The 133,902-nt window shown below is 39.2% G+C and overlaps 7 protein-coding genes across 10 annotated transcripts; 3 read left to right on the top strand and 4 right to left on the bottom strand.

Moving 5' to 3' along the window:
• The first annotated feature begins 15,883 nt into the window (after window positions 1–15,883).
• trpm1b (transient receptor potential cation channel, subfamily M, member 1b) lies at window positions 15,884–64,200 on the top strand. Its single transcript, XM_088340196.1, has 27 exons — window positions 15,884–16,083; window positions 29,790–29,866; window positions 31,172–31,367; window positions 31,500–31,713; window positions 32,928–33,052; window positions 33,119–33,290; window positions 33,542–33,716; window positions 35,759–35,882; window positions 39,831–39,903; window positions 39,991–40,091; window positions 42,168–42,344; window positions 42,425–42,559; window positions 44,451–44,501; window positions 44,581–44,721; window positions 44,802–44,831; window positions 44,921–45,213; window positions 47,027–47,255; window positions 47,333–47,464; window positions 47,589–47,717; window positions 47,803–47,931; window positions 49,983–50,234; window positions 50,308–50,482; window positions 55,377–55,397; window positions 55,476–55,620; window positions 57,424–57,629; window positions 57,697–57,829; window positions 60,946–64,200. Exons 1-27 carry the CDS (start codon window positions 16,012–16,014, stop codon window positions 62,534–62,536), a joined length of 5,298 nt encoding a protein of 1,765 aa, XP_088196322.1. The 5' UTR covers window positions 15,884–16,011; the 3' UTR covers window positions 62,537–64,200.
• A 1,169-nt stretch (window positions 64,201–65,369) lies between these two features.
• On the bottom strand, window positions 65,370–80,694 carry LOC148362703 (ras-related protein Rab-8B). Its single transcript, XM_088340190.1, has 8 exons — window positions 80,106–80,694; window positions 76,932–76,992; window positions 74,475–74,535; window positions 74,330–74,407; window positions 70,723–70,812; window positions 70,550–70,615; window positions 67,981–68,031; window positions 65,370–67,898 (listed from the first exon to the last, which is right to left on the bottom strand). Exons 1-8 carry the CDS (start codon window positions 80,227–80,229, stop codon window positions 67,806–67,808), a joined length of 624 nt encoding a protein of 207 aa, XP_088196316.1. The 5' UTR covers window positions 80,230–80,694; the 3' UTR covers window positions 65,370–67,805.
• On the top strand, window positions 80,489–84,513 carry LOC148362702 (small ribosomal subunit protein eS27-like). 2 transcript variants are annotated; one of them, XM_088340193.1, is made up of 4 exons: window positions 80,489–80,729; window positions 83,986–84,094; window positions 84,167–84,277; window positions 84,348–84,513. In XM_088340193.1, exons 1-4 carry the CDS (start codon window positions 80,724–80,726, stop codon window positions 84,374–84,376), a joined length of 255 nt encoding a protein of 84 aa, XP_088196319.1. In that variant the 5' UTR covers window positions 80,489–80,723; the 3' UTR covers window positions 84,377–84,513. The 2 variants fall into 2 exon arrangements, with proteins under 2 accessions (XP_088196319.1, XP_088196320.1); XM_088340194.1 differs by lacking the exon at window positions 80,489–80,729 and adding an exon at window positions 80,836–80,983.
• Window positions 84,506–92,298, bottom strand: dnaja (DnaJ heat shock protein family (Hsp40) member A). The gene is made up of 8 exons (XM_088340188.1): window positions 92,133–92,298; window positions 91,612–91,752; window positions 87,711–87,885; window positions 87,540–87,644; window positions 87,238–87,465; window positions 86,921–87,151; window positions 86,745–86,845; window positions 84,506–85,492 (listed from the first exon to the last, which is right to left on the bottom strand). The coding sequence occupies exons 2-8, from the start codon at window positions 91,741–91,743 to the stop codon at window positions 85,277–85,279; spliced, it is 1,188 nt and encodes a 395-aa protein (XP_088196314.1). The 5' UTR covers window positions 91,744–91,752; window positions 92,133–92,298; the 3' UTR covers window positions 84,506–85,276.
• Window positions 91,981–130,169, top strand: cib2 (calcium and integrin binding family member 2). Of its 2 annotated transcripts, none has more exons than XM_088340191.1 (7): window positions 91,981–92,296; window positions 110,610–110,840; window positions 114,755–114,789; window positions 125,533–125,644; window positions 126,137–126,284; window positions 126,362–126,557; window positions 129,371–130,169. In XM_088340191.1, exons 2-7 carry the CDS (start codon window positions 110,790–110,792, stop codon window positions 129,390–129,392), a joined length of 564 nt encoding a protein of 187 aa, XP_088196317.1. In that variant the 5' UTR covers window positions 91,981–92,296; window positions 110,610–110,789; the 3' UTR covers window positions 129,393–130,169. The 2 variants fall into 2 exon arrangements, with proteins under 2 accessions (XP_088196317.1, XP_088196318.1); XM_088340192.1 differs by lacking the exon at window positions 91,981–92,296 and adding an exon at window positions 110,484–110,532.
• Window positions 93,980–99,080, bottom strand: idh3a (isocitrate dehydrogenase (NAD(+)) 3 catalytic subunit alpha). 2 transcript variants are annotated; one of them, XM_088340186.1, is made up of 12 exons: window positions 98,948–99,012; window positions 98,562–98,627; window positions 98,176–98,229; window positions 97,303–97,386; window positions 97,108–97,222; window positions 96,794–96,981; window positions 96,513–96,646; window positions 96,321–96,423; window positions 96,172–96,236; window positions 94,879–94,963; window positions 94,655–94,807; window positions 93,980–94,581 (listed from the first exon to the last, which is right to left on the bottom strand). In XM_088340186.1, exons 1-12 carry the CDS (start codon window positions 98,972–98,974, stop codon window positions 94,501–94,503), a joined length of 1,155 nt encoding a protein of 384 aa, XP_088196312.1. In that variant the 5' UTR covers window positions 98,975–99,012; the 3' UTR covers window positions 93,980–94,500. The 2 variants fall into 2 exon arrangements, with proteins under 2 accessions (XP_088196312.1, XP_088196313.1); XM_088340187.1 differs by lacking the exon at window positions 98,562–98,627 and having other exon boundaries at window positions 98,948–99,080.
• On the bottom strand, window positions 99,647–106,894 carry lrrc61 (leucine rich repeat containing 61). Its single transcript, XM_088340189.1, has 9 exons — window positions 106,709–106,894; window positions 103,058–103,153; window positions 102,834–102,980; window positions 101,003–101,063; window positions 100,731–100,816; window positions 100,582–100,647; window positions 100,426–100,494; window positions 100,205–100,330; window positions 99,647–100,129 (listed from the first exon to the last, which is right to left on the bottom strand). The coding sequence occupies exons 1-9, from the start codon at window positions 106,740–106,742 to the stop codon at window positions 100,023–100,025; spliced, it is 792 nt and encodes a 263-aa protein (XP_088196315.1). The 5' UTR covers window positions 106,743–106,894; the 3' UTR covers window positions 99,647–100,022.
• Window positions 130,170–133,902: the final 3,733 nt, after the last annotated feature.

Below are 133,902 nucleotides of genomic sequence, written 5' to 3'. Positions count from 1 at the left end.
GATAGCCTGATGGGCAAAAACAAACAGAACAGCATGAGCTTGAATTTTACTTAATTTTATAAAAGAGGAAACAGATACTGTACAGCAGTGTTTTTCAACCAGTGTGTCAGGGCACACTAGCGTGCCATGAGACCTTGTCTAGTGTACCACAAGGAACTGACCAATTTTATCTTTGTAAAAAAAGCATGCCGCTGTTCAGTACTTTTGATTTCGTCTGGTTATCAGCTGAGTAACTAACATACATCCATATCAGTAGGTGTCAGTAGATTGCCATTTTTTTTCATTCATTTTATGTACTAATAATATGCTCATGTTAGTGCAGGGAAATATATTTGATAACTTAAATTTTAAATAAATATTTTTTAAACTTTAATAGACACTCAAAAGAGGGAGAAGAGATCACTGGGTTTTAAACTTTCAAAGAAAACAGGGAAAGAAGCCTTTAAATAAGGAAGTCAACCTGCTCTAAAAGGCTGCATAGCCCTTTCTTTTTATTACTTTTAGTTTTGCACAGATACGATCAATAATACATCAAATAATGTAAAAGAATTGCAAACTTGATTTTGCAATTTATTTTTTATTATGATTGTATTATTTTATGAAACAAATAAAAAAACCTAGTATTTTTTTATGTTTTTAAAAAACAAAAAATTCAAAATTACAGCAAAATATACACCAAAACGACCTCCTGAGCCAAAATACCTCGGAAGATGAAAAAAAAAAGCTATACTGTAATTTTAAGCAATATCATTATTTGAACTAAAAAACAACAAACATAACAATAACATGAAACTCCGGGATTCCTTTTTTAAACAACGACTGCGTGCCTTGAGATTTTTTAATGAAAAAAAAAGTGTGCCTTGGCTCAAAAAAGGTTGAAAAACACTGCTGTACAGTATACACATAAGAAAAAGCAGCGGTTTGAGCGTTTAGGGTGCCATCGTGTGGTCAAAGTTGCATTTTCACAAATTTTAGATGAGAATACTCATCTCATCAGCCATACCGCTTATCCTCATTAGGGTCGCGGGGGGGGCCTGGAGCCCATCCCAGCCATCTCCAGGCAGTGGGCAGGGGACACCCTGAACTGGTTGCCAGCCAGTCGCAGGGCACACAGGGACAGACAGCTCATTCGCTCATTCACACCTAGGGACAATTTAGACCGGCCAATTCACCTGAAATGCATGTTTTTGGAACGTGGGAGGAAACCGGAGTGCCCGGAGGAAACCCACGCAAGCACGGGGAGAACATACAAACTCCGCACAGGAAGTCTAGAGCTGGATTTGAACCCACGACAGGTTCCCGAGACTGAACTGTACCGCACAAGCGCTACCCACTGCCCCGCCATGCTGCCCATGAGAATACTGTATTTTCATTTTTCCAAACATCACGTTGTCTCCCATAATTTGAAAATGCTTTAATGTGACAAGTTTATGAATATCAGTATCATGAATCCATTATCTAATTTGAAGTGATAAATAACCAAAAATTATAAATTAATAGCGACTACTCGCGACAAAACTCTTTATTCTTTGCTTAGACAGAGAAACGACGGTTGTCCGCGAGACAGTCTAATTTTTTTTGTTTTTTTGTTGAAAATGAAGTTTCTTGGGTAGCACGGCGGCGCAGTGGTTAGCGCATGTGCGGCACAGTTCAAAGGTCTTGGGAACCTCCTGTGTGGGTTCAAATCCACCTACCAGACTTCCTGTGCGGAGTTTGTATGTTCTCCCCGTGCTTGCGTGGGTTTCCTCCGGGCATTCCGGTTTCCTCCCACATTCCAGAGACATGCATTTCAGGTGGATTGGCCGGTCCAAATTGTCCCTAGGTGTTAATGAGCGAGCGAGTTGTCTGTCCCTGTGTGCCCTGTGATTGGCTGGCAACCAGTGTCGTCCTGCCCACTGCCCGATGATTGCTCGTGTAGCGACCCTCGTTCATGCACGACACAAGGTTTCACAATCTCTGGTTTATTGCCTGCATTCAATAAACAAAACAATACAAAAGTCAGGGGCTTCTGTTCACGACTGCAATTATCTTCAACGCTTACAAACTTATTTAAGCTACGGCAAGCGCTGAAGCCCATAAAGTGCCAAACGAAAAGAACAGTCGCAGACGCCCATGACTTAACAACTGAATGAGGTACCGGAATATTAACAGTAATACAACAAAAACACAGATTTTGTGAGAATTCAAAAAAACATTCAAAACAATCAAATTTCAACTCTGTTACACCCACCCCCACCGAATTCTGGACAAAATCTGACACTTGGTTATAAAATCAAAATCAATATATAACAGTAGTCATTGGGTCACACATATTAGGACCGACTTGAGAAGTATCCTTTAAGGATGCAGTGGACAGAGAAAATTCTCTGAACCAGCCACCGGCTATAGAATGCCTTACACATTCCACATTCACCCAAGACATATATAAGACATAAATGAGCACAAAACATTATCTCCAAAACCAAGTTATTTCAGAAGAATTTTAAAGGGAAAAAATGTCATGCCCCAAGAGCTCGAACTACTGTGTTACGCATAGTCTAAACATTACACTGTAGGTGTCTGGTGACATCTTGTCTAGCCATAGTGTGAAGAAGCCTGTTGACTGGTCGTATAACACGACCCAGGCGTGTAGTGCGGTGTGGTGCAGACTCTGGTTGATCAGTGTGGCTAACGTTACCTCCAGAGACAGCAGCCACTACAGATTGAACATGATCATGCTCACTAAGAGTCGAAATGTCATCCCTAACAGCAGTGTCGTGAGTATGAGTGGTCAAGGAATGACCAGAGTGATCAGAACTTTCAGAGTTCAGCCCATGCACCCACTCTCTGGTTCTCTCCCCAGACGCAGGCGTGAGATCTTTGTAGTTGTCAGGGCCTGAGATGCTTACAAGACTCTGCGCATCATCTGCCGTACATCCAGACCGGTTTAGCTGAGCAGGCACTCGAGCGTGAGATTCTTCGGAGACAGTGGGACTGGTCATTGAAGAACAAACAGAGGCAGATGATTGTGCAGAGGACAAAGACAAATCAGACTGGAGAGAGGGCTGGTCTTGAACTGGGAGAAAGTTAACCAACATCAGCAGGTTACGGTGAACAACCTTCTCATTCCCTGTGATGGTGTCTTGAATTTTGAATGTGTGTGTTTGAGGGTTCATCTCAATAACAGTGTAGATGGTAGACTCCCACCTATCAGCCAATTTTCGCTTGCCCCTCTCATTTTTGTTCGCCACAAGGACTCTATCTCCAACTCCAATTGACGGCCCTTTTGCTGCCCTGTTATAGAGTCGAGTCTGTCTGCCCTGTTCCTTTTTTGCATGTTCCTGAGCAATTGACATAGCCTCCCTCAGGTCTTCAGACAGTTTTGCAACATATCTGCCGTAGGTGGTAATGTCAGGGTCAGACAAAATGTTCCCAAACAGAGTGTCGACTGGGAGGCGAGGAACTCTCCCAAACATCAAGTAAAATGGTGCATATCCAGTAGTTTCATGAGCAGTGCAATTGTACATGAATGTGAGTGTTTGTAAACGTCTTGGCCAGTCCTGCTTTGATTCAGGGGGCAGAGCTCTGATCATATTGCCCAAAGTACGATTAAAACGCTCAACACTTCCATTTCCCATCGGATGGTACGGGGTAGTATGTGACTTACGCACCCCAGACAATTGTAAAAGTTCTGCGACCAAATTGCTCTCAAAGCTTGGGCCTTGATCACTGTGGATCCTCTCCGGAAAGCCATAAACACAAAAATACTTTTCCCATAGAACTTTAGCTACTTGCCTGGCTGACTGGTCTCTACATGGAAAAGCTTGTGCCAATCTGGTGAAATGGTCTGTTATCACTAATACGTCAACAGATTTGTTGTGTGAATCTTCAGCGGACCAGAAATCAATACAAACAAGTTGCAATGGGCGGGAAGTGGCAATGCTTTCCAGAGGGGCCCTCCCTGCAGGCTCAGTGACTTTGCTGACTATGCAACGCTGACATTGACGAACATGCATCCTCACATCTCTGTCCATATGCAACCAAAAGAATCTCTGTCTGGCGATGCTCAGGGTTCTTGACTGGCCTTGATGGCCCGCACTGTCATGCACCCCTTTTAAAACTTCGGCCTTCAGGCAATCAGGGACCACTAACTGATGGCGTTTTGCATTTGAAATCTGATTACGGGATACTCTGTACAAAACATCATCACTCCGAACAAACTTCTCCCAGTGCTTCAGGAGGCCCAGAACTTGACTTGTCTCGTGTGCCCTTTCACGTCTAGACGGTCTTCGAGACCGTTCCACATAAAACCGAAGACGAGACAAAACTCTGTCCCTGGACTGAGCCTCTCGCAGGTCATCCATAGAGAAGGCAGGCAGACTGGGTAGTGTATCTGGAATAAGGTGGGGCATGTGGCTTATCAGTTGAGCTGCACGAGTTCTCGCACCGGAGGCCCATTCAGTGTGTGACTGGACAACAGCAGCAACTTCTTGATTGGATACAGTCTGGGCCGACACGAGTAATGACTGGACATTTGTAGCTATAGAATGGGACAGTTTCTCTGCCATGACACGCTGATCTGTAGAGTCTCTGAGAGTCTGTTGGACGGCTGTATCAGACAAAACCGCAGCTTCCGCAGTGAGATCATGAAGAGGTTCACTGACTAGTCTGTGGCCAACATTCTGACAAAAAGGGACACGGCTGAGAGCGTCAGCAACCGTGTTTTTGGGACCAGGCACATATTTGATTTCAAAATTGTAACTGGCCAGCTTTGACACCCATCTTTGCTCACAACAGTCCAATTTGGGTTTAGTCATAATGTGTGTAAGTGGATTATTGTCAGTCCAGACGGTAAACTCATGGCCTTTCAACCAATGGCTAAACTTCTCACACACAGCCCACTTCAGTGCAAGAAATTCCAAACGGTGAGCTGGGTAGTTCTTCTGTGACCGGGTCAAAGACTTGCTAGCGAACGCAATTGGCCTAGCCACTGTGTCACCTTCACGTACCTGGGACAAAACGGCTCCAAGGCCATCCAGTGAGGCGTCAGTCGACAGCAAAAATGGACGACTAAAGTCTGGATGAGCCAAAACCACAGAATGGATAAGGGCCTTTTTGAGGTCTGTAAATGCCTGGTCGTGGTCAGCAGTCCAGTCACCTGATTTCAGTTTGCGGCCCACTACAGTGCATTTGGGCTTTCTGCCTGTCTTCCGTTTCTGGCCAGCCAGCAGATAAAACAAGGGCTTTGCGAGTGTTGAATACCCCGGAATGAAGTGTTGATAAAAATTTAACATGCCCAAGAAAGACCGTACACGTTTCTCAGAAGGTGTCGCTCCATCCGACTCCATCAAGTCCGCCACAGTCATTTTGCTTATACTTTCAACTTTTTCTGGATCGGTTGACACTCCATGTTCATCAATAATGTGGCCCAAGAATTTTACAGATTTCCTTAAAAAGTGACATTTCCTGGGGGCCAGTTTCAGATTGTGGGCACGGAGTCTGCTGAACACCATTTCAAGACGTCTGAGTGCAGAACTTTCATCAGGGGCAAAAACTAAAATGTCGTCCAAGTAGCACAACAGACTTAAATAGTTTTGGTCCCCGAAAATGGAAGTCATCATCCTCATGAAACTCCCTGGGCTATTACAGAGCCCTTGTGGCAACCTGTTGTACTCATAAAGCCCCATAGGCGTAGTGAACGCTGAGTACTTCCTATCATCTTCGTGTAAAGGCATGTTGTAAAACCCAGACGTCAAGTCCATCGTACTGAAGAAGGAGTTGCCACCAAGTGCTGCTAAGCAATCAGCCTGATGTGGCAGAGGATGAGCGTCTTTCAGAGTCCTCTTGTTCAACCACCTAAAGTCAGTGCACACACGCATATCACCATTCTTCTTCCAGATGAGAACTAAAGGTGAAGCATATTCACTTGTTGACTTTCGAATGATCTCTTTCTCTTCCATTTCATTCAAAACTTGGCGTAATTTTTGATACTGACTCGGTGGCACACGTCTAAAAGGGAGTCTGAACGGCTTTTGGTCAACCAGATGGATTCTGTGAACAAAGTCCTTCGCCTTTCCGCAGTCAAGGTGATTACGCGAGAAGATGTCTTGGTAGTGAATGATCAGCTCTGATAACTTGTCTTTACACTCAGACGATGCATCACAACAGCCAACATCTAGTTCACCCAGGCCAATAGACTGTAGCTTCTCCTCAGCATTACTTACATCAGAGCAGACAGGGGGCAATTGCACAACGGAAGTACTCTGATGGCCACTGACCAGGTCTAGATCCTCCAAAGCAACACAAGGCACCAAGTCAGCCAGCTTTGCATTGCGTCTCAAAAACAGCGGATATTCTGTGACATTCATGACTTTCAGTGGAACCCATCCATCTGCCCACAGAGGTGTGACGATTCTGGCGACCATTAGACCCTTGGGGGCAGATCGTGCCGACGTAGGTTCTGTCATCGCTGCGCTCCCAGGAGATACTTGTGCAGTTTTTGACAGCTTCCCCCACAAGAGGTACTCACGGCCAGGCTCAAGGCATGTGGCTGAATTGCAGAGCACTGTGCCTATCTTCTCGGGCATTTCACCACCACTCCATCTATGCAAGCCAGCTTGCAATGAAAGAAATTGCTCAGTTTCAGCATTAGTGGATGATGGAGCAGAGATTGCTGTCCAGTACGCACCAAACTTCTTTTACTCATGCAATATGTTTCTGATAACATTAGTTCCAATGATTAGGTCATCAGGTTGCCCCTCAACAACAATTGTTGGCACAATCATTTTACAATTATTGATTTCCATTTCGATGTTGAAAGCTGACTTTGGGCACACTCGTCGACCCCCAACACCAATGAGTGTCACGTTGGTGGAAAATTCGTCTTCTGTACGTACTGCTCCAACAGAGAGCATCTTACGCAGAGCAGTCTCACTCACGGTACAGGCCATGGAGCCACTATCCAACATCCCCCCCAAAGTCATACTGCTCCCCACTCTAACTGGTACATAAAACAAACTATCGCGGCCCCCTACAGTATGTGTGTTTTGATAAACAATATTAGGCAACTGAGATTGTGTGAACGTGTCAGAATTAAAAACTGAATTGAAATTGAGATCAAATGGGTGGGAGAACTCATTTTGACCTGTACGGCCTCCCTCTGAATACAGGTCAGCTAGTTTCCCGAAACTGAACTGATTTGGGGAGAAACTTTGTCGGGGCAATGCTGCTTAGAGTGACCAGGGGCTAGGCACTTGAAACACAGATTATTCAATTTGCAATGATATAAAGTGGAGTGATCAGCGCCACCACACACCTTACATGGAGGAGAGTTGAAAGGACTTAGGCGCCTCTGAATACGCTCAGGATTCCGTGGCTCCACTCTAGACAAAACTCTCTCTAGCATGCTCATCATTCGGCCAAGGACATCACTGTCATCTTTCTGAGCAGGCTGTGGGACATGCTGTGGTAGGACATGCTGTGGTGGGACATGCTGTGGTGGGACACGGACAGGCGGTGAGACATGCTGTGGACGCTGGGCATGCTGTCGAACACACGAAAAATCTGTATATGGATCGGGGTTAACATGGTGGGGACAAATGGACTGGAGACCCGTCTCTATAGAGCCAGAGTAGGAACAACAAGAAGATTCACTGTCAAGCACTGCAGTCGGGTAATTATTCAGTGGAGGGACACTGCAAGACCTAGTTGACGCCCCTGATTCCCTTTGATACTCATCTATCCTGAGTTGAACGTCCTTAGAGGTCCACTCATTAACAGGCTTGCATCTGAAAATGTTCGATAGCTGTGGATCAGGACAGTACTTTGCAAACATTTGTGCCACTTCCCCACCAAGGTTTTCCATTTTTCTGCCCAAACGACGCAAACCCTCATCAGCTGTGTCTGCTGCTTTGTTTAGTCTGATCCAGTAGTCAACTGGATTTTCCTTTGGCGTGGGTAGCGTGGTGTAAAAATCTTGCAACGGGAGAGTTGACGAGGAATGACTAAAGTATCGTATTAGAATGTCATAAATGATATCTGGGTCTTGCCTCACATCAAGTGCCTCATCACTCCTGAGAGCTACTCTGACAACGTCTCTTGCCCTCCCTAAAAGCCTGCTTAGTATCTCATCTGCTTTTTCAGCTGTTGTATAAGACTGTTTCCGAAGCTGGGCTTTAGTCATGGTGATCCATTCTTGAATTGAAAACTTGTCAGAACCATTTCCCCTGAAAGTCACAATTTCACGTTCAGTCTTGACATGGACAATTACCGGTGTAGTGTTTACCTGCGTTGTGTTATGTGGTCTGGGGTCGTCTTTAGTCATAGCAGTCGCTGCTTTGCCAGTCATTGGTGTGTCATGTGCATGTGTGCGATCAATGAAACCAGAAGAGAGCAGACTAGCCAATACTGAGTTGCCTATCTGCTCTCCAATTCGGCCTACCATGTCAGTCAGGTGTAGCAGGGCAATGTTATCACTCATTGGGATTGAAGTCTGTGCACTCTCCCTCAAGAACTGTTCACTTGGAGACCAGTTTGGGCTCATACCACGCCCCCTGTCCCTCCCATCACTAACATGTTCTTGGAGACCACCTACACCTTCACTTCCATACCCACTAGTAAGTGTGTTTGCATTCAAACCATTAAAATGGACACCCCTGCCCCTGCCAATAGAAAAGCCCTGAAAATCGTCATTTTGACTACTATATCCTTCAGCCATTATACTTTCAGTAGTACAAAGAATAGAAAATAAAACAGGAAAAAAAATAAAAACCAGAAATTAACGAATAATTTACGTATTGATAGCAAATGCACAGTGGCACAAATACATAAGACGAAATCAACGCGCCAATGCAGTGCAACAGTACCCTCTAGTGGACACAAGAAGAATATGCAGCAACGCCGGGATCTGCTCAGAGGCTGATCAAAGTGATCCAGTCGTGTAGTCACGGCACCAGTGTAGCGACCCTCGTTCATGCACGACACAAGGTTTCACAATCTCTGGTTTATTGCCTGCATTCAATAAACAAAACAATACAAAAGTCAGGGGCTTCTGTTCACGACTGCAATTATCTTCAACGCTTACAAACTTATTTAAGCTACGGCAAGCGCTGAAGCCCATAAAGTGCCAAACGAAAAGAACAGTCGCAGACGCCCATGACTTAACAACTGAATGAGGTACCGGAATATTAACAGTAATACAACAAAAACACAGATTTTGTGAGAATTCAAAAAAACATTCAAAACAATCAAATTTCAACTCTGTTACACCCGGATGGGCTCCAGCACCCCCGCGACCCTACTGAGGATAAGCGGTGCAGCTAATGAGATGAGATGAGATGAAGTTTCTATTTTCCGGATTCTGCCATAATGAGAATGTGTAACGCTCTTTTCTTTACAAACAAGTCATATTTGAGTGAGTTAGGCGAAATGTTTTTTTCTGTTGGCGTCTGGAATACTTCCCACCACCAGGGGGCCCTAAATGGCGTTTTGAACTGGGCACAGGTGTGTCCAATTGTCAAACACCTGTGCCCGATGATTCTGAACCATTTAAAAGTTGTAACTCTGGAGTTTTTCTGTTATATCTGTGCCATTTTCACTTCCGCACCGTGTTTGTCCCTGGCAGTTTCAATGTTCAGTTTCAGTTAAATTTAGATTGTTTTTTGTTTCTTGTTTCGGACATTTTCTTAGTTGTTTTGTGCCGACTTCTTTGTTTGGTACTTTGGTCCTGATTTTTGTTGATACCGTCCTTGTTTTGTGAACATCTGCCATAGTTCCCGCCTCTATTATATGTGTTCAACCACACCACAAACCTAAACAATCTCATCATTTTATATACATTACTTACCATTTCTATTGAAGTCCCATTAAATGGTAAATGGTCCGCATTTATATAGCGCTTTTCAAGTCAATGAGGACCTCCTAAAGCGCTTTACAATGTGCTTCACACTTACCCATTCACACACACACACACACACACACACACACACACACACACACACACACACACACACACACACACACACACACACACACACACCAATAGCAGCCATGCAAGGCGCCAACCTGCTTATTGGGGGCATGAGGGATTCAGTGTCCATTAGAACAAATCGCTTCATTTTTGTGTAAAAAGGTCAATGGATCAAATGGATTTTTAAAAAATACATTTTTAAAAAATAATTGAAAGTTAAATTGAAGATGACGTTTAGTTGCAGCTGGCATCCAACAGAGAGCGATGTTGGATAAAATGTAACAGTTTACTGTATATGCCTGGCGGAAATTAAAATCACAGGAAACGGGAGTACACTATCCATCCATTCTTTATCGGCAAGGCTTATGCCCAGTATGGTCGCGAGATGCTGGAGCCCATCCCAGCCATCTTCGGGCAGTGGGTGGGGGACGCCCTGAACTGGTTGCCAGGCAGTCGCAGGGCACACAGAGATGGACAACTCACTCGCCTATTCAAACCGAGGGACAATTTGGACCAGCCAATTAACCTGACATGTATGTTTTTGGAATGTGGGACTAAACTTACCCAAGCACGCGGAGAACATACAAACTCTGCAAAGGAAGCCCGTGGCCTTAGAACTGTGCCACGGATGCGCTAACCACTCAACAACCGGGCCACAAACAGTAGTATGATTTGATTTTAGTACATGGAATTTCTTTGACATGCTTCGAAAAAAACTCTTCTTAATTTATTTGGGGGCGGGGGGTTGTTCTGCCCCAAAAAGCCTGTTAAAATTAAGATAAAATCAGCTAGGCGCAATTGGAGAAAAACCCATAAAGGCTCCTTGAACTTTGTTGAGCAGTGGTAACACATACTTAATAAAGCAAATATTTAGTTTGAAACTTGTTGAGGACACCTCAAACTACTCACCTCACTTTTAAAGTTGATTTATGTTTTTAATATATGTATATATATATATCTAATAGTCTGTTTTTTGCAAAAGTCTGTGGTCTGTGCAGCCCTTTGAGACTCCTTGTGATTAAAGGCCATACAAATAAACATGACTTCACATATTTAAATCTTATCAAGACATGTTCGATGAGAACAATTTCATATGTTTAAATTGGCCAACATTATAGCACGTATTAGTATTTTAAACTTAAACACTGAATTCATCTTTTCTGACCCTAACGATTTCTGTGGCTTTATATCTCAAGATTTTACAATTAAATAAGGACCTCTGCTCAAAGTTTGGAGATACACTGTTCTAGTGTGTGCTGGCCACTAGAGAGCAGTATAATACAGCCTCCCACAAAAAAGGACATTCATTTTATGTTCAAATCCTGGAAGAATCTCTAAAATAAGGGATCAGCCAAAATATTCTGTTATGCAACTTACCCATAAGGAATTTCACAATAATTCATTACTGTAAAACCTGTTAAATAACAAAAAATACACTAAATGATAGAGACCAGGCAAATTTGTACTTTGTGTGTAAGCCTTAAGCCTAGGCAAGGGCATAGTCTCGGGATTGGTGGGGACACAGCACATTTTTCTAATTGATCACATCATATTGGTATGAACAAAAAAATGATTTTTATTGGTCCATGCCAACAGTGCACCTTTGGGCTTGGGAATGGTCCTGATGCAAAGTTACAGGGACTGTGTGTATTATTTAGCATCTCTTATCCGAGAACGCTCTCGAACGTGCGGTTCTCTTCTTGGCTCTTGGGATCACAAGTAGACCTTCAGAGCGAAGGCTCCGGACTGGAACATAGGGGGAAATTACATCGGAAAAATATGAAGGAGCAAGACCATGCATGATTTTGTATAATACAAACACAACCATAAAATCACATGATCTGACATAATTGTCTGCCATCTTGCTGACTGCGGTAACCAAAAACCTCCTGAATGTTTGGGGGGGAAATGAATGGCGAAATGGTGCAGTTTGATCACTTTGGGTGTCCTTAGTTTGTATTTTTCCTCGTCTATTTTGGACTCAAATTTGGTTGCACGGCACACTACAGTGACATCCAGTGTTTAAATAATACACACTGTCGGTTTTAGTGGATTTAAAATACTTAACTTATGGTTCTCTGTTATTTAATCAGTTCATCGAGGAACTGATTTTGGAAAGGAAGCCAAAGAACAGCTCGAACACTTTAGGTCAAGTCAATTCACAATTATTTGTATAGCCCTCAATCACAAAAATGTCTCAAAGGACTGCAAAGGATTACAATTACACCATCGTCTGACCTTAAACCAAATGCAGGCAAGGAAAAATGCAAGACCTCAGCGTGAGGAAAAATTATAATCCCCTTCCAGGATGACAGGTGTGGAATCAGTTTAGCATTGGGTAACAGTACACAAACATAGTGAACATCAATTAAAGAGAACAATAGTTAACATGTTGAAATTTGTCTGGAAAGTGCATGACAGCAACAACGCCTCAAGCCTGTAAACTAGTCCAAAAAGTCCATAACAGCAACGACGCAGCTTCCCATCTCTGCTGGCTGGTCGATGCAGGCGTTGACATGCTTCAGGTCCAGACGCTGGACCGCTGACTCATCTCAAAACCGTCCTTCTCCCTCCTGTCACCACTGCCAGGCAGTCAGAAAGAGACAGGAAAAGGAAAATATGAGGTGGGCATCAAACATAAGCTTTTGAATAGAAGTGGGTCTAGATTTAAAACCTCCACTGAGGTTGCAGATCTTATCCCCGTAGGCAGAGCATTCCACAGCACCAGGGCCCGGATGGAGAACGCTCTCGAGCCTGCAGACTTCTTCTTGGCTCTTGGAGTCACAAGTAGACCGGCATTTTCAGAGTGGAGTCTCCGTGCAGGAACATGGTAGACACCGGGAGACCAGAAAGCAATACATTACACTAATCAAGCCGAGAAGCAATAAACGCATGAATTAGAACCTCTGCATCTGCGGATAACATCACCAAGCGGAAGCATATAAATCCTAAAAAGAAGGGGGCCAAGTACAGAGCCCTGTGGAGTGCCACAGGGGACATCAGAATTTTTAAAGGTCAGATTGCCTTAATTAACACATTGACCTAAACCTCGATAGTACGGTTTCTGCAATACCGATGCATTCCAGACGAACAAATAATTTGTTGTGCTCCACAGTATCAAAAGCAGCACTGAGATCCAGCAGCAGTAACATTGACAAGGCACCAGAATCTATTGCTAAGAGGAGATCATTGGTTACTTTAGCAAGGGCTTTCTCATTAGAGTGATTTGCTCCAAATGCCGACTGGACGGTTTATTCATTATTTTCCGACATAAAGTAATTCAGCTGCTGTGCAAAGACCTATTCAAGTAATTTTGCAAAAAATGGCAGATTTGACTCTGACCTTTAATTACCTAAGCTTTCCGGGTCAAGGTTAGGTCGCTTAAGCGTGGGTTTAATGACAGCAGACTTGAAGGCTACCGAACAATACCCAAGGATAGCGATATATTAATAACATCTAAAACTGAAGGTCCTAAGATCCCAAACAGATCTTTCACCAGTAAAGCCTGCAACCTTGTTTGAGTGACCACGTTACTTCAGTAAACCAAGGTGTATGCTTCTTTGGTCGAAATTTATGCCGTAGAGGCGCCACAGAGTCAAGAAGATTAACCAAAGCAGTATTAAAGTCATTTGTAAGTGAGTCAATGGGCCCAATATATGAAGGGAAAGCCGCAGTTGCCGTAGGTAATGGTTCTTTTAAAGCTAATGCTGTTGCAGGGCGGAAATTGCGACTACTAAAGCCTAAATTTTCCTTATCACAGTAAGCATTAAACAGCGCCTCACACTTAACAAGATAGTGTTCAGAGATGGCATTGGGATACGGTAACCCTGAAACATTTGAGGCTGCCACACTCCGGGTCAGAACAAGGTCTAGAGTATTCCCATCTTTTGAGTGGGCACATAAACTATTTGATTAAAACCAAATGTATCAATCAGTGACTTAAAAGCAACCACAAGGAAAGTAGAAGGGGAGTTTATGTGAACATTAAAATCACCAATAATTACAACATTGTCTGCGTAACTTACCAAGTCTGTTAACTGTTCCGAAAATTCATCTAAAAAATTTGAATATGGTTTAGGTGGGCGCTACAAACCAACTACATAAGCTGCTGGTGACATTGAGGACCTCATAACAAGTGATTCAACCATTTTAAAAACAGTAGAGGTATCGAGAGTAAATTTCAGCATACTTAATACAATATAAGAGCAACACCACCACCACCTTTCTTGCACGGTCATGCCAAATGCGACCTAACAAAGGGGAGATGGCTCATTTAGCGATACAAATTCATTTGTTTTTAACAAGGTCTCACGAATGCCAATTAGGTTAAGATTGTGATCACTAATGAGGTCATTGACAAGTAAAGCTTTGGAAGCAAGTGAGCTAATATTCAGAATACATAGCTTCAGCACTGTGGACCGAAGCGAACCCTTTACGGAGTTTTGAACCTTAGTGGTAACCTCCACCAGATTATGCTGCCAGTCCCGGTTCTTGTGCCTTGCATGGCGGCAGGTGCGGCCCGAATTCCATACCACAGGCATACTGTTGACAGGAGTAACAGGATGAATAGCAGTAGAGAATAATGTTATTTATTCTCCCTCCTCACGTAACCAGGGAGAATCCGAGGTTAAAAGCACAGAAGAAGATGCTATAGAAGAGAACAGGTCAGGGTATGTGGTGCAGGCAATGGAATGCTCTAAACCACAAAAACTAGGTGATTTGCATGAATCTAGCATAGTGCTAGTTAGCGCTAGCAATACGGACTCCACACCCTTGGTTACAGGCTCATTAATCACCTGTGACCTGGCCTGCAGTAGTGTACCATGTCATGGAAGGCTTTAACAACCTTTAAAGCAACCCATACTTACTTGTGAGCAGTCAGAAGCCGAGCAGCATCTTTGCAGCCAGGAACGGGTTGCTCCTTCACCGGCATTTGGCAGCAGCACGACGATAAACAATTGCGTGCGGCACTTACCTTACATCCATCGTCCAAGATACTTACCTGAAACTTTTCAGCTGTTCAAGATAAAACATTTCAGTCCAGAATTCTGATAAAGCAGGAATCTGAATCAATCTCGTAGTCGCGAGGATGTGAGCAACACAAACCTCCGCTTGTTATTTAATTGTTCTAAAGTGTCTTGAACGACCTGTACGTAGTTTGGAATGTTTTACCTGCTGCCACCATCTACTGGCTTGTGTCATTATTGTAGCCCCTGTCTGCTCATTTATGATGTGCGTGCAAGCACTTGCTTTCCTAAACGCAATCAAATAAACCTTTCTTTTTTAATCTTTTTTAGGGTTTGAGATGGTGTTTGGACTCTACTCGAAGCAGTCCTTTTCTTACTTTCACCATTTCCATGCTACACTGACATATAATAAGAAAACAAAAAAGTGCCAAGAAGAGCATGACGTCACTTTTCAAGTCCCCCTCCCCACCCCATTTTCTCCTACCTAATCTGTTGCGCCTTGGAAGGCTATGCTAAAAGTTAAAGACACGCTCATACAGTAGGCGCAATGGAAAACAAAGTGTAAGGGCTCTTTGAACTCATAATGGAGAAAATATCTAACTTTTAATGTTTTCAAGATCACCTAAAACGCCGCATCTCACCTTTCAGCATAGACATTACTTTTATTATATTTTTCGATAAAGAAAAAATCAACTGTTATGTCCTCGAACTTTCGGTGCCGGACGTTTGCGCTATGTTTAGCTTTGCAGTTTGCATGATCGCACTAAGCCTTTTTTGGGAGCTTGTGGTGTACCAAAGTAGATTTACCTTCAATAACCATTTAATAAAGCTCTCTCCATTAGACTCGGAGACCGCTGGCTGCATTAATCCTGATTATGGGATGCGCGGCAGAGGAAAAGGGTCTATGTGTCAAGTATGCCATCGAGTGATTTATATCCCTGCTCGGCATGTGTGTGTTGTCAGTCGGCATTTAGCGGCGTTGAGGGAAGAAGAAGCGCTCGGTCTCCTTATTTTGTGACTAAAGTTTGCTCCTCAACAGCTGCTTACTGACGCCCATGTCGGCCTTGAACTCTCCGGGCTTCCACCGGCATATTCAGCATGGACCCTAAAGGGCCCAGCGGAACCTTTAAGAGGACTTCCCTCAAACGTACCACGTCTGGTTCGCAGAAGGTAGGGAACGAGAATCTCAAATGTTTATTCCTGACTGAATAACAATACTGATGTTGTTCACGTGAAATGTTCACGTTTCACCGCATGCGGACTCAAAGTCCACACGCCGGCTCGTCCAATCACGTTTCAGGACTTCCGATCTTATGCAGCGTGCGAGTGAACTGTTAAGTGAAGCTGAGTGGGTTTCGAGTAAGAGCTGCTGACTGACTTTAATCCTTCCTAATGGCCCAGTATGGCCAGCTCGGCAGTCCTCTGATATGTTTCTATAAAGTCTGCTCTCATGTCATTAACACTCCTATTAATATATCCGTCCTTGAAAGCAACTGATGAGATTTGTGAGTTTTTATATGCAAACGTCTGCTCCCCAGTCCAGACTAGGGAAGGTATTGGGCGGTTATGGCTCAAGGGTCCAGTCTGGCCAATAATCATTACAGAAATAAAAACTATTCCTTCATTTATTGTTTTTAACATTTGGGTTGCGTTAATACCTTCACTGCCTTTGACTTGCTACGGACATCACTAATCTTTTAGGAGGCAGTAAGAGTCACACTATGTGCTGACTTTTTCGCTAATATTTAAAAAAGTCTTGCCAAAAAAAGACTTTGTTTCCTGTGTAGTTATGTGAAAAGCACATTTCCAAAATTCTTCTCTCTGTCAGGAAGACAATGAAACACCCCAAAATGTAAATGGTCTGCATTTGCATAGTGCTTTTCAAGTCAATGCGTCACACAAAGGAGCTGGGAATCAAACCTGCGACCTTTTGATCCCAAGACGAGTGCTTTACCTCCTGAGCAACTGCCGCCCCCAAATCTTTAGAGATGTTTTTATTCCACATTAAAGTAAAAAATACTCATTCATTTACCCCTCAATAAACCATTGAGGGCCAATCTAGATTCGAAACAAGTCAAGTCAAGTCATGTTTATTTGTGACGCCCTTAATCACAAAGAGTCAAGTCAAGTCAAGTCAAGTCAAGTCAAGTCATTTTTATTTGTATAGCCCTAAATCACGAAGAGTCTCAAAGGGCTTCACAGATTGTTACACTATATTACACAAACTATTTTCAACCGACAAGAGGAGTAGGTTATTCGTATGCAATGGAGTAGAAGTGAGTTTTAAGTTTAGATTTAAACATTTCCACTGAGGTTGCAGATGGAATCTCAAGGGGAAGAGCATTCCACAGCACGGGGGCCCGGATGGAGAACGCTCTCAAACCTGCAGATCTTTTCTTGGCTCTTGGGATCACTAGTTGACCAGCGTTTTTAGAGCGAAGGCTCCGGACCTGAACATAGGAGGGAATTAAATCTGAAAGATATGAGAGAGCATGTCCATGTATGATTTTGTATAATACCAACAGAACCTTAAAATCACATCTTTAGCCAACAGGGAGCCAATGCAGGTTAGCTAAAATCGGGGTCATGTGATCAAACTTTCTTGTCTTGGTTAAAAGCCTCGCTGTAGCATTTTGTACCAGCTGAAGGCTCTTGATTTTGGACTTTGAGAGACCGGAGAGTAGTGCATTACAGTAATCGAGACGGGAAGTAACAAACGCGTGAATTATAATCTCCGCATCTGACTGAGACAGCATTGGACGAATTTTAGCAATGTTGCGAAGATGGAAGAATGCTGTTGTAGTAATAGTCTTCACGTGTCTTTGAAAGGACAGATCGGGGTCAAATATGACACCTAAATTTTTGACTGAGTCACTCTGAGTGACATTACATTTGTCAATGTTCAGAGGAGTTTTTGAGAACAAGTCACGGCATTTAGATAGACCAATAACAAACATTTAGTTCTTTTCAGAGTTATGGCGCAAGAAGTTAAGTGACATCCATTCTTTTATCTCAGTGAGGCAGGCCTCCAAATTTCCAGTTTCCACAAACAACAATGATTTTATTTTCACACCAATGCACTGGAAGTAAAGAACTTTATTTAAAGTGTTTTTTAAAAGACGTAAATGTGAAGAGGAGGTGTAATTCTCCTATCAAATTGTTTTTTGTTAATGTTATTATTTATTTTTTCACAGAAAGAAAATCAAAAATCACTAAAAGACTAAAATAAATACACACCTTTGGAAATGTCTTTGTTAGTACAAAAAAACATTTTTTTCAAGTTGAATGAAATGTACAAAATTGTGTTGTTGTTTAAACTATTACAATTCTTTATTTTTATGATAAATCTCTTTTAATTAACTGTTTTAGTTGTAATATTGACCAGAGTTATTGGTTGCCAAGCACTCAGTTTAAGTTAAACAATGGAAATATTATTTTTTTTATATTTATTTTATGTATGAATAAAGATGAACGTGTGTATTAATTACATTTTTAATTTTTGGGGGTGGCACACACATTTTCTCTCTCTCTCTCTCTCTCTCTCTCTCTCTCTCTCTCTCTCTCTCTCTCTCTCTCTCTCTCTCTCTCTATATATATATATATATATATATATATATATATATATATATATTGTATTATTTAAATGTGCATTTAAAATATTCTTCAAATTTAGTTTATTCAAATGTAAAACGGCCAAATTGCCAGATTTTTCAAAAAGAGTACATCACCAAACTTGGCGCTAATGTGGGAAAAAAAATCCCAAAATATGTTTTGATCATGGGAATGAAAAAACATTTTTATTCTCCCCAAAAATATTTTTTTAAATGATGTATACAGATTTATTTTTACATGAAATCAATTATTTAATCTAGATTGGGAAAAACAATTTAAATCACTGTTTAATTGAATTTTTAGGGACGATTTCAATAAAGGTTTAAAAAAACAAATTTTGTACATATGTATTTTTCAGATGACGGAAAGCACTCTCCCCATTTAGTCTGAACACAATAGTCGGATTAATATTGCATTTTTTAGATGCAATTTACAATAAAATTATTTCGAAGATTGTATTTTCAATTGAACTCAGATGACATTTTGCTATCTGATGTTGACCAAGAACGATATCGCCATTGCCAAGTCACGACTGTCACAGTTCGATTTCGGGCGCGAAAAAATGAGCTGTGATTGGTCTACTCTTCAGTCTACAGTAAATAAATAGATTGTCGCCCCCTGAAATGGATGAAAAATTGTGCATTATTCTGAAAAGATCATCTCAATGTAATGCTCAGACAACAGAAAAAATATGTAGACAGTTTTAGGGTTGACTTCTCTTTTAGAACGACGTCCCATTACAGTGTGTCGTCTAGGTGGGAAATGTCATACCCTGATGTTTACTTTCTCCTTCAATTTTCTGTAAAACCAGTTCAAAGAAAATGTAAATAAAATTATTTTTTAAAAATTATATATATATGTCACATAATGTGTCAAGTAATCTGGTAAATGGAGTGTATTTATACAGCAGTTTAACAAGTCACCGAGGACCTTCAAAGCGCTTTACACAGTGTTCTTGTTTGCCCGCGTCCCTGCGTCCTAGACGCATCATTTTTGCTGGGGACGCGTAATCTCAAATCGACGTGCGTCCCCGGGACGCAACCTTTTTGCCACAAAAGTGTCATTATTACACGATTACTTTTTTTAACAAAGATTTACTGCACTCCAAACTTTACGTCAGGCTTGCGGTTCGAGTTTTCGTCTGCACGCCAATCTCGGCCAACGAGATCTCGTTGTGTAGTGAAAGGAAGTCCGTCTTTTTTTAGAGAACCGGCTTTTTTTGGCTCAGCTCATTAAAAAGAGCTCTCAAACGGCTCACTTGCTTTGATGATTGATATTACGAATTATGTTGTATAAAGAAGTTAAGAAAAAAAGGAAGTATAAAAGGAGAATATAAAAAATACACAGGTTTGCGGTTATCTCTTTAATCGGTATATTACCAACAATAATTTGATGCAGAAAATGAATTAATAATTTGATGATTAAAACTGAATGAATATATAGATTTATATTATATATTTGTCGGCGATTTACGATTTTAACCTCGATAACACTAAATTTTGGGGACCCATAGATCTCTGTTGGGACCAATAGATTTTTGAGCTTGCGAGTCCCCGTGACCCATCACTTTTCAGAGGTAAAATAAACACTGCTTTACAGTGTACTTCACACTTGACCCATTCACTTACACACTCACACACCGATAGCCGAGTGAGGTCATGTCAAGTCAAATTTATTTGTATAGCCCTTAATCATGAGATGTCTTAAAGGACTGCACTGGTTACAATGACAGCATCCCCTGATCTTACACCAAAATGCGGGCAAGGAAAAACTCAAAACTTTAGCACGAGGAAAATAAGAAACCTTGAGAAGGGGCCTCACTAGTGGTAATCCCCCTTCTAGTCAGCCATGCTAGGCACAAACCAGCTTATCATGGCATTAGGGGATCAGCGTCTTGCCCAGGGACACTTTGAAAGTTAACTGAGAGGAGCCTGGAATTGAACCTGCAAATAATTTGGTCCCAAGACGACCTTTCTACCTCCAGAGCTCCTTTATAATCAGAGGTTCTTGTAAATCGTGCAGCATTTCCAATGAGAATGATAACTGTACAATGTAATTCTGGCAACCTTCATTTTACTCATCGAACAAATCTTATCACTGTTTTTATAATTGTTTTCTGGTGCTCTCTAATGAAATGACCTAACCCTTACTTTTTAATGTCCATGATTAAAGGAGAACATATGATCAAGATGTCAACAAAGTTTTAGAAAGTGTGACATAAGTTCAGGAAGGCTGGTCGATAGCCGGGCAGGGGAGCAAGGTCGGCAACAAGTATCAGGCAGGAAACAGGGCAAAACAGGTCGATTGCCGGAATGGAAGAGCAGGGCAGAAACGGGTCCAGAAATAGGTCAGCAACAGGTATCAGGCAGGAGAAAACGAGGCAGGAGATTGTCGGAAGGTACAGAGCTTGCCTAGCTAAAAGCATATGTTCACAGGACGGTCTGACAGCTTCCTCTTGGAAGCCGGTGGTTTAAAAAAGAGTCAAGGAGCAAATCAGCGACCCTGGCTGTTGGCGCCAACGGGGCATTTGCAGGTGCCCCGAATCAGCAATCAAAACAAATAATACATTTTCCTATTCAAATTATTAATTCATTTTCTGCATTAAATCATTGTTTGTAATATACTGATTAAAGGGATAACCACAAACCTGTCTTTTTTCATTTTCTCCTTTTATACTTCATTTTTTCTTAACTTCTTTATACAACAAAATAATTTGTATTATAATGCATCAAAGCAAGTGTGCCGTTTGAGAGAGAAAAAGACGGTTCTCTAAAAAGTGACGGACTTCCTTTCATTACACAACCACCACATGAAATCCGATGTTTTTTAAGACCACGTGTATTTCAAATTTACTCAATCAACCCCGCCTGTTGTTTTCAGATCAGAATGACTTACGGCGTTTTAATTCAGGTTTGGCCATTGCGACTTGATTATTGTATCCAAAGAAAATTCAAAACTATGTTGTAATGTAGGCCTACTGCTCTGCTTTCGCTTTGTTCACGTGTGATTGGAATGATGCACCATGGGAAATCCCCAGGCGGCAAACGCATGCGCACACTAGCATCAAACCGCGCGCTTCGTTTGCAACGAAAAAAAACCCGATACCGAGATAGAGGCTACTGCGGCGAACTCGTTGGACTTGATTGATTTACCGTTTTGTGATAGTCGGATGGTACCCATATTTGACAAATTTGCGTTTTTCCGTACAGATTTTCTTGTACGTCGTACACGTCTTAAAATGCATAATAAAGGTTCTTTGTATGGCAAAAACTTACAGGTTGACAGGTATGTGACTTATAAATGAAATCTCTGCTATGTTCCTTTTTTAATTAAAGTGCATTAACGGATAGGTAATAGGTAATCCTTCATTTTGAAAAAAGTCCATGCAACGAAAAAAAAAAATACTGGATGGCATGACTTGCTGTTAGCTTGCTAATACAATCACTAGTTCTATTGTTTGGAGCTGAGTTATACGCTAAATCAGAATAATTGCTCTTACTATCGCCCTCTGTCATGAGGCAAAATAATTGCATGCCTCGTTTTGCATATCTTACATACTAATTTTATTTTATTTTTTTATTTTGAAACAGATTGATAAGATAAATGAGAAAGTGCTTTAACACTGAATAGATATAACCATCCATTACAATTTAATACTACATTTTTCCATGAGGCCGTGCCTCACCTGCCTCCGACTGCACGTCATTGCATCTAATAAGCGAAATTGTGAAACCAATACCCAAAACTGAATTGTACCCATTCCACTTTTCTTTGAAACACTTTTAAAAAGGACGTGATACTTTCTCAACAAATATGGCTTGTTTCATAAAATCACATGTACGCCAACTCCTAAGCTGGCGCCTTAAGGATCAGCTGGTCCAAAACAAATCAACTAATATCACATATAGCCTCAAGTTGCAACTCTGTTAAGCGGAATGTTTTTGAAATTCCATTTCCCATCCCGTATTTGAATGTAAGAAGGCATTGGTTTTAATGTCTCCACAATTTGCTCATTGTGTTGAGGCCATCACATGACCCCGTCAGGCGGAAGTCAGCAGGGAGCCATTGCCTCTAGGCCAGAGGTCAGTATCAGGACTTAGAATTGGATAAGAAGCTACATAACGCTGCTAACATTTAACCGATAACTATACAAATATATATGTACATATATATGTACGTGAAGGTATTTGTATGTCTGTTTTTTCAGTGAGAGGGTGAGCGAGAGTTAGAGTTTTAGGGTTAAAGTTTTAGAGTTAGAATTCTAGAGATAGAATATTTGGGTTAGAATTATAGAGTAAAAGAGTTCCAGAGTTAGAGAGCGTGAGTCTATGTGGAGAGAGTTAAAGGGAAAGTATGCATATGCATATGTGTGTGTGTGTGTGTGTGTGTGTGTGTATATGTGTGTGTGTGTGTGTGTGTGTGTGTTTGGATAAAATAAAACTATTTAAAAGATATATATCATGTAGATGTCTGAAAGTATAAAATTAGATAAGTCACCATTATCGACCGTGGCATAAATCTTTTAGCCCAATGTGGCCCGCAACTCCAAATAGTTGCCCATTCCTGGGCTAGAACATTCCCCAAGTGTGGGCTGCGTTAAAAGGTGTCTTATGACCGCTTCTGCTAGCGAAGCTAATGAGTGACTTGTTGCTCCCATGTGACAGCTAACTGGATTTTCAAACCCCAGATGACAATCGAGCACATTTACACGCAATGAAAACAGCTTCTTTTACAGCCATCGCAGACTTTTTTTTTTTTGCCTACCACGGGATCGAGGCCCCATCTCGTGGAGCGAATGGCCACCCACCCTCCCTTCTCCTTGCAAATGAAGTCAAGCGCAAGACGGAGAAAGGCGGCTTTTTTTCTGTTCGGCCCTCGTGGGATCCAGCGTGGCTCTGAAATATTCCTTAAACAGTAAAAGGATTCCACATGGGTTTCCTTCCCTTCACGCCGCATCAATCTTCAACCGGGCCGCCATTGGGCGGCAAAACCAAGCGGCTTTTATCTTCAACCCTGGTGACATCACATTCCAGACAGGACCCCTAAATCCCTTATGACCAGTGTTGGAAGCAGTACCCCAAAAATGTTATCAGTTACTCAGTACTTTATTTGAAAAGTAATTCTGTTTCCCCGCAGATTACTGACACCCAAATGTAGTACATTTCATGAAATAATGTGCTCTATAAAGATAAGTAAGGTTAGGTTTAACTTACTTTTGGAAGATGAGCTTCAATATTTAGGCAACTTCTTCTTCCGTGGTAGAAAGTGACCGAAAAAAAAAACGATCCAACCTTTTTCTCAACCGTATCAAGCTTTCTTATTCCACTTTAATTTCAAAAGAAACGGCTCACCTCTTCTTTACACTTCACACCAACCATATAAAATGGATGCATGAGATATTAAACAATAAAAATGTCAAAGTTCAGTCTGTTTACACACGAACTAGATGGATTTCTTTTTTTGGGGTGGATGTCGTCAAAGCGCCATACACCGGAAGCAGCGGAAAGAAGCACTACCGAACTGTCCTGTACTCGGAAAAAGGTGCACAATACAAAATGTGGTTTATAGCAATGTCCGGATATTTTTCGACATCCCCAAAAAGAGTCGAATGGTCGTAAGTAGGGGAGCGTCTCCGAAAGTAACCATGTAGCTCCAAATTTCATAGATACTTACATTGAAATTGACCCCTTAAAACTGCCTAAAAAAAGCCACGTCACGAAAGAAATAGAAGTAAACGTGTACTGTACACCAACCAACGATGATGCTTTTATATCCAACACTATTAGTGGTAATTTATTGCCTGAAAATTTGATTTGATTTGATAATTATTGGCTTGTGCGTTCTTGAGAGCTTGCAAACTAAAAGTTGAGACATTCCATTGTCTTTTGTCTTCAAACCCCTTGAATATTTCTTTTTCGATTACTGGATAAAATCCAAGACATCTTGTTTTTTTCTCTAGGCATGGCGTATTGCAAAAATAATTTTACACATAAAAAGACCAAAATTCAGTACTCTTTTACCATAAATTGACCTGTTTACAGCCATATCACGACAAAGCCATATACGGTCTGGTCTGGTTAGTACTTGGATGGGGGACTACCTAGTAATACGAGGTGCTGTGAATTGGTCGTTTAGAACACGCTCTGCTGCGACAGCACTCACTGTGCCATTGGTACAGTCAGTGAACATGAATTTCTTTAAGGGGACCAAATAATTAAATAAATAAATAAATAAATGAAGCCCCCTTGCTTTCGATGTTCCTGTATGAGACACGCCCCCTCCCCAAGGACTGCTGGTGACACACTATCAAATAAGTGCACATAAACTGACCCCCAGATTCCAGTATTTTTATTTAATAATTTTGAATACTCCTTGGATGCAAGAATATACAGAATATCAGTAGGGACGAATTACGCATCCGCGTACTCTATGCTTGAGACCACAAATTACTCACATTCAAATTAGAAAAAGCTGCAATGTGAGGTCCTTTCTCAAGGTTTCTCTTTTTTCCTCACACTGAGGTTTTTGAGTTGTTCCTTGCCCGCATGCTGGTTTAAGATTGTGCAATTTTGTAATTGTAATCCTGTGCAGTCCTTTGAGACATTTTTGTGATTTAGGGCTATATAAATAAATGTGACTTGACTTGAAAGGGTATCCGAACGATAAATAGATTTGTTAAAAATCAATAGATTATATGTTGATATGTTGCACGTCTAGTATGGATGAATTAACCTGATAAAAATTTAATTTCCAAATTAGTGAAATGTCAATCCCCGCCACAAAGCTCCATTATGTGGAGTTTGCTGTTTCCTAACTGCGCATGTTTGGAATGAATGTTAGTGATTGTGCCGAGGCTTGTCTTAATTCCCGTTAATTTCCCCCGTGTGACCCAATGTGATCCAAATCTTCAAGGTTTTTCAGCTAAGCGCTCAAAGGCAGCTCCAGCAAGGCAGCTGCTCGCCGTTCTCCATTCCGCATCTAATAAGTTTAAGTACGCTGAAACGACCATGCCACGTGCTTGACCGAAACCCTCTAAAATGTGTTGTGTTTTCTTCTTCGATAATCAAAAACTCCTTCGCCGGAACGCAAACAAAAGTGATTAAACAAGGACATTTCAAATTGCCTTTTTATGCATTTTAACTTCTCAAACATAAAAGGAATGCTGATAGTGTGACCGATTTCTTTAGAGAGGTTTTCAAAGTTTTTTTTAAAAGCAATCACCATTAAGCTTTTGATAACTTGTTACACCGGTGGTGTACAAACCACAATTCGGGGCCGTCAACCGCGTTACAGTGTTTTTTTAACTTATTCAATCCCATAACGTATAAATACATTTTCATTGTCCTGAATGCCAACTGTAAAATTATGCTTTTTTTTGTTTTGTTTCATCATTTTAAAAAACTAAAGTGCTTGGTGCTGCTCATCGGTAAGCCCACCCAACATGAACCAAATCTACTCCACACATCGTCATTGCTGTGTTTGGCTCCTATAATGTGGTCTGAATTCAGAACACAAAAAAATAAGGATGTGTTTTGGTAAATCAGTTTTGCGCTTAATCTAGTTTAGTCCATTTTAGACATTATATAAGTCCCACAGTAGATGTCTAAAATTGGGTTGTGATTATACAATCCAAAGCGAACCAATTCCTGTCCATGAGTATTCTGTCTTGTTTATCCTGTTTAATGTGGTCTGAAGTTAAACTCAAAAGTTGTCTTTTCTATGTCTTGGAAAAGGCGTTTTGTTAACCTTTATTTCTCAACCAAAAGAGATCTTTTGGACATTGGATTTTGCCCTAAACCTAGTTGGGTCCGTTTTAGACGTGATTTAGTCCCACAATCATCATTAAAAAGGGTTGTGATTAACCAATCCAACGTGGACCAAATGCAGTCCAATTGTGTTTACGTCGTGCAATTTGGTCCAAAATTAGACCCCGAAAAGTTGTTGTTTTTTAACGTGTAAAACAGTGATTCTCAACTGGTGGGTCGGGACCCAAAAGTGAAAGTCTTGGGCCTTTTCCTTGGCCAAATAATGCAAAGAAGAACAAAAAAACTGAAGGTCAATTACACTCCTTAAAAGTAGATGGAGATAATGGCCTGCTCAATCTACTCTACCTGTTCAGTCAATCAGTGCGTTTGAGCGGGACCACATTTCATTTTATTTGCTTTTTTTGGGGGTTTTATTTCCTTTAGCGATAACAGGAAGGAAAAGGGTGATAATAGTGATCAAGTCGTACAAGTAAACAATGGTGAATTTTGAAAATGCCCATTGAAGCACTGTATAGTAAATGGTCTAAAAATTGTATTTTTTTATTTTTTTTACCAGTGTCTTCATCTTTATTTACCACATAATTGAAAAATACAAATTCTTAGGTACAAACTTTATTAATATGTTGAATTTCTTTTAGTATGTGGCTATTTTAAAGCCGTTTTAGGGGGTTGTTCATGTGTGATATAGGCTTATATGCAATATAAGCTTAGTTGTGAGCATCTAAGGTACCTGAAGTGGTTTTGGTTTTGCTGGTCATTTTGATTTTTGAAACAAAAAAATGAATATATTCTATCTCTGCTGGTTTAAACTGCACAATCCTTTCATTGGATACATCTGAGAAGTGAAAATGTTCTCTTGATTCGGGTCGCGACTTGTCGTTAGGGTGAAATTAGTGGGTCCTGAAGTCCGACCAGTTGAGAATCAGTGGTCTAAGAAGAGATAATCACTTTACAACCAAATAACAAAGTCTTTTCAACAATTTCCTACTTCTAATCGACCAGTTTTGTTGGGTGGGAAATAAACAAAACAAAAAAATCAACTTTTGCAGATATGAGGATATTGCGATTGCCATTTGCTGTTATCGTTTACTCCAACAAAACGTGGTGAAAATAAAGATTAACTGCAATTAGAATTGACTGAGCTCGCCCCCAGCAGGAGAGCGGCCTCCTAAAGAATGCCTACATCCAATTCTCTCAATTATGTAAATTGGGGTTGAAATCAAAGTAGCTGGAATTTTTTGTTGGGGTCTTTGGGGGGTGTCCGTTTTTGTTTTTGAAACAAAATGCACAAAAACAAGCATCTCCCTTCTCCTTCCACGAGGGCAACGGCAAGTAAAAGAGAACAAATTGCGAGATTAAGGGCTGATTATCAAAGTAGATTTCTTGTGCTGGGTTCAAATACCCCGTGGGCATGGGTAAGGGGGTCATGGGACTCCCAAAAGGATTACCTTGAACCGGAGTCATGAGACTGGGCCGAACAAAGAGCTCGCTCACATGCTCATCATATTAGCCGGCCCTCATAAAGTCAACAAGTGTCATGTCCTGTGCGATTCAGTGAGGCTGTGGTAGCGGCAGCGGCAACTTCAGCTCCGGCTCACTTTTCAGCTGTGCACGCTCTTTTTTATGTAAGTGGAACTGCTGCAGGTTTGTTTATTGAATCTTTAGAGAATTGTGTGTTTTTAACTGTTTAAATGCCCAATTGAACGCTGCATCTGCAAAAAAAAAAAAAAATGCTTATTTTGATCTCTTTTTCATTTAAAGATCATTTATTTTTGATTTGCTTATTGATTCTTTATAGAATTATTTAACCTATTTTAACATATTTTATTTAAACACTAAATAAAGATGTTTACCCCCAAAAAGTTGCTTAATTTAAATGTGTTTTTTCTAATTTTAAGATTATTATTTTTTAAATTATACAATTTTTTTCCTTTCTTCTTTTGGTATTGTTTTCTAGTTTTGGAAGAATCCACCTTACTTTACTGATTATTTCTTAATTTATTCGAGAAGCCTAAAAAACAACATCTTAAAATATAAGAATTATACAGAAAATTAGCAATCGATTCTGCCAATAACATTTTTTTTTTATTACTTTGAAAAAATAGGGGAAAACCTACACAGGAGTACGATCTTCAAAATGTAGCACCACACAAAAATGGTAGATTGCTTTGACATTTTTGGGGGGATTGTTTCAAAAAATGAAGAGGAATATATTTCTTTAAATGACCAAAATATTGTACCATAGAAAATAATATTGTTTATTTCATTGACCATTTCTTAATTTATATGAGAAGCAACAAAACAAAATATCTTAAAGAAATTATACTGAAAAGAGCAATAAAATCTGCCAATGATGTAAAGTTATTGTTTTTAGTTTTTTATTATTAATTACTTTGTTCAAATGGGGGAAAACGCTACCGACAGAAGAGCAGGTTTTTATAACATAACTCTATGCAAGATTTACTGCAAATTACATGATCAGAAAATATTGAAAAATAACTAAAAAACGAATGCATAAGCCTGCACTACCAAAAACAAAATTGACAGATTTCTTATCTCATTTTTTTTGTATATTTTTTTGTGTAAAGATATTTTATCTTGTTTTTAAAAAAATAATATAATTAAATATAATATCAACATATCATTTTGTTAATTTTAGTAAATACTTTTAATCAAAATGTAATGAAAATGCTTAAAATTATTAAAAAAACATCTGCTAGATAAGGGATTTTTTCTTGTTTCAAGTACAGTTTTTTTGTATTTTACTACCAAAAAATATCAAAAAACTAAAATAACATACAGTATGCTTAACTCTTAAGTTGTCCTCATTTCGAGGACTATTTTTGTACTTTTTTTATACAGCTTTCATGAAAATGTGAATAAAGATAATATTTTATTTGTTTTACTGTTGGGACCACTCTAAGAAAAGTCATAATATTTAAAGTTAAGTAAAATATCATGTAGGGGCTTTTTTTCCTGCGTTTTGAAAACACAGTAGTGGGTCATTCTGAACCAAAGACAACAAGCAAATTAAAATTAGCATTTTTTTTTTCTGCTAGTCCAGTTTGATTTTTTTGTACATGAAACAGCCTTGAGCCATGATCAAAAAGAAAAGTAGCAGCAATCTTGTGATTCCCTAATCACAAGGCATCCGTCACAATCCATTAGTTGTGTCTTTCAGTCACGCTTACAAGATTTTAACAGTTGAAATGAAAAAAAAGTGATCGCGAGGACCTAATGAAGCGGCCTAACACAAAGTTCCTGTTTTTCCACTGCCACTGCCAATGTTTTCCTGGAAAGCAAAGATCTCGTCGCTCTACTTTTTTATAATTAGTCATTCATGTTCCACAATGGCGCAGAAGGTTTCCAGGTTATTTTCTGCTCCCGGTTGAAAATCGTTATTGTCCTGTGACAGCTTTTGTGCGAGGATTCTCGTAGGCGACCGGCTGCGGAGTCAAACAGGGACTGAGGTGGACAATTTGTCCTTTTTCTTTCCAGGCGCAGCGAGTTTGGATTGAAAGGACCTTTCTGAAAAGAGAATGCGTCCATATCTTTCCTACCAAAGACGTCACAAGGTAATACATGTCCATTTATGGATGATTATTTAAAATCGTTTTTTGTCCCAACTATGCTGAAGAAATTAAATCATAGACATTTTACATTAGAAACTCTTATGATTTATTATGTCCTACGCTTGTGTTTAATAAAAGCAAAAGTTATACTTTAGAGTTAAGACAGAACTACTTCAATTCAGAATGTACCATCATCCTTAACATAAGCAGTAAAAAACTGGAGTAGCTGTTTATATTTGCGGTTTATATCAACGGTTAAAGCTCAAACATGTACCTAAATCCTGAAGATAATACTGGACGAGTACCTTTACCATGCGGTGAAAAAAATATAATAATAAAGCAAATTCACACAAATAATTATCAACATTTTTGTCAATTAAATACATTTTTTATGATGGAATGGATCATTTCCAATTTTATTCTTTAAACAAGAATATACATTCACTGGTTTGTGAAACTGACTTGAAAATGTTTGCGTGGAGCAATACTGCAAAATGCCGTTACACCAATTTTACTAAGAACTTTTACCCAATGCTCGGACCTCAGAGGTCTACTTGGTTTACACACATTTAATTATTTAACTAATCAATTGAATACTTTATCCTACTGTGTTTTGTGGTCAATTCAACTTTATAAGAGTTTGCAAGTCCCCCAAAACGCCAAATAATGCCAATCTAACACACTTTTAACCAGGGTTAGAGTTTGTGGATGAAATATTTTGACATAATCCTTTCTTGTACAGTGAATCTTTATTAATTGCGGGGTTTCACGCCAAATATCCAACACTTTCTTTACAATTAGTATGCAATTAAATACTGTATTATACACTGAACCCAAAGAACAAACCTTTTTTTTACAAGCTCGTGTTTGTTTAACAAATGAAAATACTGTATTACTATTTATCTTTTTTACAAAAATAATTACTATACTGTCAAATATGATTCCAACTATCAATATGAACTTATAGCAAGGAGACTGTTTAGCCAATCCAAATCCAGAACACAACGCAGCTTGCAAGTCAGTGAAGTAGCAAGACTGTGAAAAGTGAACTGCGTTATCCTGAAGGTTTACTGTATACGGGTATCGTAATGGGTCAGGATAAAGATTGTTTTTTTTGTTTTTGTTTTTGGAGAGTATCTATACATCCCAGTATGTGAAAGAAGCAAAAAATAATAGATACAGTTTAACTTGTGTGACAGTGTGTATACGCTTCATCTAAAAAACAATAGAAAAATAACAGCAAAAAAGATTTGTGGCATGAGATAAAATATTGTATTTGAGATTAGAATCTTGATGTCTTGTGTTCAGATGTCAGTGCGGTCAGCTGACCACGCAACATGTGGCCATTCCACCGGGCGCCAACTCCTTGGAGGAAGCACACCAGCTGGTGCAGATCGATACCCCCAAGGACAAATGGAGTATGATCAAACACACCAGGACCTACCCGACTGACTCTTTCGGTGTTATTGAGTTCCAAGGTGGAGGATTCATCAACAAAGCCATGGTGAGAAACCTCAACACAAGTGCCATTGACGGCAAACAACGTCATATCTTGATACATGTCCAGCACCATTGACGGTTACAGCCATCAAACCTCCTTTTATTCCTTTAAGTGAGTTCATTCTGAATCTCATAGTACATCCGAGTCTCCTACGACACTAAACCGGACAACCTGTTGCATCTGATGGTGAAGGACTGGCAGCTGGAGCTCCCCACGCTACTCATCTCCGTGCACGGAGGCCTCCAGAACTTTGACCTCCAACCCAAACTCAAGCAAGTTTTTGGCAAAGGCCTGATTAAAGCGGCAGTCACAACGGGCGCTTGGATCTTCACAGGCGGAGTCAATACAGGTGAGAACGACAACCATGACAGCCTGAAAAGATGTATGCCGCTAATGTTAAAGCCAAAGCCTGCGGGCCACATCTGGACCAAAAGAAAATTTTCCACAACACCTGAGATGATCTTGAGTCATTATTAGAACCGACCCGCGCAAAAATAACACACTTGCCTCGGTGAAACTTCAGAGAGATAGACCCGGCAGAAAGAACGTATGTTCTGTAAAGTTGGGCCTGAACCTCAGCGCGGTTCTTTTATCTTGAATGCTGACTATACTAGAAATAAGAACCAGAAGACTGCATTTTCTCGTTTAACTATTGACTAAATGCCAGAAAAATTAAATACACAGTTGTGATGCCTTTTTCAGAATGACTCAGAAGAAGTCTGTCTTATCTAAGATAGTACCTAGTCTAATACTGTCTTAGCTGCCCACCCACGTGGGAGCCAGGGGGGGGGCTGATTTGGCCTCACCATCATGCCAATGTCAGATCATATGGTCCTAACTGGTTCAATCTGAATAATGTGTGCAACAGTGCTTTTAGATAGTAAGATGTCAAGCAAGAACAGGTCACAGCAACCTAGCAGGTCGGCTCAAGTCTTCTATCTAATATCTGAGAAGAATAATCTAACAGTTTGATGTACATCTGTTCTCCGATTGATGGGCTAGCCGCCAGCTAATTCCTGTAGTGCAGATAGGTAGATTTCCCCCCCCATTAAAAAAAAATCTTTGATTTTAGGTTGTAAAAGGAATTTCCAAATATATTGTAGGTCAATGTTTGTCATAAGAGGCTATTGCTTTATTTATTGAATCATATTAGAATTTAGTTTTCAGGAGGTTTGATTAGGTTCACTAGGCTATGTGCATCTTTTTAATATTTTTTGATGAACATTTGATCTTTCTGGCCCTCAGCTTGTAGCAAAACAGTTGACTTTGACACCGCTGACGTTTACCGTTCCCTTATAACGCAAATAACTGTTTGTGACATTACAAGATTTGCCCTGCACTCAACTGTTATTACATAATGTTCTTGCAATGTCCTGGCCGAGAGGGGAGGGAGATTTTGCCATTATGATGGGTTTAAACACTACAATTATAGGCTTTTTTTGAGGCCACGGTTCATCTCCAAACGACAAGCTATTTGATTTTTGGCTTCACTAACTGTTGGACTATGTTTATCAGATATGCTTGAGAGACCTGATTATTTTTACGCCGATGTGTTTACTTCAGGTGTGATCCGTCACGTGGGAGACGCCTTGAAGGACCACTCCTCCAAGTCACGGGGGAAAGTGTGTGCAATTGGAATCGCCCCATGGGGCATCCTGGAGAACAAAGAGGATCTTATCGGGAAAGATGTAAGTCATGAAACAAAGAAGAACCTTAAATGATGGAGCAACCGGCAAGAGAACGTCTCCTTTCAGGTGACCAGACCCTACCAAACGATGGCCAACCCTCTGAGCAAGCTGGCTGTGCTCAACAACAGCCATTCGCACTTCATCCTCACAGACAACGGCACTTGCGGAAAGTACGGCTCAGAGGTCAAACTGCGCCGCCTGCTGGAGAAACACATCTCGCTGCAAAAGATCAACACCCGTAAGTGACAGCAAATGTGAGGATAGTGTTGGGGGGTGGCATCACCTGATGGATGGAGAGCTTCCTCTGTGACACATGGACTTCCCTTTGTCATCCTATGCCTGGAGCTCTGATAAGGCAGGGACAGCAAAGGGATGCTCAGGTGTCACCACAAACTCCGCTTACTTTTCTGCAATTTATGTCACATTTTACTCTCAAAGTGTTGTATTTTACAATGAAAACAGATTGACTGTTTTTACTGTGGTCTACAGGTCTAGGCCAGGGTGTCCCACTGGTGTGTCTGATAGTAGAAGGAGGTCCGAACGTCATCTCCATCGCACTGGAAAGTCTGCGGGACGAACCTCCTATCCCGGTGGTGGTGTGCGACGGCAGTGGCCGTGCCTCCGACATCATTTCTTTCGCACACAAATTCTCGGAGGACGGCGGGTACGTTTTTATGCTCTAGGCACACACTGTACAATAAAGAATATGGGAGGCAAGGGCCACTTTATTTATTTTAATTGGACATCACTTTTACAACAACAACAGCAGTGACCAGATATTAAGGTCTTAACTTAGTTAGATCAGGAAGATTCTTCTGCTACCTGGATCAGGAAGATTCTCCTGCTACCTGTACTACCCGTTTCATTTGGGGGAGCAAACCCCAACCCGAAAACCCAGCCTGGAGTGGGATGGCTGTCGCCAGGCTGTACTTTCCCAAGACACACCACAGTGGTTCCCTGACAACCCAGGCGGTTAAGGGAACCGCAAACTTCAAAATTATTAAAAAAAGAAATCTTATTTTTTGGCAATGGTCAAAAAACTGTGACCCAATAAAAATGTATTCTACTAAACAGAACTCCATCCCATTTTTACCTTCACAACCAAACTAAGAAAAACCTGTTCACCACAAAGGTTTGCCCCAATTGGCAGAAAATGTTGCTGATTTTGTGTATTTTCGTGTTGCTTTAAGATATTTTATCTTGCTTCTTGAAACAAATTGTACATAAAGCATGGTGGTTGACTGGTTAGCTTGTCTGCTTCACAGTTTAGATGTCCTGGGTTAATTCCAGCTACCGGCCTCCATGTGTGGAGTTTGTATGTTCTCCCTGTGCCTGAGTGGGTACTTGTCCAGGCACTCTGGTTTTCTTTTACATTCCAAAAAGATGCGTGTCCGGTTGATTGGTGACTCTAAATTGTCCCTAAGTATGGTAGCGATTGTGAATGGTTTTATTTCTATGTGTACCTTATCATTGGCTGGCAGACAGTCCTGGGTGTCCCCTGCCTATTGTCTGATGTCAGCCCGACATGACCCATGTATGAGATAAGTGGTTCTGAGAATAAATGAATGAATGAATTTGGCAATAGAAAAAAACCTCAGTAAAAAATACCTTCCCCTCTACTTAACAAAACTCACACCCATTTCTACTTCCACAAGATAAAAACTTGACTACCAAAATAATTCCTACCCCAATTGGCAGTATATATATTTTTTGGGCTTTGAGATATTTTAAACAGTCAGAATGTATGTACGTAACATTTAAAATGAGTAAAACAAAATCTTATTTCACAGATGGTAGAGGATTTTGCACATTTTACGTAATATTTTTTTCTACAATTAGGAAAAAAACAATCTAAACAATATACAATGTGCCAGATAGGGTAGTTTTACTTAATTGAAATAGTATTCGTCTTAATTTGATAAACAAGTGAAATAGCTAAAAAGTAGAAAAATGACCCTTAAAATAAGAAACATTGGTGGGATGCCCCATGCATTTGGTTAGATGTCAAAATTTATAATCCCTTAAAAACTTTCCAGAACAATCGTTCCATCAGTGTTGGTTAAAAATATGGTCGAATGGCATTGATACAAAATCATCACTTTTAGAGATGACAAGAATTTGATGTTACTATGTTGTCAAAGAGTGCAATCAATTTATAATGGCTAAAAATTTGTGAAAATATGTTAACTGTTCATTTAGGTTTATGCTTCGGGTCGCAACCAAATCTAGGGACATTAAGGATCCTCAGATCGTAATTTAAGTTGATTCTGTTTTTCATATAGGACAACTACAAAGAAGATTGCATTGGGTGCCAGTTTGTTATTTTGACTATTATGCACTGTTTACATTATTCTTATTATCGGCCAATGATGTTACTGCTCTTTGATACCACACCCTTTAGGGTGGATCTACTTTTTTAAACTTGAAGATTTAATAAAAAGATAGGGCTTTCCGAGGTAGGCTTTTAGAACAGGTTGGAACATTTGGGTCCTCGCCTGTTCTCTGCTTATTTTGAGTGTCCACTAAATTATAATAAACCTAACATTGGAAACCCTGAGAGATCAAAGGATAAAAAAACTGGAATTTGGGTAACTTGGGCTTACTTTAAAACATACTTTAAATCTTTTTTCTAAGAAAGATGCCATAAAAGCTACATTAATAGCCACATTAAATGACATAAAGTTCTTAAACTTTGATGTCCTATAGACTTGTGAGCGATGACGTTCGAGACCAACTCCTGGTGACCATCCAAAAGACGTTTAACTACAGCAAGAGCCAGTCCCAGCAAATCCTGCTCATGGTAATGGAGTGCATGAAGAAAAGGGAACTGGTGAGTCAAGGAATAAAAGAAAAATTCATACGATGTCATCTGAAAGCCATGTGTGCCTCAATAAACACGTACATCAAGCGTTTGGTCTCCACGCTCATTCATCCGCTCATGTGTTATTTTTTATTTTTTTTCCAATTAACATATTGACTCAACATAATCCCTACCACCTGCTTTCTCCTCCTCGCCGTGCTCATGCCCGCCATGTGGAATAATCCGCATCATCCCCATGCATCAAGTCAAAGGTTGCAAAGTGGCGACCCTCACAGTCAAATGGTGCACCAAAGTGTGAAGAAAAAAGCCTTTTAATCCTCAAAGTGTCCGCTTGTTGAATCAATGAGGCACCAAAGTGGTTTGATAGGTTTAATCTGCTACATTTTGGATGCCCAAGATCCAAGCACAGACATTGCCTTGGCTTTCGGACTCATCCAGCTACGGTAAGCATGCACTATGTAACACAGATGGAAGGATCCATCTCTTTAATCCTTAGTCTGGTTCCTCTCAGCTCAGAGTGCTATCACACAGTCACCAGAGGGCATCCATCCGTATTAGACCACCTAATGCTTTCAGACACCCAGATAAGCAATTTAAACGGACCTAAAAAAAAAACACGACCTAAACAATGTAAAACTTTAAAAGAGATGCTTTTGGGTTTAAAATGTCATGACCTTCAGGTGAATCACTGTCTAGTGCCATAGCGTAATCGCTTTACCCTAAATGCATCTCTAGTGAGCAGCTGGGCCAAAAATAAATAAAATAGTTCACTAGTTGGAACCAATGTTTACTAAATTTACAATGGCTTACAATTTGAAAATATTGTCACTTTATGTGGCGCCATTTAGTTTTCTTTGTTTAAATTGTCTCTTTATGGAGTTAAATTATGGCCAAAAGTTTTGAATTTGAAAAACAGAATTGAATTGGAAATCAATTTAATCATCTTGAATCTGGAAAAAAAATCTGTAATGTGAAAAAGCCTTGCAAAATGTGTATTTCTTTTCAAGAGCATAAAAAAACTCATTTTGTTACATATAGATGTTTTTTTTACTTGACAGCAATGATACATTTAATATTGGCAGAATAACAAACCTTTGAATTACTCTTTAATAAACCATTGAGGGTCGATTTAAGTCATGAAAAAACAAAACAAAAAAAATGTATGGATACATTTTCTTGTAAATGACAGCAACAAATACAAATGAAACCTCAATATGAATTTGATTTTATTTCGAGATTGTTTTGATTAAAAATAGCTTTAATTTTCCACTTTTACATGTCAAGTTCTCTAAGTTTGAATTATGTTTTTTTTTCAATGAAAGCAACAATAAATTAAATATAACGATTATTATGGGCAGCACGGCGGTGCAGTGGTTAGTACGTGTGCGGCACAGTTCTAAGGTCGTGAGATCAAACCTTCCTGTGTGGAGTATGCATGTTGTCCCTGTGCTTGTGCGACTTTCCTCAGGGCACTCCGGTTTCTCCCACATTCCAAAAACATGCATGTCAGGTTAATTGGCCGGTCCAAATTTTCCGTAGGTGTGAATGAGAGAGTGAGTTGTCTGTATCTGTGTGCCCTGTGACTGGCTGGCAACCAGTTCAGGGTGTCCCCTGCCCACTGCCTGAAGATAGCTGAGATGGGCTCCAGCACCCCCCAACCCTACTAAGGATGAGCAGTGCAGATAATGGATGGATAACTATTAGTCAAGTCAAGTCATTTTTATTTGTATAGCCCTTAATCACAAAGAGTCTCAAAGGGCTTCACAGGATTGCGCAGACTATTTTTTCAGATTATTATTACAACATCCCCTGATCTGGAACCAACATGAGGGCAAGGAAAAATTCAAAAAACCTCAACATGAGAAAAATGAAGAAACCTTGAGAAGGGACCGCACATGAGGTATCCCCCTTCCAGGATTACCAGACAGCAGAGGATGTTGCAATTGCAAATAATACAGAGATATTTTTTACGAAAAGTTTAGGTTATTCATATGCTATAGAGTAGAAGTGAGTTTTAAGCTTAGATTTAAACATTTCCACTGAGGTTGCAGATCGGATCTTAGTGGGAAGGGCATTCCACAGCACCGGTGCCCGGATGGAGAACGCTCTCGAACCACCGGAACACTTCTTGGCTCTTGGGATCACCAGAAGACCTGCGCTCTCAGAACGAAGGCTTCGGTGTGGAATATAGGGGGAAATCAGATCTGAAAGATATGAGGGGGCAAGTCCATGTATGATTTTGTATAATACTAAGAGAACCTTGAAATCACATCTTAGGCTAACTGGGAGCCAATGCATGTTAGCCAAAATCGGGGTGATGTGATCGGACTTTTTTGTCCTAGTTAAAAGCCTCACTGTTACTCCTTAAACAACTCAACAATTGACTAACAAACAAAAATACATTCAGAGATATGTCTTTTTTTTACATGACATTGCTGATATATATATTTGAAATTAAAATTGTATTCCTTTTTGGATACAAACCTTTTTTACTTTCATATTTTCTCCATTTTCCTTTTGTCATATTTAGGTCTTTTTTAGGTTCCATATCTGTATGTTACAGGGGGCGTGGTCTCAGTTGAACAGGGGCATGGGATCAGAGTTACAACTCATGCAAAATGCTGCAAAACCTTCACGAGTGGTGATGCCTTCAAGTCAAATCATGTTTATTTATTTCACCCTTATTCACAAGGAGTCTCACAGGGCTGCAAAGAGCACAGACTATTGCAAACTACAGACTATTATTTCATCATCCCCTGATATAAAACCTACATGAGGGCAAGGAAAAACTCAAAAACCTCAACAAGAGGAAAATGAAGAAACCTTGCGAAGGGACTGCACATGAGGTAATCCCCCTTCCAGGATGAGCAGGCTGCAGTGGATTTTGCATTAACAAACAATACATTTAAAAATAAATCATAAAATAATTTAAGTATAACATAAAATAAAAAATAGAAAATAGAATCAAATGACAAGATTGCAATGGAAAGACGTTTAACTACAGCTGCGTGTAAGGTCAAAAATTATCCCATAGGTTTTTATTCTTCAAAATCTTTGACAATATAAAAACTTGTAATATTGTCATATTCCGAATATTTCTCATGAAATGTGTTTATGACTTGATGCCATTAGTATTTTTAATTTTTCCACATCGAATTTTTGACTGTATGTACTGGTAGGACATGCATCCAATGGGTTAAACATAATTACAGTAGGGCGTAGGGAATCAAAATTATATTTAACCTGAAAAAAGATTGAAATGATAGTTTGACGACATTTCTCAACATAATCAAAATAAAGCTGAGTAAATTATTTTTAGTTTGAAATTCAATTTGGTTTTTCAGTATCACAATACATGATCATACAAGGCAGCACGGCTGCGCAGTGGTTAGCGCGTGTGCAGCACAGTTCTGAAGTCATGAGATTGAACCTTCCTGTGTGGAGTTTGCATGTTCCTCCTGTGCTTGCGTGGGTTTCCTACGGGCACTCCGGTTTCCTCCCACATTCTTGCATGTCAGGTTAATTGGCCAGTCCAAATTATCCCTAGGTGCTAATGAGTGAGTTGTGAGTCTGTCTCTGTGTGCCCTGCAACTAGCTGGGAACCAGTTCAGGGTGTTCCCTGCCCACTGCCCAGGGATAGCTGAGATGGGCTCCAGCACCCCCGTGACCCTACTGAGGATAAGTGGTGCAGATACTGGATGGATGAATGGATATAACAATACATTCTGCCATATAACCAAATACGATGTGATTATTCAGGACCCACTGAATATAACTTCTGTTGCTGTAATAAGATTGTTCCAATCTGCTTAAGGATCACAAGAACATTCAATAGTTTCAGAATTCAAATGTTCTACCGCTTTGCAACCTTTATTTCACCTGTTTAAACAATCACATCCATCTCCATCACCTGTCATTTCTTTTCCAACATATTGTTTTCTTCTCCGGCACAAACAGATCACAGTTTTTCGTATGGGTTCCGAGGGTCAGCAAGACATAGAAATGGCCATACTTACTGCCTTGTTAAAAGGTACTATCAGTTGCGAAACATCATTTGCAAGACTCCAAATTGTTCTTCTTTTTTGCTCCTGCGCAACTTTTGTTTGTATTTTCCCAGGAACAAACGCTTCAGCGGCTGACCAGCTCAGTTTGGCTCTGGCATGGAACCGAGTGGATATTGCTCGCAATCACATATTTGTCTATGGCCACAATTTGCCTGTGAGTAGCTCGCGTTAGGTGTCAAATTGGCGATTTTAGGTTCGGATTAGGGGTCATGCGACACTGTTCAAGAGTGTCACTTTCCATTTTTGAATATCACATCACATTTTGTGGTTAGCAGAAACACTATTACTATGCAATAAAACAATCAAGCTAGGCTAATTATTGTTGAGTTCAATTCAATGCAGCTAAAATGAGGACTGTTGACGATAAAGCCAATACCCAATACCATGGGTGGTCAAAATAGTTGTTCAACATAACCATTGAATAACATACTCTAACCATAATACTCTGGAGCCGTCACAGACTCTGCCGCAAATTACATTAACCAAACGGGGGAGCTATGCTCTGAATCAAATGGACTGAAGGCAGTGGAGTAGTTCCGACGCTGAGATGTTCACATTTTTTTTGTTTTTCCTTTTTAATAACTTTTTATCTAGCTTATTCAATCATATTTAAGCCTTTTCTATCCTTTATTAAAGAAAAGAGAGTTTTAAAAATGCTATCATTTTTGTAGGTGCTTGGGTTGAATTTGGGGGTCCGCAAGAAGGGGCGGTTACATCCATGGTGTCATGTACTCTGAATAATGTGAGAGGTCAGTTTTAAATGCAACACAAGGGTTTTTTTAATCAACAAATGAATATCCAAATAACTAGAAGGCAATTAAAATTTGTGTTTTGTGTTTTTTAAAAAAAGAACATTTCTAATTCCGATTTTGACCAGAGACTTTTATTTCGTTCACTTCCGGCTAAGTCAATAGTATAGCAAACACAAAAACAGCTTTACATCGCAAGACGGTAAATAAAAGCTTGATTCAACAAGCTATCTTTCCCACCTGTGAGGTTAAATTAGCGTAAGATATTTTTGTTACTTTTGTTATGTTTTAAATGTAACATGTAAGCAAGGCGGGGGAAAAAAACTGAACTTTTTGAATTATTTTTCTTTTTGTGGTGAATTGTAGCCTATTGAATGAATAGAACTACGCTAATTCAAGTTCTAGGTACTTCACAAATCAGACGTTGTCACATGGGCTATTACACACAATGACAAAAATAATGTCTATATTCACTAAATAATGTAAATGACTTGCTAAATTGGTTATAACTTAAGGAAAGTTAGCTAGATCAACTGCTTGGAATCTTAGCTCTTTCCATTGAACTGTATTTTTTTTTTTTTTTACAAAATCTATTAAATGTAATTCTCTTTAAAGGGACATTGTGTATTATTTAGCGCCTCCCATTGGTAAAAAAAATACAACATTGATTTGATTAATCAGAAGAAAAACATTACCTAAACATTCTTTTCATTTTTAAATACTCCTAGGTTGGGAAACTAATATTCATTCTATGTGAAATGAGTCTCCCGGTTTCCCACAAGTTGTAGCTCCAGGTCATCCGTTTAGTGGGAAATGGATCTAGCGTTGGTGACTAACACAGCTATTGCTCTCCCTTCCGACGTCGCCTCACTCGATTCCTGGACGCCATAACAGTCCACAGATCAGCATTTCTTTGTGCTCCTCTAACTTTTCTCAAAGTCCGATTAAATTGATGAATTTATTCTCAATGTGACAAGCTGCTAAAGTCTAGTTGTTTTGAATCGAAAACGTAGACTGCACATGCCCAAATCGGCTGTTTGACTGACAGCATACACAAGCCTATCAGAGGCGTGCACACAGTCAGTCACACCCACCCAACACAGAGTGCCCTCCCTTATCTGTCCCCACTGTCTGCTGTCTATCAGAAACACAATGCATGATATGTTGATATTAATGACAATAAAGACAATTCACTTTGATAAAAAATCAGCTAAGAAGTGAACCAGCAACAACTGAAGTGCGAAGTTGGGAGGGGTCTCTGTTCTTGATTTTATTGTGACAATTATTTAAGTCCAACAGGGAGTTGGAAAAAATAACTATTCATTGTCATTTTTTTCTTCATTCTTTCTTATTTCATGGGGTTGTCTGAAAGTACTGAACCGGGGGAACTGTGTTCATGTTAATCTGCATAGGCAGATCTAATTCAGAAAAAGTCCCTACCACCTTGGACCCACATATTTGACGTTACTCTTATCTGGTAGCCCGCCGGTGCCATTGCTAACACGACAACAGCGGTGGCCCCGTCCCAAGAGAAACAGAGGAGTCCTGCCAATGCCCCTCGCAACAAAAACAGGGGCAAGAAGGGAAAGGGAAAAGGAAAGACCAAACCGGAACCTCCTGAGGAAACAGATCCAAGAAAGTTGGAGCTCATGCGTTGGGTAAAAGACTACCTCATCCAAATTAAGTTGGCAAGATCCGTGTATCTCAATAATCTTGTTTGATCATTTCTGTCGTGTAGGTTAATTCTCTGGAACAAGCCATGATGGATGCTCTGGTCCTGGACAGAGTGGACTTTGTCAAGCTGCTTCTAGAAAACGGTGTCAACATTCACCACTTCCTCACCATTCCCAGACTAGAGGAGTTGTACAATACGGTCAGTTCGAGTGCAATTGTCATTAATATTGATTTGGTTCACCTGTGCCCGCTCATTTGGCGCCAGCCGCTTGGGGCTAACTGATTGGTTCCCTGTCCTTTTATAAGCCCAGTCCTGTCACTCTCCGGTTGTCAGTCCGTCAATGAAACTCTGCCCTGCAAAACGTGGGTTTTGACTCTGTCCGGTCCCCTGCCTGTGTTTCCTGTCTGGTATTGCTCCCGTCTATTTTGTCCGGTTTAATATCGATCTCCAGTTTATTTCCCGTGTAGTTTGTCCTGTTGAATTTCGATATCCAGTTTTGCTATCAGTCCTGTCTATCCCGTCCTGTCCGGTATCGCTCCATCTGTCCGATATCTGCTCGAGCAATTGCTATCGATCTCGTCGGCCTCTGGCTTCCTGTCATTCCACGCCAGACTGCTGCCTTAAGTCTTCCGCCCAATGATCGCCAAATCACTGGTGTTTGGGTTAACGTGCATGACAGCCCCATTTCCCATAAAATGAAAGCTTGTGTGAGAAACGTCTTGCGTTTTGGTTCTCCCCCTGTTCCGTTTCTTGACAGCAATTATAATTAGGGTTGCATATAAATGAATTTAATTCAGCAGGAAGTTGATTTAATCGTGTGGCAAATGAAAATAAACACAAGAAAAAATGGGTACAATGAAAAATACACCTTTTATTTAATATCCTGAAAATTCCTACAAAAAATTAAATCAAATGAAAAAGCCCTATCGAAAACCAATCAGGCACAATGCTTGGTCAGTAGAGACAACCAGGTAAATCTATGAATGCGCCTTTTTCGGGTGGATGGGCAAATAAAGAACAAATTAAGATCCATGCATCCATTATCTTCCGCTTATCCGAGGTCGGGTCGCAGGGGGAACCAGCCTTAAAAGGGAAGCCCAGACGTCCCTATCTCCAGCCACCTCCTCCAGCTCATCCGACGGGATCCCGAGGCGTTCCCAAGCCAGCCGAGATACATAGTCTCTCCAGCGTGTCCTGGGTCGCTCCCGGGGCCTCCTGCCAGTGGGACGTGCCCGGAACACCTCCCGAGGGAGGCGTCCAGGAGGCATCCTTATCAGATGCCCGAGCCACCTCAACTGGCTCCTCTCAATGCGGAGGAGCAGTGGCTCTACAAATTAAAATCAAATTTTAAAAAAACTTTATCCCTGTAAACCAAGAACATAACACAAATATGTGCATTTTGTAAAGTACATTCAGCAGTCAGAAACAAAGTCTGTAACAAAATCATCTCCCGATTCTCAACAGAATGTTATTAAGCAGATTTGACGACTGACATTTGTCATTTTTTACATTTAGTAACTGACGTTTGTTCTTTGGACTGCATGCATCTGATTTTTAATACCTTTGTCAGGCATACTCCGGCATAACGTTCAAGCTCTCTTTCATAGCAAAATATACATGTAAAAAATGTACAATGTATGTGATAACAACTGTAATGATTGAATGTTACTTGAAACATCCTGAGGCGAGTCAGACTCCGTTTTATTCAGCGGTCTGACTGTTCACGCATGACTGAGGTACTGCCATGATACGCAAGGTCTGCTTTCCAACATTTACAAGTAATATTATTATTTGCCGTATCTACTCCCACATATACTTGATATTGATTCTGTCATTTCTGTATGTTGCTTCTAGAGACAGAGACGCTATTGCACATGACTCTCGGTCTGGATTCAATTTAGAGATGCCTCAGTCTGTTGGAAAAATGTGTCCGGCAACAGTAGTCGGTATTGGAATTCATTGTCCACGTATTCTATTATTAATAAAGTCGTTGCAGCCCTTGTCCTGGTGCATTTATAATAATTCACTATACTCGCTGGTAACAAATATCAATTGAGCAACACAGTCAACTTTTGGTTTTCCTTTTTAGAAACTTGGTCCTGCAAATACTCTGCATGCTGTCGTTAGGGATGTTAAAAAGGTAAATGATATCCTCATCAAGGTTATTTTTATAATCATATTAGTTTGTGTTAATCGCACTTCTGTCAATTTACTTACAGGGAAACCTTCCCCCGGATTACCAGATCACCTTGATCGACATTGGCTTGGTTCTGGAGTACCTCATGGGTGGAGCTTACAGGAGTAATTACACCAGAAAGGCTTTCCGCAACCTCTACAATACTCTGTATGGACTCAAAAGGGTGAGCGTGGGATTAATGAATTCAAAATAGCTTGAAATTTGGATTCTAATGTCCTTGTGGTGTCCTTCCTGTGTTCTCAGCCCAAAGCCCTCAAGCTTCTCGGAATGGAGGTGAGCTTCTCCATTTTGAACCCAACAACACTAATGTTATATGAAATTAGAAAAGCAAAAATATATATGTGTAATTTTTCGGGGGGTAGGATGACGAACCCCGTCCGAAGGGCAAGAAAAAGGCGAAGAAGAAAAAGGAAGAAGAGGTGGACATTGACGTGGACGACCCGGAGGTGTGTCGCTTCAAGTATCCTTTCCACGAGCTAATGTTGTGGGCGGTGCTGATGAAGCGGCAGAAGATGTCGCTCTTCTTGTGGCAGCGTGGGGAAGAGGCAATGGCCAAAGCACTAGTGGCCTGCAAGCTCTTCAAGGCCATGGCCCACGAGTGCTCTGAAAGCGAACTGGTGGACGACATCTCCCAAGACCTGGAGAACAACTCAAAGTTAGTGTCCTGTTAGTTTTCATTTATGTTACTTTGCTACGTATCTCCCTAACTAAACTATAAATCAACTCCAAAACATTGTTATGCTTGCCCATTTGTCAAACTCATGGCTCGCGGGCCAAATTTTTTTAAGATGCCAGCGAGACAATGCTAAGAGAAGCACAAGAAAAAATAAACTGCTCGTGTATGACTTTTGGGTCTATTTGGACTTCATACTATTGATATGAATTTCCATTCCATTTCAAATTATCGAAATAATTAGCAAACAATTGAGCTTAATTTTTTCTACATTATTCTCTTACTTAATATTTTTATCATTAATACATTTAGCAAGTTTTTTTCTAGCTCTTTTTATTTATTTTTTTCACTCTCTAGCCACTGGAAAAACAGTTTGTTAGTCTCTGTAATAATAGTCTCTAGTCTGTATAACCCTTTAATACTTCAAGTGATTAAGGGATATATGAATAAATACGACTTGACTTGACCTAAAACCATAATTTGCAGTTTGAAATATGTCCACTGGATGTCGCCAAACTCTTGTGCTACTCGCAAAGCACCCACTGTAGCTGTATTTTCTGACTACCATTAAGGAAACCCACCCAATGTTATTTCACTAAAATAAAAGTCACATGAAGAAAATGTGATAAATAAAAAAATTAAAAATAGCACCTGGGTGTCTTTGCAGAAGTTTAAAGAAGCCTATGCTCTGTTGTAGAATAGATATGAAATCTGACAGGGAAGTTTTCATATTCTGGTAAACATTTTCATAAAAAAATAAAAAAGAATAAGAATTATCTATAATAATTACCTAAAAAGAGCAAGTACTGAATTAGAAAGCAACAGATACTCGAGCCCATATCGTGCAAGTGCATATAAAAATGTGACTATATTGTTTAACAATTAAGGTATATAATTGAACAATTTGGGATTTAAGGAAACTAATGTCTCGTGCTAGCTGGTTTAAGATAATACCTTACCATAAAATGTTCTCTTGTGTTCCTTCAGTTAGATCAGCTATCTGACCTATATATATATATATATATATATATATATATATATATATATATATATATATATATATATATATATATATATATATATATATATATATATATATATATATATATAAAACACGCACATATAGCTTAATTGTTAATGTCATGTTTACTGATGTGAAGCACCTGTGCCCGCTCCTTTGTCGCCAACTGACTCTGATTGGCTCCCTGTCCCTATTTATACCCACTCCTATCAGTCCGTCTGCGAACTTCAGTTAACACTAGGCAAGCCTTTTTTCGACCCTGACTCCCACCTGTTTTTTGCTCCCATCTGTCCCCCGGCTTCAACCCGTTTATGATCCTGACCACGTCTACTCGCCCGTCCCGGCTTTCGACCTCTTTTTGTCTCCGACCACGTCTACGCTCCTTTCCTGGATTACGACTCGCTTCCGACCCCTACCACGTTTTAGCTCTCCAGTCCCGGCTACTGACCCGTTTTTCCGTTCCCGACATTGCCATCGCTCGTCACGGAAGATCCACTTCCGCGTTCAGAGCGACCTGCTTCCCGTGTCCAGCAACCACTGGATCGTGGGCGCAACCTTTTCTCTTTCTTCGAATAAAACTTGTGAGAAACACAACGCAAGTGGGTCCTGTCTCTGTTCTGGTCTTGACAGTTAAATAATATGGTTACATTTTTATATGCGCTTGCATTATGGGCTCGAGTATCTGTTGCGTTTCCATTCATATGTATATATGAGTATGCATCAGTCTGGAACCACCGCTTATCTTCTAATCTTGCTCTTGTTTCGTGCTTCCAGAGAGTTTGGCCAGCTGGCTTACGAGCTGTTGGACCAATCTTACAAGCACGACGAACAGGTAGCAATGAAGCTGCTCACATACGAGCTGGTGAACTGGAGCAATTCCACCTGTCTGAAGTTGGCCGTAGCCGCCAAGCAGCGAGACTTCATCGCCCACACGTGCAGCCAGATGTTGCTCACAGACATGTGGATGGGCTGCCTGAGAATCGGCAAGAACCCGGGCCTCAAGGTTTTCCTCGCCTTCAATGTCTTATTGAGTCAAATGCGCAGTTGGAATAAAGGCTCATTTGCGTATATTATCTTCAGGTCATTTTAGGAATCATCTTTCCTCCGCTGATTCTGCTGCTGGATTTCCGTCTGGGTGAAGACGTGGCCTACGCTGCGCCTGTAAGCAAAGACGAGGGAAAGGACAAAGACGACGACGCAAAATCGAGCAAGGTCTTCATTGTTATGATCATCTTTTCTCTTAGTTGTAAAGTTCTCAAGGACGTTGAGGAAGTACATCCTGAACTCTCATCCGAGTGTCCCAATCAGGTCAAACTTCTTTTACCATGCCTTGTAGGACCCCAATGACGCCACGTCCCGGAAAGGAGATGAAGAGGAAGGCAACACTAATATCCGCAAAATCCCGATTGGCAAAAGATTGTTTGAGTTTTACGACGCCCCCTTTACTAAATTTTGGTTCAACACAGTAAGTCTCCGTTTTAATCATAAAGCACATGTGAAAAAAAACTAATACCTCACCATAAGATGTTCTCTTGTGTTCTTTCTGTTAGATCTGCTATCTGGCCTACCTCATGTTATACAACTACATCATCCTGGTGAAGATGGAGCGATGGCCATCCATGCAAGAGTGGACCGTCATTGCTTACATTCTCACTCTCGGCAGTGAAAAAGTCAGACAGGTAAAATCAACAAATTTCTTTGAATTAAAACGTTTGAGCCTGCTCACTTCAGTGGTCATTTTCAGCCCTTCACAAGCTATTATGAACTTGCATCTTATTGGTTATTAAAGAACTCGCAGGCTCAATTCCCGGCTTCTCCGGGTTGAATGTCAAAGTGTCCCTGGGCAAGACACTGAACCCCCAATGACCCCTTATACGCAGATGTGCGTCTTGCATGGCGGTTGCTGCTATCGATGTATAAGTGTGTGTCTGAATGGGCAAGTGTGAAGAACATTGCAAAGCACCTTGGGAGGTCTTTAGTGACTTGAAAAGCGCTAAATAAATGCAGTCCATTGAATACTTTTTAATTTTTGAATCCATTGTCTTCCAGATTTTTGGTACAAGTGCTGAATCATTGTTTTCGTTTACCAAAATTAAATTAAATTTGGATTTTTGCTATCTGGTTTAAAATAATAAATGATACAGATGAGAAGAAAACCTTAATTTCACTTGAAACAATAACGGGCAATTTTCAACTACTGTACATGCCGTATATGTAACTAAAGCATTGTTGCTTAAGTTTGCATTAAATTAACACCAATTTTCGGTAACAATATTTTTAATGTGGGTGAATAAAAAAAAAACTAGTTTTGGCCAAGAGTGGCTTGGATTTTAAGTGTTTTCTGTTTTTTTTTTTTTTAAATAAAAACATCCCCAGTTGTTAGCGCATGTGCGGCACAGTTCATGTCTTGGGAACCTCCTGCGTGGGTTCAAATCCAGCTCCAGACTTCCTGTGCGGAGTTTGTATGTTCTCCCCGTGCGTGCGTGGGTTTCCTCCGGGCACTCCGGTTTCCTCCCACATTCCAAAAACATGCATTTCAGGTGAATTGGCCGGTCCAAATTGTCCCTAGGTGTGAATGAGCGAGTGAGTTGTCCGTCCCTGTGTGCCCTGCAATTGGCTGGCAACCAGTTCAGGGTGTCCCCTGCCCACTGCCCGATGATTGCTGGGATGGGCTCCAGCACCCCCGCGACCCTACTGAGGATAAGCGATGTAGCTAATGAGATGAGAGATGAGATGAGATCCTCAAAAATTAGATTATGTTGTTTAAGACAAGGTGACCAGGCAAAGGATTTTGCGTTGGGTAACAATACACTAAACATATTGAACATCAATTAAAAAACATCGGAAATATGTAAAATTGTCGAAAAAGCCCATGACGGCAATGACTTACAACATTGATACCCAATTGGTATCCCTGCTTATTGCTCTGCATTAGGGGTTGGAATTGGGGGTTTGGTTAACTAATGACTTCCAACGTCAGCTGTTGGGTCACATCGGTTGGGTAGAACTATCTTTGCAAAGTTTACTGCGCATAGTAGTACGACTGTGTATGAGAGCCGACCCCTGTTAAGATGGGATAAGGCGAGGAAAAAGAAGACTGCCACACAGTCATGTAGTCATGTCTTCCTATACACATATCTTCTATACAAAAATATTAAAATCTTACATTTTACCAGGAAAAATTGTTCAGTTCTTGTTTCATAAAATAGTACCGTATTTTCTACACTATAAGGCGCAGCCCTAAAAATGTTTTTTTTACCTATATTTTCCATACATAAGGCGCACCGGACTATAAGGCCCAAACAAAACAGTCGGATAGTTTAGTCAAAATTATTTACCCCTTAACATTCAGACAGCTCGCAAAGAAGCAAGTATGTGTACGGACACACATGTACGGACACGGTGTCCGTACGATGTCACCAATCACTCAAATGCGTCATTCCACAGATCATTAGGAAGGTGAAAACGCTTGGGATTCAAGAAATGCCAACCATTACTTAGTTTATTTTCAGCTGGCAACCATGTGGAGCTCACCAAAGTCGTCTTGCAGCCATCACATTCAATAACAATACGCAACCATGGTCCTCTTACATCCATGAGTGTAGTAAATCCAACTGTGTAAATCTGATGTTCTCCCGCCCATCCCAACTGGGGCAAAAATTGTAATGTGCAATTATATCTGTCAATAGCAGTAAAAAATAATGAGCTGGATGTGTCATTATCTTTGCAGATATTGATGTCTGAGCCAGGCAAACTTAAACAGAAGATCAGCGTGTGGCTGGAAGAGTACTGGAATATCACGGACCTGGTTGCCATCATCACTTTCCTCTTGGGCCTCATGCTGAGGCTACAACACGAGCCCTACATGGGATACGGCAGGGTCATCTACTGCATAGACATCATCTTCTGGTACATCCGCGTCCTGGATATCTTCGGCGTCAACAAATACCTGGGGCCCTATGTGATGATGATTGGAAAGATGGTACGCCTCGGGGATGTGACAGTGCCACAGCCGCCTCAATTTGCAACGTCCGCCCTTTTCTCTTTTCTTTCAGATGATTGACATGATGTACTTTGTCGTCATCATGCTGGTGGTGCTCATGAGCTTCGGGGTGGCCCGCCAGGCCATCCTGCACCCCGACGAAGAGCCCACGTGGCGCCTGGCTAGGAACATTTTCTATATGCCCTACTGGATGATCTATGGAGAGGTTTTTGCCGACTCGATAGACCGTAAGACTAGAATTCATAGTAAGATTCTGTTTCCTGATTCTGGGCAGATGATCACAAATTTCATGTGTTTGATGGGATGTATTTTTATAGGTACACTTAAACGGTCATATAATTAGGTGTGGACGCTGCCCTACTTACGAACGAGATAGGATGAGTTGAATTTGTTGCTTCAGTGCTATAATTTGTATGTTTAACGTTTATATAAGTATGTTTAAGGCCTGTATAACTAACCTGTATTGTTTTTGATAAAATAATGTGCTCTATAAAGAAAAATAAAGTGAAGCTTAACTTACATTTAGAAGATGGACTTCATGAGTCAGGCTTCTTCCTCCTCAGTGGTAGAAATTGGCCTGAAAAAGAAGCAATCCAACATTTTCTCAACCGCATCAAGCTTCCTCATTCCACTTTTATTTCAAATTAAACAGAACATCTCTTCTTTAAACTTTACACCAACCATATTGAATGGATGCACGAGATATTAAACAATAAAAATGTCAAAGTTCTTAGCGCGCTGGAGATACAGTAAAGTATTTTTACACACGAACTAGGAAGAGGAAGTGGATTTCTCCTTCGGGGTTGATGCTGGGTGACCTCTCACAGCGCCACGTGCCTGTAGCGGCGAATAGAAGCACTACAGTGATGTCCTGTACTCAAATGTTAGTAGGTAGGGGAGCGTCTGTACTAGCACACATGTGACATGATCTCGCAGATTCTGCCCTTGTACAGAGAATTTAGACATTATAATTTGAAGAGGGTAAAAGGTAGAACAAATTATACAGTTTGGGGATTTGGATAAATGTAGGTTTTGCGTTTTAAGTCAGTACTACTAACATAACATCTATGATTACTGAAAATGACAACTTTATGTTTGCATTTTCAACAAAATGTTATAAAAAGAAAAGAAACTTATGAAACAGGACAAAGAAAAAAATATACAAAAATATCAATATTTTGTGGTGTCAAACAAATTAATTTAAAATCAGTTATGTATTCATTATCGGTTCAACAGCAGTTTTAGTGAGCACTTTGACCATTTTATCACATTTTCTGTCCAATTTTTATGGCCAAGTCATACCTGATGTCTACATTGAGCAATGTTGGACGCAGGGTGACACTAGATGGTTCAAGAGCTCCTGCTAAAAGTGCCCTTGGGAGAAATTGAGTTTTTTTTTACTTTTATTGCTGTATTTTTTTTTTTTTTTTTTTAAATCAATATTGCAGTGTCTGATACTCATGACAAAATGTTACCGGACACCAGGGTAGACAACTCTGAAAAGTTGCCTGCCCCATTTTTCACAACTTGAAACACAATAAGATAACTAAAAAACCCATTGTTGCAAAGTATTAAGAATTGATAATCAGAATATATAACAGAACAACACTTTAAAATTAGGTTTATTATAAATCTACTTATAACATTCATTGCATGTATTTGACATCGCTACTTCGCGGTTCCACGTTCGCGGGTTCAGAGCTTCGCGGGCCTAAAAAAAAAAAATAATAAAATAAAATAATGATTTATTTATTTATTTATTTATTTTAAGCATTTTTGAAGGGGCGTCGCTACTTCGCGAATTTTCACTTTTCGCGGGTGGTTTTGGTCCCCATTAACCGGGTCTAAAAAATAATAATAATAAAATAATTTTTTTTTCAAAATCTTTTTTTTTTTTTAAGCATTTTTTAAGGGGCGTCGCTACTTCGCGGATTTTTACTTTTCGCGGGTGGTTTTGGTCCCCATTAACCGCGATAAACGAGGGATTACTGTACCTGTATTTACTCATCTTCATTCATGCAATGTTTGCATTGCGTCGTCTGCTACAAGCCACGTGAACTCCTCTTTCCACGATGCTTTTAATGTATGTTTACGTTTTGTAGCGTCATAAATTTTGTTAGCTTTTTTTGAATCTTTCTTCTGAGGCTGAGGTTTTAGCTTGATTCCTAACAAATTCTCCATTTTTCTTGTGTTCTCTGTGCGTCTACTTTGGAAAATGATATGCAAATACACGACCTTATAACGCTCGGGAAAGTCCGGAGTAAAGATTTCGAAATCGGAATAAAGCAAACGTTTGATTAGAAAAAAATGATAAAATAAAAACGAAAGATTTTTTTTTTCTTTCTTGAAAAAGTTGTCGGCCACCCGGGCAGAGACGTTGTGTAAGTTGTACGCCTGACGTAAAAGATGCAAGCCCCGGGCGTCCGGGCAGACGTTATTTCAATCACTGCATACTGAAAAAGTGTACGGTTTAAGTGCGACATCGGTACCCCAACTTGCACACTCCGTGCACACTTAAGCTGTTTGCTAGTAACAAGTAATGCATGTTAACTGTTTGGCACATTTAGCTTCTAAATATTAATTTCCTCCTTAAATCCCCAGGGTGTAATATTTTACCACTTGATGGCATTGTATGGTCTAATGCGGGAAAAAAAAACAGTGCCAGCGTGCACAGCGTAGCAGCAAGTTGGCAGACAATTATGGCAGTGCCTACTTGGTAGGGATCCCACTATGTCAAAGAAATACACATTTCTCAACCTATGATTTTTTTTTTTTTTTTATAAAAATCAACTTTCGTATGATAGTTCAGGTATTGTAGCAATGACAATAAAGGTATATTCTATTCTATTCTATTCTTGCCTAGTATTTAAATCAATATAGTTGATGTTTTTTTACTGAATTCAAGTTTGTTGTACCACTAGAAGGCACTAAATATTACACTATGTCCCTTTAAAGGGTTTTCTTTAATCTCAAGCTAGAACAGATTTGATTTAACAATTGAGCTAAATTTTATATAATTCCCCATTGTTGCAATTGAAATTCAACATCTATTTTTTTGTATTCCAGAATTAAGTCTGAAAAAAATGTTTACATATAATTGGGCTTTTTTTAAGTATGATTTTTTTTTTACCTTACTGTATTTTTAACTCGTTTGGTAAATTCTGTAAACTACCAACAACAGGCCAAAATATATATTATTACCTCCTATATTTTAATTTATTTATATGACAAAAAAAGTAAAATAATCCCGGAAATCACCTAATTTTACCAACACCTACTATCTTTCGTTCAGTTGTTGTTTTAGCAAAATAGGAGAAATACTGCTTAAAATGATAATAATTATCTACATGTTTGTCAGAACCCGAACAGACGGTCGACCCAAACGCGTAGCGTTTCACATTATGTTCGACTAAATTTACGGGATTTTACATTTTATTAGCTAATGGGCGGCAGTAGCTCAGGAGGTAGAGCACTCGTCTTGGGATCAAGGGATCCCAGTTCGAATCCCGGCTTGTCCTTGTTACATGTCGAAGTGTCCTTGGGTAAGACACTGGACCCCTAATACTCCAATAGGCAGGTTAGCGTCTTACATGGCTGCAATACAAGGCCGCTATTAGGAAATGTGAAGCACACTGTAGAGCGCTTTGGGAAGTCATTGACTTGAAAAGTGCTATATAAATGCAAATCATCTCATGTGATAAAAGTGTGTAACTTTTACTTTTTAAATTACACTTACAATACACTTTGTGTATTATTTGTTATTGGAATATGAAATGTTATTGTGAAATGAAATTGTGAGAGACAGAACTGGAGTAGTCGTAGAACTGAGCAAGCGTGTTGATAAGAGAGTACTCGGTTGGTTTGGACACATGGAGAGGATGGATGAGGAGCGAACGTTGAAGAGGATCTACAGAGCAGAAGTCAACGGAAAGAGACCAAGAGGAAGGCCGCGATTGACGTGGATGGATGGTGTTATGAGTGCACTGCAGGAAAGAGGTCTAAATATAACGGAAGCTAGAGCTCTTGTTGGTGATAGAAAGGAGTGGAGAGGTGTTGTGAAAGGATAGTGGGATTGTGGACGCGTTCTTAAGGATGGGCTGGGCACCCGTATGATGCGGCAGGGGTAAACCAGTGAAAGCTGTCGGGCCCTGCTGTTGAACAAAAGAGTGTGTTGTGTCACCCTGACCCTAGTGACATGGCCGCTTTCTGGTGTCCCTTTTCATCTGAAGGGATAAAAGCATGACCAACTTGGGTGCCGAGGTGCCTAACTTGTTTGGGTGTTTGGGCAATTGGGTTGGCCATGGTCCAAAAATTTTTATGTGCTTTTTTTTGCTATTTATTTCCCTTTTATTTTCTTTGTATTTGTATGTGTGTGTCTTGCTGTCGGTCACCCCTCTTGAGGGATATGACCAAGGTAGATAGATAGATAGACAATACACTTTGTGTATTATTTATTATTGGAATATCCGTGGCAAGCTGGTCATCCTGGATTACTTCACGTGCGGTCCCTTCTAAAGGTTTCTTCATATTCCTCATGTTAAGGTTTTTGCATTTTTCCTTGCCCTCATGTAGGTTTTAGATCAGGGGATGGTGTAATAATAATCTGTAGTCTGCAATAGTCCGTGGTCTGTGCAGCCCTCTGAGACTCCTTGTGATTATGGGTTTTCAAATAAACATGACTTGACTTAACATGTATGACGTGATCCGAAAGAGACATTTTTCACACCATCGAAGTCCTTAACCCCCAAAAGAAGGGCACACAGAATTGTTTTAAGCATTTCATTTTCCTTTTTGGGGGTTCAAAGCTGTAAAATGCACGACATTTAAATCTTGTACAACAACAGATATGAAATGGCATTTCACAAAAACGATCATCTGCCTTAAGTTTTTTTTTTTAATGTATTACAGTATTTGTCAATGCCTCTTCTGTCACGGTGAAGCCAGTCTGTCAATCATGAAATTACAATTTGGAAAAATACAATTTCTTCGTATGATTTGTGCTGCAGACTTTGAGGTCGATACATTCTTACACAGAAACCAGCTTGATCATGACAGAAGGATGATGCGCAAATTTCTATTGATACTATTGAATGTCCTTTGCTGTGTTTTTCTTATCTTAAGTCTACGCAATGGAAATCAACCGTGAGTACCTCTAAGCAAAAAACAAACCTGTCCGGATAAGGATGCTGATAATAACCGACTGTTATATGGCCTCCACAGCTCCATGCGGAGAACATTTGTACGACGAAGACGGCAAGAAATTGCCACCGTGCATCCCTGGCGCTTGGCTCACACCCGCCATTATGGCCTGCTACCTTCTGGTAGCCAACATCCTGCTGGTCAACCTGCTCATCGCCGTCTTCAAGTACCGTATTTTTCGCACTCCAGATCATAAAGCACACCTCCTAAAAAATAATCTGTAGGGATTTTTCAAGCTTGAATTTTGAAAAATCGTTAGGATTGAAACGAATTACTCTTTACTGCAATCAGGAAACGAATTTGCCTCTAGGTGTTGCTTGTGTTCCACCATAGATCTTTTTTTCTCGAAGGATGGTATAATTTCCTACACTGATAGAAAAAAATCATTAAGTTATTACTTTGTGTTATTTGAATTCAGATATGAATTACTAATCCCAAGAAAATTATTTTAATGAACCAGGCCATTCGAAATAGCACACACAATTTATCAATACAGAGAATTAATTGTAGGGAAAAAAAATGGGAGGGGAAGGCGCTGGAGATTATCGGAGTTTTCGATCGCAAAAAATCTGGAAGTTATGAGCACGAAAAGAAAGTTTCCCGCTGGTCGATTTTGTGAGATTCCGTTGAACAGAAAGAAAACGCTCATTCCCAAGAACCAGCAAACATGGTGTTGAATCTGAAACCGTCCTATAACTTGTTGTTGCGGAGATATTTGGTCTCATGCTCCGAATGGTCGCATCGCATGGCCCATGTGCTGAACTCAAGGCCGCACAGCCGTCACGTGAGACGATCGATTAGCTCCTCTTTTTATATGGACCAGGGACGCTTGACCAGATCATGCCTCTTTGGGCGTGGTCTCTGATGTATGAGACCACAGGATTGGGTGATGGTGTCTGACGTTGCTAGAGTTTAGGTGAGAAATTTGCATTATGTTCTGTACTTGAGAATGCCCCTACAATCGAGATTATAACGTACAGTGAGAACACTACTTTATCAATACATAGCCTTGGATGTTTTAATTACAATCAAAACTTCATGTTATCAGATTTCATTATGGTACATTGTGAATTGGTACGTTCGGGAACTGTCCAAAAGGGGACGCCGTAGTTCCATCCATTTCAAAGTGAGCCACCCGAAACAAAGAAGGTGGATGTCATTTTTGTGCTGTGCTTATTTGAGTACAGTATCTTCTTCATGTTCAAGAAAAGTTAAAAGTACAGTGATTTAAAATACTCCTAGAAGTACAAAATGTCCCAAAACGTACTCAGTAGATGGAATGTAGTAAACGTAACTCTTTACTACCCACCTCTTGCTCTAAGCACATGCTAGTTTCGAGAAGTTCAGCAGTCTAAAGTCAAGACCAAATGAATTACCAAATTCCTACCATGGCCTTGATGCTTTAAAATAAATCAAATTTTTGTTGGATTTCTGGTCTGGGTACCTTTCCACCTGTATCATTAAGATTTCCAATCGTCCAAGGAATTAGGGAATTTAGCTACATTTTAAGCTAAGCTAAGACATGCTAACACTAATTTAAACAAGAGTATGTATTTTTGTACACAACGTTACCATAAACAATCTGTTTCATACTTACGGACAATCATTGTCCGAAGACACATCAATGAGCCTTTAAAAGTCGGTGTATGAGCTGCCGTCCAACTTTTGCACTTTTTTTTTTCCCCTTCTAGCAACAAACAATAACCATAATAACCACAAGAGGGCCCTCGAAGACTACTATATGTAACTCAAAGGCAGAACAGTTAATCTAGGCAGTATCATTTAATTTTAACTACGCTTTTCTAATTTTATCCACCGGATTTTCCGGTATATGCGGCACACGGGATTATAAGGCACATTTTGAAATTTCTGGCAATTTTTTGTTTCGTTAACTGCGCCTTAAAGTCTGGAAAATGCAGTCAAGAAAATGTAGGGCTGCCAGCGTACTTACGGTGGCGCTATTTCACAGCAACACATTCTTCGAGGTCAAGTCCATCTCCAATCAGGTGTGGAAGTTTCAGCGCTACCAGCTGATCATGACCTTCCATGATCGTCCCATTCTGCCGCCGCCGCTCATCATCTTCAGCCACCTCTACATTCTCTTCAGTCGCCTCTTTCGACGCTGCGCCAGGAAGAAGCAAGACGGAGAACTGGACGAGAAGGACCGAGGCCTCAGTCAGTACACACGCGTCAATATGTCATAAACTGCTCCCTCTTTCTCTAAACACTTTGACGTGTTCAGAGCTGAGGCTGAACCCGGAGGAGCTGAAGAACCTGTACGAGTTTGAGGAACAGTGCGTAGAGGAATATTTTCGGGAAAGAGAAGACGAGCAGCAGTCCTCCAGCGACGAGCGCATCAAGGTGACTTCAGAAAGGTGAGATCTCGGTTTTCCAGTATTTGGCTTTTCAATTAATAACTTCACTGCAAAGTTAGAGAGTTAAGACAAACATCCATTTCGATGAGTAATAATAAAAAAGTTTGTATCTAATTTTATCATTAATTTTTTTCTCATTTAATGATTCATTTAAGGTTAATTATTTAAAAAAAAAAAAACTATACAAGAAATGAGTAAAAAAATCTTGTTTTTTTATTTTACATCAAAAAGACATTAAGCTTCTGCTAATCGGTTAAGAATATATATTTTCAGTGTGGGATTGCATTTGATTTCTGTAGGCGATGTTCTAACTGTACTACAAATGTGTTAGTACTTTGTCCTAAAAACAAATAATATATGCCCAACATTGCAACTCGGATCAAATGTGTTTTTTTTTCTTCAAAATCTATGCTGCAAAATAAATAACTGAATAAATATCAGGTCCAGTCAAGTCATGTTTATTTGTGACACCATTAATCACAAAGGGTCTCAAAGGGCTGCACAGACCACAGATTTTTGCAAACCACAGACCATTATGACACCATCCCCTGATCTGAAACCTACATGAGGGCAAGGAAAACCTCAAAAACCTCAATATGAGGAAAATGAAGAAACCTTGAAAAGAGACCTCACATGAGGGAATACCACTTCCAGAATGACCAGGCTGCAATGGATTTTGCATTAACAAACAATACAAGACTAGTTTTGAGGGACCTGTAGCACCTAGCAGAGGGTAACAGGTCAAAGAAGTGGTGGACAGAATGGAAATTGTCTTTTATAATGTTTATGGCTCTGCTACAATATTGCAAGCTGGCAATGTCTTTTAGATAGATAGATAGATAGATAGATAGATAGATAGATAGATACTTTATTCATCCCCGCAGGGAAATTCACATTTCCAGCAGCATCCCTGCGCTGAGAACAATACAATAATAAAGCAAAAAGAATACAATATACAAATACTCAGTGTGACCTGCAAATGCCCACTGTAGCGTGTTATATAGAGTATCTAGATAGATAGATAGATAGATAGATACTTTATTCATCCCCGAAGGGAAATTCACTTTTCCAGCATCATCCCTGAGCTGAGAACAATCGAAAAATAACACGGGAGCTGCTGGAGTGGCTGCCATTTGTGACGGCGCCGGAGAAACGATTCAATTTGAATCATGTACAAACAAACAAACAATTGAATCATGTACAAGAAACGATTCAATTTGAATCATGTACAAACAAACAAACAATTGAATCATGTACAAACAAAGAAACAAAATATAGAGCAGCCTATGATCTTTTGGGCTATGTTAATTACTCTCTGTATGCTCAATTGACGGATAATTGGGCTAGATTTAAGGATTTATTTTTCTTGTTTTATTTAAACTTTTATTTTATTTTTTACAAAAATAACTTTCAAAATGATTTGCTATCATCTACTGTATTTCTAAATTGTTTGCTTAGAATTTTTTGATAGGTGATTTTTAAAATAAGCAGAATACTCTACAACAATGTATTATATTTTAACTTGTTTTTCTAAGCAATTGAAAAAACTCCTTAAAGGTGCAAAATTTTGACACTATATTTATTATTTTAGCATTTATTTTTAACTGCAACATAATGTTTAATATTTAAATTAGCAAAATTTTCTGCCATCTTTTGTATTAGACAAATTAGCTCATGTTTTTATACTTTATCAATTAAAATAAATAATAGTCTGGTTTTAAAACAAGTTCAAAATATAATAAAATGGGGAATATTATTTTTAAAAATAAATTAACAGAATTGTCTACCTTTAGGACAAGCTTATTTGAAGTGTGAAAAACTTTAAAATTTAGTAGACACTCAAAATAAAGTGAGAAGACATCAATGGATTTTGTGCTTGGAAGGAGGACCACACATTTGCATTAATACAGATACCGATACATAGATTTCGCTTTTTCCACCTAAAAAAGACTGATAATATCAACAAATATTAACCCTAACACAATTGATAAGTTAAATTTTCAGTAGAATGAAGAAAAAGACATGAATGGATTTTGAACTTGCAAGAAGAACAGGAGAGGACCCAAACCTCAGAAAAGACTTTCCAATCTGTTTTAAAAGCCCTCCCCCAAGCCCCTTCTCTTATAATATATTTCTTAGTTAAAAAAGCAGATCCGCCCTTAAGGGTGCGGAACATGATTGGCTGATAATGGAAATTATGTAAACAGTCCATAAAAGACAACACAACGAACAAGAGTGCAAATGGTCAAAACAATGAACTGACGCGCTATGCAATCTCCTTTGCAGGTGTCTAATATTAATAACAGAATTAACCTATCAGTTACCATTTTTTAAGATAGGCAATACTGTTTTTCTATCTGATTATAATTTAACCAATTGTCAGGACCAGAACGGAAACAGGACCCACTTGCGTGACGTTAACCACAAGTTTTATTGAAGGAACGAAGAAGGGGTGCGTCCACGATCCAGTGTTCGCTCTCGTACTCGGCTTGCGACCCGAACACTGAAGTGGATCTTGCATAGCGAGCGATGGAACGTAACAAAACGGTCAATTGCAGGGAGAGGATAGCAAAATTGTGGTCTGGGACAGAAACGGGTCGTAAGCCAGGACGGGAGAGCAGACGTGGTCGGGATAAAAAAACTGGTCGTAAGTCAGGACGGGAGAGCAAACGCGGTCGAGATCGAAACGGGTTGTAGCCGCAAACAAACGGGAGCAAAAACGGGACAGGCGGGGGTCAGGGTCAAAAAAGGCTTGCCTTATATACACGGAGATTCACAGACGGACTGACAACAGGGGATTGACAGGACTGGGTTCAAATAGTGACAGGGAGCCAATCAGAACCTGCAGCGGTTGGCACCAAATGAGCGGGCACAGCTGAGTCACATCAGTAATTATGACACCAATCCCAAGTTCACTATTTTCTACCAAAAACGAATCTGTAAATGTTTCACTTCAACTTTTCATTTTTTATAAAATATTAATGTAAAATGTACTTCACCTTAGCCAAAACTTAACCAAACACTATTAAAATAAATGAAAAAGCCCCAAACAGATGTTTTGAAACTTGTACAGCCTCTGTTTTCACATTGTTCTCTTACTCCCTCTGTTCTCTAAGAGTTGAAAACATGTTCATGCGCCTGGAGGAGGTCAACGAGAGGGAGAACACCATGAAAGCCTCCCTGCAAACGGTAGATCTGCGCCTGGCCCAACTGGAGGAGATCCACGGCCGAATGGCGGGGGCCTTGGAGAAGTTAGCAGGTCTAGACAAACTGGAGCTTACCCGGACTCACTCCCGCAACTCGTCCGTGTGCGACCCCTCTTCCCTGGTCCGTCAGGGCAGCATCAACAGCGCAGACGGCTACAGCCTCTACCGCTTCCACATGGACATGGAAGAATTCAGCAACAAGCAAAAGGACTCAGAGGAATTGTCTAAAACTGGGCCAGAGCGACAGAAGAGTCAAACGTCTGGCACGGGCTCTCAAAGCTTGGAGGTGGTTGGACTGAGTAGAAGCAGGCCAAGTTCTTGCGTGGACATCCTTATCTCGCCATGTGAACCCAAGCAGCTGTTGGTGGGATCCAGCAGCGACAATTTAAGCCACAAGGACGCGATGGGGAGTTCGCAACTGCTAGATCGCATTGCTGACCAGAACAGACTCAAACCGTCATCCTCGCCCAAACGGACCAAATCGCTGCGACACTACGCAGCTGAGGAACCGACGACCATGCCCTTGACGAAAAGGAGGAGCATGAGCACCATCATCATCAGCCCACCCGATGAACCTGAAGAGCCTGCTCAAACAGTCCAAACGCCTCCTATGGTTTCTTCCTCGCCCAAACGGACCAAATCCTTGCGGCACTACCCAGCTGAAGAACCGGCAACCTCGCCTCTAACAAAAAGGAGAAGCAAGAGCACTATCATCATCAGCCCACCCGATGAACCTGAAGAGCCTGCTCAAAACGTCCAAACGCCTCCTGGGGTTTCTTCCTCGCCCAAACGGACCAAATCCCTGCGGCACCACCCAGCTGAAGAACCGGCAACCTCGCCTCTAACAAAAAGCAGGAGCAAGAGCACCATTATCAACAGCCCATCTGATGAACCCGCAGAACCTTCTCAAAATATCCAAACACCACTTGGTCTTTCTTCCTCTCCAAAAAGAGCCAAATCATTGCGTCATGTCCCAGCGGAGGACACAGGACACACGTCCCCCATCTACAAAAGAAGAGCAATGAGCAGCATCATTTATCGTCCAGTTGAGACAGTAGATGACGAGGTTCTCGTTCAGGACTATACATCCATCGTCGAGCAGGCTGCCAAAAATCCCAATCAGTGGCCTGCAGACCTGGAATACACTGTGCACCCTAGCTCCGTAGGTCACATTCCTAAAGTCTCAACAGTCCGGAGGACCATACAGCAGTTTCAGAATGCCAGCATTGCAGAGCCGAAGGAAAACGATGTCACGAGTCTTCTGACTGAAAATATAAAAACTTCAGGAGAGCAAATAAAGACGACAGTGAAGAGAAACATGTCGGACGGCGCTCAGTATCTCACCGTCGCCGGGGATAAGTTCCTACCTTCGCAAAGGTCCATGAGTTGGAATGCTAAGGATCGCAAAACGAAAGGAGCGACGGCCAGCAAAACAACAGCCAGCAGCGAGAACGTCGTGGACGCTCGCGGATTAAATGATGAAGCGCACCCAAATAAATGAGACTCAAAAGGAAAATACAGTACCTTCACGCTGGATTTTCATTCAGTCAGGACACAAATGGAAGATTGTCGTGTTTCATGTTCTGTAGATACAGAAAACCGAAAGAGGTGGACTGTTTCATGCATGTGTCGTAAATGACTGAAAAAAAAATCAGATTTTTATGTGGGGAGAGAAGTTATAAAATTAAGATAAAAATGTTTCTCGCAGCACGGCGGCGCAGTGGTTAGCGCTTGTGCGGCACAGTTCATGTCATGGGAACCTCCTGCGTGGGTTCAAATCCAGCTCCAGACTTCCTGTGCGGAGTTTGTATGTTCTCCCCGTGCTTGCGTGGGTTTCCTCCGGGCACTCCGGTTTCCTCCCACGTTCCAAAAACATGCATTTCAGGTGAATTGGCCGGTCCAAATTGTCCCTAGGTGTGAATGAGCGAATGAGTTGTCTGTCCCTGTGTGCCCTGCGATTGGCTGGCAACCAGTTCAGGGTGTCCCCTCCCCACTGCCCGGAGATGGCTGGGATGGGCTCCAGCCCCCCCGCGACCCTAATGAGGATAAGCGGTACGGCTGATGAGATGAGATGAAAAATGTTTCTCCACTGTGCATGTGGAGAACAGAATGGAGAAGAATGAAACTGCAAACTTGGATTATACTGTATATTGCTCCGTTGTTGTAATCAGGGTTGGGTAGGGTTACTTTAACTTGATTACTTTCAATTACTTTCGGATTACTCCAATACCAAATATGCTAATAAAAGACAAAAGAAACTAAATATGAATAAAATTACTAAATTTTGTGCAGGCTTGGGGAGTAACGGAATACATGGAACGGCAAAAATGATGTTGGCAAGCTGTTTGGATTTATTTTCATTTTGTTTCTGTCGCATTTTATGTTAGTTTTGCCGGAGATCAAAGAGATCAATTCCAGGAGAGAAAGCTTACCACGCGTTGTGAGTCATAATTTTATTCATATTCAGTTTCTTTTGTCTTTTATTAGCATATTTGGTATTGGAGTAATCCAAAAGTAATTGAAAGTAATCAAGTTAAAGTAACCCTACCTAACCCTGGTTGTAATTGTACATTTTCCTAGAAAGCATTCCTATTCTACTAACATGATGAGTCCAAATGCTGAATAATTAAGATAAAACGAGGAAAATTACAATTTTCGTGATGAGGAAATAAGTCATCCTTGAAATGGGGACTTGAAAAAGTTAAATCTAAAGATAAAGTATTCCACGTATGACCAAAGTTGACAGTAATCATATTAATGTGACGAATACGAGATCTTTTTTGAGTAAACTTGTGTTATTCAAATACAATTTTAAGACTGTATGCTTAAAAGTAGTTGTTTTAAGAGTATGGAGTAAAAACAATCCTTTTTTTAAAGTCACAATGCAATAAGATTGTCATAAAAATGTGTAATTTTGTGATAATAAACATGAAAAAGTCTGACGTTCACATTCTGTGAAAAGAAAGTTGCACAATTGTAATTAGCTTATTAATAAAACAAAACATCTGATACTAAATGATAAATTAAAAGAAGCCTAATTTAATATAAAATTTGAATTTTGGTGCGAAAATAACACGTTGAAGATGTCACAAAAACAAGGAAGTATTAGAGAGGAAAGAAATGGCATATTATTACCTTAAGAATAATAATAATTTTATATATATATATATATATATATATATATATATATATATATATATATATATATATATATATATATATATATATATATATATATATATACATATATAGGGCAGCGCAGTGGTTATCGCGTGTGTTCCACAGTTTTGAGGTCATGGGATCAAACTTTCCTGTGTGGAGTTTGCATGTTCTCCCCATGCCTGTGTGGGTTTCCCCCGGGCAATCCGGTTTCCTCCCACATTCTAAAAACATGCATGTCAGGTTAATTGGCTGGTTCAAATTGTCTCTAGGTGTGAATAAGCAAGTGAGTTGTCTGTCCCTTTGTGCACTGCGACTGGCTGGCAACCAGTTCAGGATGTCCTCTGCCCACTGCCCGGAGATGGCTGGGATGGGCTCCAGCACCCCTGCTACCCTACTGTGGAAAAGCAGTGCAGATGATGGATGGATGGTAACATGACTTCAAACTAGTTTAGGGTAAGCTGTGTGTATAAAATTCTGTTGTTAAAACAATTCAAAATACTAAAAACTAAACAAATAAACTAGATAATAAAACTGTATTTAACACAAAGTCTTCTTACTAAAAAATACAAAAGATCATCGTCTAAATCATGGGCAGTGTTGAGAATAACGCCGTTGTAAAACACGCCATTACGTAACAGTAATCTAACTTTTGAATACATTGAAGAAAATACCATCCTCCCACATTACAAAAACTTGCACGTCAGATGAATTGGCAGGTCCAAAATGTATAGTATCTATATGTATTGTCATGGGTAGAAAATGCAAACTCCACACGGGGAGGCTGGACTTGAACCCTGAACCTCTGCACCATGGGCATGTGCGCTAACCACCCAGCATAAATATATATTTATACAGTGTGTGTGTATATATATATATATCAATTATCAATAAATTAATAAATTAAAGGAGTGGTAATGAATTAAATTACATAAGATTTAAGTTATTTTATTATTCAAACGAAATATATACTATATAATTTATAATGGAATTACAATTGTAATTTTAGGGACTGAAAATCAAACTTGAAATGATTTAACCAAAATATGGCAATATGAATAAGAGGGAAGAAAAATGAGAACTGTTTTGATTTTGAGATTGTGAACATTAAGAAAATCCCTATTAAAAAATGTAGTGTATGTCATGTGACTCACAAAATGTTCGGGAATCCTCAATTCAAATTCAAAATCTTTTATTGTGAAGGAAAGCTTTTGAATATCAACACGTATTGCACCTTGGCTTTCAACACTAAACAATCATTACCAGAAGGACATTTTCTCCATTTTCTTTTCAGGTAGTGTAAAATGTGCATATTTCCACAGTCTTCATGCAAATACTGACAATGGCAGAACAACATACTGCATCTTTTAGTTATCAATCAAATACACTATTAACTTTATTAAAGTTAGTGCCATCCCGGTTGAAATGCAGATAACATTGATAGCAAAGAATGTCTTCAAAGAAATATACAACAAATGAAAATTGCACATTCGGATTTCTTCAGTTCTTAAAGGGACAGCGTGTATTGTCTTGTTCCTCCAGGTAAAAAAGAAACCTTCAGTCATTTAAAATGATATTAACTTAATAAGCGACGAAAAAACATTGAGTGTCACAAACTTGTCGATTGAGCCTCTTGAGCCTCACTTAAGAGGAAGCTGGCATGATTGTCCGCCATCTTGCTGCTACAGATACCCCTCAAAAAAACAAAAACCTCAAGACAAAAAAACATCAAAAGAAAAATGGTGATTTGGTCACTGAGAGTTTCTTTGTTTTTTAGCACTAATTTTCGGTTGCACTACACCAGGGGTTGGAAACCTTTTTGAGCCAAAGAGCCATAAAAGCAAAAATGTTTCTGTTTTTTTTTAGAGAGCCACACCAGACATTTAAAGACAAACTCAACAAAACCGCCAAACTCGCTCCCCAGACGAAAGCTAATTCTTCAGCATTTTATTTAACTTTGATGTTTTGATAAAATCGATGAAAAAAATAATGCCAGAGCCCGTGTCCCATATCAATACAAATGTCAGAACCAGAACAGACGGTAGACCCGAACGCGTAACTTTTCACACCAAGCTTTATTGAGAAAGCGGAGAAGGCAGGCACGTGAAAACAAACGCGAGCGATCTGGTGAAGGAGAAGCAGGAAGCCCACGAGATCGGAGCGTGGTCAGAGGACGGAAAGAAGTCGGGCAGCCGGGACGGGAGATCGGAGCGTGGTCAGTGGACAGAAACAAATCGGGCGGCTGGGACGGGAGATCAGAACGTGGTCAGAGGGCGGAAACAAGTCAGGCAGCCGGGACGAGAGATCGGAGCGTGGTTGGAAGGAGGAATCAAGTCAGGTAGATGGAGACGATCGGGAAGCCAAGGGCAGACGAGCAGGATACCGGACAGGACGGGAAAAACGTGAGCCAGAGTCAAAAAGTGCTTGCATTGCATTTGCGGAGGTTCGCTGACGGACTGACGAGGAGTTAATGAGACTACTGAGTTTAAATAGGAGGGAAGCAAATAAGGAAACAAGCAGCAGCTGGAGCCAAGTGAGCGGGCACAGGTGAGGGCAATGGGCAAATCATGACAATAAATAAATCACTTAAATTCGTCTCCCTCTCACATTTATTTAAGAGCGTTGAGGCTCATTTTGACTGCTATTCTGCCCTGAATAATGTTTTCAAAACAAGGTGCAAACAAAGTTATTTTGTAAAAATGTCACAAAATACTGCAAACGGATACCAACGTATTTATCTTCAGTGCAGACGCCGGTGGGCAAGGAGTGCCCGTGGCCTGTCTTGTGTATGGCTGCCCCCATTCCTACCAATCAAATAGCTCTATTGCCCTTGCTACTTTGCTTGAGCTTTTGGGTAAATCAATTGTTCTGGGTTAAAGATTGTGGTGTGGGGTTTTTGTCTTAAAGTGCCTCAAGAATGAACATGTATTGTTTAATGAGCTTCCATTTAAAGGGTTATTTAGCAATTTGTAGCCTAGACGGTACGGGGTCTGTCATAGGTTCCCGACCCCTGCACTACACAATAGAGTGATATCAAGTTGTCAAATAATACACACTGTCCCTTTAAAGTAAGTGTCATTCCGGTTAAAACGCGGATTATTCTGACACCTATAGCCGTCAGTGGCAAGAAACGTCTTCAAAGACAAATACAACACATGAAAATTGTACATTGCACATTTGAATGCCTTCAGTTCATTTTCCTATCGTTTCAATAATAATGATAAGACACTTAACTAAGTTTCCTTTCGATATGAAATATTTTTTTTCTTGTTGTCGTTTCTTCAGTCGGTCAAATAAATGACCACGATACCACACACAAATACAATCGTTGTCCTTGCACTTAAAATTTGGCACAAGAAAAATGAGTACTACAAGATGAACATGAAGAAGAGTATGATAGTTGAATAACTGAAGTCACGGCCATCAGAACATGGAGGCTTGGCTACAAACGAACCGTGGCCGACCGTCACGAGTCCGAGCATCGTTTCCGTTATGCGCAAAAAATCTGGAACCCGTCGACTCGTGTCAAGTCTGAGATTCCCACTTGGACCCCGTTCCAAGGTCTAATTGAGAAGCAAGGGGCCCCCCTCTTTCAAAAAGGGCAAGTCACTTTAGATAAGAGAACATTTGAGGAATTTGATCCTCTTGGATTTCTTCTCGGTGATCTTGACTGATTTCCCGGCTCCTCCGGGGATGCTGTCCGTCTTTCATGGACATAAAAAAAGGAAAAATCACATTATTTGGGAATGAACCTAAGTGACACACGGCAGGTGAGGAATATTTTACCGTTTTTGAGCTCAGGTTGTGCAGAATGTCTCTTCCCATGGTGAAAAAAGCCTGACTCAAACAGAAACACGATATGAACAAAAACACCCAAAAAATACAGGCTTGGTTAACTAGAGGCAAAATGGTGCTTAAAAAAAGTCCAGCTTGACACGACCCAAGCCCGCGGGTATCAAAGCACCCCCGGGACCATACTGTGGATAAGTGGTGCATATAAACAATGGATGGATGGATGGTAACATGACTTCAGACTACTTTAAGGCAAGGTGTGTGTATAAAATTGTGTTCTTAAAGTAACCCAACATCTAACAATTCAAAATACTAAAAACTAAACAAACAAACTAGATGATAAAACTGTATTTAACACAAAGTTTTCTTACTAAAAAATAAAAAAGCTCATCGTTTAACCCATGGGCAGTGTTGACAATAACGCCGTTGTAAAAGACGCCATTTTGTTCCTGTAATCCAACTAATTATTCAAAAGTAAAGCGTTACTTTGAATACATTGGAGAAATTACCATCCTCTGCAAATTTCCACTGCTCTGTTTAGCCAAAAACAAAACCAATAGATCATTGTTATTTTGTTTTGTTCATGGGGTGTCGCTCATTATTTCGGTGGTGTATAAAGGTCCCAACAGAGATTGATATCTAAAGAACACGAGATACATCAGCGCGCTGTAGCAGCTCGCTAACTAACGTGTCTACGCGGCGGCCATATTGATTGGGTCAACATCCCCCTAAAGTAGTGTATATACAGTACCGGTACATTAAAAAATAAATCATAATTTTCACATTTTACAACCGATTTTCACCTCTGTATTTTTTGTTTGTTTATTACGTGCTATTATTACCAAAATACGCAAAACTGCTTTTTTTTTGTTATAACAAACTATTTAAACCACTTTATGAACAGTTAGACAAGTTACAAACACCTGCATTAAAATCAGAGTTTGGTAGGGTTACTTTAATTTGATTACTTTCAATTACTTTTGGATTACTCCAATACCAAATATGCTAACAAAAGACAAAAGACACTAAATAAGAATAAAATAACAAAATTATGTGCAGGCTTGGGGAGTAACGGAATACATGGAACGGCAAAAATGATGTTGGCAAGCTGTTTGGATTTATTTTTATTTTGTTTCTGTCGCATTTTATGTTAGTTTTGCCGGAGATCAAAGAGATAAAAGCCAGGAGAGAAAGCTTACCACGTGTTGTGAGTCATAATTTTATTCATATTTAGTTTATTTTGTCTTTTATTAGCATATTTGGTATTGGAGTAATCCAAAAGTAATTGAAAGTAATCAAGTTAAAGTAACCCTACCCAACCATGATTAAAATGTAACACTTTATATGAATCCCACTGAAAAAACTATTTACAGTTCAAAATCAGCATAAAGGGGATATTTTATAACTTAAAAAACTGGTGTCACCTTCTTTTAAACAATGTTTTTTTTTATTTTGCAAATCAAGGTAATTGAATAATATTATATATTAACACATAACCATATCCTCAGTAGGGCCGCGGCTATCTTCGGGCAGTGGGCAGGGGACACCCTAAACTGGTTGCCAGCCAGTCGCAGGGCACACAGGGACAGACAACACTCGCTCATTCACACCTAGGGACAATTTGGAACGGCCAATTAATCTGACATGCATGTTTTTGGTAATGTGGGAGGAAACCGGAGTGCCCGGAGGAAACACACGCAAGCACGGGGAGAACATGCAAACTCCACAAAGGAAGGCTGGTAGCTGGATTTGAACGCATGACCTCAGAACTTTGCCGCACACGCGCTAACCATTCCGCTGCCGTGCTGCCCAAATTTTTTACCTATAAAAGGTTCTTTCAGCTTTCCAGGACTCTATGGTACGGTGTTGAGTGCATCCATCGGCAGCACAATGGACCAGAATTTTCTTTTAGACATTTTCGATCCGTCCACTAGACTGTAAGATTCTGAACATTTGACCCAACTAGCTTAGACTCGCAGTAGGTATGCCGCTCTAAAGAGCGTGTATTATCTAGTCTTCAGTACATATCTGCGGGTAGCATAGCTTGTCATGCAGGTATCTGAACCGAAAGGGCAAAATAATAATTTTTGACCGCTATGCCAGTCTGCGCTATGCGAAAGCTGGACTGTTTGTTCAAGTGCCTTTTGTGTTAAGGAACAAGTTATCTGACGTGAGGTTTGAGAAGCTTCTGCTCCTCAAATATAATCAATGGTTTGAGAAAGGGTAGGGTTATCTGGTTTGCTGGATACATGATGGGAAAAGTACTTAATATCTCATTTGTTTCAGGTTGTCCGATTTACAGTGCACACTTTGTTGTGTATTTCATTGTTGAACTGTTTACCTCTGTTGTGAAAAATATTTGAAGTACAGTAGCATATGTCAACTTGACCAGTTGTCTCAGGTTGTGAAAGATAGATTTAATTTATTAAACCAAAGTATAAGTCGCACCCTGGCCAAACTATAAAAAAAAAACATGCGACACAGAGTCAGCGAAATACAGTGTATATTTACACTTGTCTTATCATAAGTGAGTCAAGTACGAATTGGAATGATCCCGAAGTACCTCTTCGACATTCAGGCTGGTCTTTGCGCTTGTTTCCATGAACTTGACGCCATAATCGATAGCCAGCTTGAAAGGATAAAAAAAAAAAACGGTGATGATTGATTAAACTGCTATTGATTTTAGTTCCTCCAATGAGATGTTTTAATGACTATGGCGGGAGAGGACTCACTCACCTTTTCCCCTTTGTCCTTGGACACCTGCCGCCTGTCGCTCATGTCACATTTATTGCCCAGGACCATTTTTTCCACGTCCGATGACGCATGCTTCAGATGGATGGAGGAGATTCTTTAATTATGCATCTATCGACATTTTTTTTGCTTTTAATTGTGTCTACCAATGACTCTTCAATCAAGTTCAAGCAATTGACAGCATCTCTAAAGTTACCTAATCAAAACCATCAGCACAGGAAAAACCATATGAGAGCAACATATTACTAAGATGCCAGTCAGTTGCACATACACAAAGAGGTAAGTATTAGTTTTAGGAGCGAGCAGCAGCAAGTCAACTGCAGGAGAGAGAGTGGGAAAGGTGAGAGGAGAGAGAGTGGGAAAGGTGAGATGGCACAACATTCATTTGGACAGGTAACTTAAAATTAGTTTTACCTGGTTATATCAGTATCAGAAATTATCAGAAATTATTTTCCCCCCATTTTATTATGAATATTTTGTTTGTTTGTTTGTACATGATTCAATTGTTTGTTTGTTTGTACATGATTCAAATTGAATCTTTTCTTCCGGCGCCGTCACGAATGGCAGCCACTCCAGCAGCTCCGGTGTTATTTTCGATTGTTCTCAGCTCAGGGATGCTGCTGGAAATGTGAATTTCCCTTCGGGGATGAACAAAGTATCTATCTATCTATCTATCTATCTATCTATCTATCTATCTAATCTCCATGGCAATGATAATCCTCTAAATATGTCAAAAAACAAAATAAAACAATTTAAGAAGCGAGCGGTTCATTTCTTTTGAGCTTTTTAAGCTGAGCACATAGTACCAGCTCAGTAGCCTAGATGGTAAGGCGCCCGCTTTGAGACTGGGAGGTCGGTGGTTCGCGCCCCGGCCGAGTCATTCTTAAGACTTAAAAAGTGGTCGGCGGCGCCCTCTGTTGGCTGCGGCTGCATCGGCTCGCTACAACGGGTCAGGTGCAATCGACATTTCGTTCTGTGTACATTGTTACACAGAATGACAATACAAGGAAATTATTATTATTATTATTATTATTATATACCATACTGGTTTTCAGGCTTGTTGCTGTCATGCACTTTCTGGAAAAGTTTCAACATAGTACCTATTGTTTTCTTTTATTGATGTTCACTATGTTTTGTGTACTGTTACCCGATGCTAAATCTATTGCATTCTGGTCATCCAGGAAGGGGGATTGCCACTTGTGAGGCCCCTTCTCAAGGTTTCTTCTTTTACTGTTGCTGAGGTTTTGAGTTTTTCCTTGCCCACATGTTGGTTTAAGATCAGGGGATGGTGTCATTGTAATCCTCAGCAGTCCTTTGAGACATCTCGAGATTAAAGGATATATAAATAAATGTGACTTGACTTGACTGTTTTCCTTTTTGGAGTGTTGAAATTGAATTGAATTGAACTGTCTTTATTGTCAATTGATATCAACGCTGTGAAACATGGTATGCAATGAGATAAGACATGGCTTTCGAGAGTAAAACATGTAAAAAAGACTTTGAAAGGAAAAAAGGTATAAGACTATCAGGATAAATAGGTAAAAACATAATTATAACGTAGGGCTTGGAAAACTGGCCCAAGTTACAATAGTGCAATGAAAGGAAGTGCAATAACATTTAGCAGCAACAACTAAAAACCCAAATAAGTCACAAGGTATATATTTTCATATTTACGTGCAATAGTAAACATTTTCTGTTTTATTTATCAAAAACAACAAAAATATATATTTTTTTTTAATTATTTTGCAAAAATGCAATTTGACATAAATAATGAGAAATTACTATTTTAATTATTATTATTTTGTTAGTATTAACCAGCAAAATATTTTAGGGTTGGGGATATAAAAAATGTCAAATTGTTTTCTAAATTGTTTTATATGATTCTGAAATTGTAGGAGGGGTTTTAATGCAGTTTGTAAATAAAAAAATAAAATAAAATGCTTATAAAACCTTATGCTATAAAAAGTTCACTTGGAAAAATCTAAAAAAGTCAGGGAAGAATTATCTTATCACATCAAATATCCTTGTCCATCAGCAGATTATTTTAATAATTTCATATTCTTATCACTTATTATTAACGTATTTTATCATCTATTTGAAAAATTATTTTGCAAGCAAATTATTTAGTCTGACATATAATATAACTTGAGAATTTTACTAATTTCTAGTATTCTTTTTTAGGAGTTAAAAGATCTCAAATCTGCAAAACCAGATAATTTTGCTAATTTGTCTTTATTTATATGTATAATTATTGGCCCATTTTAAATGTGTGTCTTTTTTAACCAGGAAAACAACCCCACAGTAAAAATATATATTGTTTCAATATTCAAATATATTATAAATTATAACAATGATTTTAATAACATAATTCAAAATTTTATAATTTCAGTGGCCTTGGGGGTAGGGCACCCGCCCCGAGACTGCAAGGTTGCTGGTTCAAGCCTCGGCCGAGTTATACCTAAGACTTACAACATTGGTACTCATTGCCTCCCTGCTTGGCGCTAAGCATTAGGGGTTGGAATTGGGGGATTTGGTCACCTAATAACTCCCAACACATCAGTTGGGTTGAGCGAAGGGGCTGGGAATCCCCTCCTCTGTATCAATCTCCAAGAAAGAGTCAGAAATGTGAATGTGTTCTTGACTCTTGCCACCTCCCACTAGGGGGATATGACTCCAGTATATATATAACAATTTAAATATAATTCCCTAAATTCATTTCAAATATAATATCAAAGCATACTAAAAATGAAAACCTTTCTCAATACTAAATTAATTTTATTAACATTAGATGTATTTTAGAAAACCAAGACATCATTAAATAATAAATTTCAATAAATGTGATAATTAGATATATCTAAAATTAATTATATGAATATATTTTATTCAATTTAATTATATCAATATTTTCCTTAAATCCATTTGAAATCTGACATACCCCAAGTACCCCTATTTCAGAATCACTGCCTTTTTTAAGGTAAATTGTATTACTGATTAGCACAAAGGGCTACCAGTTGAAAATACATTTCTAAAATAACAACTTGCCATGATATTACTATGTTGCCACTATGTTACCATTTCCTGTGGTGTTTCTTGGGCAAGTAGAGCCTGGTGGCGCCCATCCTTCTCCAAGCCAACACATGTTTCTTACCAGGTTGTACATATTTGAACTAGGGTTTAAATAGGATCAATCAACCCCTAAAATGTCAATCCAGTTAAAAATCAAATTTCCTGGAAAATCACAATGACCAATCACTGGTGAGCTATTTGTGGAACCAGACCACGGGCTCGTCAAGTGTTGTTATAGACATGAATACAAATTTTCTATGGGCGCTTTTGTATTTCGTTTTACGAAACTGCACCATTACATGGGCATTATAAAAGTATTTTGTTCACAAATTCTAGTTTCCTTTCTGTGATGTCATCACTTTTATTTGACCTTCAGCTTCTTACTGCCAATTGCTGGACAAATTGAGTAGTGCAGTTTATTTTTTTATACTTTTAAACATGGTTGGTTGGTTAGTTGGTTGGTTGGATCCCTTAACCACGGCGGTGGTGTTAAAAAGTCGAAAAGTTGAATCCGTCTGCAGCTTACCTCTTCAATATTCCTGATCCAGTTTTTGATGTTTTCAAATGACTTCTCATTGGAGATGTCATAGACTAGCATAATTCCCTGAAAGGGTGAAAAAGACAAGTCAGCCTTTCTGGCAAGTGTATATTGGCATTTAGGCACATCTTACCATGGCTCCTCTGTAGTATGCGGTCGTGATGGTTCGAAAGCGTTCCTGGCCTGCTGTGTCCCTGAGGACATGCCACAAAAACAAATAGAATAGAATATAATGAAATGGAATGAAACAAAATAGAATAGAATAGAATAGAATAGAATAGAATAGAATAGAATAGAATAGAATAGAATAGAATAGAATAGAATAGAATAGAATAGAATAGAGGTTTTATTTGTCAGTGATAACAATGTAGCAGCAACGTGCAGTCCGAGGAGGCAGGGAAGGTTGTGCCTCACCTGTCATCGTGAAAATATTAAATAAAAAAGGCGGCTGGGTGGTTAGCGTGCAGCCTAAAGGTCCAGGGTTCAATCCCAGCTACCGCAGCCTCCCTGTGCCTGCATGGGTTTCCTCTGGGCACTCCAGTTTCCTCCCAAATTCCAAAAACATGCATGTCGGGTTTATTGGCTGGTCCATATTGTCCCTAGGTGTGACTGAGCAAGTGGTTGTCTGTCATTGTGTGCCCAGTGACAACCAGCTCAGGGTGTCCCCTGCCCACTGCCCGTAGAGGCCTGGGATGGGCTCCAGTGACCCTAGTGAGGATAAGCGGTCCAGATAATGGATGGATGAATGGTTATATTTATTCAATGTTAAAGTTAATTCTCATTTAACGTCACAATTATTGGATTTTATTTTTCAAAAACACAGTATTTTCAAGTGATATTATGAATATTATTGATACAGTTTGAATGTAACGTATTATTGTGCAATGCTTCTGTAAAGGGAGGCAATAAATTCTCATGCCTCATGGCAGAGGGCGATAGTGAGGCCAAGGATTCTGATTTGACGCACACCTCAGCCCAAGAAAATAGAATTAGTGATAGTATAAGCATGCTAACCGCAAGAAGAGCCTTCCAGTATTTTTTTTCTCTTTGCATGGAAATTTCTTTTAAAATACATTTTACCTATTAATGCTTTTATTCAAAAAGAACAGCACATATACTTTATTACTTGAGATCAGATGATGTTTTTTTTCTATGCTACAGTTTATATATTGCTTTCTTATTCTGCCACTCAAATGATGAATAAGATGTAGGTTCATTTATTCGTAAATCTGATTGTGCCTCACCAGACACAAACATTACTGCACGTCACTGCAATGTAGTATACGAAATTCGATGTGGCACCCCAGGATAAACAAACGTCAGACTGTTGATAAACAAAGTCATATTTACTCGATGTCACCAGCCATATATCATTGGAAAGCGCAAACCCTTGGGATTCAAAATATGATGACCATTACAAAATGTACTCATCACAGAAACATCAAGATCAGTCTGAAACAAGACACCTAAAAATTATAAACTCACTAAAAATTGCTGTGATATTCAACTCATGAAACTATTATTCATAAACGTGGTCTGGTTCCATTCAAGAAAGTCCAGTGAATACAACGGTGTAAAATATTTAGTCCAAAACACACGATAATCCCGACAGATAAAAAAAAAAAACGCCTAAAAGCATTCCTGCATCGTTTGGTTTGTTTCACTCCATAATTCCCTTTTAAAAAAAAAACAGACTCGTCAGATAATTTCTAATATGGCCGTTAGCCTCTAACGTTTTGTCTGACAACACTATCGGCCAATTACAAGCTTTTTTTCACGGTCTTTAGCCTGCCATAGCAAGAGAAAACGGATACGACTTACTTTGCCATAAAAAATATTCATCCTATAGTGATGGATACAAATGATGATTGACACATTGGTTAGCGATGAAATCCCCAACGTAAATGTGTGCCATTTTCCAGGGATGTACTCAACTCAGAGCCAAAAATAAAACAAGCATAAAATGCAAACCAGGATCCATTTTTACGCACTATTAACTTCTAGAAAGAGAAGTCAAACATTTATAACTTTTTCAGAATGTCTAAAAATTAGCCCAGTTAAAATGCACGGTAGCAAAGATTTTAGAGCTGGAAACAGATCATCTCCAAATGGCCACTTTTGGAAACGCTTTGATATACCTTTAGAAAAATGTTTCGTTTTTCAGACTGTGATCAAATTTGACCTGGTAAGGCTTCATTTTGTTGTCCCAGTTGTTTTTCAGCAAAGATGCCCACACTACATTGTTTTGCAGGTATTACTCAATGTTAGAAGAACTTGCAGTGGTTATTTCAGTTTGGGACAAAATTTCAGAGTGTTAACTTTCAAAAGAGACCAAAACTGTCCCTGTTCTCCGAACAGTCCAAGAACAGCATTCACTTTACTTTGGGTATGTCTTGGATTCCAATTTTCACGGGAACGTTAAAGAGTTAACAAAAAAAAATCAGAATAGGCAATATTCAACTTAAGTTGTAAGTGCACCAGAAAGTAGCACAATGAAAAATATTGCAATGACATTAGCAGTAACATTTTGCAAAAATAAGAATCAAGGTCGACGTTTGGTCCGTAAACAGCAAAATCAGAGCAAACTCACCAAATTTGAAGTTTGACTTTCTTTCCTTCCAGCTCGATTGTCCGAACTTTGAAGTCTATTCCTGTGTTCAAAGTTGTGATTCGTCATTAAAAAATAAAATGCAATGAAAAATAAAAACTATACTATCATACTTGCAAACTATGATGGGATTTTTTCCCACACTAACATACAACAAATCAAGGAGAGTTTTCCAAAAGTTATCCATCTTAATACCACAGAAGCCCGTACGTCGATTTTGCAAAAGTAGTTTGTCCTGGTGGTGCTTTAAGTACGGTACTAATAATCCACAGGTGAAGGTTACCGAGTCCCGTGATTCAGGCTTCTTTCTGTTTATTTTTCATGACATCAAAACTGCTTCGGGTTAAGTCAATGACCAATCAGGGCTAAGCTTTAAATAACAGGTGAGCTCTAATTGGTCATTACATTTCTCAATACTCCACAGCAGTTGTGATGTCATATTCTCCCGACCACAAGTAGCAAAATGGCAGCCACCAGGTGATGGATAAAAACAGGTGTACTCTGGTAGCTCTTTATACAAACACCTCTAAATATGAGACTATCAATATATTAAGTTTGGAAAAACACTTGCTCCACATACGAGTGAAAATCCAGGGTACGAGCATTCCCTGAGGATACCGCTCGAGACCACACTCATGACTGCTCACTGCCCGCGACTGCTCGCCCCAGGATCGGCTTGTTCCAGTTTGTGCATGCAAACTACAACAGGCTGGAAAATAAAAGTGCTGTAAAAGAGTGTTGTGTTTTAGTTCATTTAAAGGTAACTTTAAGTGTGCAGTAAGTGTTTACGCATCAACAACACTCTCTCGATCTCATACCTAACAACCTCAGGCAATTGCTCTCCATATTCTATCTATCTATCTACCCTGGTCATATCCCTCGAGAGGGGTGACCGACAGCAAGACAATCACATACAAAAACAAAAACAAATTTAAAAAGGGAAAAGTTGCAAAAAACACACACAGACTTTTTTGGACCATGGCCAACCCAAATGCCCAAACACCCAAACATATTCCCTGACCCTCTCCATATTACTGGTTGCAATTCCCCTTATTTCACTATGTCTTGTGTACTGTTACCCAATGCTAAATCTATTGCACCCTGGACATCCTGGAAGGGGGCATTACCACTTGTGGAGCCCCTTCTCAAGGTTTCTTATTTTCCTCGTACTGAGGTTTTGAGTTTTTACTTGCCCGCATGTTCGTTTAAGATCAGGGGATAATGTAATTGTAACCTGTGCAATCCTCTGACACATTTTGTGATTAAGGGCTGTAAACATAAATGTGACTTTACTTATTAGGCCATAATAAACTTTCAAACACAACCTATTTACTCACACATGAGAGACTATGTAGAATCCCGCGACAATTCTGCCAATCTACGATGGCGTTGTCGTCTGCTACCAGTGACAGAGACAATCTGGATTTTTGCCGAAATGGGCAAGAAAAAAGCTGTGTATTGTTTGAAAAAATATTTCCCGTAGATAGAAAAATGTGATCCGCCTTGTACAGATTGAAATGATAAAAAACCTATGAAATACTGGGAAAACCTAATAAGGTATGCGAAAGCCCCTTTCCTTCGCACCACACACACACCTTCATCACAGAGACTGCCTACACAGTAAGTGCTTATAATAAACTCGCATTTTATTTTGTTGATATTTATATTATTACTGATTTTTGTGTGTGTTTGTTGCTTGATTACGAATCGAAGGAGTTTAATGTGATCTTGAATGTTTTTATAGGTATTTAGGGTTCCCCTGGATGCTTTTGGGAGGACAGTAACACACCAATTCGTTGTTAATTATTTCATATCAGGAAAATGTGTTCGTTACACAACTAATTCGAGCTACAAGCACGATCCTGGAACGAATTGCGCTTGTACAAAGAGCATACCTGTCAACCTGTACGTTTTTGCCGTATAAAGTACGTTTACGATGCATTTTAAGACGTGTATGACGTACAGTAATATCTGTACGGAAAAACACAAATTTGGGTACCATCTGGTATACACCAACTATCACGAAACGGCAAATCGATCAAGTCAAACGAATTCACCGCGGTAGCCTCTGTATCATTTTTTTTTCGTTGCAAACGAAGCAAGCGTTTGATGCTATTGTGCGCATGCGCCTGCCGCTGTAGTGTCTAATTTCGACTCCCCTGCAAAATCCCCCCCCGCGCGCATTGGGCTGTGCTTCCGACAATAGCGATCGTATTCTATATAATTAGCTTATTGAAACAATAAAGCTATTATCGGATGCTCAGCAGAATGCGCGTTCAGGCAAGGAGGTGAGGATTTTGCAGGGGAGTCGAAATTAGTCACTACACCGGAAATCTCCTCAAAAGCTGCAGAAGTGATGTTTTGCCATTTCATCCCAGAGCACAAGATACCCCCAACAGTTGCCGATCACTTCACAAGGCTTATGAAAAACAAGGGCTCCAGTCACAAGGCTGTAAATGTTTGTATTTTCTGTCCCTGTTAAGTCTTTTTGCAATTTAAAATACAAGCATCAATGGTTTATATTGTGGTTTGGTTTACAAAATAGAAATGCCAACTAATTTTTTCCTCCCAAAAATATCCTTATTTAAAAATTTAATTTTAAAATGTTATTAATGGATATTTTAGTCACGCTGATAACAACTGTTACTGATTTTATTTTTTTTACTTTATTTTTATTTAATTATTAAGAATATGTACAGATTGATACAACAAAACACATGTACAATATAACGTGTTAAATAAGGACGTTTGAAAAAAAAATATGGTGTAAGATTTTTTGGTATTTTGTAAGGGAAAATACGACAGTTTGTAAGGGCATGGAGCCGTGGAGGTTGACAGGTATAAAAGAGGTACCGCTGTAAATTTCTTTTTAAGTGGTATACGATACAATTTTGATAAAAAATAATGTGATGCTATGTAGTTTACAGTCGAAAATTACATTTTCGTGACAATAAAAATGTGGGTTCGTGAACTGGTTCTGAATTGATGGACATGGAGCTGATAACGCCCATTAGCCCCCACCCCCCTCCTAAGCAGTCCATTTCTGCCCTTACCGAATCCGAAAAATAATCGACCGGACTCGAATGCCAATACATAGAACACTGTCCAAATCTTGTTATTACAAGTCTACTACGAGCGGTTCGGTTCCGAGCTCACCTATAGTGGATATGAAGGTGGTGTTGAAGGAGTCTTCGCTGAATCGAAAGAGTAAACATGTCTTGCCCACGCCGCTGTCACCAATAAGCAAGAGCTTGAAGAGGTAATCGTATGTCTTTGCCATTGCGAACCGGGCCGGAATTGGGTCAGAACTGTGAGAACGCTTGGCCCGGAATCCCCCCCACTCGCCTTATGGGTGCTCAGCTGGCCGCAGGCCAGTGTAGGGAACAGAGACGTATTACCACGCGATGCATTCTGGTTGATGTAGTTTTGCCAAGCAAGTCACTAATTTTTTTAGCTAAATACACTCGTTCTTTGCGTTATCTTTTAATATGTTTTTAGTTTATAATATTTAATAACAATCTTGATTTTTTTTGTTTGAATGTCAATATAAAACATATGGATATATTAAATAAACTCCATACTCGTCCAAGAACGTGTTTTATAGATTTGATTATTAAACCACTCTAAATATTGATTTTTTAAAATTTTGATTATCCATACGCAGTTTTCTTAAAAATACACTTTTTAGGTTTGGTAATATTCGCGGCACCTCCTCCCAGTTGGCGTCCGCCGCTAGTGAGAAGAAGCCCACGTAGCCAACGCCAACGCGACGAGATGCCTGTGAGTTAACAACTTCAAAACGTGTTTTCTCTTTTGCTTTATTTTCTCGATCGCAACGCTTTGCGTGTGCACGTGTAATAAAGCAGTTGTCACATAGGAATGTGGATGGTTAGAGACGTTCGGAATAACATGGAGAGCTGCGTAATAGCGAGAGAGCACATGGTGTGCCGTGAACTGGTATTCGCTAGCTTAGCGATGCATCGGTGTCGTCTAATTCCTGAAAAGTTAGAACAGCCGAATGCAGAACGTGCATGGTCAGGAACTTAGTCCGTTTCTTGTGTTGTTTTGTTTGCACAATGATCAATTCTCAAACGATGCTCGACTCCTTCGCTGGAAAAGGACGTTCTGCCCGTTACATGAAATCCGATTTATTGTGTTGAATGCCGATCAAAATGGTACTCGTGTCATTTTTGTTATTGTTGACAAAAAATAAAATGAAACGAACTCGATTACAGTCGGATCACAAAGAAACTCCTTGGGTTGAAGTAATCTTTATTGAAAAATAATAGTGGCTTTGTTATCAACACTTTATTACACTATAATGACACTTTGTTGATATTATTTCCTTTGAAGTACTCTAAGAAACTCAACGTAATACATTATAGTTGTGACCACTCTGATAAACGTGTGATACAATATTTTTTTCAGACTGACACCCAAAACCTTGAGCAGGAGTATTAGTAGCCTTATTATTGTGTAATATTTGACCACCAGATGACACTGTATGTTAAATGCAAAGGAAAACCAATTCTAATGAGCACATCGTATCAGCAAAATGACAGGCAAACATGGTGGTGATTTCTAGGTAGGGATTCCACTATGTAAAAGAAATATTAATTTTTCAACTTGAGATTTCTTTTTACATAACAAAAAGACGTTGGTACTTATGATAGGCCATGTATTTTTTCCTAGCATTCAAATCAATGTTTATTTTTTACTAAATGAAAGTTTTTTTGTACCATTTGGGCACATTAAATATTACACATGGTTCTTTTAAAGTCCACCTATCCAATCCATTATCTGCACCGCTTATCCTCAGTAGGGTCGCGAGGGTGTTGGAGCCCATCCCAGCCATCTTCGGGCAGTGGGCAGAGGAAACCCTGAACTGCTTGCCAGCCAGTCGCAGGGCACACAGAAACTGACAACTCACTGGCTCATTCACACCTAGGGACAAATTGGACCGACCAATTAACCTGACATGCATGTTTTTGGAATGCGGGAGGAACCGGAGTGCCTGGACGAACCCCAAACAAGCAATAACTGATAAAGAACTGATATTAAAATATATATATATATATATATATATATATATATATATATATACTTTCCAACATATTTTCTTTTATGTTGCAACTTAACGTTCTTTTAATTTCTAATTCCCGGTTCTTAAACTAGAAGGGAGCTGATGAGTACTGATGCGTTTAAAATTTTTAAAAAAAGCTGGTATTGGTACCGATATCTCGTAGGGGTACTCACCCATCTCTGATGTAGTTTTTATGTGTTTTGAATTTAAATGTATTTTATTTTAATACAGAGAAGGTTGTACAAAAATGTTTAATGTTTTATTAGTCTAATAATGTTGTTGAGGTTGAACATGTGTCAGAGGGACAATCTGTATTATTTGGTGCCTCTTAAAAAATAATGTAATTTATTAAAAATAACAATAATCAAGAATACATGAACATTTATGTAAACAGGCATTTTTACATATTCTAAGGTCAAGAAATGTTCATATATTTCAGAGAGCAAGCCTCACCTAGTGGAATCGGAAATCATTCTTCGCCGTCTCACTGTACAGGTTCCCAAAAATAAAACTTGCGGAAGGTTGGGCCCAAAAAAAAAGAGAAGAAAAATGGTGCACTTTGTATTTTTCCTTATGCCTTTTAGCAAAAGTTATCAGTTGCATTACACAATACAGTAACATCCAAATAATGCACTGTCCATTTAATTAGCAAAACAGACCGAGAGTTATGAGCACAGACAGTAGGACACCCACTTCAGGGCGACCTAGGAAGCTGCAACGGCCCTGGTAGAATGGCAGCACACCCTTAAATGACGAAGCATAGATGGACCAGACACACCACATCTGGGTGAAGGCGCCTCTGCCCGGGGAAAGGCAGCCGACCAGACAATACTGAATGTCGGGCAGGCACACAACGCCCGAGACCGGCCAAGCACGGGTAGCCCACCAGAGGAGACAGTAGGTCCGCAACAATATCAGGGAAGACCGCACTATGCCCTGGCATTGCATGTGGGACATGTCAAAAGCTGTAGGGGGTAAGGGCAGCCACCACAAAGCAGGTCACAACCTGTGGAGGTAGCAGCTGGCATTGTAGGCAAACCGGAGTAAATGCCAGTCCCAAGGGGGTGGGCTGTACAGGAAAGCCAGCGACCTAGAAGCCCATGCAGGCCAACATTCGCACTTATAAGCCCTGATGCGTCAACATGTGGAACGGCAACACGCATGGACAGCCGGCCCCATCGGGCATGAGGAAGCAGGCGGAGTAAAAGAAGACGGACGCGTACCCGAATCCACCGGCACAACAATATCGCCGGTCAGTAGGGTGGATAGCACCGGGCCCAGCGGAAAAAAAACACTGCAACCGACCAGAGAGGCGATTTTCCACAGAGTAGAATGTACTGTAGGCCGAGGCGGCAGCCCAGGGGCCCAAGCTGCCATCGGCAGAGTTCGGTAGTAGGTAAAGAAATCTTACCGAGCCTTCTAGAAGGCCCAAAAAACTGTTATAACGAAAACAGACTCAAAGCTAATATCAGAAGGGATGTCTAACACGCCAAGTCCTTCAAATGGAATACAGCGGTGGTCACTTGTCACATGAGATGATAAAAAGGTAGCACATCTGTAATGAGACTGTAATTTATAGACATTGCTGAGACAGGTGCGATGAATTGACTAATTTTTGGTATACATTTCTCATAATACGCATTGGTAAAATTTCCTGCTTGAAGCACCGCCTTTGGGGGTTGTTAGGGACGAAAAATAACCTTTTTTAATCGATCTAGGGTTGTGGCTACTGAACGTGTTTGACGGCTGTCTATTAAATTGACAATCGCAACAGCATCAATGTATTGTGCCTTTTTACAAACAATATATTGTCCAGCGTGCCTAAGAGGTTTGACGGTGTCACTTTTCAGCAGTGATCGCTTGCAAATATAAATGCATCATACTTGCCATATATTTCCTGACTTGCCACGTTTTTACAGTTCCTACAAGTCGCGTATAACTTTTTTATTTCAGTTGGCTATAGACCTCCTCAACCCCTCTATTGAACACCAAAGACGACAACACAAAAAGAAAAGACTTGTCCAGAGTCCAAACTCTTATTTCATGGATGTGAAATGCCCAGGTGAGCAGAGCACACAAGCGTCATTTTAACCGATAACCAAAATGTGTTAAACGCAAGTGCGCTATTTTTCAGGCTGCTACAAGATCACGACTGTGTTCAGTCATGCACAGACAGTCGTTCTGTGTGTAGGATGCTCCACAGTGTTGTGCCAGCCTAAAGGAGGAAAGGCTAGACTCACAGAAGGTATGAACACTGTATTCATTATTAAGTAAAATGGGAAGCTAAGATTAAATCTGATTTTTCTGCCCTCCAGGTTGTTCTTTCAGGAGGAAGCAGCATTGAAATGGAGCATTACTCCTACTTTCTGGTTGTGCGGTCACTATGCAGAGGAAAAAAAAAATACGTTTGTGATTTTATAAGTAATATGCCTTTATCACAATGAATTTACAAGTCAATAAAACATGAAATTGGTTCAAGCACACTGGGATCTTTATTGATAAAACATTTCTTATGATATGACTGAAATAACCTTCACAGAAAGCATACAAAGTCCTCCTTTTAATTTCTGACCCGCAAACAATTTCTGTTAGGAAAAGTGACACACAGAAAAAAAAAGATCAGAAACAAGTACATGTTTTCAAAACAGAAACACAAACCTTGCATAACAACATCAGAAGCGTGGTAAATGAAAGCAAAGTTACCAAGTGGTGCAGTTTAGTACATTGGGCACTATTGCTCACCCTTAGACTGCCAATTGAATTGGTTGGAGACTAGAGGTTATCCAATAAGTGGATGAAATCTAGCAGACGGTAACAAAACGTCACAATCACAAATTATATAATTCTTGACCCTCGCATCCTCATTGAGTATTTTACAACACTATCGAATAATACTAGAATTGGCAAGTACTGCAGAGAACTGGGTACCAGCATCTGGACAATACTTATATTGAAGACAAGGCGCTGCACAATAGTTTGAACAAACTAGCAATTATAAAACATGTCCATGATTTCACTCAATCTTAACAAAAATAAAATATTGGTAGATAAACAATCAAAATAATTTTACCTGTGGACCAGTTCTGGTAGAAAGAATATAGTTTTCTTAACTAAACTGCACCACTTGGTTTTCAGGTTCTATATCCTTATCAATTGTAAAACTAGGAATAGCTGCTCAGTCAGCCCGCATTAAAACGCGGTGACAAATGCCCTGCCCGTCCTAGTTTGTCTTCTGAGAGGTAGACTACTGCGTCTGACACTGCACCCCCCCTCTGGGACCTTCCTCATCTTCATCGTAAGCTTCTCCGCTGTGGTTTCGCTGTTGCGTTCGCTCGTCCACCTCGCAGAGTTCCACCTCCTCTATGTCGTCAGCGATCATCACATCCTCCCTGGGGGGAAGCAACCTTTCTAACTGGAACATGAGATGTTCAGGGAGCCAGTGTTTTTCGGGAAACTCCACCTGTGTGGTTAAATAGCAAGAATTTGTATTGCACCATTGATATATATATTTAAAAAAAAAAAAAAAAAATCAAAATATCCATTCTTGCAATATTAAAAAACAAATCCCCAAATAAACGCAATCACATCATGCCCCTCACTACAACAGTGACTTTTAAGTGAGTCATGCTTGACACCAGTTTGAGAGTTGGGGAAAAAATAGAATTCGACATTTCAATAAAATAATAATTTATAGGAAACACATTTCAGTAATTAAAAACTAAAATCTCAAATTTAATACAATAGTTTAAACAACGAGCAACTAATTGTTAAAGTTGACAAAAAAATAGAGATCACCACAAGAGCTGTTAGCACTTTTTTCAATACGCACACCAGCGTAGCAGACAGACAGGACCTGCATTTATTGATGGCGTTAGCGAGACATTTTTTGGAAAACCAAAGCTCTTTTCAAACAAACCCCTTGTCCTGACCACTCTGAAGGTGTAATTCAAAGCTCGAAAAAATCCAAACCAGATGAGTTTTGGCCAGTTTTTTCCCTACTGGGAAAATTCCTCGATTTCTTAAAAATTTGGAAATCTGAGTGGAAAGCTACCAAGACCAAGGACCCGCCAAGAATCAAATTCATCATAGAGCTCCACATAAGGGTCATGGTAGGAATTGTATTATTGCTTAGGTCTTGACTGTGGATTGCTGAATTTTGAGAAACCAGTGTGTTCCTTATAGCATATACCCATCGATCTTTGAGTCCCTAGACTGGAGAACATTGAAATAGTGTTTTCCTTGCTTATTTTGTCATTCATTTGATTTGTCATTTAAAATTGAAGTATATTATTGTATTACTTTAAATTCGGACACAAAAACAGATTTAAGTTGATTCTAAAATCCTATCGGGATGCAAAAGTTAATTTTACTATCAATAATAGGTTTAAAAAACAAAATTAGAGTAGATGACAGGTCATTAAACAGTTAGAACGAGACACAGAACAGTTAGCAAGATTAACCAAATCATGAATTTATTATCCAACACCTTAACACAAGTGAGTTTCTATTATTAACACAATAATTTACGTTAGATGTTGTCCATCATCCTTTACATTGTTTAGTAAATTGACAGATATTGTTAAATTATTGACTTTGGTGTTTCCTCTATTAATCTTACTAGCCATCACACGTAGAATTAGTCCAATAGCTGTTTTTCCTTCAACCTAATAACATAGGTGCAACACATAATAAAAATTGAATTCCAATCTTACCTGGAACTGTACGAAAAGTTGGCCCTTTTCGTAAGGGCTCCGGTATACCGGCATGCCTTCGCCCTGTATCACCTTTGTTTCATTGTTCTTAATGACTTCACCTGTCGCAGGGCAAACAGAATACTTTAATGACAGGGAAAGAAATCACGGGTCAACATTGTGGTGCCTGCGCTTACCCGCTAGCGAGCTGATTAAGAGCGTTCTGCCGTCCAGAGTTCTGATGGCCTTTTTGAAGCCGCACAGTGCCTCCACTAGTTTAATGCTCATAGTCATGGTGAGGTTATCGTCACTGCGTTTAAAAAGGCTGTGTTCCTTCTGGTCCAAGACAATAATGACGTCACCAGGCTCTAGGTCGGGCTCCTGGTCGCCTTCGCCGTGAAATGTAATTTTTTGACCATCTCTCATACCTAGAATTAAAAAAATAAAAATAAACTCAGTCTGTGTCAGGATAAAAAGACACAGGCCATGTACACTATGTCGGTTTGTACTTCACCTTTGTCGATGTGGACCTCCAAAATTTTCTTCTTGCGTTCTACTTTCTGACCATTGCAATTTTTGCAGCGATCTTTGGAGCTAAAGGACTCTCCCTGCCCGTGACAATCTCCACACATGCTCTGAATCTGCTGAATCATGCCTGGTCCGATCTGCTGCACCTTGATCTGTACTCCTCTGCCTTTACAGCTAGTGCATTTCTCCAAGGAACCTTTCTTACCACCGTAACCTAAACACAGGCAAAATGTGCTTGGGAATAATGACATACAACAGTGGAATTAAGAATTTAAGAAAAGAGCATACCTTCGCACTTTTCACATATGACGTTCTTCTGAAGGGCCAGCTTTCTTGTGGCACCATTGTACATGTCCTCCAACGTGACACTGAGCTGGTGGACAATGTTCTTCCCTAAAATAGCATCATTCAGGTTTACTTTAGGTCAGTTTACCTTTAAAGAATTTTACAAGCGCTTACCTCGTCTCTCTCTCTGCATCCTTCCCCCACCCCCAAAGAACATGTTGAAAATGTCCATGGGGGACGAACCACTGTTCATGCCACCTTCCTTAATTGCCTGCTCTCCCCCTTGGTCATACAGATCTCTCTTTTTGGAATCCGAAAGCACATCGTACGCTTGCGATATGAGCTTGAACTGCGGACAAAAAAAAAAAGGCAAAACAAAACACTAGCTTCATGTTCAAAAGGGAGTTTGCATATTTCTAACCACCGATAAAATTTAAACGTAGCTTCAATTGACTCATGTCACCAATCCCAAGGACATCTTTGGACAAAAGCAACACCACTTCCTATGTATGATCTCCCCGTGCTTGCGTGGGTTTCCTCCGGGCACTCCGGTTTCCTCCCACATTCCAAAAACATGCATTTCAGGTGGATTGACCGGTCCAAATTGTCCCTAGGTGTGAATAAGCGAGCGAGTTGTCTGTCCCTGTGTGCCCTGCGATTGGCTGGCAACCAGTCACACAGTAAGTGTGTGATGTGGCCAACAAAAAAATATCAGTATCAATTATTTAGCAATATAACCAATGTTGACAAGATATGTACGATATGTACCCCCCTCCCATTTTTTGTTTAAACACATCAGTTTGATTAACATTGTGTGAAATAACTCAAACATTACATCATGTTGTTCTCTATCTCCTATTGGATCACAGAGCTAAGCAAGTCAAGCTATAGCGTACCTAAAAAAAAACGTACAATCATCGTTTTATAGACTGTGTGGAAAGGGGCTCCAACCTTTTTCAAGCCGACAGATACTTTTTGTTACCAATTAGCGCAAAGGGCACCCAGTTTAATAAGCAGTTCTGAAAGAAAAAAAATGTTATTATTATGTTATTATTTCATTACTATGTTAACAAAAAGGTTAATTATTAAAAGATGGGTTAAATAGACTGATTCAACCACTAAAAAAGCAAAAAAAAACAATGACCTAGCAATGGTGAACAGGTCTACGGGCACCTAAGCTGACGTAGGGGGCACCCTTGTGCCTGCGGGCACCACATTGGAGACCCATGCTCTATGGAATGACTTTGTTGCCCCGCGTCTCCACAGGGTGCCCCCCAAGAGGACAGCTGAGGTGCTCGCCGACTGGTTCTGAAAATAGCTCACCAGTGCTGGGTCAAAGTGATTTTTAGAGGTTGACAGATTATTTAACACTACTTCCAATAATTACCTGGTAATAGCATAGGAACAACATGAGTGGTTATTTTAGAAATTCATAACACACTAGGTGCTCTTTGCTCCATTTAGTAACAAAAAGTAGCTGTCACCTTGAAAAATGTTGGAGACCCCTGCCATAGATTTATATGTGTTGATAGGTAACATGTTGAGGAGAAAAACCCCGATATAAACATATAGCTGTACGGACCATACACACAGTGACCTAGAGCAACTTCCCTAGATTGCATAACATCTTATCATAGCCTGTGGCACAGTATCTCTGCTTGAACTAGACCAGGGGTGTCAAAGTCAAAATGATGGAAGGGCCAAATACAAAAAAAAAAAAAGCTACAAACCGAGGTCCAGACTGATTGAATAGTGAACATTTTTAAAATGACACATAGTCTAGTGAACCTTACTTAAAAATAAAAAAGCTCTTATATATATTAAATAAAGCAAATCTTTCTTTGTCTCTGTCAGTTATCTTCAATTTTCAAGAGGCACTATAGACGAGTTTCTTTGGTGTAAAAATCCCTATTATATGAACTTTAAATTATAAAAACTGAGATTATTTAGATGCTATCAGTAGCATCAGAGTACATTGTATATAGAAGTGGGCTAGAATTATTAACAAAAAATGATATTTCTAGTTTTCACTAAACTAAAATAAAAAAAGGGCCAGGAGAACATACAGTGAAAAGAAATGCACAACGATTCCGGGTGTATAATAAAACAATGAATCAAGATCATTTAAAAAAACATTCTTGGTGGCCTTGACTTTAAAATATGTGATCCGGACTACAGAGACCCCAAGCTACTTCGCGCTTCGGTTTTTACGGGTTCACTCCTTCGCGTATTTAGAATTTAATTGATTTTGTTTTTATTGTCAATAATATAATTGTATAGTGTATTGTGTTCTCGTAGACAGCACACCCGGAGACAGATTAGGGAGGGTTAACAGTTGGGTGGGCATTACAACCGTAATAGGCTGGTGTGACTGTGTGTGTGCGCAGCAGTCATAGGATGAAACGGTCAAACAACAGGTGGGCGCAGCCTCCGTAAACAATCTAGGAACCATAGTGACCGCTAAGCTCCGTAAACAATCTAGGAAGCATAGTGCCCGCCAGCTTTTAGAGGCTCGTTACATTTAAAATAAATAAATCAATTAAATTGGAACTCTTAGGAAAGTCAGAAGAACCAATGAAAATATGATCACCAGCGGATTTTGTGGTACTATCGGGTTCCTGAAGCGAATTGGGCAGCATCTGGGAGAAGGCAAGAGCTGGTCTGGTCTACTGCTACTGGCTAGCCTAAAAACTCTTCAAAGCCACCGCTGCAGACCTTCTATCTTGCCAACGCCACGTATATTACCCATTAAATAGATGACTTAGAGCCACAACTTATGGGAAACTAGTCAAGTCAAGTTTATTTGTATAGCCCTTAATCACAAGGAGTCTTAAAGGGCTACACAGACCACAGATTATTGCAAACCACAGACTATTATGACACCATCTCCTGATCTAAAACCTACATGTGGGCAAGGAAAAACTCAAAACCTCAACACGAGGAAAATAAAGAAACTTTTCAAAGGGACTGCACATTTTCTCTCTTAATTTCTCTATTTTTTTCTCTTAATTTTCTGTTTTTCTTTTTCCTGCTTTCTTTATTTCTGTCTTTCTCATTTTTGCTCTCTCTTTCCTTCTACCCCCCTTGTTATAGTGTACCCCCTTCCAACTACTACATTCGGGACAATCTCATCTTAATCATTGCGGAGATCTGTCTCTATTTAATAAAACTTGTCGCTAGCACGCAGTGCAGCTAGGCAGCAGCTCTCGAAATTCCTTTCTTACACTGAAAGGAGAAGCCCTCCAATTTCATTTTACTTTTGTACATTGACAATAAAACCTTTCATTCAACTGCAATTATGTGTTGTGTTATTGGTAAATCTACAATTGATAATTTGTGACAGAACTCTCAGTTTAACCCAGGGTGAACTCAATTAATCCGAGGGCCAGAACTCCAACCACACCTTTGGTTGCGGACCGAACAGGATAAATATTTATTGAATACACTATAATTTGCCTTTTAAAAAAAATATATGAATTCAATAGTCAGGAATATCATTCCAGAATAAACAAACTTAAAAACATGATTTTCTCGGCCATTGTGGTTTTTAGTATCCGAGTATAATTTGAAAGTTATCAGGGTTTCATAGACCCGAGCCATTATAGTAGATGTATATAAAATTATGTGGCACGCGGGCCGTGAGCTTGACACCTGTGGTTTAACCCTTTGGTGGCTTTTATGAAGGTGCAACGCTTTTTTGCGGAATTTCACTTTACGCGGGTGGTTCTGCTCCCCAATACCTGCAACAACCAAAGGATGCCTATATATTATACATAGAAACGAGAGCTAATACATCACTCCATAGTGAAATATTTTGCAACAATGTCAAGACAAGTCATGTTTATTTGTCCACCTATTGACGTTACACATCAAACGACAGGGCGGCCCAAACCAACATAATGGATTGCATAACCTTTTGACAGAACAGCATGTTGCACGGCTAACGAGTAGGGCCATACTGTGCCTAGAAAAGGGAACCACTCGAACCATAAAATTAGAAGCAGGGTATTCCCAACTGCCCGTAGAGAGCCACAGACAACGTCACAAACAGGTCTATATATAGTCCGAATCTCACCTTCTCTCCTTCGTTGGGGTTCTTGTCTGGGTGATATTTTAAAGCCAGTTTTCTGTAGGCTTTCTTAATTTCGTCTGCGGACGCTTTTGGTCCCACACCAAGAAGGTCGTAGTAGCCAGTTTCGCGAACCATGATGACAGCCTTGAAAATGAAGGAAAACTAATGAGAGCGATAAAAAGTCAACATTGGAGCCATTTCAGTCAACTGTTAGTGGTCCCAATGCTAAAACGGCTCCACACCACTAGCAACCAAACCGGCTTAATGACACAAAGCACTTTGTGAAATACGTTAGTTAATAAATTTATACCGTAATAATAACAGAATGCGACGTTAATAAAACCAGAATCAAATATAGAATGTATTCCGAGTGTAATACGTTTTCGAAATAACATTTCAAAAAATGTGGTTGCCATCTGCTATCACGTGCTTTAGCTCTTCTAGGGCATGGAAAATGAGCTAACATGGTTAAATCAAATCAAGATAAGGACCACAAAGCGTTCTGTTTCGCTTTGTCCACTTACTCGAGGCTTCGATGTCCTCTCCGAGATAACTGTCGAGTGAGTGAGAATTAATGCCGGCTTCTAGAAGATGGCTGAGCCTTATAGCTTCTATTCTGCGTCGAACTTTCTGGAGAGATCCAGGAGCAGAATGGGCCGGGGTGCCTTTGATTACGGAAGCCCAGAAGGTACGTAATACGACAAGCCATTCCTTTGAAAATGTTTTTTTTATATGATACATACGACATAGAAGAAAAAAACTACACATTTCATTGTTACATCAAACGTAGATTTTAGCAGCTCCAATTTTGTGAAAACTTACAATAAAGACCAAGAGGGAAAATAATGGATGGAATGTAGTCTTTGTGTTACGTGAAGCAATCCATGCTACTAAATACTGTTTCAATGTACAGTACATTAATTACAAGGTAAAAATATTAACAGTAAAAACAGGATAATTCATGTATCCAGAAAAATACTAAAAGGAAACTTTTAAAATTTTGCTAGAAATGTAACACCTGCCAACAACACCAAATATCTGTCAACAGGAATATGAATGTCAAACATAATTCAATGGTTTCTGTAACTACAAAGAAAGCAAAATCTGATAAATACACCAACTACTTAAGCCAGTCTTCCAGCATGCATGCATATATATATATATATATATATATATATATGGTCAGTTGAATCCTTTCACCACTAGTGTCGTAGGGGCACCACTTCCTGTGGTGTGTCTTGGGCAAGTACAACCTGGTGGCACCCATCTCCAGACAAACATTTGTTTCCACTCGATCTACGTAGCCTATGAGATTCCATTTAATCTTGTTTTTCTTTTTTAAGTCTTTATTACGTGTTTATCCTGGAGTCTCACGCTTAATTTTGTTGTAAAAAATGTTCACTATGTTGTTATCAATAACAAGAAAGATCATTCTAATTTATGGCTAGTAAACTATACAAGCAATTAATTGGCACTTAATTGTTATCAAATTGATATGGTCACAGCTTTTACAATCTATTAATCATTTAGATAACGAACCTTTTAGATAATGAACATTTCGAATTCCATAGAATAAAATATTTCCACTTTTTAAAAATTGTCTTTCATAATAGAAGTTAAAATATCCTTGTTCAATTGAAATCAAATATTTTGTATTGTAAATTTTCTGGTCCTGTTAAATGTCACGTTTTGTTGAGGATTTAGCATGTGTTATTACAAATTAGTATCAACACCCTGGCTTATACTATTTCAAAATAAATTATAAATGGTTTTGACCCGACCCCACCAATTTGCTTTACCTTTGAAAAACAAAGATGAACTTTTTTGGACATTGTACCAGGAACACAATTATTGCAAATGTTTGTCTTCTTTAATCGCTTATTTAAGTTATAATCAGTTTGTGCAGCATGGGTTAAAATCGATAAATGAATTATTGGAATCATGTTTTTGAGTTTTTCCTTGCCCTCATGTAGGTTTTTGGATCGGGGAATAGTGTAATAGTAGTGTGTATAGCCCTTTGAGACTTCTTGTAAAGGCTAGAGAAATAAAACATGACTTGGCGAGCCTTATACAATTAATAAAGTTAAAAAATTAAACTACATTAATAACAGCCATGTTGACTGAAAATGGAAATGTTGTTCCAATTTATACCAATGAATACAACAGAACAGTATGTAAGAACCTCCAATCATATCTCCAACCTAAAATACATACCAACCTTACACTTCGGTTTCTTTTTTTAGGAAAGTGGAAACAGTACATGGAAATATTCTTGGGTTGTTCTAGTGACACCCTGATCACCAACCGCAAGCCTTTGCTGTGAGTTGATGCCCTATTTAAATCATTGAATAATCCACATCAACAGTACAAATCGAGCCATGACAATGACCGTTTATTATTTTTTTATGGAGTGTGCCGATATTTTGTTCACAGCATGAAAACAAAAATTTAAGCAGTTGAAGTGTTGTAAGACATAAACAAGTTGAATCAGCTCACATGATAACAATCAGAAATTTCTGATGTCATGTCAGCATTCATGATGTATTGTGGTACATTCGGAATAAATGACCCTAAACTGCTTTTTTTTTTTTTAAATCATTTCATTGCAAATTTCCTTTCCTGATATCCATCATATGTATTCATCTTTATATAATAAATACTTTCATATTAACAATAACTCATAACTTTATTCAAGTACAGTTCAATAGTAAGTTATAAACCATAGCTGCTTTACACACACAAATATTATAACTGTAAGAGTCCCCTTCATGCTTTCCCTCAAATTGTCAAATCAAATAAAGATGTTAAGGACTATAAATCCTGAGAACGATTTAATGACATTTTGGTTTCAAACGACAGCAAAAAAAATAGGCAACCGCTCAACTAGTATGATTAGAGATCTCGAACTCGTTGACATATCGCTTCTGTGAATTCGGAACATTTTGACTTGCCCCCGAGATCTCCAGTGAGCACCTACGAGAATAGAAAAGAAGGGCGTTACCATGACAACATTATTACCAAACTAGCAGCAGAACAAAACGTTTACCTTTTTTTCCCGAATAGTGTCGAAACAGGCTGTCTCGATCCTCTTGGCGTGGTCATGAAGGCCCATGTGGCGCAGCATCATGACTGCGCTCAGTAGTAAGGCAGTCGGGTTCGCCATGTCCTTTCCTGCTATGTCGGGGGCTGTTCCATGAACCTGTGAACACAAAATTCATGGCTTTGAAATTGCTTTTAAAATATAAGTAAAGAGAATATGAAAGGACATACAGACTCAAATATGGCAACACCGTTCGCGCCTATGTTTCCACTTGGGGTCACTCCGAGTCCTCCGATAAGTCCAGCACAGAGATCACTGAACGTAAAAAAATGTAAATATAAACATTCTTACTTTCTAATGTGTCCACAAGGTCTGATTACAATGAAAGAAAATACAAAAACAGTTTACATTTTAGTATTTGTATATTTCAGGGTCCTTGTTAAAAGTAAAACTGCTTTTTCAATACCAAAAGCTTGAGTTGTTGTTTTCTATGACAAAAGCTAGCTTATTTGTCAATGCCCAAAAATAGCATTCTTAGTCTTCTTCTGCACATAAAGGTAGCTTCAACTTCTACATGGAAGGTTAGAGTTGTGGTCCTATAGGACAAGTCCTAAAATATGCATTGTCTTCTTCTATGCTGATAAATATGTCATCTTTCTTTGGAAACCAACATCTCCTTCAACTGCAAAAACTAACGTTTTCCTTTATGCTGAAAGTGTTGTTCTTAAAAACCTAGCGTTGTGTTTATCTGCACAGAAAGCTAACCTCGTTTTCTTCTAAGGCAAGTCCTAAAATAAGCATCATATTCTTCTTCGCTGGAAACTAAAATCTCCTTTACCAAAAACTAACTTCTTATACGCCGAAAACTAGCGTTCTCTTGAGACTTTTGCAATTCAGGGCTGTATAAATAATCATGACTTGACATGACAATGTTGAAAGCTCGTGCCATCTTCTTCTTTGCCAATGATTAGTTTTTTTTCCACGCTGAAAGCAACCGTTGTCTTTTTTTTTTGTTTACCACAAAATGGAATTTTCTTCTGCGCCAAAAGGTATTGAAGTCTTTTTCTATAATCTAACTGCAATGAGACAAGAGCCTCAAAACAACCAATGTAACTTTAGGTTTTTGTATTTTTTTTCCCCTACAAATATTTTTTTTTCACTAAAGGGACTTATAGTTACTTCTCACTTGCTACTGAAATTACATCAAAGTGCCTAAGGGATTGCTTGAGCAAACACACAGGCCATGATTGGTCGTCACTAGAGGTAATATCTTGGGCCCGGGCCCGAACCAGAACCAGACCGAAATTCGGGCTTAGAAGGTCGATCAATAAATCGGTCAAATTGAAGCTTCGTGTTTATTTCGGGCTTGTTTATCAAATCAAGTTAATCCGTCAGGTTAAGGCGGGTTTGGGTTTACATACTCGGGACACGGGTTGGCTGTATTTTTCCAGGCCCAATCTTACCTCTAGTTCTTACTAAGCCCTTGAGCATTGTTTGTTCACATCAAAAATTGTATTAGTTACCTCAAAATGTCTCCATACAAATTTGGCATGACGAGAATATCAAATTGTGTAGGGTCCTGCACCATCTGTTAATTTGAAAATAAACAATTCGCTTTGTAGTTCAGATAAATAAATGACAACTATCGTAAGGAAAAAAATGTAAGCCTTACATTGAGGCATACAGTATCCAAATACATTTCAGTGAATTTGATATCCTTATTCCTTTCAGCGGCTTCTCTGCATTTTCGGAGAAAGAGCCCATCTGACATGCGCCTAATAATAATAGAGGACAAAACGTTATTAGCACATACAATGAGGAATGTAAATTAAAAATGTAGTCATTTTGATTGTGTTTGACTTACATAATGTTAGCCTTATGAACAGCAGTAACGCTGGTCCTCTTATTGTTTCTTGCATATTCAAATGCATACTCTGCTATGCGTTGGCTGGCCTGCTCCGTGATGAGTTTAATACTCTGCACCACTCCATCAACAATCTGCAATATCGAACGTACACCCTGGTCTTAATTAAACCCCACAAGAAACTTAAATGAGTGTCATTAAAAATATACATCTTTTGAGTACCGTTTTGGAAAAATAGTATTAGAATAAAAACATTTAAAATATTTTTTCAAGGTATTTACCACATGTTCAATCCCGCTATATTCGCCCTCAGTGTTCTCTCTAATGGTGACCAAATTTACATCCGTGTATGGGGTTTTGTAGCCCTCGATGGAAACACAAGGGCGCACATTGGAGTAGAGGTCAAAAGTTTTCCTCAGGAGAAGATTCATAGAGGGATGACCTGCAGCAATTGGTGTCTTCAAAGGACCTGACGAAAAAAGAAAAAAAACGGCAGTGTAAATTCAGTCTAATTGGATTTTATCCGATTAAACAAGTTACCTAAATGTTGTGCTCAGCAGTGGTAAAGAAATCATCGCAATAAATGTTATCTTACCCTTCAGCCCCATTTTGTTCCTGTCCATTGACTCTTTGGCATCTGGAGGGATCACCCACTTCCCCCCAGGACCTTTTATGGCTGTAACATTTCTCTCTTCCCACTGAATCGGAGCCTGTAATAAAAAAAAATCATTTACAGGAATACGTGTAAAAAAAATAGGAAAGCTCTTTTAAGTGATTGTACTGTGCTTACCTGAGCTGCATCAAATATCTTCATGACAGCTGTAGAGATCTCCGGTCCAATTCCATCACCGGGGATCAACGTAACAGTTTGCATCTAAAAAGTAAAGCATTGGTTAAAGGTTCTAGCTTACAAATTAAAGTAATCCCGTAGAACAGGGTTCCCTGACTTTTTCCCTACCATGGACCTGTTTAATGTCCTGCAAAATTCTTGCGGCCCAGCCCAATAGTAACATTAGGGATTCAGTGTCTTGCCCAAAGACACTTCGACATACAACACGGAGGAGCCGGGAATCGAACCTGCGATCTCCTGATCCCAAGACGAGAGCTCTACCTCCTGAGCTTCATCAATGATGGGATAAAACTAACTTCTATTGCAACCTGGTCATCCTGGAAGAGGGGTTTCTCGTCCTCGTGCTGAGGTTTTAAGTTTTTTGTTGCCCGCATGTTGGTTTAAGGTCAGGGGAGGGTGTAATTAAAAACTGTGCAGTCCTTTGAGACATTTTATGATTAAGGGCAATACAAGTATATGTAACTCGAGTTGACTTAAAATCTAAAGCCTTTTCCTATGTCATCAACCTCCCTAGTGATTAGGATTTGGTGCTCTCGACCGTGCAATTTGGTGATTTCCTGTTGTGCAAATATGGTCAGCTATATCATTGCTCGAATACAGTAGTATATTACCGTAAAACCTTATGTATAACGCATACCCAAACTTTTGAATTCTTGTGTGGGGGAAAAAAGTGTGTTATGTATGGCGGTATAAGCAAAAATGAGGCAACATTGTTTTTCTACTTTCTGTGTGGCCCGCTATCAAACGAACCACAGCACAGTACCGATCTGTGGCCCGGTAATTGCTGACCGCTGCTGAAAAGGAGTGACATACCCCACGAGAGAATGTCCTGGTTTCTTTTCTTAAGGCTCCCGCCACATGCTGTACCTGTCAAGCAAAATACATTTCAGCTGTTTAGGAAGTAAACAAATACTCTTAAGTCACTGATGATCAAAGACAATAACTATAAAACAGTAAGTAAGTAAGTATGTTGTGCTGTGGAAAAATGTAAAAATGTCATATTTGATCAATTCGAGTGAAGTTTTATGGCACAACAAAATATGATGAAAATTGTGTTAACATAAACTGGTGTCAGTATTTAGTAATCAGTACAATATGGCTACACAATCCATGATATCCAAGTTTGAAACCACTACGTCGTCTTTTGCTTTCTCACAGGTAATAATACACTGCTTCATACAAAGCTATGATTAACTTACTTCCTTTGGCTTGATTTTATCCTGGCCACTGATCGATAAACTCCATTTTCTGAGTAGGTTAACAATCTGCAGGTGAGGAACATTACATGGACAGTTGTAGCCTCCATGTGAAGTGATTCGGACAATTAGCTACCACATTAATATTTGGCTGTGTAGCATTTAAAAATAGGTAACTACGCATGTTTAACACTTTATAATGTGATTAGGGTTGCTATAGTAACCCATAGCAAGGGCGTGCCTGACAAAGTGGCCGGCTAATCTTTTCTTTTCTAATAACTCAAGAGAATAACAACAAAATAACAGACACCTATTGTTAATAGGGGGTGTTAAAGAATACTTATAGCATGCAAGGTTAATTAAACAATCACGGATCTTTCCATACTCACCGCTGACCTCCACGCTTTCCCCGCCATGCTTTTAGCTAGCAGCAAGTAGCTATCAAGGTCGATGAAGCTCAGTGAAGTTCGCGATAAATTTAGAGGATAACCGTTATAATTTTCAAAATAAAACATCCATGCGTATACTGTTATATTTCAAATCTTGAAAATAGATTTGTTTTTTTTTTACTTGTACAACGCTTTATTCTAATTTAAATGTATTGGCACAAGTAGTTAATTTTGCTTAAAATGACAATCATATCCAGTTCTGAAATATCCCATAATTTCCGGTTATTCAGTCGCAATATACGGAAGTACAGTCGAGGCTCTTATCATATTGTTATGCTATATAAATTACTCTTAGTTACAATATAATAAACAATAAACCTTCAATCTAACTTTGTGTGTCGTAATTTGGTGTGGTTGGTTTATCATTATCACCCTCGGTTTTAAAACCGTGTCAATTGTAAGATAACCAGAAAACTGATTGTTAATCCCGACGAATGAAAAAAAAACAACCCCCTTAAACCATTGTACTATAACGCAAAACTATTATAGAAAAATTCACAATTTACGATCATTTTCCATTTGCAAGGATATGAAAAATAATCACCAGGAGATGGCGCAAAAATCTTGTTAATCCCCTGGGACTAGACTCGTGGATTTCTGAAGCCAAATTAGGGAAAAAAATGCACACTTTTGCACCAGTTGTTTGTAATCAATCATTTTTATCGTATAAAAAATATAAACAGATGAACATTCAAACACTTTTCCCTATGGGTCAAAGAATAAAGCATACAGAAATGAGAGCTTCCCAAAATTGTCCAGCATAATGGAAAGGCTCACCGTAATTAATTGGAATATGTATACATTGTCAGCAGCAAATATGTATGCGTTAATGCAGGCTACAGAACTGCACAAAATGCAGTGCGCAAAGACTCTCCTGTCAACAATCCAATGTATCCTACAAAAGCACAATGCATAGTATTTAATAAAATGTGCTAAACTTAGTAATACTGCTGCACACATAGCACTTTCATTTGTAAATAAAATAGACAGTTTACTACACACGAATAGGTCAGGCTCAGATGGCGTACTGCTTTGTCTGCTTCTTTAGGCTCATTGATTTTTCGCTTTGGGAAATTGCATGAGTAGCCCTGTTGTCAAGGAGTCTGCATTCATGAAGAATGTCTGTAACGGGAAAAATGCATCGCATGAAAGGTCACGAAATTGCAAATTATGTGTGATTTTAGCAGGATAATTTACCGTTAAACTGTTTGTAGGCTTCTTCAACAATAGCGTTGTTGGATCTTTTTATTTCCCAGTAAGTATCCTCCACCCAAGGCTTGGAATCGTGATGTTCAACAAGTTGTCCATTCTTGTATAAACCGGCTTAGCATTTAAAATAGGGGGGAAGCACGATTTAAGTTTTATTCATCAACCTGGAGCAAATAAAGAATTTTAAGGTCCTCATTCAACAACTTTACCTTTAATGGTGTCATCGATGTCTTTGCATAGTTGGTACAAGTCACTTCCACGTCCAACAACTCTCTCTCCTACAATTGAAAAATAACCCAGTTTTAAGACTAACAACTAAAATGATACATAATTATAAACATTTATCAATAGATTGAATCTCTTACCATCTAGCACCTTGACTGTGGGGAACATCTCCAAAACAAGCGATCTATAAGACACGTGTCTGCACACTGGAACGATAGACTGATAGAAGTTTATTCAGTTGTTTGATAACCTCTCTATATGGCTTTCAGAGAAAGTTGTTTGAATTCACCTGGGTTTGAATAATTATAGGTGTTATCGTTGAGACGAATACTTTCTAGTTTTCTCAAAGACTGAAGGCAGACGAGGTTATCGAGGCTGTTGAAGAAGAAAGTGGCAATGAAAGGTTTTGATTTCATTACTGTAAAATAAAACCCGACAGCAGAATCTGCTTTTAACAGGTGACATAAAGTGATCCAAATTGAAATAAAACGCAAGGCTCAATTAATGCTAACACCAAAAAAATTACACATAATAAACAATCAAATCATCACTTTGGAATACCTGGAGATGAAATTTCCAGCGAGGTTTAAATTCTGTAGATTATCACAACTGTGCAATGGATCTGAGAACAAATTAAATAAATACACACAGTGGAATACAAAAGCAAAAAAAGTTACAGTTGTACTATAAGAAATTATTGTAAAGATTTTGTAGGTTGTAGTCTTTCTACAGACAAATAATCACTACAATACAGCCAGTATGAATCCATTACTGTATTTCTCGTGGCATTTATTGCATAAAAAATAAAAATTGAAAATTGAAACCAAATCCTAACAGACTACTTATTTCTGATTACCTGAAATTGACCCACATACATAGACGAAGTAAACTACTGGAGATTCAGGAGTGTAATTGCCCTTGAGACTCCTTGTGATTATGGGCGATACAAATAAACATGACTTGACTTGACTAAGAGGCCAAATTTTCTCGACTGCTTCCTTAAGTGGTCCTCAAATAATGATAAGAAGAACACCATCGATCCATCCATTATCTGCACCGCTTATCCTCAGTAGGGTCGCGGGGGTGCTGGAGCCCATCCCAGCCGCCCCAGACACCTTGAACTGGTTGCCAGCCAGTCGCAGGGCACACAGAGACAACTCATTCACTCAATCATTCCTAGGGACAATTTGGACAAGCCAATCAACCTGACATGCATGTTTTTGGAATGTGGGAGGAAACTGGGGTGCCCGGAGGGAACTCACGCAGGCATGGGGGAACATGCAAACTCCACACGGGGAGGCTGCGGTAGCTGGACTCTGCACTGTGGGGCTGTGCGCTAACCACCCATCCGCCGTTCCGCCCGTTAGAAGAACACATTTTGGGCCAAATGGGCTTAGATTTGTTAATCTTGTTTCATATCTTACCTTGTCTCTAAAAAAAACAACTTAATAACATAAATGCCAATGGAATTCTATTGTTACAGACGTTGCCCTACTTACGAACCAGACAGGTACCGGACAATTTGTCCGTAAGTTGCTTCGGTGCTACATTTTGTAAGTTTAAGGTTTTTATAAGTAACCTGTCTTGTTTTGTACTAAAAATAGAAATGTAATAAAATAATATGCTCTATAAAGATAAATAAAGTGAGGTTTAACTTACTTTTGGAAGATGGGCTTAAAGAGTTAGGCGCCTTCCTCCTCCATGGTAAAAAGTGGCGAAAAAAAGCAATCTAACCATTTTCTCAACCGCGTCAAGCTTTCTTATTCCACTTTAATTTAAAAGGAAACGGCTCGCCTCTTCTTTAGGCTTTACACCAACCATATTGAATGTATGCACGAAAAAGGAAACAATAAAAACGTCAAAGTTCTTAGCACACTAAAGATCTAGAGATACAGTACAGTCGACGTAGAATGTTTACATACGAAGTAGGAAGAGGAAGCAGATTTCTTTTACTTCCGAGTGGATGCTGGGTGACGTCTCACAGCGCCACCAGCCGGTGGCGCCAGAAAGAAACACTACTCGGAATAAGGTAAACACAATACAAAATCTAACAGCAATGTCCGGATATTTTTTGACAGCCCGAAAAAAAAGTTCGTATCTACCGTTTTTCGTAAGTTGAATGGTCTTAAGTAGGGGAGCGTCTGTATATAAAAAAGGCAAGAGTCTAAGTTTGGTCTTGGCATTGGTTGGGACAATGAGCATTTTTAAGTGATCAGATAATTTTGGTGGGAAGCAACCATCACTGCTTGATATTGATGGCACATAGAGCATTTTAAGTGATCACATAAAATTTGTTTGGACAAACTAATGATTAGTTGATACATCGATGCGATGGCTATGCCCTTGAAATGAGGTAAAATGTTTGAAAACCTAAACACTCCTGGATACATACCCAAATTGGAAATCCTATTAGAGGACAAATTTAGAACAAAAAGCATCCGAAGAGACGACAACGGGGCTAAACTGACTATGTTATTTCCAGATAGGTCCAATCTCTCCAAATTCATACACTCCCCAATACAGCCAAGATCGTGTATTCCTGTCAAGACAAAAAATAAATCATCAACTTTATCACAATTACAGTACACGAGCAAAAACAAAGTAATGCGACCTTACCTAAACCCCTGAATTTGAGAAAGAGTATGGACTCCAAATCGAACTCCCCTGAATGAGACTTGAGCAGCGCAGCGGTGATCTTCTCCACCTCTCCCTCTGAAAAGAACAAACATGAGACTGCTGCACAGCAAAACATCCAATGCAACATTTCCACACGCGCATCATTTGTGAGTCAACACTGCAGGAAGAGAACGCTGCAAGCAACTGAGTGTCCACTCGACTTAGTGAGGGGGCGAGTGGAAAACTCCGGCCATCCTTTCTAAACTATCCGAACATGCATTAGTATCTCATCCGGCAGCACCGTTGTTTAGTTTAGTGGTTCTAAAATAGGGGTACTAATACCCCTGGGGTTTGAAGATATTTCAGTTGCATCTATTTTTAATCACAGCACTTGAATCCCTTGTACCTAAAAGAAATATTAGTCCATTACCTGCACCGCTTATCCTCAGTAGGGTCGCGGGGGTGCTGGAGCCCATCCCTGCTATCTTGGTTGCCAGCCAGTTGCAGGGCACAGAGAGGCAGACAACTCACTAGCTCATTCACACCTAGGGACAATTTGGACCGGCCAATTAACCTAACATGCATGTTTTTGGAATGTGGGAGGAAACCGGAGAGCCCGGAGGAAACCCACACAAGCACGGGGAGAACATGCAAACTCCACACGGGAGGTTCAAACTCATGACCTCAGAACCGTCCCGCGCACGCGCTAACCACTGTTCCGCCGTGCTGCCCCAAAATATTAGTTTTGGCAAATAATAGAACTGTCTTTATTGTGATTGAGAAAAACTTAGTGTACATTGTTTACAGAGATATTAGATGTGGCACTCCAGGTCAAACATGTAATAAAAGACTTAAAAGCCAAAATAAGAGAAGAAAACAGAATATCATAGAACAATAGGATAGATGGGCAATATTCAGAATGTTGTGCTTATAGACTGGCTTCAGTAGATAGATAGATAGATAGATAGATAGATAGATAGATAGATAGATAGATAGATAGATAGATAGATAGATAGATAGATAGATAGATAGATAGATAGATAGATAGATAGATAGATAGATAGATACTTTGTTCATCCCCGAAGGGAAATTCACATTTCCAGCAGCATCCCTGAGCTGAGAACAATCGAAAATAACACGGGAGCTGCTGGAGTGGCTGCCATTCGTGACGGCGCCGGAAGAAAAGATTCAATTTGAATCATGTACAAACAAACAGCATGACATTACTCTCCAGCACTCACCCTGTTCATCAACCTAATGTGTTCCGCCCTGAACAGCTTTGCTAAAAGCAATACGAAAGCAGATGGAGGTAGTGGAAAATAAAACATAAGGACTCTTTGAACTCAGTTGGATATTTAGTAGAGAAAATATTTAACATTCAACTTTTTATGGACACCTCAAACAACCCCACCTTTAAATAAATCCTAAATTAAAATAAACATATCATGTAAGCAAATGTATCAAATACGCCCTATTTGATTCAAACCTTCCAGTGTGGAGTTTGCATGTTCTCCCCGTGCTTGCGTGGGTTTCCTCCGGGCACTCTGGTTTCCTCCCACATTCCAAAAAACATGCATTTCTGGTCAAATTGGCCTGTCTAAATTGTCCCTAGGTTTGAATGAGCGAGTGAGTTGTCTGTCTCTGTGTGCCCTGCGACTGGCTGGAAACCAGTTCATGGTGTCCCTTGCCCACTGCCCCGAAGATAGCTGGGATGGGCTCCAGCACCCCCGCGACCCTACTGAGGATAAGCAGTGCAGATAATGGATGGATTAATGGCCTATTTGATCAAAATTTTCAGTATTGAGTATATCGGAAAGTAGTGCAATGTATAATAGTGTTATAATTTTCAGAAACATTGTAAAAAAATAAGAATTACAAAATAAACTTTTAGAATAATAAATTTTCTATGAACTGTATTAGTCTTGTGTGCTTGTTTAGTGATGCGGTGGCTTGAGGGAAGGAACTGTCTATGAGCTTGTTAGTCCTTGTTTTTATGCCAATCCTGCTATTTTATTATTTTCTTATTTTACTACATTTTAACTAATATGTCGCACTGCTAAATGTCATCATAAAATGCACTTAAAATCTAGTCCAGTGTCCAAAGACTACCTTGTAAATATTTAAGCCTACATGTAATTATCATGACATTATTTTTTTTATCTTATCTTAATATTTGTTATCTTTTAAGTCTTTATTAATGTGTTAATAAAGAGAGCAAGGTCTACGGTAATCTTGTTGTAAACAACGTTCAGAACGTAGTTATCAATGGCAATCAAGACGATTCTAATTCTAATTAAAAAAATAATTCCTACATTGAGGATACTTGTCTGGTTTGACAGCTATAATTTGTTCATTGCTCATATATTTTTACTATAATGAAATTAGTTATATTAACAATTTGAAAATATAAAAGTAATTAACAATTTAAAAATACAAAAGTAACGTCAGTACAATAGAATATATAAGCTACAAAGAAAACAAGCAATAGTGTCAGCTGTATCCGAGAACTTTGCTTCTTTCTTAGGGTTAGGGATCTTATTATTTATAAAAAGTTAAATAAAATTTAAAAAAAAAAATACAGGAAATGAGGAAAAATAATAAACGTGTTTTTCAATAGACAATACACTGATTCAGGGTGTGCTTGGCCGAAAAATATACATATATCAATTAAAAAAGGTTGAGAAACATAGGTTCCCCTTATGTTTTTACATTTTAAAGAGAGCTACAGTATTTTCACAAACGAGTGAACAAGATCCATTAAGATAGAATCCCCTGGAACTCTTCCTCCGCATGACTATTTTATGACCCCGTCCCTTTTAATCTATTTTTATTACTAAAAGATCAGCAGGTTAATGGATAATAATTGCGTCATCTTCTATTTTAAATCATTCACGTTCATCTGGAAATATAGTGAAATATGACAGAAAATGCTAAGAAAACTCATCCAAAATGAAAGGCCATACCTGACAACTTCTACGTTTTCCCCTTCGTTTAAATGTTTATCATTTAAAATTATGTACGCCTTATGTACATTTTTTAATATACTGCTCCGTATAATAAGCAACACTAAATTTAGTGTAAGTGGGGAAAGAACTAAGGAAGATGTTGTATGCGTTGTTCATCTGGTAAAAATCTAATCTTGTTTGACACAAAGTATCTTTGTTTTTATTGTACAACGTATGTCTTGCTGAGAGTAAATAGGTGCCTCGTTCTGTTTGTAAGGTTTTTTTTATCGCTTAACAAGGGGAATTGCAACCATTAATAAGGGGAGCAATTGGCTCAGGTTGACAAGAATGAAATGCAAATCTTTCAGGAGTAATGGGATTTTTTTTATCCTTGTTCGGATAAACGGATAAAAAAACATGTGGATTGATGTATGTTACTGACCAGTACTTATAAAGAGCTAGCATATTTAGACAGCTAATGCTAGTGGGGCGTAATTGGAAGGAAACAGATGCTTGCCTCGGAGAATCTGACTCACTCACATCCACAGTGGGAGGCTTATTAAATCAAAAATGCTAATTGCTGCTCTGACTAGAACACTCTCGCAGATATGTTATGTAACCGAGCACGTCGCTAGCTACTCTAGCCAACCACTAATGTGCTAGCGGTTAGCACAGTAGCGTAGCAACAAGCTACGTAACAACTTACCTTGCTCTTTATTATGATCTCGCTTTGAGTCCATTCTGGCTAAGTTTACCAATCAAAAAGTTACTCGTTTTGATGGACAACGTGTGAGTTGATCTTGGCAGATAGTTGATATTATTATGGTGGGGGAGCGTGAAATTGGCATGTGTCCTGCAGTGTAGTTAGGATTAGTGCAATGGACGCAAGTAAACGTACAAATGGATTCCTGTTGCTGCTGTCCGGCCGGTGTGTGAGCCACCCAGTCGTGTTCAGTGTTGGTACTGGAGGGTCGACGGCAAACTGAAAGTTTTGTTTATGTGCAACAGGTTCTGCTATCACCGTGACAAATATTGGTGCATCTGGCAAGGAATTTTATCTTTTTACGATTGACTTCAATTCATTCATCCATCCATCCATTGTCTGCACCGCTTATCCTCAGTGGGGTCGCGGGGGTGCTGGAGCCCATCCCAGCTATCTTCGGGCATCCATCCAACTCACTTGATTATTCACATCTAGGAACAATTTTGACCGGCCAATTAACCTGACCTCCCTGAACCGGTTGCCAGCAAGTCGCAGGGCACACAAGGGCAGACAATTTACTTCAATTCAGTTGTAAGAAATCATTTCTGGTTGCTTTTGTTGCCAATGAAAAGTCGTAAAGGATTAATACATACTTTGGTTCCCCCAAGCATATCAGTTTCAGTTATTTTTAATTACACAAAAGCAACAATACAATCGTTTTTGACATCTCATCTCATTAGCTGCACCGCTTATCCTCAGTTGGGTCGCGGGTGTGCTGGAGCCCATCCCAGCAATCATTCGGCAGTGGGCAGGGGACACCCTGAACTGGTTGCCAGCCAATCACAGGGCACACAGGGACAGACAACTCGCTCGCTCATTCACACCTAGGGTCAATTTGGACCAGCCATTCCACTTGAAATGCATGTTTTTGGAATGTGGGAGGAAACCGAAGTGCCCGAAGGAAACCCACGCAAGCACGGGGAGATCATACAAACTCCACACAGGAAGTCCGGTAGCTGGATTTGAACCCACACAGGAGGTTCCCAAGACCTTAGAACTGTGCCCGCACACGCGCTAACCACTGCGCCACCGTGCTGCCCCGTTTTTGATATCTGAAATAATATTTTATTTGCGGCACTGCAGATGAGTGGTTAGCATGTCCGCAGCACAGTTCTGAGGTCATGGGTTCAAAACCAGTTACCAGCCTTCCTGTGCGGGTTTGGATGTCCTCCGCATGCTTGCGTGGGTTTCCTACGGCTACACCGGTTTCCCCCCACATATCAAGAACATGTCAGGTTAATTGGCTGATCCAAGTTGTCCCTACAGATGTGAATGAGCGAGTGAGTTGTCTGTCTCTCTGTGCCTTGCGACTGACTGGCAACCAGTTCAAGGTGTCCCCTGCCCACTGCCCAAAGATAGCTGCAATGGGCTCCAGAACCCCCGCGACCCAATTGAGGATAAGCAGTGCAGATAACAAAGTAATGGATAAAGTTTTATTTTCTATGCCACATGTGTTAAACTCATAGCCCGCTGGACAAAAGTGACCCAAAGCATAATTTTAGGTGACCCACGAGAAAAGAAGCACAAGAAAAAAAAGAGTCAAACAACAATCTATTGTTTCAAATATGTCAACTAAATGTCACCAAAGCCAGGTGCCACTCGCAAAGCACCCAATGTAGCTGTATTTGCAGACTACCATGAATCAACCAGAGGACTTTGACAAAACCCATCTTGGTATTATTTTACTTAAAATAAAAGACATAAACACGATGTGTAAGGCAATATGAAAAATACAAAATAAACTAAAAATAGCATGGGTGCCGTTGTTGTTTGGTACCCAATCTGGCTGCCAGAGAGTATTTGAGACCCAATAAAAGCAGACCACACAAAAGTAGATTTTTATCAAGGTTTATTCTGTTGGCGGTGCTTTTACTCGAAAACTAGCTAAAGACACTCACGGAGGCCCTGAAGTAAAATTGTATACATTTTCATGCCTCGAAGTCACATACATTTATGAAGTAGTTTGGAATCGATTTAGAAAAATTGGATATGTAATCGATTAGCAGAATTCCTATGTTCGTTTTCATTTAAAAAAAAACAGAGCAGAAAGGCATTGAAATCATTAAAATCTGTCCATCCATCCGTTATCTGCACCGTTTATCCTCAGTAGGGTCGTGGGGGTGCTGGAGCCAATCTTAGCTGTCTTCGGGCAGCTGCCCCCTGAACTGGTTGCCAGCTCGTCGCAGGGCACACAGCGACAGACAACTCACTTGCTCATTCACACCAAGGAACAATTTTGACCAGCCAATTAACGTGACCTCCGTGTTTTTGGGAATATGGGAGGAAACTGTAGTGCCCGGAGGAAACCCTTGCAAGCACGGGAGAACATGCAAACTCTGTACAGGATGGCTGGTAGCTGGATTTGAACCCATGACCTCAGAACTGTGCTGCATACGTGCTAACCACTCATCTGCCAACATGCTCATCATTAAAACGAATTATTGAAATTGGTGTTTGTATGCTATTTTTGCCATTTTCGAGTCTGCCTGAGTTTCACCGAGTTGTCTTATAATCAAATGTTCTATCCCTGAATACTAATTTAATTGTGAATCTCTAAAGAGATCCGCGGCTCTCCAGCGGAGGTACACTTTTATGCCATTAATTAACTTATACGGCCTCCGCAATAATGTTTTTCCTACCATGTGACCCCCAAGTTTAAACGAGTTTGACATCCCTGATTGACATAATGAAGAAAAACTAATTTTGGTGAAATTGTTTTTCATGTGACAGCACACGAGATAAAATAAACCCACTTTTTTCATCCATCCATCCATCCATCCATCCATCCATCCAATCATCCAGCCAGCCAGCCAGCCATTTTCTGCACCGTTTATCCACACAAGGGTCGCGGGGGTACTAGAGCCTATCCCAGGCATCTTCTGGCAGTGGCCAAATCTACGCCTTTTGGCACATTTTCGCTGAGAATAATCTCATCAGTTTAATTTATTTGGCTTTGTGCTGTCTGCTGCCAACAATTTTACAAAGCAAGAACACGGGTCTTTGCCCGTCTCCCTCTGTGGTCCCAGAGAAGTACTATGTACTGTACCCCTTATCAGACTTCCTCGTCTTAGCCTTCGGTAGGAGACTTTTGGTGGTCTCTTTGCCTGTCTCTCTTCGCCTGTCTCCGCATCTGTGTTAAATACCTTATTTATGGGATTCTGTGAGGATCTGCTACTCTTCGTGTCTAGACTTCATACTTATACATCTGTGCCTAATGCACTGAGTGGAGGCTAAAGGTAAAAGAACACTCTGCCAATGAGAACGCCACAGTACCCTAATGTAGTGGAGGTGCAATTGCATTTTCTTCTGAGAATTTTTTTTTTTAAAGTTCCCCGAATTCAAGCGCGCCCGCGCGGTACTTGACGGAGCCTCATACCCTCCAGGGGGGCCCGCCCCACTATTTGACAACCATTGGGTGGACACATAAAAAGGCCTTCATGAAATCAGCATTTTAAATATTTTCTCACAGATAACAAAGCTAATTGAGAAAAATGTCTGCACTGTTTACACATGCATGCATCTCATCAATCCCCCAAAAATCAAATCCCATTTTTCCCAAGCGGTAAGTAATTGTTCCAGGAAAACCAGCAGCATCGAAACACTGATAAATCCACATTGTAGCTCTGTAATTAAGACAGCTACTGCCGGCGAATCATAAGTCACCACCGTTTGATTATTTATTTATCCGCAATCCCATTGGCCGGAATGGGCTCCTGTGGGCAGCCGAGACGACGCAGCAGCAGTCTGCAGACCTTTTAACCACACAGGTTTCACCACACCACACACACTTATTTTGGGCTCTTTATTTCTTGTTCTTTTTTCCCTCATTTTTTGCACTTTGCAGCAATGGGTCACATCATCACAGACACAGATGACACTTTGTAGGAGAGAGAGACACTGCAGCAACCTGGACTCACCCGAGACGGAGACGTTCACTCCACGGCCCCTAAATGTATTGGACTGTGCAAAGGCTGGGGACCCTCGGTGCCGTGAATGAATACAATCAACAAATGACTTGATAAACATGGGAAACAAGCAGACTATTTTTACAGATGAGCAGCTTGATGCCTACCAGGTTAGTGAGCATGAAATACACACTTTACTTTATTAGTCCATATTGACAGAGTTGAGCTATGTGATGAATTTAACTCCTAAGCGTTGATACTTTCTGAGCCCCTTTACGAAATCGATTGAAGTCAGTAGAAAAATATTTTTAAAATAGTTTGTGTTTTGAGAAGTTGGGTTACATCAGGAGTCAGCAACCCAAAATGTTGAACGAGCCTTATATCTATATTCATTGAAAAATTTTACCAATCTTTGTGTCCTGTTAGTCCTCCTACAGTAACCATATATTTTCCATTATCAAACAGTTTTGAAAAAGTGCCAGGGAGCCACTAGGGAGCGCGAAAGAGCCGCATGCAGCTCCAGAGACGCTAGATACCGACCCCTGGGTTGGATCTACAAATTGGGTTGGCGATACTGAAAATGTTGGTATTGATCCAATCCAAGTAAAAACAGTAGTATCAATGGATACATATCTGATTTGCTTTAAATGTCATGATCATTAAATAATTTAACCCCTCTACCTTTAGGTTTGTTCAAAGTTACGATAAAAACAGCACAAAGATCTAAATGATTACGATGCAGGCTTTGATCATATACAAAAATAAAAAGCAGCGATGTACTGAAAATACAAATATAACTAAGTCAACATGTTAAGAATATCTTACATTGCACAATATTTTGAAAATGAAGTCAAAGTGTAGACAGTGTAAACAATATACATGAAAGCCTTTAGCAGCATAAAAAATAAAATAATTATACTACTGATAAGTGTAAACTCTAATAAACACTCAAAATAAAGAAAAAAGACATTGATGAATTTCGAACGTGCAAAGAAAACAGGGAGAGAATCCTTCAGATATAGAATTCCAGCCCGTTCTAAGGCACTCCCCTAAGCCCTTTCTTTTCATTACATAACCTTGTTTACAGAAACAGATCCGCTCTAAAGGGTGTGGAAATTAAAGAACAGCAACACGATTGGCCTGATAGCAACATTAAAGTAATCATCAAAACAACAAACCGCATTTGCGCAATAATAGTCAAAATAACGAGCTTGGTTCCTATAAAATCTCCTTTGCAGGTGTCCAATATTAAAAACAAAAAAACATATCAAGGTCAAAAAGTGTTTCAGAACGAATGTCAAGAGAGTCAATCAAAGAAGCAGCAATGTAACAAAAAACAAACAAATACTGGACGACAATGTCAACAAGATAACTAAGTTACCCTCCAGTTCACAATATTTTGAAAATAAAATCAATAGTGCCGATGAAGTGTAAATTCAATTGGATCAAATTTGGAAGTTGAAATGTATCTATAAATGTACGACCCAGTAACAACATTACTATTGGAAATATTAAAATGGGAAGACAGTATTGATTCTAAAACAATAGTCTGATTCAATCATCTGATTCAAGTACTCGCTCATTATAGATTATATCAATGTTTAGATCCGTCATTATTAGTCTACACTCTACAAGTTACTTTATAAATACCTGTAAGTGTCAGCCGGTGGTGTCCAAACTAAAACCTAAGGGCCATTAGCAGCCAGCCAACAATTTTCTAGTGTCCCACAGCATATATTGAAAATATATCCTTCCTCCTTTTATATACTGTAGAGCATTTTCAAATATTCACAAATATAAATTATCTATTCAATGTTCTGAGGACAATTTTATTCCCATGAAATTATTTCTACTAAAGTTATAGCAAGGTGTTTCAGTTTGATAAACAAATTAAAAACAGCACTTGTATGATTCATATTTTTTAAGTGGCCCTCAGAGTTAAAGGTTTCAAAACCTCTATTGTTTTAACAGTCATCTCCTTGAATGATTCCGTTGGCTTTGCTTCACCATGTGTGAAGGTGTCACCCGTTAAAAACCCGGCGAAGCCACCAGACTGAGAAGCGTCCTCGATAATCTAACATTCGCTTCTCAATAATTGATGGCAAGGCACCGTGAGATGCTGTGAAACTCAACTCTCTGGAGACAGTTAGGTCCTCAAGAGCTTCTCTGGTTACTCCAGTGACGGCTCTCGGTCACACAGAGTCAAGTGTAATTCTTGTGCATCAGCCAATTTGATGATTACATAGTTAAAGGGAAGGAAATTAGCTACAACTTAAAGGTTAACTGACGTCAATTTTGTGTAATTCAAAATATATTATTTATATGTTATATTGTATTGTATTTATTTATTTAATACCACCCCTAAAATTGTCTCTGTCTGTCGCGTTTACTGCCCAGGCAGACAGAACCTATTCTAGAGAATCGTAAATTTGTGTGCCCGTCATTGCAGCTGTTACACAACATTACACAATGCGTTTACTGGACACACCCCCACGTTCATGCAAGCCGCCACCGAAAACACGTGATCTTCTCCACCCATTTCCTTGTTGCACGTGTGACAACTAGAAATGTAAAACTTATTTATGAGAAAGGTTTGGCAGGATTTTAGGGACAGTACACCATACTTTGATTTTAGTTTATTTTGCTTACTTGTTTTTTTCCTGATTTTATATCAGTAACGTAGGGTGAGGTTTGTGTCTGGTGAGACATTGCCAGATTTATAAATAAATTAATCGTTATCTTGCTTATTTGATTGGCAAATGTAAAAGGAATATAAAAACAGCAGCATATAAAAAAGTTTTATTTTGTATTAACTTAGAGGGGCTTTACGGAATTTGAACGTTTTACTTACGCCCGCCACCTCTGGCTTGTGTCATCATTGAAGCCTCTGTCAAGCTCCTTCATGTTGCGTGTGCAAGCGTGTGCATTTCTTAGACGCACTAATATAAAATCTTTTTTGGGGGGGGTTTAGGTTGGCGTTTGGACTTTACTTGAAGCAGACCTATTCTTACATTCCCCATTTTAATGCTACAATTACAAATAGAAACAAAAAAACGCATGGACCAGCAGGATATAACCACACCACACCCCAGACTCCCCATTCCTTCTACCCAATGTGATTAGCTTTGTTAAAAGTAAGATATAAACCGAAACGTGCAGTGGGAAAAAAACTGAATAAGGGCATTGTTGTCATATACAATAGAGCAAATATTTAACTTTTAACTTTTTTAAAGGCAACTCAAACGATGCACCCCGCTTCTAGCTTAAAAATGAAGTTTATGTGCCGTTCCTTTGGACTAAATTCCATTAAAAAGATAGGCAATCCTCCATTATGAATAAAAAGGCCCATGCAACAAGAAAAACAATATTGGATGGCTTGACTTGCCTTTAGCTTGCTAATGGTTGTTTGGATCTGTTAACCACTAGGGTCGTAAGTGCACCATTTACTGTGGTGTGTCTTGGGCAAGTACAGCCTGGTGGTGCCCACCCCTCTCCATGCCTATGTAATACTATCAATTATCTCATTATTTGGGAATGAGGTGAGCGCCAAATTTGAATCCTAGGTCTCAATATCGCCCTCTGCCATGAGGGAAGAAAAGTGTTTGCCTCATTCTCCACATGAAGATGCCCTGCACAGTAATACGTTACATACTAATTGTATTAATAGTATTCATAATGTAATGTAACCATTCAGCGCTTTTGAAAGAAACTACCCAAATCATTGACATTAAATGAGAAAGAGCAACACTGAATAAATATAACCATATATAAAATGTAACATTTTAATAACATTTCCATTTTGCATTGTGTTCTGCATTCTGATTGGCTGAACAGTTTCCACACTTATTTGTAAAGAAGCGCTTGTATATATTTAACAAACGCTTGAGCCTGCAAAAAAGAGCTCATTCTTTCTTATTAGTGAGTATTTAATTGTAAAACGGTAAGGTTTCTACTTCACAGATTTTGCCTATCACAGGTTCTTTTTGGAACGTAACCCATGCAAAAGGCAAGGGATTATTATATCTATTTTTGGATTGCATTTGGATGTTTTTTTTAACATTTTGTTGTGTTATTTGTATTGCAGGATTGTACTTTTTTCACTCGCAAAGAAATCTTACGGTAAGTAAAGTTACACCATTTGTTCAGTTATTCATTCTTTCAGTAAATATAAGCCAAGATATAAACTACTGTTCTTTTGTGTATATAGCTGGGTTGCAGATGTTGCTCCTTTTTGGACTGCAGTGGAATTTCTTGTTGTGTGGGATGATTTATCGTGTAACCTCATTTTCCCTACTTGTTGTTGACAGCTATAAATATGAGAAAATTCTGCATGAAATAATGTCCCGAAGTGGACAGATAGTGCTTAAGAGTCAGCATGTGGATGATTCATTAGAAGATACAGTCTAATAGGAGTTCTCCTCGCCTAATGAGATATTCTTTAGTCGGAAACTAGATTCCGAGCAGTGGTTAGCACCTTTGCATCATAGTTGAGAGCTTCTCAGGTTGAATCTCTGCTTTGGCCTGGTATGGCAAACCTACTAAATGATACAGATTGGATTTCCATAACAGTGCTTGTTCTTCATTTATTCATTTATTTGATTTTAATAACTGTTTTTGGGGGCCTTGTCCTTTCGTCCTCAAGTGAGCAACCATGCTTTTGAGGATTTTTAGGGTGAGAAGCGGCGAGATTTGCATATATTATAACTTGGCTATACTACCGTAATAGAGTTTGATTTAGAATAAGAATTAGAATTGTCTTTATTGCGGTTGATAACAACATCGTGAACATTGTTTACCACAATATTATACAGGGCGCTCCAGGATAAACACATACTAAAGATTTAAAAGACAATAATAAAATAAAAAGAATGTCAGGATAAGTAGGAAAACAATATTTACAAGGTAAAACTTGGAGACTGGCCCAAGTTGTAAGTCCATCAAAAAATAGATCAATGAGAAATAGTGCAATGACAACCGGTGCAACATAATTCCAAAATTTGTTGTTAGATCCAACATTCACATACAACATTGAAAAGCCATCATGTCACCAAAAATGTATGCATTCAGGGCTGTATAATGAATAATGAATATAATAATGATGACATTTTGGGCAGCTCATATGCTATCTGATTTATATAATAATGTGTATGTCAGTGGATATTAACAGCTCTTCAGAATTTTTTATTATTGCTTGAATCCATGTTACCAATTATTATGTAATGTCAATCCATTATCTGTATAGCTTATCATCACTAGGGACGCGGGGGTGCTGGAGTTCATTCTAGTTGTTCTCAGGCTGTGAGCAGGGGACACCCTGAACTGGTTTCCAGCCAGTTTCAGGAAACACAGAGACAGAAAACCATTCGTACATTTACTCATACCTATACCTAGGGACAATTCTGAGTCACCGATTCACCTGTCATGTATGTTCTCTTGGTATGGGCAGAAAACCCACATAGGCACGAGGAGAACTTGCACAAGAAGGCTGGTAGCTGGTTTGAACCCATGACTGTGCCGCAGACGCACTAACCACTAAACCACTGTGCCGCGATTATGTAACATTATGCTCATAATTACTTCTCAGAAAACGGGAAAACTCAGAAAATGGGCAAGGGAAAGTAGGAAAAAATAAAAAAAGAAAGAAAAGCAAGAAAAAAACAATGAGCTAAGAAAAATTAATCAAATGTAGAAAAAAAGAATAGAGGGAAATAAAAATGAAATGAAAGAAAAAAAGTGGGGAAAAAAAGTAGTGAAAAGCTAGGAGGAAATGACAAAAAAAGGAAAAAAATAAAGAAGTAAAAAGGAAAAAAGACAGATTTTTGGCAGTCGCTTTGATCAGTATATTACAGGTAATAATGTTAACCATGCACAAAATGAATCTAGTATTTCACTAAATCAGGGGGCGTGAACCTTTTTTGACCCAAAAAGCCATAAAAGCATATATATATATATATATATATATATATGGGTATATTTTTTTTTAAGCGAGATCCGCACCATATATTTTAGGACTAAATTCAACTAAACCACCAAACCCACTCTCCAGATAATAGCTATTCTTCAGCACAATTAATTTCACTTTGTGATGTTTGATGATTTGATAAAATCTATCAAATGATAATTCCAGAGCCTGTGTCCCATATCAATATAAATTTACCACTTAAAATTCCTATCCCTCTTGCAGTTACTTAAGAGTGTTGAGGCTCATTTTGACTGTCATTTTTGTACTAAATTATGGTTTCAAAACAAGGTGCGTTCAAGCTTCTTATGTAAAAATGTCACAAAATACTGCAAACGGTGATACCAATGTATTTAACCGTAGTGCAGATGGTACTAGTCGAGAAGGAGTGTTTACGTCCTGTCATGTGTATAGCACCGCCCATTTCTACCGCTCACTCAATAAAATTACTGTTGGTGCTTTTGCAAGAGCTTCTAGTTGTTTAAATAATATTATGTTGCTGGGGCGTCAGTAGCTCAGGGGGTAAAGCGCTCGTCTTGGGATCAAGAAGTCGCAGGTTATATGTCCGTGTTGTATGTCGACGTGTCCCTGGGCAAGATACTGAATCGCTAATGCCCTCGATAAGCAGGTAGTTGCCTTGCATGGCTGACGCTGCTATTGGTATGTGTGTGTGAATGGATAAGTGTGAAGCACATTGTAAAGTGGAGGTCTTCATTGACTTGAAAAGCACTATATAAATACAGACCAAATACCGACCTTTATATTTCAAAATGGCTCAAAAATGAACATGGTTTAATGAGTTTCCATAAAAAGGACTGTTTCGTGATTTATCGCAACAACGGGGTCTGATGGTGTGACAGGTTGAGTTGAAATTGTGTTTTATACATAATAAACTGAACCTTTATGGCATTCAAATTTACCTCCACTCTGCAGGTGGGACAATTGTTTTTAAAATAAGAAGAAATGTTTGCGCAGGTTCTATTTTGTCTTTGAGAGCCATCAAGAGAGCCATATATGGCTTGCGAGCCATAGGTTCCCAACCCTTGCACTGAATCATCAGTTCCATTTTCTGCACCGCCTGTCCTCAGTAGGGTCGCAGGGGTGCTGGGTGGGCTCCAAGCTATCTTCAGGCATTGGGTAGGGAACACCTCGAACTGGTTGCCAGCCAGTTGCAGGGCACAGAGACGGACAACTCACTTGCTCCTTTGGGCACATGTCTATGTACAACATAATCGTATTCTACAGCTGTTTTTTGTGTGTGCAACTAGTTTATTGTTTCTGATTATTAGTTAAACGTTGACGTTGTTGTTTTTTTGCTGTGCCTAAATACAAAGCCATAAAAGAAACAAGATATAATTACCCATTTTTCTTTACAGAGAAGAAAATAGATATTTTTTTTCTCAGTCTTGTGCACTAGTTTAGGGGGGTGATGGCTCTGGGGAAGAAACTCTCTGAGCCTGATATTGACTGGTGACCCAGTCTGGATGTTTGGGTGGTCATGTGTAATCTAAACATCTGGATGGCTTGCACCTCCACCCAGCTGACTCTGCGCAATGGTTGCAATCTGAACTAAAACCAGCCAATTGAAAGACTCAGGGTGAACATGCAAACTGATTTGAACCCAGACATCTCGCTTATCCCACAGACTGTAAGACAGTCTTGCTCCATGCTAGCCGAATTGCATCGATGAATAAAAACGACTCCAATTGTTAGAATGACATAATCTCCCTCACTGATACCGAATTGACTTTCATTCCAAGGCTAGTACCGGGCCCAGGACAATCAGCCAAGGGCGTAACGGGGTCCCGCACTTTATGACCTTCCTAAAACATCCCTCGTCCCAGCCCAGTGTTGCTACGTTACAGCACGGCCATGTTAGACAGCAAAAACGGGATATCACTGATTGTTACAAGGTCGCCTGTTTAGCCCTTTGACCGTATGCTGTAACCTCTGCAAGGTATAGCTCATATGCCAGTGTTTCATTCTCATCAAACGCTGGTTAAAGTGAAGGAATGAAGTTACAGTCAATCCGCTGCTGGTGGTACAGGGCCAAGCAAAGGTTGACTGTTCAATTTCGGGTCGATGGGCAACATTTTATTTGTTCATATTAAGTTGAGTGTGAAGCAATGAAATAAAAATCTAGTAAAACTCATCGCAGGATTTGTTAGTGATACCAAAATGAAATTCCATCAAGCTTTACCTGTATTAATTTACTCATCTAAAAGAAACCCATGGCATCATTTTAAAAACTGTTGAAAAGGTGACCAAACTATAGCCAGGAGGCCGTTTGTAGTCTATTATCCATTTTTAGTGGCCTATTCCATGTTATGAAAAATAACGTTTGGCAATGCCCACAAGGATTGTGAAAAATTAATGTGTCTTTGCGCATTGAAATAAGGATGCCGAAAAATAGGAGCCACAACTACTGATACATTTGTCTATTAGTGTACAACTTTGTGATGCAAAGATGCTATTTTTATACTATTTTGTACTAAAATATAAATTGCTCTTCAAAACACTGTGGTAAATTGATCAATTTTAGAAACAGGAATAGTTTTTCTACTTTCTGCTATGTGTCAATGGCCAATTCATGAAGTTATGACATATTTTAACCCTCATACTGTATTAGGAAATTGCACCACTGACTGTTGTTAGTGGGCCAATTTTGACCCTGCGTCTTACTCAGTCCTGATTACCAAAAAGAAAAGAATATTATTCAAAAAGTTTATACTACATCCTAAAAAACATTATGTATATCCATAAGCATATATTTCCATTATAATTTGATTTCATGGCCCCTGAGATACATCTGTTTTCACGTTTTATAATCTTGAAACGGGTCACTGGAGACCCCAACACAGCATAGGGGTTAAAAATGTTCAGCTTACTACAAAGCTGAGACAATGGAGTGAAACTAATCTAGTGTATTTTGGGCAATAATCCACCCTAAATTCTTTAAACATCTTAAACCTTTGTCTTATTACTTTAGAACTGTTATGTAACAGTAAAGTAAGTTAAATGGTGAATATAAATAGAACATAAGTGCTTACTTGATTTAATTTTGCGTGTTAGTAAATAAAAACATTAAGTGTCACAACTACTATTCAAAGTGAAGAAAGATGTACTTGCAAAGAACATACAAAAACTATTCTCACGTAAAGAAGAAATCTATAACTTGAGGGGATGTAATAACTGTAAGATCCATCTAGTGAGAACCACCAAGAAAAGTATGTGTGTGTCTGTACGTGGAGTAAAAGTCTGGAACAGATGTTCAAATAGTCACCTGTTCAAATCAATATCCCATAAAAAAACAATATTGTCAAAGTACAGAGAGGGAGAAAATAGGGTCTGAATGATAAAGCAAATGAATGGTTAATATTTAATCAACATTGTTATTATTATTAATAATATTATAATTATTGTTATCTTAACTGTTATCATTATTTTTGTAATTACTGTCATTATTTGTGTTGGATATATTTAGTGATTAGTAGCATTATAGAGTTACTGGATGGGGGAAACTAAATTTATCTGGTATTATTATAACTATTATTACTATGATTATTGTTACAACTTTAATGTGACTATTATTGTTATTATTATAAGTGGTATTTTTGGTTTCCAATAATGTAAGTGAGCAGAAGCCATATATAGTCAATAGATGGGTAAAGCTAATAGTTAAGTTTGTTTTTTTATTATTATATGGATTATTCTGACTATTATTTTTGTTGTTGTTGTCATTATTATTAACATGATCATTTATATGTCTATTATTGTTATTGTTGAAAGTTGTTATTATACTGCTGTCACCATCATATAATGCAAATTCATCACAATCTGGATCTATATTAATAAATAAGCCATGAGGTGAATACATATGTAGGTGATGATGGTGAAATCCAAACAAAAACTAAATAACGGGATCAGAGGAGGATAGTAATGGAGTACATTTACTACGTAAAATTTACTTAAGTGAGTTTTGGGATTTTTTTTACTTCTAGAAGTGTTTTTAAATCCCTATACTTTTACTTTTACTTGTGTAAATTTGTGAGGAAAAAAACTTTTTCTCCGCTACATTAGGCAACATTGAAGTCGTTACTACGTTACTTAATAAATCCCCTCCACGTAAGTATGCGTCTTTCTCCGCTAAGGCGCATTCATTTTATAATCAAAATCACATCAAAGCGGCGCTGCCACGAGCGGCTGCCTTTTCCAGCAGCTGCCCTATTGTTTTATTGTCTGCTCCTATCTTCGGTGTTTTTTTCTTCCCGTTTTGACAACTACACTATGGATTACTTCTATCCTATGGACATGGGTTTTAACGCACAAGAAATGCGTGTATTCAAGGAATTTCAACTCCTTGCCCTGAAAAATTCTCGTGCCGGCGTGATGAAGGGGCCTATCATGGAAGAAAAGCCGGAGCTAGCGAAGCGGCTAGCGGCGTTATAAGTCTTCGGTACCATCCGTAATCATGGTAAATGCGAACTCACGACCAAATAAGATCATCGAGTGCTGGTGGAAAACATCGAAGCGCACAGGGAGCGCAGTTGCTGTGTTTTGCGGAAACGTGGCTCACGTTTAGCATTCCGGACGCTAACGTGTAGCCACCCGGAGCTACCCGGAGCAATCCGGCTTCAACGCCGCTAAACAGAGACACGAAAACCGGGGGGAATCGGAGAGGAGGCGGACTTGCTAACACGAGGTGGTGTATCCCTGGATTTTCACAAAGAAAAGTTTTCCATCTGCCGCAGGGATGTCAAATTTTTGGACTGGCGTGACGTCATCCACTTCGCTACAAGCACCCCTAGGGCATCATGTTCATCTGTTAATAAACAACGGTAGACTGCTGGAAGTGTGAATTTTTCCTACGGGGATGAATAAAGTATCTATCTATCTATCTATCTATCTATTTTGATGCAGAAATCCGCCAGGCTCTACCATGTTTAACCAATCAAACGTAGCACCCTCGTCACGTGCCCATATTCAATTTCAGTGGGGGGGGGTTGTTTACGGATTAAACAGATGGAAAATGTCGCTTAGCAATATTGACTATGAAAACACAGAAGAGGAGGAGCACCCCTGGCCTCACAACCACACCTTTTTCCCCTTAAAAAGGGTGCAAAACGCCAGCTACAATATGCAATGTCTTTGTTTGAGTTCATGAGCTAGCTTGTTGTTCTGCTCGCAGAGCCTGAAAAGTATTGGGGCTTCAAATGTGCTACTTGGTGCTACATGTGCTTAATGTATATATTTGATTTACACTATTTATATTTTATTTTTTATAAAAGCACTTGAATTTACTATGATTTTTTTAATCTACTTTTAAATTAGATTTATTTTTTTGTTGATTGGATGAGCTGATTGGTTGTTTTAAAAAAATCAATACATACGACGCTGCTACTGTTACTCAGTACTTGAGTATTTTCTTTCACCAAGTACTTTTTTACTTTTATTCAAGTAAGTTTTTGGATGACTACTTTTACATATAATAGAGTAATATTATTCTGAAGTAACAGTACTTTAACTTGAAGATTGTTTTTGGGCTACTCTACCCACCTCTGCTGCGGATACAATCACATAGATATACATCTTAATAAGAACACAGAAAAAGCATGTTCTGCACATCTCATAGTTAGAGCAGACAAGCGGAAGCTTGATGCTGAAGGCCTTGTCTTTTTAATGCACGGATCAGGACACTTAGCAATGAGTGGTTATGTTGTCTGGGGGAGGACCCCTCATAGCAGCAGGTCCAAACTTGTATGATGGACAACACACACTGCAAAACAGTCAGTTTTCACCATGAGCACCCATGAGAATTATTGTTATTATAATACAGGGGTGGCGAACACGCGGCTGTAGAGCCGCATGTGGCTCTTGGCCAATAAGAATGCAGCTCTTTGCCTCATCATATTTTCTATATACAGGACTGTCTCAGAAAATTAGAATATTGTGATAAAGTTCTTTATTTTCTGTAATGCAATTAAAAAAACAAAAATGTCATACATTCTGGATTTATTACACATCAACTGAACTATTTCAAGCCTTTTATTATTTGAATATTGCTGATTTTGGCTTACAGCTTAAAAAAACTCAAAAATCCTATCTCAAAATATTAGAATACTTCCTCAGACCAAGTAAAAAAATAATTTTATAACAGCAAAACTAAATCAAACATTTGAAAATGTCCATTGATGCACTCAGTACTTGGTTGGGAATCCTTTTGCACGCATTACTGCATCAATCCGGCGTGGCATGGAGGCAATCAGCCTGTGGCATTGCTGAGGTGTTATTGATGCCCAGGATGCTTCGATAGCGGCCTTCAGCTCATTTGCATTTGTAGGTCTGGTGTCTTTCATCTTCTTCTTAACTATACCCCACAAATTCTCGATGGGGTTCAGGTCAGGGGAATTAGCAGGCCAATCAAGGACAGTGATGCCATGGTCAGTGCACCAGTCACTGGTGCTTTTGGCACTGTGGGCAGGTGCCAGATCATGCTGGAAAATGAAATCCTCATCTCCATATAGCTTTTCAGCAGATGGAAGCATGTAGTGCTCTAAAATCTCTTGGTACACAGTTGCATTTACTCTGGACTTGATGAAACACAGTGGACCAACACCAGCAGCTGACATGGCTCCCCAAACCATTGCTGACTGTGGGAACTTCACACTGGATTTCAAGCAACTTAGATTTTGCTCCTCTCCAGCCTTTCTCCAGACTCTGGCGCCTTGACTTCCAAATGAAATGCAAAACTTGCTTTCGTCTGAAAAGAGGACTTTGGACCACTCTGCAACATTCCAGTGCTTCTTCTCCATAGCCCAAGTCAGACGCTTCTTCCGTTGTCTTGAGTTCAGAAGTGGCTTGACCATGGGAATACGGCTATTGTAGCCCATTTCCCGGACACGTCTGTGAACTGTGGCTTTTGATACCTGGACTCCAGCTTCAGCCCACTGTCTTTGAAGCTCCCCCAAATTCTGGAAGCGGCTCTTCTTCACAATTTTGTTAAGGCTGCGGTCATCTCTCTTGGTTGTGCAGCGTTTCCGGAAACATTTTTCCCTTCCAACAGACTTTTTGTGGATATGCTTTGAAACTGCACTCTGTGAACAGCCTGCTCTTTGAGAAATTTATTCTTGTGTCTTACCCTCTTGATGGAGGGTATCAATTATGGTCCTCTGGACAGCAGTCAGATCAGCAGTCTTCCCCATACTTGTGATTTAGTTTACTGAACCAAGCTGAGTGTTTTTAAGGCTCAGGAAAACCTCACGAGGTGTTTCGAGTTAATTAGATGATTCAGGTGATTAGTTGAATAGCCTACTTGTATACTTTTTCATGATATTCTAATATTTTGAGATAGGATTTTTGAGTTTTCTTAAGCTGTAAGCCAAATTCAGCAATATTAAAATAATAAAAGGCTAGAAATAGTTCAGTTGATGTGTAATGAATCCAGAATGTATGACGTTTTTGTTTTTTTAATTGCATTACAGAAAATAAAGAACTTTATCACAATATTCTAATTTTCTGAGACAGTCCTGTAATGTGGCTCTTTGCCTCATTTCATGTTTAGTTTTTGCTCCCCTCTTAAAACACAATTGCATCCATCAGAGTTAATAACAAATAATGAATAATATTTTGAAATTAATTTGGCAGTTTCGTTGTTTTTATGCAGCTCCGGACACATAACTGACTGCCAATCATCTGCGCAGGTTGCGTCTAATGCCGGTCAGTGATTGGTGTGGCTCTTTGACTCGCACAGTTAAAAATCTCGGCTCTTTGTGTCAAACTTGTTCGCCACCCCTGTTATAATAGATATGCTTTATACATATTATGCTGAAAATGTATGGAAACAGCAATGATGACGGTGAAAATAGTGATGGTGATGATAATGATGATGATAATAAAGTGACTGCATACACAAAACCAATGTAAATAAGTACATTCATGAGGTGTTTACAAGAGATTTAGCCGTAAGACAACTTTTAAGGAAGTCTGGATGTAGCATTAAATAAGCATATGCCTCTTCCTATTCCTTTTCGGACATATAAGTTGACATTGTTTTGTTTTTTGACTTGTTGTTTAGTTTTTGTCATGTTCGAAATAACGTTTCAATCATTCCTTCATTCAAGTGTCTAGTTTATGTTTGTCAACATTTAAGGGGACTGGCAGTGATTTACAACAAATGTCCATCCTTTAATGCTTTGCCCCGTGAGATTCGATCTGCAACCTCAGTGTAACTGTTTAAATCTAGGCTTAAAACACACTTCTATTCTATAGCATATGAATAAGGGATGCTGCTGGAAAAGTGAATTTCCCTTCGGGGATGAATAAAGTATCTATCTATCTATCTATCTATCTATCTATCTATCTATCTATCTATCTATCTATCTATCTATCTATCTATCTATCTATCTATCTATCTATCTATCTATCTATCTATCTAACCTACATTTTATGTTGACAATATCTGTGTATTATTATGAATGACCTATATTTCCTGGTTATAATATCTGTGTATTATTTGTCATTACAACATTCATTGCAGCCTGGTCATCCTGGAAGGAGGATTACCTCATGTGTGGCCCATCTCAAAGTTTCTTTATTTTCCTCATGATGAGGTTTTGAGTTTTTCCTTGCCGTCATGTAGGTTTTAGATCAGGGGATGGTCTAATAATAGTCTGTAGGCAATCATCTGTGGTCTCTGCAGCCCTTTGAGACTCCTTGTGATTAATTGTGTCACGAATAAACATGACTTGACTTGTATAAACAGCTCTCAAACTGCCTTTTCAAAGCAATTCTGCTATCTAGAGGAGTCAAAAGAATATCACAAGTGCTTCATGAAGCTTCATTTGTCAATCTTTACATTTTAGCCCAATCGGAAGACTTTTTAAACCTGTTGTTTGTCCTCTTAGGTTGCATGGCCGATACCATGAACTGGCCCCACATCTTGTACCGATGGACTATACAAAAGATCCTGATTGTAAATTGCCTTTAGCCTTGATAGTCAACATGCCAGAGTTAAAGGTAAAAACACTCTTTAAAAATGCTAATGCATCTGTCTCAGTGTTGTGTCGAAGAATCTCCTTTTGAAAGTATTCTTTCACGTCATTACTCTAATCTGAGCCAAATGTGTCATATACACCGGTAACTGATCGATCCTAATGCTTTTTAGAAAACAAAATTGATTTTTAATCCAGGTTCACACACATCTGAGTGTAAGACTAACCACATTGTGTGAGCTCATGGAAGCTAATGTGCCATGAAACATTCCATCGCAGCATCAACGCTTCCATTTTTCAACTTGCCAGCCATTTGGAAAGAACACTAATGCTCTTGTTACATAACATCACTGCCAAGACCTGAGACCCAAAAAGTAAAATATAGTCTCCGCAGGGAGTAGTACACTGATGTGTTGTTCCTCTGCCTACGATTCCGCAAAATGGGCTGAACTGCAGGCATGTATTTGCTTGTCATTGCATTAACTCCAATACATGTTGTTATTACCTTCCTCTGAAGGAAAATCCATTCCGTAACAGGATTGTTGAGTCTTTCTCAGAGGATGGCATGGGGAATCTCAGCTTCAATGAATTTGTGGATATGTTCTCAGTCCTCAGTGAAATGGCTCCCCGGGAACTGAAGGCTATATACGCCTTCAAAATATACGGTAAAGACTATCTGGTCAATGTTTCCTTAATCAGACTGACGACATCCGTGAAAATTCCGCCTTATGTGTTGTTGTAGATTTCAATGTGGATAATTACATTTGTAAAGAGGACCTGGAAAAAACTCTGAACAAGCTGACAAAGGAGGAGCTGACTCCCGAAGAAGTGCAGCTTGTATGCGAGAAGGCCATTGAGGAGGCTGATTTGGATGGAGACAATAAGCTCTCCTTTGCTGATTTTGAAAATATGATATCAAGGGCTCCAGATTTCTTAAGGTAATTCAGCTTTAACCATGACAAATATTAAGCAGTGCAAAATTACCAAAAGCATATGTAAAATGCTTGCATTTTGACTAAAAACTAATAATAAACATTGAAAACAACTCAACTTTAACCCTTACAAACAGTTGGGTCTATGGAGAGAGAACATTGTCAGTTCTTGAAATGAAATTATTTGTGACGTCAAACCTTAGTGAAGTGTTTTTCATCCTGTGTGCCTTATCCCATGTGCCACAGGAAATTACCCAATTTCATCAGTATCTGCTTTCTTACATTCATCAGTCAGGTAACTGTAATATACATCCATGTCAGTAGGTGGCAGATTACTTTTTTATATGCATATACTAATTATTTGCTTATGAACCAGTGCAGGGAAATACATTAAATTACACATTTTGTTTAATGAAGCTGTTTAAGATTGCACCGCAAAAATAATAAAACAAATCAAATAAAGTAAAAATATTGCACACAATTTTACTGATTTTAATATATTTTTTATTTTACTTAACAATTAAATATAAAAAGTAAAAAAAGTAAAAATTGTTAGTTCCACTGGCAGATATATTTTGCTCATATCAAGTATTCTTTTGATATTTTTCTAAAAAAAAAAAAAAACGAACATACAGGAAAAACCTGAAGAACTGCTTAAAATGTAGTTAAATACCAAATTATAGTAAAAATTGTTAACCAAATAGAATAACCTGTACTACTTCTCGAGCTTGGTGACCACAAAAACTTTATATGGTCAATTTAGGCATCATGATAATTTGATTTTTAAAAAACTGGGGCTGAAAATGATTTTTTTATTACATCTATTAATATTTTCAACAAACATCATGCTTCTTTTCTTAATCTGGGTCTTACAGGGTTAAAATAGTTATATGAACTATTCCCAAAAATGGGTCTTCATCAGAAAGTTCGATACAATTGATCCAGTCAAAGGTACATTTTTCAATTTTCTCATGCATATTTAGTAATTTATTTAAAATTAAAAAACTTTATTAATATTCTTAAATTACTTTAAGTGCAAATTCTTTGAGCTGGTCTGGAATACTTGGATGAAAAGGTACTTCACAAGTTGAACATAACTAAAAGAAAGGTTGCTGTAGTTAACTACTTTGCACATAATAACTGACATGTAGAGTTGGACCCCTACCAATGTGCCGATTGCACAAGGAATAGTTTGTGTGGGCTCTTGTTTGCATTTTTTAAGGCCACGTCAGGTTTTTATACTACGAAACAAGTCTTAACTCAATTATCCTCTTGTGAATAATATTATTTTTGCAAAAATGTCTATCTTGGAGGCAACTTTTTGTTCTGAATGGCGGTAAACTGACAATGACATCCAAGTTGACCAAGTCCAGAAAAAATGGCCAGCCCTTGTAGATAGATAGATAGATAGATAGATAGATAGATAGATTATTCATCCCTGTTGAGAAATACACATTTCCAGCAGTATCCCCATGTTAAAAAATAAAATAACATATATAGAGTACAAAAATACCCAATTTAACATGTAGAATAACAATCATTTAAATAATGTTCCAAAAGATACACTGTAATAAAAATAAAGCTAAATAAAAATGTGTACTACTATTTTACATTATCCATTTCGTTTGGATAGTTTCCTTTTTATCTTTATTAATAGTCAACTGACAATACCCTTTCATTCAAAATTCTTACCCTTGCTCTGCCACTGCCAGCTTCAGATATCAAGAATTCCAGATTCTCAAGAATGTTAGTTTAATTTGCAATCATGTTTCTTTTTATTTGCAATGACAGGAAATGACCCAACACAGATTAATTTTAATCAAGTTATTATACAGGGTATAAAGGAAGCAACTGTTCCTCCCTGTTAATCCTAGACGTACTTTTGCTAATTTATGAAGCACTAACAATATCAGCACTCCCACAAATGTCAAAAGGACATTGTGGATTATTTACTGATTTAGTTCTTCCTACGATGAAAAAAAACCATAATTTGTTTAAAAAAAAAGACACACACACACACAAACAAAATTGATTTCCTTTATGAACAAAAATACATGAAGTATACAAACATGCATGTTTTTAAATACTCCTAGGTTGAGAAATGTGTTTTTATTTTACATAGGATCACCTCAAACACATGTGTCAAACTCATGGCCCGTGAGCTAAATGTGGCCCGCCGCATCATTTTATATGGCCTGCGAGACAATGCTTAGGGAAGCAAAAGAGAAAAATGAGCTGAATCCCGTCAAACAATGACTTGCAGTTTTAGATATGGCCACTGATGTTGCCAAACCCCGGCGCAATTTGCAAGGCACCCACTATGGCTGTATTTGCTGACTACCATTGATCAAGCAGAGAACATTGTGGAAACCTATTCTGATGGTATTTTACCTAAAATAAGAGTCACAGATGTTGTGTAAATAAATTTAATTGTTGTTTGGCTTTTCTTTTTTTTTCTTTCTTTTTAAAAAAAAATGCACAATCAATACACACATAAGGAGATTAAATCTTAGTTAAGGAAAAAAAACATTGAAATATTGCAAATTTTACATCCCCGAATCATTACTTAATTGTGAATCTCCGAAAAGACCCCCAGCCTTCCAGCTACAGCGTGCTTTCAAGCCATTAATTTACTAGTCCTGCCCTCATTAGAATGTTTTTTCAAGCACCAAGCCAGTTTGCCACCCCTGCACTAAACATTACTGCGACACCTAGTGGTCAAATATTACACAGTGTCCCTTTAAGTATGTACCGTTTTACTGTTTTTCAACAGGTCCAGACCTATTCAGTGACAATTTCCTATGTTGTGCTCCGTACAGTACTTTCCACATACGAATCTGAGCGGTGTCCGTGGTGAAGCTGAGCACAGTGCCTGTCTGCAACTCCAAATCATCCTGTCTGTTCCCTCCAGCTTGCCCTGCCCTCGCCTCTGCGACGTGCACCCCGATAGAGTGCGAAAAACAGATCGGAGTGGAATTCTCAGGATGCTGGATGTCTTTAACAGATGTACCCATTCGATTACACTTGTTAAATCACCACCAACGTAAGGGCTCTCGGTTGCCCTGTTCCACGAATGGACTCCTTCCAAGGGAAATGAAACAAGACTGACAAGAGCTCGACTATTGATTACGGGCTTTATGGTTCCTCGATAATGCATAAAAATTGAATCTACCTACAGCATATTGCACATGTCATACGCCGCACTCCTAGTCCTCCTTGATATTCTGTATCTAGCATATCACCGAGGGCATAAATGAGCTATATGCACTATTTGTAAACGCATGGTAAACTTTTGCGTTGTGTCGCTAATTTGATGTTACGGTTATGCTTGTGAAACCCTAACATGATGACAATCATTATTTCATTTTATCCGGCTAATTGAAGGGCTAGCTTTGCCATTACCATGTGGTTTTCCTTACGGCCCTTTTTTGAATAGGCATTTTTCAAGTTTTACATGGATTGCGTTGTTTTAAATAAATGTCTTCTCCGTGGGTTTTGACTGCACTGTTCTTGTGTCAATGCTTTTCGCATGAAGCATGGTTTTAGTGCTGCAACAATGAATCGACAAAATTGATTAAAATTGACGATTAAAATGGTTGGCAACTAATTAGATCATCGTTTAGTTGTATCACGTGATTTATGAGCCATCAAGAATGTGAAATCAATGCAAATTAGATTGCACACCATTTCCTGGTGACGCTGGGAATTGTTGTACCACTTTGGTCTGACAGAGCGCGTCAAGACAGTTTTTGTAAAAAAGCCATGTTGTTTTTTTTTTATATACTGCACTACATTTTGAACATTGCATCATTTACAGACAAAATTGACATGAAAGTTTCAACTTTGTAGAGTTTGACTGTTTTACCATGAAACAAAGTTAACAATTTTCAATGAAGAGAAAAACAATCAGAAAATAAATATAAAAATAAATAAAAAACAATTATAATAATAATGACATGTTTAACTCGACCCAAAGGAGGAAAGTTCTTGAGCATATATCAATTTTGTATTGACAATGTTAATCATATTCCAAGATTTAATCCCCCAAAACAAATTTGTTGACAACATTTTGAAAAATGGGTTTGTTTACAATTTTGATTATTTCTTTTATTTTTTGTGGATGAAAAAAAACTCCAAATTGAAATGTACTGCTTTTTCTTTTGTATGATAAGTCCACATTTAATATGATCTTGTCACGAGGGGGACCAGACCGAAACGGTGGCAGGAAGGGAGAACTCAATTGCTTTGACGATCAAAACTTTTATTTACCAAAATAAAAGTCGTCCAAAACTCAGGGACAAGATAGAACAGGCTTTAACAAAAAACGTGCAAACACGGGTTTCTTCCGACTCAAACAAAACAGGACAGAGCAAAACAGACCGGGAATTGCAGACAGAAAATGCAATGAGCCAGCACCCGCAAAACCCCAAACCCCCCTTAAGAAGCAAACACGCAAATTAGGCGATCTGCTTCAGCTGTTGCCCAGGGGGCGGGGCCAGCCGGTTGCCACGGCGACCATGCTGGACACGACAGATCTGTGGATAAGGTGGTCGGAAAAGAGTATCTTACATATTTGCAGTTGTTTAGCATACATTTTTATGCATTTTTTTATTATTAAGTTAATTGATACATTAATGTTTTTATTGTTTTATCTTATAGAATATTTTATATGATTGTTTATTTGTACAAAACTTCAATATTTGAATGAATAGGAGGGAAATTAGCAATCCGATCGATCCGTTAATCGAAAAAACAATTGACCAGTTCATCGATTATGAAATCAATTGTTAGTTGCAGGCCTACATTGTTTGGAGTTGAACTTCTACCTTTATAAACATCAGTGCAACTTAGATGGAGTTGACTTGTGAAGAAAGGGTTGGAACCTGGACATACCGTATTTATTCATTTATGACACGCAACACATTAGATACAACAGGAACTGAACCCGTGTCACAGTGGCAAAAGCGCCAAATTCTAACCACTAGACCATGGGTGTCCAAACTTTCACCCTCTGTGAAAGGTATACAGTGCTTAGAAATCAGCGGTGCGTCCTCGTAGCTTGCCTTTGTATCATTTCTGATTGTCTCGCAGGGTCTTGTGAAAAAGCGATGCTGTGCCATTAAAACAGCTTGTTTTTAGTTGCTTCACCTTTTCACAGTATTTTTTCCCGTTAGCTTTTTGTAGTCAGCATTTTTCGTCTCTTGATATTATATATTTAGCCCCACTTTTGGAAAATCAGGCAGAAGCAGTTGTTTCGGATTTCCGCGAAAACAAATACAAATTTCCACTTTTCCTTGAATTGGCGGCGGCCTTCACAGTCAACTTTCCTTTTTTTTATCTACAGTCGCCTTGTCGAAACTGGGGAGGGCTAAAATTCTCACAGAAAGCCAAAGTCTACATCCATCATCTGGTGAAAATGTGATTACATACCTGTCAACCTGTACGATTTTGCAATACAAAGTACATTTATTATGCATTTTAAGACGTGTACCACGTACAAGAAAATCTTTATGGAAAAACGCAAATTTGTCAATTATGGGTACCATCCGGTACACGCCGACTATCACCAAACGGCAAATCAATCAAGTCAAACGAGTTCGCTGCAGTAGCCTCTATCTCTGTATCGTTTTTTTCGTTGCAAACGAAGCGAGCGGTTTGATGCTACTGTGCGCATGCATCTGCCGCCTGGGGATTTCCCATCATGCATCATTCAACATTGGATTTCATGTTGTAGTTTTGTAGTGAAACGAAGTCCATCTCTTTTTAGAGAACCGGCTTTTTCGGCTCAACTCACGGCTCACTTGCTTTGATGCATTACGAATTATTATGTTGTATAAAGAAGTTAAGAAAAAAAAGAAAGTATAAAGGGGAGAAAATGAAAAAAGACAGGTTTGTGGTTATCCCTTTAATCATTATATTACCAACAATAATTGAATGCCGAAAATGAATTATAAATTTGAATAAGAAAATGTATTATTCTACTTAATTATATTTGCATGTATTTTTCCTTCTACAGAATGCGTCCAAGCTACTTAATTTTTGAACTTATTTTATAATAAACCTCATTTATGTCGAGCAACACTGTATCTTACAAAATGTTAATTAACAATATATATGATATTCCAAAACACATGTACAATTTAACATGTTAAACTACATAAATAAACACGTTTGAAAAAAATATATGGTGTAAGATTATTTTGTAAGGGAAAATACGACAGTTTGAAAGGGCATGGAGCCGTGGAGGTTGACAGGTATGTGATTATTTTAAATATATTATTTTACAGAGGCCACAGGCCAATAAAAATATCATCACAGGCCAGTAAAAATGCAATCACAGGCCGTAACTGTCCAGACATGGCTGCACTAAACCATCAGTAATATAGATAACATACAAAAAGGCATGCAATTTTATTTCATGTTGTCCACGGTGTCATGACCAGCACACAGGGTAGATCCAATCGCTTAACGTTTTCTCACATTGAAAGAAAGAGGAAGGGCAGTGCCCGCGATCTGATGCTCACTGGAACCAGGAAGCAAGTCGCTCTTGCAACCGGATTGTGATCCGAATACGGAAGTGGATCTTCCATAGCGAGCGATGGCGGTGTCGGGACGGAAAAACAGGTTGATAGCCGCGACAGGAGAGCAAAAACGTGGTTGGGGTCAGAAACGGGTCGTAAGCCGGGACGCGAGAGCAGACGTGGTCGGGATCAAACGGGTCTTAAGTTGGGACGGGAGAGCAGACGTGGTCGGGATCAAACAGGTTGTAAGTCGGGACGGGAGAGCAGACGTGGTCGGGATCAAAACAGGTCATAGCAGGAGACAAACAGGAGCAAAACCGGGACAGGCGGGAGTTAGGGTCGAGAAAAGCTTGCCTTGTATATACAGAGGTTTGCAGACAGACTGACAACAGGGGATTGACAGGACTGGGTTCAAATAGTGACAGGGAGCCAATCAGTACCCGCGGCGGTTGGCGGCAAATGAGCGGGCACAGGTGAATCACATAAGTAATCATGACACACGGTATAGAATAAATGTTAGGAAATTGAGAAAATTAAAGCCGTCCTCAAAGATATGTATATAAACAAAAAAAAGCATGATGAGGGAAACAAATACTTGCTGAATCTGTTAATGTATCGGACTTTTAAGGAATTTAAATAATTACATTGTAAATTTTATGTTGGTATTGTGTTCATAGTTTCTGTTTTCAATCATGGCGGTACATATTCAACGTTTGTCAATGCTTAGTTTGCCCCGACAAAAAAAGGAAGCAAAGTTTGAAGACGTTTTTTTTTATCAGTAATTAAAGGTGCGCGTTATACACGAGTGTGCGTTATACATGAATAAATAT

Source organism: Urocampus carinirostris, chromosome 7 (genome assembly GCF_059441175.1).
Source record: "Urocampus carinirostris isolate Australia breed hairy pipefish chromosome 7, RoL_Ucar_1.0, whole genome shotgun sequence".
Lineage (NCBI taxonomy): Eukaryota > Metazoa > Chordata > Actinopteri > Syngnathiformes > Syngnathidae > Urocampus > Urocampus carinirostris.
Note: the sequence above shows the minus strand (reverse complement) of the source record. Positions and strands in the feature narration are given on the sequence as shown.

Excerpts from the sequence above, each read along its gene's own strand:
- trpm1b (XM_088340196.1), top strand. The coding sequence starts at position 16,012 with ATGGACCCTAAAGGGCCCAGCGGAACCTTTAAGAGGACTTCCCTCAAA. Across the intron at positions 16,084-29,789 it reads CCACGTCTGGTTCGCAGAAG|GCGCAGCGAGTTTGGATTGA; the intron begins GTAGGGAACGAG and ends TTTTCTTTCCAG. Across the intron at positions 55,621-57,423 it reads CTGCTCATCGCCGTCTTCAA|CAACACATTCTTCGAGGTCA; the intron begins GTACCGTATTTT and ends GCTATTTCACAG.
- LOC148362703 (XM_088340190.1), bottom strand. The coding sequence starts at position 80,229 with ATGGCAAAGACATACGATTACCTCTTCAAGCTCTTGCTTATTGGTGAC. Across the intron at positions 74,408-74,474 it reads CATACTACAGAGGAGCCATG|GGAATTATGCTAGTCTATGA; the intron begins GTAAGATGTGCC and ends TCACCCTTTCAG. Across the intron at positions 70,616-70,722 it reads CCAAGGACAAAGGGGAAAAG|CTGGCTATCGATTATGGCGT; the intron begins GTGAGTGAGTCC and ends TATCCTTTCAAG.
- LOC148362702 (XM_088340193.1), top strand. Across the intron at positions 84,095-84,166 it reads CATGGATGTGAAATGCCCAG|GCTGCTACAAGATCACGACT; the intron begins GTGAGCAGAGCA and ends GCTATTTTTCAG. Across the intron at positions 84,278-84,347 it reads AAAGGCTAGACTCACAGAAG|GTTGTTCTTTCAGGAGGAAG; the intron begins GTATGAACACTG and ends TCTGCCCTCCAG.
- dnaja (XM_088340188.1), bottom strand. The coding sequence starts at position 91,743 with ATGGTTCGCGAAACTGGCTACTACGACCTTCTTGGTGTGGGACCAAAA. Across the intron at positions 87,645-87,710 it reads GATGCAGAGAGAGAGACGAG|GGAAGAACATTGTCCACCAG; the intron begins GTAAGCGCTTGT and ends ATGCTATTTTAG. Across the intron at positions 87,152-87,237 it reads GGAGGTCCACATCGACAAAG|GTATGAGAGATGGTCAAAAA; the intron begins GTGAAGTACAAA and ends TTTTAATTCTAG.
- idh3a (XM_088340187.1), bottom strand. The coding sequence starts at position 99,073 with ATGTTTTATTTTGAAAATTATAACGGTTATCCTCTAAATTTATCGCGA. Across the intron at positions 97,387-98,175 it reads CCAGGACATTCTCTCGTGGG|ATGCAAACTGTTACGTTGAT; the intron begins GTATGTCACTCC and ends TTTACTTTTTAG. Across the intron at positions 94,808-94,878 it reads GTGTTGCCATATTTGAGTCT|GTTCATGGAACAGCCCCCGA; the intron begins GTATGTCCTTTC and ends TTGTGTTCACAG.
- lrrc61 (XM_088340189.1), bottom strand. The coding sequence starts at position 106,742 with ATGGACTCAAAGCGAGATCATAATAAAGAGCAAG. Across the intron at positions 100,648-100,730 it reads CTATAATTATTCAAACCCAG|TGTGCAGACACGTGTCTTAT; the intron begins GTGAATTCAAAC and ends CTATCGTTCCAG. Across the intron at positions 100,130-100,204 it reads AGCCTACAAACAGTTTAACG|ACATTCTTCATGAATGCAGA; the intron begins GTAAATTATCCT and ends TTCCCGTTACAG.
- cib2 (XM_088340191.1), top strand. The coding sequence starts at position 110,790 with ATGGGAAACAAGCAGACTATTTTTACAGATGAGCAGCTTGATGCCTAC. Across the intron at positions 110,841-114,754 it reads AGCAGCTTGATGCCTACCAG|GATTGTACTTTTTTCACTCG; the intron begins GTTAGTGAGCAT and ends TTTGTATTGCAG. Across the intron at positions 125,645-126,136 it reads TCAACATGCCAGAGTTAAAG|GAAAATCCATTCCGTAACAG; the intron begins GTAAAAACACTC and ends CTTCCTCTGAAG.